This window comes from Sminthopsis crassicaudata, chromosome 4, assembly GCF_048593235.1.
Source record: "Sminthopsis crassicaudata isolate SCR6 chromosome 4, ASM4859323v1, whole genome shotgun sequence".
NCBI classification, from domain to species: Eukaryota; Metazoa; Chordata; class Mammalia; order Dasyuromorphia; family Dasyuridae; genus Sminthopsis; species Sminthopsis crassicaudata.
Window position 1 is genome coordinate 59,280,168 of NC_133620.1, and position 107,722 is coordinate 59,387,889.

The 107,722-nt window shown below is 34.3% G+C and overlaps 2 protein-coding genes and 1 pseudogene across 3 annotated transcripts; 2 read left to right on the forward strand and 1 right to left on the reverse strand.

The window, feature by feature from the left end:
- The first annotated feature begins 6,868 nt into the window (after nucleotides 1–6,868).
- On the forward strand, nucleotides 6,869–34,480 carry LOC141540543 (dimethylaniline monooxygenase [N-oxide-forming] 4-like). Its single transcript, XM_074264633.1, has 9 exons — nucleotides 6,869–7,227; nucleotides 8,518–8,735; nucleotides 10,056–10,244; nucleotides 12,184–12,346; nucleotides 18,671–18,813; nucleotides 23,938–24,137; nucleotides 26,500–26,852; nucleotides 28,837–28,906; nucleotides 33,942–34,480. Exons 2-9 carry the CDS (start codon nucleotides 8,604–8,606, stop codon nucleotides 34,372–34,374), a joined length of 1,683 nt encoding a protein of 560 aa, XP_074120734.1. The 5' UTR covers nucleotides 6,869–7,227; nucleotides 8,518–8,603; the 3' UTR covers nucleotides 34,375–34,480.
- Nucleotides 34,481–46,448: 11,968 nt separating this feature from the next.
- Nucleotides 46,449–70,981, forward strand: FMO4 (flavin containing dimethylaniline monoxygenase 4). Of its 2 annotated transcripts, XM_074308333.1 has the most exons (9): nucleotides 46,449–46,744; nucleotides 49,022–49,159; nucleotides 50,005–50,193; nucleotides 51,907–52,069; nucleotides 54,774–54,916; nucleotides 57,965–58,164; nucleotides 59,644–59,996; nucleotides 64,168–64,237; nucleotides 66,829–70,981. In XM_074308333.1, exons 2-9 carry the CDS (start codon nucleotides 49,028–49,030, stop codon nucleotides 67,256–67,258), a joined length of 1,680 nt encoding a protein of 559 aa, XP_074164434.1. In that variant the 5' UTR covers nucleotides 46,449–46,744; nucleotides 49,022–49,027; the 3' UTR covers nucleotides 67,259–70,981. The 2 variants fall into 2 exon arrangements, with proteins under 2 accessions (XP_074164434.1, XP_074164433.1); XM_074308332.1 differs by lacking the exon at nucleotides 46,449–46,744 and having other exon boundaries at nucleotides 49,016–49,159.
- Nucleotides 70,982–98,098: 27,117 nt separating this feature from the next.
- On the reverse strand, nucleotides 98,099–99,015 carry LOC141540589 (ribosome-recycling factor, mitochondrial pseudogene; annotated as a pseudogene).
- Nucleotides 99,016–107,722: the final 8,707 nt, after the last annotated feature.

Here is a 107,722-nt window from a genome sequence, read left to right on the forward strand (position 1 = left end):
GGATTTGAACGTTGACTTTAGGCTAAAAATTAAATGAACAACAAAATGAGACTGCTTCTCAAGTTTTCATAAGTTATAAAATAAATAGGCTAATCCACAGAAGACACTTCTGTGGCATGAATTTTTTTTTTTGCTCACAAGCCCTTCACTTATCCCTTTGGTATCAGAAGAGAAAGAAGATACTATGATTTTTTTTTTTGATGAGGCCATATAAAATGAGCTATAAATTTTTAATGAAGGTAGAAATAAAGACCTAAACTGGCAAAAACAAACAAACAAGGAACTAAGAGAAATAAGTCCTATCATACCTGGCTCTCATAGCCAGAGGGAAAGAGAAGGTTCAATAGCACCTAAGATAGTCCATGTGAAGGAGTGGACCAGGTGTGCCCTGATAGCATTTAGAAATCAATTGCACCTAGCAAGTATGATTAGGCAAACTCTTCTTTGCTATCAGTGGGAAGCAATAGATCAGGGCAGGAGTGAAGTGACTAGGATTGGCAGTAAGGATAAAAAGTTGGTGGATACGGAGGAATGTGGCGAGGATCTGGGAAAGAAAAAAACAGATGGCTGTGAATTCAGTGAGCCATGCAAACATCAGTATCAAATGTGTCAAAATAAATACAAGGAAATGAGGCAGGTATAAAAGTCAATACTCAGTGAACCAGAGCAGCAAGAAGCATAGTCTGTGTAATAAGTAATGGTCAGTCTGGATAGATGCAGACTAAGCAGAAAAGTTCAAGCAGATGTAGAGTCTGAATACATGTATAGGATTCAAAGCAAATTTGAGCAAAAGGACAAGCAGGTGGACATCAGCCATGAGAAGACACCTGATGGGAATCTAGATGGGATGATACCAGGGGCAGTACATCAGGATGTGGTCAAATTAAGCATCTCCTCACAGCAATATTAGTAGAGTGTGACCTTTGATCTAAGGACAATTTTTTTTTCTTGTATCTGTTTTCAAGTACTCCTTTTTGGTGCTAGTGGATACATAAAAGCTTCTCCTAAAAGTTTTTTTCCTCTGAAGTTATACCCCTAAGTTGTTTGTGATGAATGGTTATAGAATAAACAGAGGACTACCTAGATCTTCACATTTCCAACAAAAAAATTTCCAAACCATAATGCAATAAAGAAAAGATTTCATCTTTTGAAAACAACCATATCATTCTTATTCTACCATCAATTTTCACTAAATTCGTAGTGTTTGTATATAAAATATAGCCGATAGTATAAGTGCTGCCCTGATATACAGAAAAGAATAAAAGGATCAGAGGTAAGCCTCCTCCACTCTGGAAGGATTCTCTATAAGGCAGAGAAGCTAGTCTAAGACAGGACTTCTTAAACTTTTTCCATTCATGACCTCTTTTCACCTGAGAAATTTTTACTCAACCTTGGATATATAGGTGTACAAAATATAGGTGTAAAAAATACAAATCAAACACTTAATGATAATAAATCATAAATTTATTTTAATATAATTCATTGGTATACAAATAATTTTGCCATTTATTAAAGATGAAAACAAACTTGCATACTAATGAGATGAATATGCTTATTTATTTTTATATAAAGAATTAAATCTTGGCAGAATATTTGATACCTCTTACTGTTGCCAAATTTTTCTACAACCCCCACATTTGGTTACATGGCCCCATATAAGGTCATAATCCACAATTTAAGAAGTTTTGGTCTAAACCAGGGGTCAGTAAATTATGTCCCATGGGCCAAATCCAGCTTACATGCTTGTTTATTTTTCTTGATATTTTAAAATAAGCTTTATTGTATTTTAAACTATGAACACAGTTCTTACATCATGAACTGTACAAAAACAGGTGGCAAGAACAGGTCACTGAGTAATAGTTTGCAGATCTTTGATCTAGACCATCAGCCTGGAATCAGGGATTCCTTTTGTCAAAGGCTTGTGTTAATAAGCTAGTGATGGCTGAAACCAAGAAGGAGTAATCTATTAAAACGTACGAAAGAGAGTTCAACAACCATAGTAAAAACTAAGGATGAAATTCCATCTGTAGAAATCTTAAGAAGTTTGGAAAAGAACTTAATCATTAAATATGATTTTTATTCTTTTTTACTCTTTCCACTAAGTGGAGTCATTAAAGACCCCAACCAAAAGAAAATGAGCTATATTGTCTATATGGATGAACTTGCTTTACACATAAAAGCAAAACCTAACATTGTATCTCTATTCCTCAAGGATCCTAGACTGGGAAGTTTTCTTTGGATCATGCATGTACCTCTTACCAAGAGAGTTTGGGAAATAAGATAAAGCCAGAATGCTATTCTGACTCATTGGAACCAAACATTTAAGCCCTTAAAGGCTGGAGTCATTGCTGATTCTTCTGAGTCTGCCTTAGTGTCTCATTGGCTAAAAATATGGGAAACTCCAGTACTACTTGTTTCTGCTTGTTTGTAAATTCTTGCTTCACTTAAGATTGACTAGAGTTGGAGAACTGAGGATGATGAACTGTGAATGATTCAGTTCTTCTCAGCAATACATAGATCTAAGACAATTCAAAGGACTTATATGCTATCCACCCCTATTTTAAGAACTGATGGAGACTGACTGCAAATTGAAAAGTACTTTTTTTTTTATTCTTTATTTTTCTTGGGGATTTAGTCAGGGGGTGGGTAGGTCTGTGAAGTTTTTCTTTTTCCAATGTGACTAACATGGAAATATGTTTTGCATGACTGCTAAATCAAATTGCTTGTCTTCTCAGTGAGAGGGAAGGAGAGAATTTGGAAATCAATTTAAAAAACAAATAAATGTTAAAAATTGTTTTTGCATAAAATTGGGAAAAATAAAATATTTTAAAGTAGAATTAAAGAGACAAAAATTTTTTTCCAGATTTAAAATTATACCATAAAGCAGAAATTACCAATACTATTTGGAACTGCTTTAGAAATATTATATCAATGAAATAGGCCTATTTTGTTTTTCTTTTTTTTTTTTCAAGTTGGGGGAGGGCACAGGAGAAGAGAGTAAAAGCAAATGCTTAATAATTGAAAAAAATGATTTTTGAAAACTATTTATATCTTTAGACACCATTACTCTCTTAAATTAATCCCCTACTCCAGTCAGACTGGTTATGTCAGTATCCACTAATTAAATTCCTAACTGCTGAATCATTTTCCCCTAAGTAGATCTTACCACAGAGTATTATCATAAATATCTTTTTTAAATTTTCTAGTTGCATTAAATTGAATTACTTCCCTCTTTTATATAGCAAGTAAAAGCCAAAATCCAACTTCAAGGATGATTCAGTCTAGCTCTCTTATTTTGTAGATCAAGAAATCAAGACCCCAAAACATTAACTATCTTGATCAAATTCAGTCCAAAATTTGCAAGTATAGGTCATGTCTTGAAAGTATTCCTAATTATTATCAATCCTGTACTTTTCTCCCACTCTATTTTGATCAAAGCAACAATAATAGACTTTGATAACAAATTCCAAAATGATCCAGTGTCATTTAAATAATTATTTGAGCATCATGTTTTCAGAAGTTAAAAAAATAGAGAAAAGTAAAGTGAATCCTTGTTTATCATGCCACAGAATACTGGAATTTAAGAATTGGAAGGAACTTCAAAGCCCATCTGGTCCAACCCATTCTTGACCAAGAATCCCCTCTAAACATTCACAAAAAAAGTGGCTATCTAGCCTTAGCTCAAAGACATGTAGTCAGAGAAAGGAAGACCATTCTACTTTGGGATGGCTCAGATTTTTAATGAAACTTCTTGCTGCAAACCTAAAATTGCCTCCTTTCAGCTTCTACACATTGCTTCTGAGTCTGCCCTGTTACATCAAAACAAATCTAATCTTTCTTCCTTATGCCATCTCTATAATACCTAATGTCAGCTATCCTTTCTCTCTGAGTCTTCTCTTCTCCAGACTAAGCATTCAATTCCTTGAACTAATCTACATAGAAACTTGATGTTCTTTAATTGCCTACCTGCCATCCTCTGGAAGCTTCCAGGTTTATCAATGTTTGTCCCAAAAATGTGACACTAATAACGGAATGTAAAATTTTGAAAATGACTTAGACCACCTGAGTATAATTTCTTATTCCTGAATAACTCCTAACCTACAGAAATGTCTATGATCTCACTAACTTTCTTGGCTCCCTACATGTTGTTGATTTACCATTGTAGTCCTCTAAAATCTTAAGATCTTTTTCAGATAAGTCTGAAAAGTATGACAATACACTCCAGCTTTATAGGAGGAATGTTTTGAAGCTCCCATTCCTTTATGACACTTCAGGAGCATTTCAGTAAAGTCCCCTGCTTTGGTCTAATTTTATCCTCTGGCTAACTATTGAAGGTAAACTCATAATATGATAGTATACTTAGAAAACTCCAGGTATTCTACTAAAAAACTATTAGAAATAATCCACACCTTTAGCAAAGTTGCAGGATACAAAATAAACCCACGTAAATCATCAGCATTCTTATATATCGCTAACAAAATACAACAGAGTTACAAAAAGAAATTCCATTTAAAGTAATTGCCAATAGTATAAAATATTTGGGAGTCTATCTGCCAAGGGAAAGTCAGGAATTATATGAGCAAAACAACAAAACATTTTCCATACAAATAAAGTCAAATCTAACCAACTGGAAAAATATTAAGTGCTCTTGGATTGGGTGAGCAAATAAAATAAAGATGACAATACTCCCTAAACTAATCTCTATTTAGTGCTATACCAGTCAGACTCCCAAAAAACTATTTTAATGACCTAGAAAAAATAACAACAAAATTCATTTGGAAGAACAAAAGGTCAAGGCTTTCAAGAGAACTAATGAAAAAAATCAAATGAAGGTGGCTTAGTTGTACCTGATCTAAAATTATATTATAAAGCAGTGGTAACTAAAACCATTTGGTATTGGCTAAGAAATAAACTAGTTTATCAGTGGAATAGGTTAGTTTCACAGGACAAAATAGTCAATAACTTTAATAATCTAGTGTTTGACAAACCCAAAGACTCCAGCTTTTGGGATAAGAATTCATTGTTTGACAAAAACTGTTGGGAAAATTGGAAACTAGTATGGCAGAAACTAGGCATTGACCCACACTTAACATCATACACCAAGATAAAGTCAAAATGGATTCATGATCTAGGCATAAAGAATGAGATCATAAATAAATTAGAAGAACATAGGATAGTTTACCTCTCAAACCTGTGGAGGAGGAAGGAATTTGTGATCAAAGAAGAATTAGAGTTCATTATTGATCACAAAATAGAAAATTTTGATAATATCAATTTGAAAAGTTTTTGTACAAACAAAACTAATGCAGATAAGATTAGAAGGGAAGCAATAAACTAGAAAAACATTTTTACAGTCAAAGGTTCTGACAAAGGCCTCATTTTCAAAATATATAGAGAATTGACTCTATAAGAAATCAAGCCATTCTCCAATTAATATGAATAGACAATTCTCAGATGAAGAAATTGAAACTATTTCTATCCATATGAAAAGATGCTCCAAACCATTATTAATGAGAGAAATACAAATTAAGACAACTCTGAGATACCACTACACACCTGTCAGATTGGCTAGAATGACAGAGAAAGATAATGCGGAATGTTGGAGGGGATGTGGGAAAACTGGTACACTGATACATTTTTGATGGAATTGTTAATACATCCCGCCATTCTGGAGAGCAATTTGGAACTATGCTCAAAAAGTTATCAAACTGTGCATACCTTTTGATCCAGCAGCGTTGCTACTGAGTTTGTATCCCAGAGGTCTTAAAGAAGGGAAAGGGACCTGTATGTGCAAGAATGTTTGTGGCAGCCTCTTTGTAGTGGCCAGAAACTGGAAACTGAGTGGATGCCCATCAATTGGAGAATGGCTGAATAAATTGTGTTATATGAATGTTATGGAATATTATTGTTCTATAAGAAATGACCAGCAGGATGAATTCAGAAAGGCCTGGAGAGACTTACATGAACTGATGCTGAGTGAAATGAGCAGGACCAGGAGATCCTTATATACTTCAACAACAATACTATATGATGATCAATTCTGATGGATGTGGCCATCTTCAACAATGAGATGAACCAAATCGGTTCCATTTGTTCAATAATGAAAAGAACCAGCTACACCTAGAGAAAGAACTCTGGGAAATGAGTGTGAACCACTACATAGCATTTCCAATCTTTCTATTTTTGTCTGCCTGCATTTTCAATTTCCTTTACAGGCTAATTGTACACTATTTCAAAGTTTGATTCTTCTTGTGCAGCAAAATAACTGTATGGAACATGTATACATATATTGTATTCAACATATACTTTAACATATTTAACATGTATTGTTCTACTTGCCATCTGGAGGAAGGGGTTGGGGGAAAGAGGGGAAAAGTTGGAAAAGAATGTTTTGTAAGGGTCAATGGAAAAATCACCCATGCATAGATCTTGTAAATAAAAAGCTATAATAAAAAAAAGAAAAGAAAAAGCAAGAAGTAAATTAATATAATGATTTAAAAAAAAAAGTAAACTCATTCTGAGAAGATAGCAGAGTAGGTCAGAAATTTCAAGGTTCTCCAAAATTCCTCCACAAACCGAAAAATGAAATGAATGCAGAGCAACAAAAATGTATTGTATACAAAAACAATTGTATTCCTAAGATAATTAGAGAGATCCTCAGAAAAGACAGGTCCTCCAAGGGCTGAGGTATGGCATGAGTGAAATGTAGACACCTCCAGGCCTACTCCACTGAATACACAAATAGCTGGGAAGCAAGTTAAGGCACAAGACACTTCACTTAACTGAAAGGCCTCAAGATATTTCACAACATGGAAATATTGCCTTTTTTGGGTTCTTGAAAATCATGTGACCTAAGAGTTTAGGAGGTGAGAGGGGAAGGGAAGAAGGAACAGAGAAACAAACAGAGTCAGAAAGAATTGGACTGATAAGAGAGACTGAAAAAGTTTATTTCATCATGTCCAAAGGTCTCCTGACTTTTGAAATCTTATCATTTGATCCTCTTGTAATGAAGAAGTATAATCAAAAAGCTGCAAGAAAATTCTTCTGATAGACCAATTTCACTTTCAAGAGCTTTTCATTCTGGTAGATTTCCAGTTATGACCAAAAAAAGGCTCAATTTTTAATATTTTGCTTTAACTAAGTATAAGTATTTGGCTTCTGGATTTTAAAGAAAAGTGATTTAAAAAAAGAGAGATAGCAGCAGATCATCTACTTTATGCTAACAAGGTAAGCTTACTGAGGCACTGTGAATAAATGTTTACATTGTTTGGTTTGATTATATAGTGGTTTGCTTTTTTAATATCTGGTCTCTTAGGCAAGAAAACAGCAATTATGATTTGGACTGCTCAGTTTTAACTTATTCTGCACATCAGGGTTATAGCAGGAAATAGAGAATTTCACTAACAGGTGAAAACACAATAGGAAATCATTGTCAAAATATTCATCTGGAAAGAATGTCTGAGTGAAATCACAGAATCAGGATTTCTGCCATTCTCTAGTCACTATAGGGTCCTATTTTTCTCTCTAGAGTTCTTATGGTGTTTACACTTGGGATAAGTGTCTCTGCTGGGCTTAGTTGGGTTCCAAATGTCTGCTCTTCTCTGTGACCCTTCTCTCAAAAACTGGAATTAATTTTCTCTGAATCCCCACTAAGCTTTCTCTGATGCCATATAATGTTTAGTTGTCTCCTTGCTGCCTGTGTATTTGCAGTTGCCTAGAGAGAATGTATCCCAGTTTCCTGTGTTCCCTGTCCATGTGCCTCAAATATCATTGTGTTCTGGGACCACTTTTCACAAGGAAACTGAGTCCCTCAAATTATACTCACAAGGGGGTCCAAAAAAAAAAAAAAAAAGCAATACAAGGACATTCTCAAGGTCTCTCTTAAGAACTTTAGTATCAATTGTATGACATGAGAGATAATAGCACAGGACTACCCAGCATGGTATGCTTTCATTCGAGAAGGTGCTGTGCTCTGTGAGCAAAGCAGAATTGAATTAGCTCAGAAGAATTGTGAGATGCTCAAAATTAGAGATTCTACCCTAAATGTTCATTTGTATTCATTATTTGTGTGTGACCTATGGCAAAGCATTCTGAGCTCCTATTGGTCTGATCAGCCACAGATACATTGTAATTGGTCTCTTTACATAGTAATGCCATTTTGGTCCTCATTGAGTATGAAAGATAAAAACCTACCAAATGCTGATAGACTTACTTATGTTTTTAAAGAGTCTCCAAAAGAATTATAAATGATACTATCTCTTTCAGTTCAGAAAAAGGTCCCTCACATTTGGTTAAGGCATAATTTAGTAAAGTTAACATATCTTTGTACTCATTAACAAGTTATTGACTCATTCATTCCATTATCTGATTCCACTTTCTTTTATTAGAAGGATAATTAATTCGTTATCTGATTCCACTTTCTTTTATTAGAGGATAATTAATTATGTTATCTGATTCCACTTTCTTTTATTAGAAGGATAATTAATTCTGTTATCTGATTCCACTTTCTTTTCTTAGGAGGGAAATCCCATTGTGATATTGGGAAATATTGTGATAAAAACTCCTTTGTTTTCTTGGACGAAGAAGTCTTACTTAACGAGATCATGGCCAAACAAGTAGCAATCATTGGAGCTGGTGTGAGTGGTCTGATCTCTATCAAATGCTGTTTGGAAGAGGGACTGGAGCCCATATGTTTTGAGAGAAGTGATGACATTGGGGGTTTATGGAAATTTATTGTGAGTATATGGTTTCCCTGAGGCTCCTCCCTGAGATTTAATAGGTTAATACATTTCTGATCATGCAGGATTGTGTCTACTTTGAACCCTATAAATGAAGGTGCTTGTTTGTACCAGTCTATAAAAATAAGTCTGACTCTTAAATCTGTCACTTACTAGCTAACTGGAGAATTGACCTTTCCAGGGTTCAGTTTCCTTATCTTAAAAGGAAGTGACTGGACTATGTAATATCTAAAGGGTCTTCTAACTCTAGCATTCTTTGATTTGGGGATTCAATACAACAGTAAGTTTAGTATGAAAGAACAAGTAAATGAATAAGTGGCATTAAAAAAAAAAAAAAAAAAAAACTAAGGAGATCCCATGAAGTAATAATAGATGCATAAAATCCCAAAGGAGGGAGATGATAGTTAATATTTAACAATAGCTAATCTTCCATCCAACAGTTAAACCCTAGAGTTAATCTTCACTGGACAGACCAAATCTGTAATATTATTTGCAAACCTCTGCTATTAGCCAGGCATTCCAGTCATCAGACTTTCCTTTGCTCAGTGCCTCATCAGACATGGGATGGGGAATTGAGCAGACTGGGATCTCCTTGGAGACAGAGTAGCAGCAATGTTAGTAATAACAATAATTATAAATTAATATTTTATCTAGATTTTATGCAGAGGTTTGGGCAACTAGGTGACATATTAGAGTATGTAATGGACCTAGATCTAGGAAGACTCATCTTCTTCAGTTCAAGTCTGCTCTCAGATACTTCCTAGCTGTGTCACCCTGAGCAAGTCACTTAACTCTGTTTGCACCTGTAAAATGAGCTGGAGAAGGAAGTGGCAAGCTGCTTCAGTATATTTGCCAAAAAAACTCCCAATGGGGTCACAAAGACTCAGACATGGCTGAAATGACTGAACAATACTAATTATATGTTAATACTAATAATAGCTAGTACATATATAGTGCTTTAAGTTTTGCAAAGTGCTTTACAGTTATTATTTTATTTGATCCTCACAATTCTGGGAGATAAATTCTACTATTATTCCTCATTTTACATATGAGGAAACTGAAGCAGAAAGTGACCGAATAACTTTTTCCAGAGCCATGTAATTAGAAAGTATCTGAGAAAGGAAATGAACTCAGGGTTTCCTAACTCCATGGACAATGTTCTATACTGTATCGCCTCATGTAATACACAAACTTCAAGACTTATAAAGTATTTGGATTATAACAAGTCTATAATATAAGAAAAAATTCACACAAATATTCCAGGAGGCAATACTGAATTCTGCTCTCTCTCTCTAAAAGTTGACTTTCCCATTCCAGGAAACCTCTGGACATGGAAAGACTCAAGTCTACAAATCTGTGGTGACCAATATCACCAAGGAGATGAGCTGTTTCAGTGACTTCCCCTTCCAGGAAGATTATCCCAATTATATGAACCAAGCAAAGTTTTTGGTATATCTTCGCTCCTATGCTAAGCACTTTGACCTTCTGAAATACATTCACTTAAAGGTAAGAAACCTTAGGATGCTGAGGACTGAAGGAACAGATATTACTCCTGTTAGCAGGGCAACCAGCTCGTGGAAAGGAAAAATCTGAGGGAGGTCCTTCCAGAATCTCTCTCCATATAAAAGAAGCAAAGAGGACAAAAGGGAAGATGCTTCTCTCAGATTTCTCGTAGGATTCGTGCTCAAACTGAATCATTTCTCACCTCCTCTTATTAATTCTTTCCCCCCAGAAACCAAGAGTATATATCCAAAGCAGACATTTCCCAACACATCCTCTCTCTCTTGATTTGTTTTTCCTTTTTTGCTTGCTAGACCAGAGTTTTAAACTTTTTGCATCTGCAACCCCTTTTCACCTGAGAAATTTTTCCACAACCCCAAGTATATAGATATAAAAAAGATACACCCATCAAACATTTAGTGATAATAAATCACAAAAAAAATTGATTTTTAAAATAATCCTTTGATATATATACAATTTTACAACTTAATAAAAATGACAGCAAATTTGCATACTAAGAGGTAGATGTGCTTGTTTATTTTTACATAAAGAATTAAATCTTGGTGGAATATTCGATACTATAGTACACAGAGTATTCAGAAATCTTTTACTGTTGTCTGATTTTTCACAATCCTCCTCCCCATTCAGTTACTTACAGTTTAAGAAATTTAAACTTTGGTGTAGAGAACTGAGCACTGAATTCAGAGTCAGAGGATGTGGTTTCAAATTCCAACTCAACTATTTTCTGCCCCTGTAACTTTGTACAAGTCACTTGACCTCAGTTTCCTTATCTATAAAATGACATCCTCTAAAATTCCTTCAGTTAGAAATCTATGATCCTATTTATAAATCTTTTCAATCAATACAAGATATCTTTGGTAGTAAACTGGAAGAGATACTTGTCCTAGGAAATTGACAAAGACCTCTCCCTTCAGACTTTCAGACAGAACATGCTAGGATTTAGAAGAGTTAAAATCAAGGCTATTAGAATCAGGTAAACTGAGAGGCTTTGGAAATTTACTTCATCCACTAAGTCACCAGGCTATACTAATGAGTAGGGAGAGATTTATTTTGATTTCTTTTTTTTTTTTTTTTCAGTAAAATGTCTATGGGAGTTGCACAATTGTTAAAATACTAAAATATGGGTCAGCTAAATATCTCAGTGTCCTGGAGTCAAGATGATCTGAGTTCAAGTCCAGATTGAGACCCTTACCAGCTGTGACCCTGGGCTTAAAACAGTAGGAAGGAAGGAAGGAAGGAAGGAAGGAAGGAAGGAAGGAAGGAAGGAAGGAAGGAAGGAAGGAAGGAAGGAAGGAAGGAAGGAAGGAAGGAAGGAAGGAAGGAAGGAAGGAAGGAAGGAAGGAAGGAAGGAAGGAAGGAAGGAAGGGAGGAAGGGAGGAAGGAAGGAAGGAAGGAAGAAAATGGAGAAAAAGAAAAAGTTTATAAAAACATATGCATAAGGAAAAGTGCTGATAAATGTTTAACAACTGACTCATGTTTAAAAATTTACTCTTCCTCCAAAAAAAAAAAGGATATATTTTTAAGTTTAATCTGCATTACATTTTCTCCATTAGTTTCTTATGTCTAGATAATAAAACAATGTCAAACTCTAATTTGCAGCAGTTGCCAATTTCCTAAGTCTAAATGGTCACACTGAAAATTTAATATTTAGAAGAGATAGTACAAGATGCTTGCAGTACCACCTTTCCAGTAAATCCCGATTTTTTTTTTACTGAATCCTTGAAGGCATGAGATATTTACATGTATCCATCTCTCAATGTTGCTGTTCTAATACATTTTCCCTCTCTAGAACATTTAAGATTTTGATGGATATTATGACTAGATAACATCAGTCAATCTCACGTTTGGCACTTTCTTTGGTATCAATCCCAGTGTTTCGTCCTCAGTTCTTACAGGAAGAAGGTGTTTCTATGCTTCCTTTCAGACAACTGTGCACAGTGTGACAAAGTGTCCAGACTTCTCTGCTACTGGCCAGTGGGAGGTGGTGACAGAGAAAGAGGGGAAGCAAGATACAGCTGTCTTTGATGCAGTCATGATCTGCACGGGGCTTTTGTTGAATCCTCACTTCCCTCTACAATCCTTCCCTGGTAAGTTAATTAGTGTGGTCTGAACAGAGGCTACTCTGCCAGGCTTTTTTAGAGAAAAGCATTTCATTCACAAATATTTTAACCATTGTCATAAGCAACTCCAGAGGCATCAAAAACCTCCTGCAGGGTACACGTATCCACAATATTTCCAAATACTGCTTGAATCAGACTAAAATGTAAAATTGGGATATGTTTTACAAAATAAATACCAACAACAGAACATATATAATGTTAATATGTGCTATAGCAGGATTCTGGGGTATGGTTTAATGGCCCATTTCTATTTGACACCACTGATCCATCACAAAATGAAGATAAAATGTACCTGTAAGGACTTGCAAAAGAATCAATTGTCATTTAAATGTAAGACACCTCTGGTAGTCATCATCATCATTAGAATAGTAGTAATTGTAGGAATAATAACAATATTAATAATTCAGAAGCTCTGAATCTTTCCTATTCCCAGGGTATTTGTCTATCATGGTGGACCTCTTTAGCCAAACAGACCAAGCAGGAGAGGGCAGTTCTCTACAGGAAAGATTCTCATTCTGTATATATCACAGTTATGTAGGTAAAAAGAGTAATTATTGAGTTGTAGGAAAATGTATTAATTATTTCACTGTTTGAATCTAACCTAACATGGCAAAAAATCAGACTTAAATTGCTTGGACATCAAATTAGTTTAATGTTTAACTTAGGACTCCAGGTTATGCTGACTCCAAAAAACTTCAAAGAGCCAAAGACTGATACTTGGAATTTCTAATTTCCTAGAAATAGATTTTAATTAATCTAGGCAAAATGTAATTAATGAAGGTAAATTATTTGGAAACATTACATGTCAATCAATGAGATGCTTATTTCTTTTCTTTAAATCTATACTACAAACAGCAGATGGCCAAGTAACTAGACATGGAGTTGGGAAGACCTGTATTCAAACTCTACTTCCAATACTACTTAGCTGTATGATTCTTCACAAATCATCCACCTCTCTGAGTCTCATCTATATTTCCTTATTTCTTCACCTATAAAAATAGCAGTTATAATAATGTCTGTGGTACCTATCACATTGAGTTGTTATGAAGCTCTAAATAGATAATGTACTTTGAACATTTATACGTGTTTTGTAAGTATGAGAAAGTCAGTAGGGATTGTAGACAGAGTGCTGAATGTGGGATCAGGAAGACTTGTATTTTGATCCCACCTCACATGCATTAGTTGTATGATTGGGCAAGTGACTTAAACTCTTGGGGCCCTCGGTTTCCTTATCTGCCTGCCTCACAAAGTGATCATGAAGATCAGAGAAGATAATGGATTAAAAGTGCTTTGTAAACTTGAAAGCACTATACAGTTGTGAATTATAATTATTATACTGTAGTAATGATATGTTAAATAAATGATTTTCTTTTTGGAGCTTTTAGAGAAAGTTTTTCTAATTCTTTCTCTGAGAATTCCTCTTTGGGCCCCAAAGCCCTACAAAGAGTACCTTTGCAACTTTACAGAATTATTTTATTAGTTTTTAACATTGCCCCTTTTTCATATAGGCAGTGCTTAGACTATTTCTCCTCTTTGAGAATAACTGGCCAATGATGCTAAGTCAACATCTACACACTATCAACAGAATCTTTTAAAATTTGTCAGGTTCTTTTTTTAAAAAAAACTATCAGCTTAGTCAAAAGACAAAAAAACATGGGGGATAGAAAACTATCCCTCAAATCAGAAACACTTGCATTCAAGCCTTGCCACTCACATACAATAATGGCAAGACCTGGAAAACACTTAATATTTCATATCCCATTAAATGGCTGATTTAACAACCTGCTCACCAATTCAGAGAGTTTTCACAAAGAGAGTTCTAGATCAGAGGAGAGGGATCTGAACCAAAAGGGGAAAAAAAAGTAATCAAATTTCCTTTGACAAATTCTTTATAATTTAATCCAATCTGCAAGATGTGGTTTATTTTCCCCCCTCACTGAAGTAGGCAGTTGTTTTGAATATACTGATTAAAGGAACTGTTTAGTGATAACATTATCATTAGACTCAGAGAGTTCCTTATTCAATCTGTGTTTCATAATAAAAGTTCATATTACATAGCACTTTACCATTTATAACATGCTTTTTCACAACTCCCTGGTGAGGTGATTGGTTGATTAATGGGGTAAATATTGTTTTTCCCATTTCACAGATGAGAAAACTGAGTTCAGAGAGGATAATTAACTTGCCCATAGTCCTTGGATTACTACAAAAAGAACTGAAGCTAGAACTCAAACCTAGCCAGTTCTTGTGATTCTAAATTCTATATGATTTTCCTCACACCACACTATCTCATGTGAAATTTAAAATAATTAGGTTAGAGAGGATTCTGGTAAGATGGTGGAATAGGTCAGAAAATTTGCAGCTCTCCAAATTTCCTCCACAAAAAAATAACGAACATTGCCTCAGAACAGCCAGAATAAATACCGGTAAAACATTTGTTCTTCTAAGACAATTTGAGAAGACTCCAAGAAAAACCTGATCTCCTGTGGCTGAGGTTGTGTATGAGTAAAGTGCAAACATTTCCTGGTGACTGTGCAGAATTCACAAACAAGTCCTGGAGACAGCTGGATGGAGAGGCAGCCTTGGCCTTAGAAACTTTCATTTTGCAAACTGTGTTGTAGTCTACTGCCAAGTAGGGGAAGAGTGAAAGACCTTCTGCTGTGGAGGAATGCCAAGCACAGCTGTGCTAACCAGAAGTACCTCAAGCTAGGCTATAGGAGAAGGGCTAAAATACACCTGGGAGTGCAGCAGTGAGGGATGAGGACCCTGATGGCTATGGGCATTTGCAGGACAGCAGAGTCCCTGATTTCAATTCCAGAGTAGAAAGGACAACTGTAGGTTATAGCCACTGCAGTGAGTAAAAATCATTTACAGGACAGTGTGACTGGGGGCCTTATCTATGGCTTTGGAGTAGAGAGGTAAGCCCAAGATTCAACCCTGAAACACACCTCAGAAAATAACAATAAGGACATGAGACTTGGGGCATCATTCTCCATACTTGGGACTACAACTTCATTATAACAAATGCTTCTAAAAATAAAATAAAACTAAACAAATAAACAAAAATGAGTAAGCAAAGAAGAAAGAACCCAATTATAGATCATTACTATGGGGATAGAAATATGGATCCTATCCAGAGAAATATAATAGAACTTAAAAAAGGCACCCCCTTTTCAATGAGAAATGTCAACTGATCCTAAACACAAGGGGTTCTAAGAACTTTAATAAACTTTGATTTATTGAAATAAAGAACTTTTAAAAAATAAAATGAGAGATTAGGGAGAAATTAGGAAAAAATAAGAGCAATCCCAAGAAAATTATGAGAAGAAGGCCTCCCAGTTTGACATAGAAAATCAAACACGCAAAAAAAATAACTCCTTGAAAACTAAAATTGGGCAAGGGAAAGCTAATGACAGTCTAAGACACCAAGAAATCATTTTTAAAATCCAAAGAATGAAAAGTAGAAAAGAAAATGAAAAATTCATGAAAAAAATTGATCTGAAGAACAGATAAAGAAGAAATAATATTAGAATAGTCAAACTACCTGAAAATTATAATAAAAATAACCTTGATACAATATGACAAGAAATTATCAAGGAAAAGTGAACATGAAAACAAAGAAAAAATAGAAACAAAAATCCAACAATCACCACCTGAAAAAGATCCTGGGAAGGAATCTTACAGGAATATCATATCTAACTTTTAAAATGTGGAGAAAATATCAGAAAAAAAATTTTTATATCATGGAATTACACCCAAGACCTACCAAGTATTATATTGAAGAAGTGTAGGTCTTGGAATACTATATTCCACAAAGCAAAATAGCTGGGGTGACAACCAAGGGTAACATCCAGGAAAATTAAATATAATCCTGGATGAAAAAAAAAAAATGTGCTTAATGTACTAAAAGATTTTCAAGTCTTTGTGACAAAAATCCCAGAACTTAAGAGGAAAATAAACATATAATATCGAGAAATATAAAGTAAACATTGAAGACCAATTATGAAGTATTCAGCAAAGTTGAATGATTTACTTCACATATGTGAAAATATTAGTGGTACTCTTATGATTGTTGTTATTTGGGTAGTTTGAAAGAAAGGCTTGGGCTAATCTGCCCAAGCTAATCTGAGTATGATGAGCAAAACTGTAGGAGAGATAAAAAAAAGAATGATCATTATATAAATGAGGGATAAAAGGAAGAGTTGATACAGAAAAAGCTATTAAAGGGGAAGTAGTGCTGAAACCTTACTCTCATTGGGAATGGATTAAAGAAGGAAGTGTGTGTGTGTGTGTGTGTGTGTGTGTGTGTGTATGTGTATCATATATAAAAGTATATGTCAGAGAAAGACAGAGAAAGAGACAGAGAGAAGGGTATAAAAGTCTTCTAAATTCAGAAGGAAATAGGAGACCAAGAAGTATGGTGGAAGGAGAGGATAAGGGAGATATTCTTAGAGGGGTGAGGGGTTGAGAAATAGAAAGGCTAGTGAGTGAATAAAAGTAAAGTAGAAGCATGAAGAAAGACAAGGTAAATAGGATAAATGGGATGAATTTACCCATAAAATGGAAATGGATAGCATATTGAAAATTTGAATTCAATAATATGTTTCTTTTAGTAAATATTATAAAAATGAGACACATACACAAAGATAAAAATAAAGGGCACAAGTAGAATTTATTATGTAAAAACAAGAAAGGATAGTAATCGTGAGCTTACACAAAGTTAAAATTAAAATACATTTAATCAAAAGTGAAAACAGAGAAATTACACTGTCAGAAATATTATTCAATATGGATTCAGACCATTTAAAATACCTTCACAGTATATAATACCTGAGTGTATACCTACCAAAACAGATACAGGAGCTATATGAATATAAATATAAAACATGTTTTATATGAATAAACTCAAATCTAAATAATTGAAGTAGTATTAATTGTTCTTTGATAGATAAAGCCAATATAATTTTTAAATGACAATTTTATCTAAATAACCTATTTATTCCATTTTATCCCAATTAAATTCCTGAAAAAATTATTTGTTTTCTGCTTTAGAATAAAATAATAATAAAGTTCATTTGGAAGAACAAACGGTCAGAAACTTTAAAAAAACAGGAAAAAAAAGATGTAAAGAAAGAAGACTCAGCAGTATCAGATCTTAAACTATATTATAAAGGAAAATACTGTTGAAGTATTAAAAGGATAATTTCAATTACTTTAAATCAAAATTTTCTTGTATAACTAAAACCTATGTAGCTGAGAATAGAAGGAATGTAGAAAATTGGGAGGAAATTTTCATAGACAGTCAGATAGCATGTGATTTTATTGGACTACTGCAGTAGTGCACAGCAGAGAACAAAAGAAAACCACCAGGGAAGCACAGTTGGGCAGCTTTGAAAACAATGTATAGTTTTTATTACTTAAGTTTTCTTGAAATGGAAATTTATTATTTTATATTGAACCCTCTATCATTATTTACTCTGTACATGGCAACATTTTTTTTCTTTTCTCATTCTGTATTTAAGTTTACATTTTTAAAAATTAGTTTCAAAGATAGTCTATAAATTGAAAATATGTGATATTTATATTTTGATAGCTCTCATAACTTTAATAATGTAGAAATTCCTTTGGTAGAATAATTAAACTAGGAAGTCACTTTCCACCCCATCCTCAGCAGTGGATACACAATTTGAGCTCCTTCACCATCCAGCCCTAAGTAATAGCCTCTGCAGAAGTGGCCTCATGTTGCACAGGCTCTCAATCTCTGAGACCCAGTACCCCAGCATCATAGCCTCCTCCCAGCATGATGGTATCCAAGAGTGTCTCTTCATCTATGGTTAATTTGAGGTTCAATTTAGATCTGCTTGTGCAGAAGTACTTGGGTGAAATAGAGTGCAAGGCCTGAAAGTCAGGAATCTCATCTTTCCAAGTTCAAATCTAGCCTCAGATACTTAGGAACTTTGTGATCCTGATCCTACTTAACTGTTTGGTTCCATTTTTTCATCCATAAAATGAGCTGGAGAAGGAAATGACAAACCACTCCAGTATCTTTGCCAAGAAAATCCCAAATAGGGTCAGGAAGAGTTGGATACAATAATTAGGGCCACTTAACCCAGATCTCTTTACAAGGTACTTGTCCTATTTGTGACAAAATTGCCCATTACTGCTCTATTGCACAGAATATGTATTTGATTCATCATGTCTAACCGAGTACTTTTTTGTGCCTCTGCTTGCTTCCACTGATATAATTCCCAAGCACCCTATCCTTAATTATGCCTTTTCACTTTCTCACAGGAATCAACAAATTTCAAGGACAGATCCTGCATAGTCAGCAATACAGGAGCCCAGAAGATTTTCAGGGCAAGAAGATCCTTGTAATTGGTCTTGGGAATACTGGTGGTGATCTTGCAGTAGAACTGAGTCGTGTGGCCTCTCAGGTACATTCACCTATTTATAAGCTCTCTAATTCATTTTCCTGACAAGATTTTGCTTTGGGGTTGTGAAACATACAAGATAATTGTAATTTAAGATGAATACACATGACCTAAACCCTGGAATTTCTCAAAGACACTTTTAGCTCCAAGCTTTTTGAATCATAGAAAGTCTCCACTTGCAGAATGGATATGTCTCCAAAAAGTATGTTAGAAAAGGCATTGATGCCTAGCATTAGGTAGTTTTCAGAGAAAGCTAATTTTTTCCCTACTCTCTCATTCCAAGACAAGAAAAAGATCAGAAATTTAGATTGTCCTATGAGCCTAAAAATAAACGTCCAAAAATCTGAGTTCAACTTTCAGCTTTACTACTAATACATTAGGATTTTAGAGTAAGAATTCATCTATCTAATCCTATCATTTTGCATGTACCATTGAATCTCAGAGAGGTTAAATCATTTGTCCAAGAAAGCACAAATAGTAAGTGGCAAAGCCAGAATTCTACTCAATTGTCCTGGTTCCAATTAATCCCATTTTACAACTTTGTTTCAAAGCAACAAAAATGAAGAGGGAAATCAAAGTGAAAAGATTGGACTAAATTGCTTTTAAGGTCATTTCTAGTTCTAAATATGATGATCACACTCAATTTATAATCATATATCTAGGTGATACACACAAATAAAATTATATACATACTTAAATTTCAATGTAATTCTATTAAATATTTTCCTAAATCATCATTTTATTAGTAATAGTTCTCATTTATACAGTGCTTTAATATTTACAAAAAGAGGGACAACTAGATGGTGCAGTGGATAGAGCAGCAGCTCTGAAGTCAGGAGGACCTGAGTTCAAATCTGGCCTCAGACACTTAACACTTCCTAGCTGTGTGACCCTGGGCAAGTCACTTAACCCCAGTTACCTCAGAAAAAAAAATTTACAAAAAGAAATTAAGTGCAACACCCACGTTCACACTGCTAATAGGTGTCAGGACTGGGAATCAAATCCAAGTCCCTCAACTCGAAGTTCAAACAATATTTCACTATATTTCAGAACTCTTGAGAATGAAAGGTAGAAATATTAATACTGCATACCTTAAAAGTTACATTTACTTTTATGATGCTAGACCAAAATACATACGTGTGTGTATGGACAAAAAGGGGAAATGGTAGAGGATAAAGTGTTTTCAGTTATTCCTTTTCAAGAAATCAGAAAAAAAATGTTTTGGGAGAGGAATTTGCTAGTAAATACTTAACAACCAGCTCTCTAGGGGCAAAAAAAGGTATTCAGATCACATTTTTAAGTTTAATCTGCATTATTAATATTTTTTCATCACTTTATTAAGTCTAAACAATAAATAAAGCTCTGAATTGTACCATTTGCTACAAGTTAAATGTTAACAATGAAGATTTAAGGATAAATTTCAAGCCCTCCGGATTTCCCCCACAAATAGGACAAATTTACATTTCAGAACTGGTGGTAGAATGGAAGTCCTCCAGGCATAACTCAAGAAGATCTGAAAAAAGACCCAAGACAGGATTAATTCCTGCTAAGTGAAAACACCTTCATGCCAGCTCTGCAGAAATACCATGTAGGGAGCTCTAGGGCTCGCTGGTGTGGCTGGAGCCTCTGCAGGAACCACAGATACTTTCACTTCCTGGATTGTTTTGGGATTGGAGTCTGAGTCCGGGTTGATTGGGAATGCCAGGCCCAGCTTGCTGAGACACTAGCCTGAGCAGTCACAAGTGACACTTCTGACTATGAGCACTTCCTACAGAAAGGGAATCTCTTGTTTTGGGATTCTAGGTCAGAGGGGAGAGCTGAAGTGAAGCTTGAGGCACCATTCTCCCACCCCATGGTTAGAGGTGCTTATACTAATACCTCTTATTAAAAAAAAATTAAAAAAAATGAACCATCAAAGAAAAACTTACTATGGAAACAGGATTCATCTTCAGAGAAGGACAATGAAGTAAAAACAGCTCTACCCCAAAGAGTAACATGAAATGACTTCCTGCCTAGAAAGAATTTATAAAAGAACTTAAAAAAGAATTAAAAAATCAAATGAGAAGCAATGAGGGAAAACTTTTTTTAAAAAATCTAAGAAAAACAAGAAGATTATAAGACAAAATTAACTAACTAGAAAAGGAAATACAGAGTCTCAAGGGCAAAAATAATTCTTTGAAAATTGGGATTGGGCAAGGAGAAGCCAATGAAACTATGTGTAAAGGTCTGAAACTCTTGAGTTAATGCACTGAGGTCAGACAATTGAGCACTTGAGGCTAATTACCAATTGGACAATACTCTATAACAATATGCTTGGAAAATGGCCCTTTCCACTATCTTGTCCTGGCCAAATCATTTGATGTATACAGAGAATTGTGGGAGGGACTAGGTGGTGGAGTGAGACTAGCCAGGGTCACTTCGGGGCAGGAGAGGAAGAGGTGAGGGCGAAGAAATCCTACTCATCCATTTCCCTTGACTTCTATTTCTAAAGAACAAGTATAAAGACTTTTGCTTATCCTGACTCCAGCTGATTCTAAGGTATCCAGGGTGCTAATGTGGTCATCACACTATGAGAAACCAAGAAATAACAAAACAGATTATAAAGAATGGAAAAAATAGAACATAATGTGAAATATTTTATAAGAAAAACAACAGATCTGGAGAACATATCAGGAAGAGAAAACATAAGAATTAGATTCCTGAAAATTGTGACTAAAATAAAGAACCTTGATGCAAATAATGCAATAAATAATCCAAGAAAACTGTCCTGGGTGATATAATATGAGGGGAAAGTAGAAATAGAAAAAAATTTACTGGTCACCTCACTAATATTATTGCCAAATTTTGAAATTCCTAGATAAAAGAGAAAAATTTGCAAGAAACAAACAAACAAAAAATTCAAATATGCTAGAGCTACAATTAGAACTGTACAGGACTTAACAGTAGCCACAATAAAAGACCTCAAGTCCTGCAATCACGTCTACCAGCAATCAAAAGAACTAGGCTTGCAGGCAAAAATATCATACTCAGCAAAATTATCTACTGAATGAGAAAAATATGAACAATGAACTTACAGATTTTCAGGACTTTATATCAATCAAACCATAACTTAATACAAAATTTAACATATAAGTGCCAATCTCAAAGATCAATTTCAAGGAACTCAACATAGACAAATTGTTTATTTTTTTACATGAGAAATGTGTGCCATATTTTTAAGACTGACAAATAATATGGTAGCTCAAAAGAAAGACTAGGCAGAGTTAAGGTAAAAATAGTAATCATGTTATACAAATGAGGTGCAAAAGAAGAATAAACACAGAAGCATTAGAGGGGAGAGAACTGATAGTTCTGAAAACTGTGGGGTTGGGTCAAATAAAATCTATACAGAAATAAGGCAGGAGGAATGGACCAACAGGGAAGCAAAAGGTAAGAGAAGTTAAGGGAGAGATACATGGGGGAGGGAGGTTAAGTAATAGTAAGGCAAGTTAAGGAGCAAAATTAAAGCAGAGAGTCAGCTGCGATAGAAAAGCTGTATGTCTTTAATTGGGGGAGGAGGTGTATGCATGTAAGTGTATGTATATGTTTATAGCTGTAGATACAGTAATAGATTAGATATGGATAACTACATAAATATATCTTTTCCTAAAGATAGCCTGTTTGGGGGAAGGGAGCATGAAAGGGGAAAAAAGGATAAAGTAAAAAAGGTGCATAGCTGAGAAAAAAAAAATTTACAAAGAAGTTAGAAAAGATGGATACTCATAAATAGAATTTCTTCTACTAATATATGTGTATATATACACACTCTCTTGAACTGGTAATTTGTTATTTTATATATATATTATATTCTATATAATTACTTATAATATATTATACATAAAATATAAATATATCTATATTATTATATGTCATATATAATTATATATAATAAAATAAATAAATATATATGTTGAGGTTTTTTTTTCTTTTTGGCTAGGCAATGAGGGTTAAGTGACTTGCACAGGGTCACACAACTAGAAGTGTTAAATGTCAAAATCAGATTTGAACTCAGTGCCTCCTAATCTCAAGGTTGGTGCTCCATCCACTATACGACCTTGCTGCCCCATTATTACATATTTTTAATCCTCCCTGATGTTCTGCTAGATACATAACAATGCTATCTTTTGTTTTATTTTATTTCATATTTCTTTTTTCTTTTTTCCTTTTTCTTAATTTTTAAATAAAATAATTTTTAAATGAAAATTTAATAATCAAGTCTTACCAGCTGTTACCAGTTGATTCCAACATTTCTGTGGATAACAAACTGAACCTATTTTCATTGCTATAAGTGATTTCTAGACGAGGAAGCAATCCCTAACAATTCAGGGTCAGATTCTTCTTCTTCTTTGAGTCTTTTAGAATGCTAAGAAGTTAGAGGACCTGCCTGGATTCACACAGCCAACAACATATGTCATGGACAGAATTTCAAACCCAGATCTTATTGGATCCAGTGTCAGTTCTCTCCTTTCTATGCCTTGGCTGTCTTTTGTCAAATAAACATTATTTGTAAAGTAACAATGAAGGACAGCAAGATGGCATAATGGATATAGCTCCGACCATGGAGTCAGTAGGATATGAGTTCAAATTTGACCTCAGATAGTTGACATTTGCTAGTTGAGTTACTCTAGGCAATTAATTTAATCCCAATTGCCTCATAAATAATAATAACAATAGGAATAAGTCTCAAAACTCATCTGTTCATCTTTGTATCAGTCTTTCAATCTTACTTCCTTCTTTATTTATTTCAAATTGTATCTAAATTGGTATAATTCATAGAAGTTGCCTAGAAAACACTTTAAGAGATCATCTAGTCTGACCGTCTTTGATTGAAGAAATAGAAGGTCAGGGGCTCAGGATGGATGAATTATTTACCCAAGATTACACAGGCAGTAAATAGCCATTGGAAGATTCTGAACTCAAGTACTCTATTTGCAGTCCTTGTACTCTGTGGAATTACCTCTCATTCGAGGAAATTTTAATATGACTTCTAAAATATAAAAGCTTTCAAAGACAAACTACTGTATGGATTATATGTGGAGGAGTAATAAGAAATAACGGATACTTTATCCACCATTCCTTACCTTTTAGGTATTTCTCAGTACCAGAAGTGGTGCCTGGGTCATTAGCCGTCTTTCTAAAGATGGCTACCCTTCTCTTATGATCATTCTAACAAGATTTAATCAGGTGATTTCATGTATGCTGCCTTCATCAATGAGAAACTGGATTATGAGGAAACAACTTTCAAAATGGTTTAACCACAAGAATTATGGACTGGCTGTTCCTAAGGGGTAATCATTTTAATATAGAAAAATTTATTTGTAGAAAATTTTGAAGTAGCATGACATAATGGGAAATTAAAATTTATATTAAATATCAATACTTTCATGATGCTACTATAATTATATTGATCAAAAATACTTGGAGTCAAAAGCCTTTAGGGATCAAAAACTTTAAAAGGCTGATTGGGAAGTTTAGAAGGATGGGTGCCAGGAGAATGATTGTTGGCTTCATATTAAATTGGAAAATCAAGGAATTTAAATTTTCCTTAAAAAGCACTAAGATACATTGATTCTAGAAGTAATATATGTACGCAAACCAAAAAATTATATATCCCTTGGTAATTAACAGGTATCAAAAATAAAATAAGGGAAATCAAATATTATTAGGAAGGCAATATAGTACAGAGCTAACTGGAGTAAAAAGATGAATGTTCATTTCCTTTAACCTTAACTCCTTGGTCTTGATTTCTTCATTTATAAAATGAGGAATTTAAATCAGATTGCCTTTAAGGTCCCTTATACTTCTAGATCTATGATCCTATAAATAGAACTGAATAAAGAAAGTATGAATTTCTAAGAAATTATCTAGTTAAATAGCCAACTATTTCTAATGAGCTCTGTATCACCCAAATGAGAATACCATCAAAGAAAATGGGAACATTTTAAAGAATGACTTTTATTCTGTGGCTTCAGCCCTATTCATATGGTCATCATATCTTCAAAATCATAATGGTAATAAAAGGGAAAGCATCATTACATATACATTTTTAAAGAACAATGATTTCAATGTAAATCAGTCATATGGTAAATAACTGTCAGTCAGTTATTTTAAAATATATAGTACAAAAGATAAATGTGTGTTTTTATTTTTCTTTAAAGGATTTCATTTAGACTTATTTTATTTCCAATCAGACTCTACTTCTGCCTGGTTTTGTTTTCATCATCAGGACCTAAACAGATATTCAGTTAGCTAATCTTTGGGAAGAGGTTGCATTATCTCTTTAAGAAATATACGACTAAAGTGGATGCCTGTCAGTTGGGGAATGGCTGAATTAATTATGGTATATGAATATAATGAAATATTATTGTCCTATAAGAAATGATCAGCAGGATGATTTCAGAAAGAAACTTATATGAACTGATGCTAAGTGAAGTGAGAACCAAGAAAACATTGTACACAGTAACAAGATTATGTAATGGACTTTTCAACAATGAGATGATCCAAGCCAATTCCAATGGACTTGTGATGGAGAGAGCCTTTTGCATTTAGAAAGAGGACCATGAGGACTGAATGTGGATCACAACATAGTATTTTTTCCTTTTTTGTTGTTGTTGTTGTTTGCTTGCTTATGTTGTTCTTTCTCATATTTCCCCCTTTGATCTGTTTTTTCTTGTGCAGCAGGTAGAGAGACAAATTTAGAAAACAAGATTTTTGCAAGAGTGAATGTTGAAAACTTTCTTTGCATGTATTTTGAAAAATAAAAAGCTATTATAAAAACAATTTTTAAAAGAAATATATAGTTATTCCTTCCACATCACAGGAATTAGGCATATAGTACCTCAGTGATCTGGAAAATCCACATAAAATTTTTTGGCCTTCCTTTCATACCAGAGGAGAAATCTGAATTTTTTTTCTTTTTCTTTTCTTTCTTTTTTTTTTTCCTGAGGCAATTGGGGTTAAAGACTTGCCCAGGGTCATACAACTACGAAGTATTAAGTGTCTTAGACCAGATTTGAACTCAGTTCTCCTGACTTCAGAGCTGGTGCTCTATCCACTACACCACCTAGCTGCCCCCTTATTTTTCTTTTATAGGGTATTAATAGTATCTTATTGGAAAATGTGGGTTAGATGTTTGATCATAGGCTTGGTGTTGTCTGCTGACCTTCATGTATTATCTGCAGCTTCTACAAAATTCCCCCAAATTCCCATTTAATTTCTCATACCAATATGCAAGTTTATGATAGGGAAAGTCATGATGCAGAAGGGATAACTATATCCCCGGAGAGGGATTTTGTTTCTAAACTTGTAATGAACAAAGTTCTGAAGGTTTACTGCTGGAAGTAGGAAAAGAAAAGTTAGAAACATTCATCTTAGCCTATAAAAAGTTTACTGGATTGATTATTCATACAGATTTCACTACATATTATATAGAGAGAGAATATAATATTCTCATACAGATAAGCAACTTAACATAGATTTTCATAAATAAGTGTTTTACTCTCATCTAGTGCTTAGCACAGTTCCCCAAGACTTAGTAGAGTGCCTGGCACATAGTAGGTACTTAATGAACATTTATTGATTGATTGATTGACCTATATACAAAATCAGTAAGTGGGCTTTTTTTTTCATTTCTCTGTTACCATACTAAAGGCGAATACCAAATTTTATTATAAATGATGAACTGCCAAGCTGTATCCTTTGTGGTAATATCATTATTAAGGCCAATGTGGAAGAGTTTACAGAAACCTCTGCTATTTTTGAAGATGGGACAGTAGAAGAGAACATTGATGTGGCGATTTTTGCTACAGGATTCACATTCTCTTTTCCCTTCCTTGAAGAACCTACAAGAAGTCTATGCAAAAATAAGATCTACCTATACAAATATGTGTTTCCTTCAAACCTGGAAAAGCCAACAATGGCTGTCATGGGCCATATCAGACTTAAAGGAGCACTCTTTCCAGGAATAGAACTCCAAGGAAGATGGGCTACAAGAGTCTTCAAGGGTAAAGATATTCTCTTACATTTCAAAAACTCTTTAAAATTACCTAATTCCATGTGCAGCTAGGTGGTGCAGTGGATAGAGCCCCAGCCCTGAAGTTGGGAGGATCTGAGTTCAAATGTGACCTTAGATACCTAATACTTCCTGGCTGTGTGATCCTGGGCAAGTCATTTAACCCCAATTGCCTTAGCAAAAAAAAAAAAAAAAAAATTCTCTAATTCTACCTAGTAATCACCCCTTTCCTGACTATCCAAATCTAAATATATTTTGGGGTCCAAAAATATAGAGAGAATATATAGAATCTTCACAAGCTATGGCCAAGTAATATTTTTCATTTTAAAAAGTCCTTACATAAAATCTTTGAAGCAATATGAGTTTTCTGTAGGCCATTATCTTGGCAAATTGTATGTTTTTATAATCCAGAATAGTTTTAAATGATTTTTTGGAATCTGTGTGATGCATGGGTCTGAGAAGAGAGGTAGGTATGTTTTGTATCTATAACTGTAGAAATGAGATCTTTGGTAGAAACCTAAGGCAGTTCTGACTGTTTTTAGAAAGAGACAGGGTAATACAGTGAGAAGAATACTGGATATGGAGTGAAACGAACTGGATTTCTATCCTGACTCTGGGCTTTAACATGAAATCCTAGATTTAAGAGTTAGAAGAGATCTTAAAGTAATAAAATCCAATCCCTACATTTTATGGATGAAAACACAGAGTCCCAGAGAACTGAAATTACCTGTTCAGATTCACACATCTACAAAGTATATGAGCTGGTATTTGAGTCTTCTTAATTTCAAGTCCAGCCCATTTTAATGTCCTTTGTCATTCTTGTGTAAGCTGGAGTAAATCACTTCATCTCATTGGACTTTAATTTTGAGACTAAAAAAAACTGGACTAGATGATCTTGAAGGTCCTTTCCATTTCTAAATCTATGATCCTAAGATTTTCTATTCCTTAGACTTGATCAAGATCAAAGTTCATAATAGCAATGAGAAGTCAGATGGGGATGAATAGAATCTAAAGACTAGACAATGAAGACAGTATAGGACAGGTGAAAAAAGAAGGTCCCAAAAAGCAAGTATTAGAAGGAAGTTTGGGCAGGTGATTGATGTTTTACAAAAGTGAAGCTTTAAATGGAAAGTTGGGCAAAGTGATGTTAAGTGTCAGGGCATAGCCAATAATAATCAGCAAGAGATTGTGTTGTCAGGGGAGAGCAGGCAAATAAATTGCATCCAGGTATTTCTGCTAGCAAATAGCAGACACACAGGGAACCAAATAAAGTAGACTAGCTAGCCCATAATCCTGAAAAAGATTCTTCATTACCAAACAAGGACTCAAAAATGAGACTGGAATAAAAGATGGAAGATATTGATCATGATTATACTATCCAAGGCGAGAAGAGTCCAGGAAAATGAAGTCAGGGTATAAATCATAACAGGACCAGTTTATGGGATCATCTGATTTGCCTATTAAAAGTAATTATATTTAACATGGAGAAAAAACAATTGTCTTTGGAATCATTGTTTGATTTCAACTCCTACTTATGGTGTCTATTAAATCTTATGACAAGTGTTTTAACCTCTCTAAGTCCCAGTTTCCTCATCTATAAAGTGAGGGGATTAGATTATATCCCTTTTAAGGGTCCTTAAATCCATGGCATTATTTTATAATCAATGTTAACTATTGCACAAACTTTAGGGATAATAGTTGTATGGCCCATGTTTTGCATGATCTAAGAAATATTAAAACATAAGGCTTCTAGTATTGACTAAATTTCTGTTACAGAGATTTTATACGAAAACACAGGGAAGAGTCATCCAGGATGAGGAAATATGAATAGTTGTGACCTACCATAGTAAAAGGAATGACCACATTGATGCGATTTACTGATTCATTAAAGTATTCAAGTCTAGTACCTTTAGCAGACATGCTCTGGGCAACTGTGTACAATTAAGGAAAAGTCATGTATTTTATTCTTGTCATAGGATTATGTAAGATACCTCCAACAAATCAACTGATGGCAGAGGCTACTAAGAAGGAGCAGCTTATTAAAAGGTATGAATTAAAAGTTATGAATTCAGTGAAATAAAGGATTTTCAAATGTTTGCGATGAAAAACCAGAACTAAATGGAAAATTTGATTTTAAAATATAGGACTCTGGAAAAATATAAGGAGGTAATCAGAAAAGTGATATCATAGGATCTTAATAAGGTTTATCTGTTTACATTCCTACTTGGGAGGATGATACTTGTAACTGATTAGAACTTTCTCATTATTATGGCAATTAGAAAATATATAGACAGAGCGCAAGTGTGAGTTGATTATGAAAGAATAATATCTTTTTAAATTATAAAATTAGGGGGTGAGAGAGGAATATCCTGGGAGAAAGGGAAAGGGAGAAGTGGAATGGTACAAATTATCTGCCATAAAAAAAGAGACAAGAAAAAACTTTTACAGTGGAGAGGGAAAGGGGGAGAAGGTGAGAAAGTAAGCCTTATTTTCATCAGAATTGGCTCAAAGAGGATGAAACATACCTATGGGGGTATGAAGGTCTAAACTGCCTGGAAGAAAAATGGGAGGGAAATGGGATATGAGAAGAGAGGGAGGATGATGGAGGAAAGGGCATATTAGGGGAGGGAGTGGTCAATACCAAAACACTTTTGGGGAGGGACAGGGTGAAAGGAAAGAATAAATAGGAGGAAATACAGTTAGCTGTTGTTGTAGGAAGAGTTTCTAAGCAAGCTTCTCTGATAGGGCCTCATTTCCCAAACATGAGAACTGAGTCAAATTTATAAAAAATAAGATTCATGCCCCAACTAATGAATGATCAAAAAGACATAATCTGTGCCCAAAGGCTATAAATTCATGCACATCCTTTGACCTAACAACATCACTACTTGGCATGAATACCAAAATAGATTCAAAAATACAAAAAGAAAACATGTATACATGTACACATATGTACAAAAAATATTCACAACAGTTATCTTCTCAGGGAGAAGAATTGGAAATTGAGGGGATACCCAACAGTTGGGGAATGAATCACTCAAAAATTTTAGAAGCAAATGTAATTTTTGTTTGTTTGTTTTGAATATAACTTGGGGGAAAATATTAAAAAAGAAACACGAAAAGAAAACCCCAAATGGTGCCACAGAGAATTGAACATAATTGAAATGACTGAACAACAATAACAACGTTTACTACAAGATGCTTTCAAAGGATATGTGAGCAAATTCTGAGGGACAGACTTTCCACTTACAGAAGTCATTGTGAGTTGCCAGCAACTGCCAGCAGTCAGCAGTTTGGAATCTCAGTGTACCCAAGACTAGAGAGGCCTTAGGTAAAACATACCTGGAACATTATATTCAGTCCTGACCAATATATTTAAGATAAAATGTGGATAAAATAGAGAATAGCCAGAAAAGAACATCCAGGAGGGTGAAGAATCACAAGACTGCATGTATGATTTTCACTTGAAGGCAGTAGGGATATTTTAGTCTTAGGAAAAAGAGATCTAGAGAGAAAGTAAATTGTGATTTAACTTATAAAACTATGAAATAAGAGCAGGCACACTTATTCTGACATATAACTAAAATGCCCTAACAGCAAAGCTGAGATAGTTTCCTCTGATTCAGTATACATTACCAGGATGTAATTTTTGGTTAATGTAGGATACAGTTTGCAAATTATTGTCCTTTGATTTTTGAGAGAGTTTATATGTGACTTCTAGGTTCTCCTTAACAATCTTACTTCCCGGTATTGCTGGGTTATACTGGCTACTTGTGAACTGATTACACTGACTGGTGGCAAGGGAATGGTCAGAAGGACTAAAACAAGATACATTTTTAACAGTGAAAGTGATAGCTGTTTTTAAGGATTTGAAGGGCTGTCATGTGAGAAAAGGATTAGATTCTAGGCTTCGAAAGACAGAACTGATTCTACTGGTAGAAGACAAAAAAAAAGTAAATTTAAATTTAATATAAGAGAAAGCTTCCTAATATTTAGGGCTATCCAAGAATAGAATAAGCTTCCATAGGAGGAAGGGAAAGAAAAGAAAACATGTATTTTTTAACTATCTACTATGTATCAGGCACTGTGTGAAATGCTTTGCAAGAATAATTTCATTTACTCCTTTTAACCCTAAAAAGTAGGTACTATTATTATCATTATTTTATAGTTAAGAAAATGGAGGTAAATAGATGTTGGCCCAGACAGAGCTAGTAAGTATGTAAGGCCAAATTTGAGCTCAGGTTCTTTCCTTATTCCAGAACCAGTGCTCTATCCACTGCATCACCCAGCCACCCTGGTTCTCCTCCATGGAGAGCTTCAAGAAAAGACTAGATGTTGTTGTTGTTGTTGTTGCCATCACTAGTCATCTTGACCTTTGTCTTGCCACTGGATTTTGATACAGCTCTGCCTTACATAAGTCCAATTTACACTTGTGATATCATTGGTCCTCTTAGAGAACAAAGAGCGAACAGGAAAAAGAAGAGGAAAATAAAGGAGGGGAAAAGGAATGGGAAGAAGAAGAGGAAGTAGCAGTATTCTCCAAATTCTGTTCAAATTGATAGGTTGGAACAAGATTGTACGATGATCAATTCTGATGGATGTAGCTCTTTTTAACAATGAGATGATTCAGGCCTGTTCCAATTATCTTATAATGATGAGAGCCAACGACACCCAGAGAGGACTGTGGAAACTGAGAGTGAATCATAACATAGTATTTGATTCTTTGTGTTGTGTGGTTTGCTTGAATTTTATTTTCTTTCTCATTTTTTATCAGATTTTTCTTGGGTAGCAAGATAACTGTATAAATATGTATGCCTATTTTGAATTTAACATATATATTTTACCATGTTTAACATATATTGGATTACATGCCATCTAGGGAAGGGAATGGGGATAAGGGAGAGGAAATTGGAACACAAGATTTTTCAAGGGTCAATGTTGAAAAAAATCTCCTCGTATATGTTTTGAAAATAAAAAAACTTCATTTAAAAAAACCCAAACTGATAGGTTGGGTCCCCAGATCGCAGTTACTAGTACTCTCAGCTAGCACAGGAAAGACAATTATTACAAAACCTTTTCCTAAGGACCTAGTTCACTCCTTCCCAAAAATGCATGCAACATCCATGGGGGAAGTAAGTTTAAACTTAGATGACAATATGTAGTACACATGTAAGAAATATGTATGACAAGTTTAACGCATATCACCTACTGTGAAAGTCTTTCTCTCTGTATAGAGGCCTCTTATAGAAGCCTTGTTGTTGTTACTATTGCTTTTTCTCCTTCATTCTCAAAGAGAATCAATGCCTACTTGTAAGGCATTATAAATAATAAATAAATAAATAATAAATAAAACCTAACACACTCTTCCCTACAACTACAATCATTTCTTCCCTTGTACTCCCACTAACCCCCATGTTCATCACACTAACATAACTAAGAACTACAAGACTTTATCTTGCATCACTGGAACATGCAAATCAAGCACTTTAATTAAGCTAAGCTCTCACCTAAGCCTTGGCAGTACTTAAACAATTCAACATAATATATACTTCAAAGCCAATCTAAAGGCTTAGAGTATAAATTCCTTAAAGGGAGAGACTATTATTCATTTCATCTATGTTCAAATTCTCTCTCTGACATACTAGTTCTGTAACCCTCAAAAAAATCACTTAATTTCTCAGTAACCTAGGCAACTTTCCAACAAATGTAGAGAAATTACATATCCACATTGATGGGGTTGGGAGGGGAGAGTTTCTTTATATAGACATTCCCTATGTTTATGAAATCACAGGACTTTCCCCTATCCAGTATTTTTATTTGCCCTATATATACTCAGTGCCTTGAACTTATTAAGTGGTTTAAAAATACTTGTTGGGTACATTGTTATTTTATGGCAAGGATTCTTGTGAGTGTATGGGTAGAATTAAGTGGCTTCTGAGATCCTTTGTAATACCCAAATCTTGTATTTTACAAAGCAACTGATTCTAAAATTAAGATCCATTCCATTTTCTAAATTCTTGTGTTTTTTACTAAAGAAAATCTAGCAAGATTTGAATTAATATTTTCCCCACTAAAAGAGAATTCTTGATTTATTTGAAATTAAATAAAAAATCAGTATTTGGAATTCAAAAATACCCATCAAACCCATACTTTGGTTTTTCTAGGAAGTCTTATTCTTCTTTTTGATGATGATTGCACATAGGTTTATGTCTACAGGGTCTGTGCCACAGTTTTCTTTTATTTTACTGACTCAGTTTCCCTAATGGTCCTGCCTCAGTTTCCCTGAATTGTTCTGCCTAGGTTTCTCTGGTTGCAACCCCCCTTTTCTGCCCAATGAAACTGAGATGACTAGGGCTGTGGAGATCTGACATTCCAGAAGATAAGACTTCAGATGTCCTATCTTAGATATCTAATTGGCATTGTTTATACCTCTAAGTCCAGACTTCCTGGCTTTAAGGGGGACACCTTCGTAACTCCCAGTTTGTAAAAATGTATGGTGCTACCCCCACAACCTGTCAGAATGGATTGATGGTCCTTGCCTGGAAATTCCCGCTCTCAGTGTCCTGACTCTGCCCCTGCCTTTTGTCTACCTGAGTTTAGAGTCATATATATGTCATTGAGAACTCACATTTGCTGCTGGATGTTTTGGATATCAGCCCTGGGGGCATCATGCCCCCAGCACAATCTCTCCCTCTCAGAAATCCAAATACAATATTTAAAACTCTCTAATATCTACCTTGCTTCAGTTTATCTGGCATTACACAGGAAGAATTAGTTTCTACTTCATGTTTACAGTGGTTGAATTTCCTCTCATACTGAATTCAGATTCCTAAACCAGCACTTGAAATTGCTCTAAAGAGATTAACCTCTTTGCCATTTTCTCTCCTACACTCTACCTGTCCCCATTTCTCAAAATAAAATTTTCTTCTTACTCTCTCCAACAAAACAAAACCAACTTATCTATTTTTCCCCAAGAAAAACATCCTCTTCATGTTTTGGTTCTTGGATAAAACAAGTTGAGAAGTTTGGGGAGGAACGGAGAAATGACAAAAGATTTACCATTTTCCTTCTTTTCACTAAGGGGCATCATTATGGATCCCACCAAAGAGAAAATGGACTATATCACCTATTTGGATGAACTTGCTATATGCATAGGAGCAAAGCCCAGCATTTTATCCCTCTTCCTTAAGGATCCTAGGCTGGGAAAGGAAGTTTTCTTTGGTCCCTGCACTTCTTATCAGTACAGGCTGACAGGACCTGGGAAATGGGATGGAGCCAGAAATGCGATCTTGACTCAATGGGACCGGACCCTCAAGCCCTTACAAACTCGAATTGTTGCTGATGTTTCTGAGTCTTGTGCTGTGCCTCATTGGCTAAAGATCTGGGGTGGAGCATCTGTACTGTTTTTTGCTATTTTGATTGCTTACAAATCTTCACTTCGTGTAAGGTTGGCAAGAGTCGGTGAACTAGGGAATAGACTTTCCACTTACTTTGCCAGTAGTTTGCAAGTGTAAGTAACATCTACACAACAAGAATTCTCTTCTACTTCCTCTCCTGTCTACTTCCTATAACCTTTACCTCAGGGCAAGAAGTTTATAGAATGGTCCCAGAATAAAGAGCCCTGGGATTAGATGGAAGAATTTGATGTTCTTTTGCTGATGTATGTGTTCCTCCCTTTCTTTGCTGACTGAGCTGATTTGAGATGCTTCCATGATTAGTTTGTTACTCCCCATAATCATCTATTTTTGAGCTTTATCCTCTTCCTTGATTTTGTCAACCCCTGAGTTGAGCCAAGACTCTCAGTTCTGACCTTTTCCAATGTTCTTATACCATTAAATCTATAATTCAGAATGGGACAAGATTGACTAGAAAATGCCATTTTCTCCTTTGACCTTTTCTCTGATAATTTGCATCATACTATTTCTCCATTCTCCATTTACTTGCTACATGGTTTCTATTTTCTTGACGTGACCAATTACCCAACAATCCCTTAGGCTATCACAGTTAGCAACACAAATGTTCTTGCCTGATTTTTGAAATAATTATCTTTCTAGAAGGGAATAAATTGGGAAAATATTTCTAAAGTTAAAGGTTCTGACAAAGGTCTCATTCCCAAAATATATAGAGAATTGACCCTAATTTATAAGAAATCAAACCATTCTCCAATTGATAAATGGTCAAAGGATATGAACAGACAATTCTCAGATGATGAAATTGAAACTATTTCCACTCATATGAGTGTTCCAAATCACTACTGATCAGAGAAATGAAAATTAAGACAACTCTGAGATATCATTACACACCTGTCAGATTGGCTAAGATGACAGGAACAAATAACGATGAATGTTGGAGGGGATGTGGGAAAACTGGGACACTGATGCATTGTTGGTGGAGTTGTGAAAGAATCCAGCCATTCTGGAGAGCAATTTGGAACTATGCCCAAAAAGTTATCAAAATGTGCATACCCTTTGATCCAGCATTGCTGCTATTGGGATTATATCCCAAAGAAATACTAAAGAGGGGAAAGGGACCTGTGTGTGCCAAAATGTTTGTGGCAGCTCTTTTTGTTGTAGCTAGAAACTGGAAGTTGAATGGATGTTCATCAATTGGAGAATGGTTGGGTAAATTGTGGTATATGAAGGTTATGGAATATTATTGCTCTGTAAGAAATGACCAGCAGGAGGAATACAGAGAGGCTTAGAGAGACTTACATCAACTGATGCTGAGTGAAATGAATAGAACCAGAAGATCGCTGTACACTTCAACAACAATACTGTATGAGGATGTATTCTGATGGAAGTGGAAATCTTCAACATAAAGAAGATCCAACTCACTTCCAGTTGATCAATGATGGACAGAAATAAGGAACACTGGGAAATAAATGTAAATTGTTAGCACTACTGTCTATCTACCCAGGTTACTTATACCTTTGGAATCTAATACTTAATGTGCAACAAGAAGATGGTATTTACACACATATATTGTATCTAGGTTATAGTGTAACACATGTAAAATGTATGGGATTGCCTGTCATCGGGGGGAGGGAGTGGAGGGAGGGAGGGGATAATTTGGAAAAAATGAATACAAGGGATAATGTTATTTTTAAAAATTGCTCATGCATATATACTGTGGGGAAAAAAATCTAAATAAATAAATAAATAAAGAGTTAGACATGACTGAAATGACCAAAATACCAAAAAAAAAATTATCTTTCTAGACATTCAAGTTGTAATAGTCTCCTAATTGGTATCTCTACCTTCAGTTTCTTCCATTTCCTTTCTATCTTCCACAGAACTGCTCCCTTGCTCAGTTTAAAGAATTGAGCCCAGGATTTAAGGCCCTCCAAAATCCCATTTTACCCTAATTTTCCTGTTTTATTTTATATCAAATGACAAAGTATTTTGTAAATCTTAAATTACTATGTAAATTTTAGCTATTATTAGATTTTTAGATTACTATCAGATCAGAAGATCTTAACCTAGTACCAAAAAATTTGGAACTTTTTAACTTGCTAAATTTATTTCAACATAATTGCTTAACTCGTAATCCCATATATTTATTTTATTTACGAAAAAACATGATTTTGGTTCATCAGACTGCCAGTGAAATTCTATCACACACACATACACACACACACACACACACACACACACACACACACACACTCACATCAAGAATCCCTGTTTTAGGTATTCTATCTTCCACTCAAATTGAACTATTTCCTAAACTTGGCACTCTCCCCCCCCCCGGCCATGAATTTATGTAATCTACCTGCTATCCCTGAAAATAAATTTTTTCTCATTTCAGCCTCACTGCATTTTTATTGTCTTTCAAAGCTCTACTCAGTGATCTTTCAAAATTGTATTCTGTTTTTAGTATTATGTATGGTATGTGTATGGGCATTTTCCCAAGAACTGTAGTTTTGTTCAGCACTTAGCATAGTCACTGATATGTAGTAAATGCTTAATAAATATTGATTGGCAGCATTCTTATATATGACTAACAAAATCCAACAGTTAGCGATATAAAGAGAAATTTCATTTAAAGTAACTACCAATAATATAAAATATTTGGGGATCTATCAGCCAAGGGAAAATCAGGAACTATATGAGCAAAACTACAAAACACTTTCCACACAAATAAAGTCAGATCTAACCATTTGGAAAAATATTAAATGCTCTTGGATAGGGTGAGCAAATATAATAAAGATGACAATACTACCTAAACTAATCTATTTACTTAGTGCTATACCAGACTCCCAAAAAAATTATTTTAATGACTTAGAAAAAATAACAACAAAATTCATATAGAAGAACAAAAGGCCTAATGAACTAGGAAACTAATGAAAAAAAATCAAATGAAAGTGGCCTAGCTATACCAGATCTAAAATTATATTATGAAGCAGCAGTCACCAAAACCATTTGGTATTGGCTAAGAAATAGACTAGTTGATCAGTGGAAGGTTAGGTTCACAGGACAAAATAGTCAATAACTTTAATAATCTAGTATTTGACAAATCCAAAGACCCCAGTTTTTGGTATAAGACTTTACTGTTTGACAAAAATTGCTGGGAAAATTGGAAATTAGTATGGCAAAAACTAGGCATTGACCCACACTTAACAGCGTACACCAAGATAAGATAAAAATGGGTTCATTATTTAGCCATAAAGAATGAGATTATAAATAAATGAGAAGAACATAGGATAGTTTGCCTCTCAGACTTGTTGAGGAGGAAGGAATTTGTGACCAAGAACTAGAGGTCATTATTGATCACAAAATAGAAAATTTTAATTATATCAAATTGAAAAGGTTTTGTACAAATGAAACTAATGCAGACAAGATTAAAAGGGAAACAATAAACTGGGAAAACATTTTTACAGTCAAAGGTTCTGACAAAGCCCTCATTTCCAAACTATATAGAGAATTGCCTCTAATTTCTAAGAAATAAATACATTCTCCACTTGATAAATGGTCAAAGGATATGAACAGACAATTCTCAGATGAAGAAATTGAAACTATTTCTAGCCATATGAAAAGATGTTCCAAGTCATTATTAATCAGAGAAATGCAAATTAAGACAACTCTGAGATACCACTACACACCTGTCAGATTGGCTAGAATGACAGGGAAAGATAATACAGAATGTTGGAGGGAATGTGGCAAAACTGACGCTGATGCATGGTTGGTGGAGTTGTGAATGAATCCAACCATTCTGGAGAGCAATTTGAATTGTGCCTCAAAAGTTATCAAACTGTGCATACCCTTTGATCCAGCAGTGCAACTACTGGGCTTATATCCCAAAGAGATCTTAAAGAAGGGAAAGGGAGCTGTATGTGCAAGAATGTATGTGGCATCCCTCTTTGTAGTGGCCAGAAACTAGAAACTGAATGGATGCCCATCAATTGGAGAATGGCTGAATAAATTGTGGTAGATGAATGTTATGGAATATTATTGTTCTGTAAGAAATGACCAACAGGAGAAATACAGAGAGGTTTGGAGAGACTTACATCAACTGATGCTGAGTGAAACAAGCAGAACCAGGAGATCATTATAGAGATCATTATACACTTCAACAACAATACTGCATGAGGATGTATTCTGATGGAAGTGGATATCTTCAACAAAGAGAAGATCTAATTCAGTTCCAATTGATCAATGATGGACAGAAGCAGCTACACCCAGAGAAAGAACACTGGGAAATGAATGTAAACTGTTTGCATTTTTGTTTTTCTTCCCAGGTTATTTTTACCTTCTGAATCCAATTCTTCCTGTGCAATAAGAAATTCGGTTCTGCACACATATATTGTATCTAGGATATACTGTAACACATTTAACATGTATAAGACTGCCTGCCATCTAGGGGAAGGGGTGGAGGGAAGGAAGGGAAAAATCAGAACGGAAATGAGTGCAAGGGATAATATTGTAAAAAAAAAAATTACCTATGCAATGTACTGTCAAAAAAAGTTATAATTATAAAATAAAAAAATTTAAAGTTATCAAACTGTGCATACCCTTTGATCCAGCAATATTACTACTGGGCTTATATCCCAAAGAGATCTTAAAGAAGGGAAAGGGACCTGTATGTGCAAGAATGCTTGTGGCAGCCTCTTTGTAGTGGCCAGAAACTGGAAACTGAGTGGATGCCCATCAATTGAGATGAACCAAATCAGTTCCAATAGAGCAGTAATGAATTGAACCAGCTACACCCAGTGAAAGAACTCTGGGAGACGACTATGAATCACTACATAGAATTCCCAATCCCTCTATTTTTGTCCACCTGCATTTTTTATTTCCTTCTCAGGTTAATGGTACGCTATTTCAAAGTCCAATTTTTGTGCAGCAAAATAACATATGGACATGTACACATATATTGTATTTAACATATACTTTAACATATTCAACATGTATTGGTCTACCTTCCATCTGGGGGAGGGAGTGGGGGGAAGGAGACGGAAAAGTGGAACAAAAGGTTTTGCAATTGTCAGTGCTGAAAAATTACCTATGCATATATCTTGTAAGTAAAAAGCTATAATAAAAAAAATTGATTATCACATTAGAATCTACTCAAGAAACATGATTAATATTCTTAGCTCAACTCCACCTTCATATGGAAACACCTTTATTTAGACCTAACTAAGGAAAATCACTTAGATTTAATTTCATAATAAAGCAAACATAGTTTAATTAAATTAGAAAAATCAGTCAATTGATAAACATTTATTAAGTACTTAGGGTTTCCAGGTTCTGTGATAATATCAGTGGAAGAAAAAAATTGCTCAATCACTCATGGAAGCCGTTGTAGAAGCTGGAGGCAGTTCTTGAGGTATACTGGTTGCACATAAATCAGCATTAGAAGGATAAAAATTTGCCCAGATATTCTAGTGCCTGGCACTTGTGAGACAAAAACCATTGTCTATCCTACCTTGGCCCTGAGGATAGAACCAAACCTAACCCACATGTTTTCCCTCCTTTTTTTTCTTTTTCTAGTCCTTTAATTTATCTTCAACTCAACTAATCAATCTGATCTCCATTTCTACAAAGGGTACCAAGTATCCTAAGAAGAATGGGAAAATGAAGGTATACTAGAAATGTGCTTTCCCCTGAATTAGGCCCCTTTGGGAGCACAAAAAGATTACAGATACCCAACCTGAGTTGTTCCATAGTTTCTAGAACATAACACTCAATACCCTTAAAAAAAAAAAAAAAAAAAGTAAAGTAAAAATCTATAATACACAAAATCAGCCTAGATATTTCCTCTGGGAGTTTGAAAAGTCAAGCCCTAAAGTTAAGTCCAAATTCAGAAAGAAGGCTAAAAGAATGAACCAAAAAAAAAAAAAAAAAAAAAAAAGAATCACTCTATAAAATGCTATTATGGTACTTAAGATGCTTAAGTTGCTTAAAATACACACACTTAGGGTGAGAGAATTACTGTAAAACATCTACAAGCAAAGCACTAAAAGGTAAAACAGGCACAAACTCAACTAGAATTTCTAAAAGAGATGAGGCAAGATTTTTATTTATTTTTAAAATAAATGATGAGAACACTAAAGGAAAAATTTGAAGTGAGAAAATATAAGAAAGAATTTTGAAAGGGAATTAGCAACTTAGCTAGTGATATAAAAATTTATCTAAGTTCAAATTTCCTGAAAATTAGAATAAAGTAAATAGAAAATAATGACTATCACACAAAAAGAAATATTTTTAAAGGTAAAAGACTGAAAAATATTATAAAGCATATGATATTTTGTAATAAAAAAAACTGATCTGGAAAAGAGATCAAGGAGAAATAATTTAAAAATCATTGAATTACCTAAAATCCTAGATATTATATTTCAATAATTTTTTTAAAAACTGCCCAAATCAGGGGCAGCTAGGTGGCACAGTGAATAGAGCACCAGCCTTGAATTCAGGCGGACCCAAGTTCAAATCTGGTCTCAGACATTTAACACTTCCTACCTGCGTGACCCTGGGCAAGTAACTTAACCCTAGCCTCAAAAAAAAACAAAAAAAAAAACTGCCCAACTCTCTTGAAACCAATGGAAAAAGTAAAAATAGAAACCAGTAACCAGTCACCATCCTTTAAAAAAGTAAAAGCTATGGTCAATAAAGGAATGTTTTTTGTTTAACTATACATGGAAAGGAGATGATGGGAAGTAGATTTATATTAATTGAAAACTAAATCTTAACTTGAAAACTATTTTTTTAAAATAGAGGATAACCTTAACAGCTAATTGGCAATGAAAAGAATGTTCTGGTTCACCAGCCCATGTCTAACTTATTAGGGTAATCACAAGACATTTGCCTTTATAAAAATGAACAGTGGAGGCATCCTTGAACTCTTGAAGCATAACTTCCTCTTCCCATATAATCTAGAAATTTTCAGTCAGCTATTATATGAGCAACGGATCCTCCACCTGGTATAGAATCAGCACCCAGTGCTTTACCACATGGAAGCACCCAAATAACATTCAAAACCTCTTCTTCAATTTGAATTTCAGCTAGGGAGTAATCAGCATTGAATAGTTGAGATGCGCCATAGGTCTTTTATGAGTCAAAGACCTATGGTGCATCTCAACTATTCAGTTCTAATTCATAAAAATCATAAAATATGCTTTGAATTGTTACTGTCAGCATAAAACTGAATTTCATCCACCTTCTTACTGAGCCAAGAATCCTGCATTTCTCTAAGTTTTAATTGTACCATACTTTTGATGGAATTGATTGCTACCTTCTTGGTTTCTTAGAGATGGATGAACTATTCCACTGGTATATCCTGTGGAGTTCTCATTTTTCATTTAACAGTTTATGAATTTCCCCATCATTTTCATCAAACCAAGTCTTGATGTTTGCAAATGTTCTGACCTAGATGAGTAAATGCAGTGCTATTTACCAAATCTTTGAAAGATGCCAACTCCTTTTCTGCTCCATTGTTGCCAACTGCGTAATGATTTAATTTATCCTCCAAGTTGGCAACAAAACTGCTTGCTTGCTGAAAAGATTACTTTATTGAGAACTCACCTAGGACAAGCACTCACAAGATGGTCAGAAAAAAATGATACAAGAACACACTCAAGGTCTCACTTAGGAACTTTAGAATTGATTGTATGACAAGGGAGATATTGACACAGGACTACCCAGCATCGCATGCCCTTATCAGAAAGGGTGCTGTGTTTCATGAGCAAAGCAGAATTGAAGTATCTCAGAAGAACCACGAGATGCACAAAGCTAATGTACAAATGTTCTTAAGGACTATTTGTGTCCAACCTGTGGCAGAGCATTCCAAGTTCATATTGGTCTGATCAACCACAGTTGGACCCACTATAACACAAATTTAACATACTAATGTCATTTCAATCCTCTTTGAAAATGAAGAACAACAACCAACCAATCACAATAAGATAGAAGATACCAAATTTAGAGCAACTTCTCAAGCCACATATCAAGATAAGGTCCAAATAGATGCTTACCTAAATATAAAAGTTCTCATAATAAACAGATTAGAAACATATGGGGAAAATTACCTACCACATCAATAAGTAAAACAAAAGATCATGACTAAACAAGAAATAGAGAGGATCAGAAGAGATAAAATGGGTAATTTTTGATTACATAAAATTTTAAATGGTTTGCATAAACCCAATATAGCTTTGATTAAAAGGAAAATATATGACAAGGGAAAATATTTGAAGAAAGTTGGTCTGATAAAAGTATCCTTTCTAAGAATTAAGAAACTGATTCAAAATTATAAGAACAATTCCCCAAGTGAAAAATTACTGAAGGATATGAACAGACAATTCCCAAGAAAAACAACCCAAACTACCTCTGACCATAATAAAGAAACAAACAAAAAGCCTTAAATCACTAACTAGAGAAATTCAAGTTAAAGCAATTCTGAGATTCTACTTCATACACATTAAGGTGACTAAAATGACAAAAAAAGGAAAAGACAAATATTAGAAACTGGCACACTGATGTGCTATTAGCAGACCTGTGAGTGGATACAAGCATTCTGGAAAACAATTTGGAATTACACAAAAAAGTTACAAAACAATACATGCCATTCAGCACATTTATTCCACTCCTAGGCCTATATCTAAAAGGTCCCATATGCACATAAATATTTATAGCATATATACAAATAAATATTTGTAGAACAAAGAACTAGAAACTAACAGGATACCCATCAATTGGGGAATGGCTGAATAAAAATAAATTATGACAAATAGTTTATGAATGTAATGGCATAACATAATGTAAGAAATGAAAATATAAGTGATTTCAAAGAGACATGGAAATGCCTATGTGATACAGGGTGATACACTATAACATCAATATTATAAAATAGACAATTTTGAAGACTTTAATTATTGTAGAATGAAATGAGCAGAACCAGAACAATTTGTGTAATAATAACAACATTATAAAGATAATTAGCTTTGAAAGCTATAAGAAATATGATCAATACAATGACCATCTGTGATTCCATGGAACCAATGATAAAGTATGCCATATACTTCCTGAAAAAGAGATGATGATTTAGAGAGCAAAATGAAATATATAGATATAAATGTAAGTTTGTATGAGTGTACATATATATGTGTGAGCATATTTCTTTAGCATAGCCAATAAGGGAATGTTTTCCTTGACTGAGTACTTGTTACAGGAAATCTGTTATTCTTTTTCCAATGGAATAAGAGTGGGAGGAAAAAGAAAAAAAGATTTTCTTTAATTTAAAAAATGTATACCTTTTTAAATGAATTTACTTGTTCTAATAGAAATAGCATATGGTTTTTAAACGGTTCTTAAAGACCTAATTAGACTCAGTAATTTTGCCCTATAATTCTATGCAAAAATTAACGGTGTCAAGATTTATTCATAACTAAATTTCCAATTTAAATCAACCCTTCTGAGTTAATCTCCATTCTCTAAAGCATTGTCACTGCAGTAAATATATTATCACTCACTCAGGGCCTTTGTCCAGTCCTTCATATATCTTGCAATATAAGATGAATCAGTAGACAATTTCTAGGACTAGAATGAGCCCTAAAAATTATGACACCTGACCACCTTTCTTGAGCAGATGAAGATTAGATCAGAATCCTTACTGTAATTATATACTCCTGCACTTTTTAATCATAGGAAGTCATGTCATTTTATAGATAGTGTCAAAAGATAAGGATAGGAACCAAACTTATAAGGATTAGAATAGGGACCAGGTTTTTCCTTACATAGGGAATTCCCTGGTGAGGAAACTCCCTTTAACAATGCAAATAAGTATCTTCTCTGTAATTTATTGTTTAAAAGGGTTTCCTATATAGCACTGAAGTTACCTGACTTGCCTAGGATCACAGAGCAAATATGTGTCAAAGTCAGGCCTTGAAAACAGATCTTCCTAGTTTTAAGATTAACTATCTATGCCCAAAAAGTTATCAAACTGTGCATACCCTTTGACCCAGCAGCGCTACTACTGGGATTATATCCCAAAGAAATACTAAAGAGCGGAAAGAGACATATATGTGCCAAAATGTTTGTGGCAGCTCTTTTTGTTGTAGCTAGAAACTGGAAGATGAATGGATGTCCATCGGTTGGAGAATGGTTGGGTAAATTGTGGTATATGAAGGTTATGGAATATTATTGCTCGGTAAGAAATGACCAGCAGGAGGAATATAGAGAGGCCTGGAGAGACTTAAATCAACTGTTGCTGAGTGAAATGAGCAGAACCAGAAGATCACTGTACACTTCAACAACAATACTGTATGGGGATGTATTCTGATGGAAGTGGAAATCTTCAACATAAAGAAGATCCAACTCACTTCCAGTTCATCAATGATGGACAGAGGTAGCTGCACCCAGAGAAGAAACACTGGGAGGGGAATGAAAATTGTTAGCACTAATATCTGTCTGCCCAGGTTGCATGTACCTTCGGATTCTAATGTTTATTGTGCAACAAGAAAATGATATTCGCACACATGTATTGTACCTAGACTATATTGTAACACATGTAAAATGTATGGTATTGCCTGTCGTCGGGGGGAGGGAATAGAGGGAGGGGGGGTAATTTGGAAAAATGAATACAAGGGATAATATTATAAAATATATATATATATAATAAAAAAAAATAAAAAAAAAATAAAACATTAACTATCTACTATACAATACCACCCTATTATATAGGGAAAGATGAGGGAGAGAGATTTAAAAATATTTTACTTGATTAAATCGAGATATGTTTGATGAATTCTCATTCAACAATTTGTTTTACCAGGCAAAAAAGTTACCTTGTGCAACTTAATGAACAAATTTCCATTCTGTAGGCACAGCCAAGAAATTTTCCTCCCTATACAACCTCTCAATATAGTATAAATATAGATTTATACTATTTATACTAATGGTCCTGTTTCAAGTATTTGAAAAATCTTTGCTCTGTTTTTCCCAAGAAGCAAGTACAATGTCCATTTTTCAAATAGTAATTGAAACATGTACAAAGGTCAACCTGTTTGCTTAGTTACTAATTTCAGCAAGAATTGGAAAGATCTCTGAGAACTAAGAACTGGCTTACAGTGTCCTCTCTGTCACAGGCTAACCATATGATCTTAGGGAAGTTATAACTTTTCTCAGAGATTGAGCTGTCTCATCTTAAAAAAAAAATGGAGAGAACAAATTATATTGACCTCAAAAACTCCAAGTTTAAATATCTGAGTTAATAAGGTATAACTTATCCTTCAGACTTTGGGACATTAATGTGGTAAAGTATCTTTGTGCTTTTTAGAGGTGGGACAGTAAGGTTTGTTTAATCTAGTGATCTTAGGCCTTTGCTTGAGCCAGAAATCATCAGGAAATTCTCCCTCAAAATTTAAACATTGAATTCAATTTTTCTGAGGAAATGTGCCTACTATTCTTTTGAATGTTGGAGGCTAGTAGGAGAAAACCCGCCAATGGAGCATTATAAATCCAAAAAACTCTAAATTCATTTAAGTGGTTATTAGCCTCTGATTCTAATATTCCAATATGAGCAAACTTATGGTAGGGATTTTTCCTATATTTAGTTTATCTAAGTGGCATATTTGTTTACATGTGCATATTTTCCTTCCTCCAAGTGAGTGTATGCTCCTTGAGATCAGGAACAGTTGGATTTTTGTCTTTCTCTTCCTGACAGGACTGTCACATAGCGGGTGATTAAGGAATGGTAGTTGATTGATTATTCTCTTTCTTATTTCTGTCAAAGGACTGTCAATTGGGAGTCACAATACCTGTGACTTGCCCTGCCACTTAATATTTTCATGAAGTTCTTACTTGGACTGGACAAGGCAGTTTCAGTTTCTCATCTATAAAAAAGAGGGTGTTGGAATAGGTGTTTCCTCCAGGTTTTTTCTGACCTGAGCTTGAGAGCAAAGTGCTGTCTATAACACTAAACAGCCCTTCTTAAAGGAATCCTGCTCCATCTAGTGGCCACATGCAACTCCATAGAGACTCCAGTTTCTCGGAAACTGAAGATAAAGAAGGTTGGAAAAAGAGAAAAGGGGAGGGCTTTCCCTCATTATCCAATCATATCACTGACTTCTAAGTCGTCACTTACCCTCCAAGTGGTTTAGGAAGTTTTAAAGCTGGTTCCCTGAACAACTGAAGAAGACACCCTTTCTTTTGTGGAGGCTGCTGCCCCTGGTGCATGTTGATATTCTGATTTTAAACCAGGTTGACCAAAAAGCACTTTGACAAGAGTCTTCATTACATTTCTTCTTCTTTTTTTTTTTCTTCTGTCAATTAGCAATATGTGCTTGGCTTTGGAAGTTTTGATTTTAATCTGACTTTTTAGTCTTTGAATTTAAAGAAATCAGAAATAATACACAAGCAGAATACAGAACACCGAATACAGTATAACAAGAAGGTAAGTTCTTGGTAAGTTTTCTTAGCGATGGGTTAAAAAAAAAAAAAATTCGGTATTATTTCATTAGGTTTCTTATCTGCTTTGTTTTATTGTGTGTGCAAGTAGGATCTAGGAAGGAGGGGCCAGCACAGGGGTCAATTCCACTTAAGGGTATAGACAGAACAAATGAGAAGAATAAAAATGGAAGCAAGAGAAGCCAAGATGGCAATATAATTCTCTGTTGGAAAGGAGTGGCTGGTTGAAAATGGGGATCAGTGAAATATTACAAAAAGGCAGAACTATGAGAGGAGTTCCTGTTTCTGACACTCCCTCTGTGAACTTGAGCAAGTAGCTTAAATTACTTGGGTCTCTGCATTTTATTTGGAAAGTAGTTTGAGAAATGGTAAAGAAAAATTGCAGTAGACAGTCTGTGAGATTCTCCATTTCTGCTCTAGATGAATGAAAAGAGACTGTTAGGCAGATGGGCAGAAAGACTGACACAGTAGCTAGACAGCTAGTCCAGGATCCTTGAATTCAAGCCCTACTTCTGAAACAAATTCTGTGCTTCCCTGCACAGAAGTATTAAGATGTTTAAGTATTTGATGCTAGGCTGTTCTTAAAGACTTAAACTAGAGAGAAAGTGACAACTTGCTTAGTTTCCCTACACAGGAGTTCTCAATTATCAAAGAAACCAAGATTCAGTCCCTCTCTCTTTCCCTATCCCTCTGTGTGTGTGTTTCTGTCTGTCTGTCCAGACTGTTACTTACTATGACCTCTAGCAACTATTTGAACCTCAGTTTTGAGCCAAGCCCTGCTTCCAGCTCAGAACCCTGTGTACCTATCTTTTATAAAAACTAACCCTGTTTAAAAATGTGCTGTGCATAATGTATCATCTACCTTCCTCTCTATTGTTCAATTAATTGAAGACAAAAAAAGGTACAATTTTCCAGATTTTGTTGCTCATATCACCCTTAAGAAAATCAGTAAGTGATAAAATGATGTTCACACCCTCTCCTCTTCTGAATCCTGGAGCAAGGAAGCACTAAAAGGAGGCAATTAATTGGGCATTTACTCAATCACATATTAGCTAACTCTTTCTAAACTTCCTTTAACATTTTTATCTGAGACCAATCTCGTGGTCAAGATATGGCGACTTGAAACTCTGCCTGAGTTTCAATTTTTACTAAAAATTTATTTTGTTGAGGATATTTACCCCTGGTATGAGACTGCTACAGCCAAAGTCTACTAGTATTCCTGACCTGGAGAGGCTACCAGGGACTTTTGAGGACCTATCCCAGACCTTTAGAACAGAATACAATTTATGTGAGGCTGTCTGATAACAGTGTTGAGTCAAACAAATAAGGGCAAGGTTAAGAAAGATAGAGTCTCAGACTTCTGAGGAATGGAATATCAAAATCATATTTAGACTAGAAGATCAGGGAAACGTTCAAACCTCAGCTTTGCCCTGAGTCTTGGCCAGGCTTAGATATTCTGAGGACTCTGAAGCATGCTAAAATCTCCATTTACTCCATTCAACCTATCCCAAAGAGCATCGTTGTATCTTTGGATTTTATTTCTAGATCTAGACAGGACTTCACAAATTCTTTCTATCCCTACTACACAGGAATTCTGATAACTCAGAGAGGAAGATACAAATCAAGATATCTTAATAGGATTAAGGACAGAATTATAGACTCCCTAATATCTCAAGGGCTTTAAACCAAGTTAAACATGACAGTCACTAAGTTCCAGTATGGTATATTATTCACCTATAAGGTCTAAACAACAACAACAACAACAACAAAAACTGGTTTAGAAAAATAAAATGGCAAATTTCCAAAGTCAATTAAGTAATTATGATCATTATGTATTGGGAGGAGAATGGGGGAAATGGAGGAAAAAACCTACTAGATTCAGAGTTCAGAGATCTAGGTCCTGGGCTTGGATCTGCCACAAGTAATGATTTATATTAATAGTTCTTTTTAATGTAACTGATTTTAAGGTTAACAAATTATATATATTTACATCACAATTAAATGAATGAAATGAGGTACAGTAGACACATTTTTTCATAGATAGTTCTGTGAGGTGGGAGTTATATGTTATTCTCATTTCCTGATGAAGAAACTAAGACTCTGAATGCTTGAATAACATTTTCAAGGTTAGAGAGGTAATGAGTCATGCAAAAAATAAAAGGGGGTATACTTAAAACTTCATGAAACTCATTTGTTCTATGTCAAAGGCTTCTTTCTGGCCCTGGGGCCTTATAAAAAACTAATTCATCTTTTTCTGATGCAGGAGACCATGGTCAAGCAAGTCGCAATAATTGGAGCTGGTGTGAGCGGCCTGGCCTCCATCAAAAGTTGTTTGGAAGAAGGTTTAGAGCCCACCTGCTTTGAGAGAAGTGATGACATTGGGGGACTGTGGAAGTTTACTGTGAGTATAATCATTTTCCTTATTGTTTAAAAGGGAATATCTTATAGCTAAGCCCTCAGACATCATCAAAAGAGTTTCCCTAAGATTGAAAGTGCTGAGCTCACTGGCCTCAGTGGAAACCCCCAGTAGAAAATTACCTAAATATTCATATATATACTTGAAAAAAGACTGACTTTTATGCTCCCTATCACTTTTTCCTCTCATATTTCTGTAGCCTGTCTTATTTTGTTAATAAATTTTATCAATGTTTTCTTAAAACAATACTATCATTATCATACCTTCCTACTGATTCCAACCTGAAACTGAACCCTTTAATTTGTGACAAAGAAAAAACATTTAAGAAAAAACAATCAATTTAATTAATTTTTTTCACAAAGTATACGACCTTTTAACTATGTAACACCAGTTCAATGTGGGGTTGAAGGCAGCTCACTTCTTTAACTATTCATCAGGTGGAAGATGGACTATTATAATTAGCCTGAGTTCAGTTTACTTTTAATATTGTTTTAATTTACATTATTATATCATTGTGTCTATTGTTACTCTAGTTCTGTTTACTTCATTATGCATCCGTTCATATAATTCCTTCTATGTGTCTAAATTGTTCATTTAAAAAAATATTTTTACTAGGCAATAATATTCCATTACATTCATATACTATAGTTTATCCAGCCATTCCCTAATCAAAGACACCCACTTAGTTTCTAATTCTTTGATGACACTAGAAGCACTGCTATGAATGTTCTGGGGATACATTGGATCTTTTTTTTTTTTTTTTAACCTCAGTGTTGGTGATACTGTTGGATAAAAAGTTTTGAACACCTTTGCTTTTCCCTTTCCCACAGGAAACGATTGGACATGGGATGACCAAAGTCTACAAATCTGTAGTGACCAATATCACCAAGGAAATGTCATGTTATAGTGACTTCCCCTTTCCGGAAAATTTCCCCAACTACATGAAGCATACTATGGTGATGGAGTATCTTCATTCTTATGCTGAACACTTTGACCTTCTCAGATATATTCATTTCAAGGTGAGATACCTAAGAAAATGAGAATAAATAGCATCTTTGTCAGCTAGGAAGAAAATGAACACTGTGGATGAAGAAAATGAATGTATTTAATAATAATAATAGCTAATATTTATAGGTAACTGCACTCAAAGAGAAAGCATGGCATAGTGGACAGAGAATTGTCCTCAAAGCCAGGAAGGGTGGAATTCGAGTCCTCTTTTAACATACACTGGCTCTGGTGTTGGCCAAAGGTGGCAAAAAGGAACCAGGCATGAATGGGCAGCAATATTCTTTTCTGCCTTCAATAACCAGTTTAAGTAATTGAAAAATTTTTACCAAGTAAATAAAAATACGCAAAATATTAATAATGTAAACTTTAGTTTTCTAAGTCAACATGTGGCCTGCAAAGCTCTATTTCGATTGGAATTTGGTTGTTTTAGATGACTCTTTATAACTCCTAGATGCAGAGAAAGTGTTAAATTGAATTGGTAGAGAGAATTTCTTTACCGGGAAAGTCCTTAAACTAAAAAAATCATAGATCCAATGCCTCTCCCTCAAGCAAATAACTAACCAAAAAAAAAAAAAAAAAAAAGGTTGACTCCCAAAATTTCAGATATAATTTCTTGCTTTCATTATTCTTAATCTTCCTCCAAATCTCTTAATCCTCTCCTTTTACCCTGGTGGTAGTTTAGTCAAAATTAGGACATGTTCCAATTTGTCTTCTACCTCTTAGTTTGTTTGTTTTGTTTTGTTTTTTCTCTTTTGGGGTGGTTGATTTTCAGATCTTTCCATAGAGAAGATGCATATTCAGAACAAGGAAATAGATGATTAAGTTGAAGGGATTGAAAAGATCTCTCCTAAGAGGGAGGGAAAGTTCTCTCCTCTCCTGGGAGTTCCATTCAAACTCTCATTTGGAATAAGTACTAGCATGTAGATAAGCTAACCAGAATTGCCATAATCTAGCAAACTGAACAAATTGTATATATCAACCAAGTCATCAACTGCTCCATCTATGCAAATTAGCAGAAAGGAAGCTATATTTTTTCCTAAAATTAATTTTTTTTTACATTTTTGATGCCTTTTGGAGTCAGTTCCCCAGTGTATTCTACCCAATATAACCTTCATTCATTCAACTAGTATTTATTTGTAACAAAGAAAAAGTCAAGGAAATCTGAATATGTAACCTTATCTGATAAAATATTCAGTATAGTGTTCAAAGGAGATCGTTAAGTGGTTGAGGACCTCAATATAAAACAACAAATTCTGCCTAGAGAAACATTTTCTCCTACATACCCTGATATGTGAGATACTCTAGGTCAATTCCATTGTTGCTCTCCCAAGTCCTATTTGTCTGGATGGAATTTTCAATAATAGTCTGTCCACTGTGACTAAAAAGTTGCAGATCTAATGTTTGGAGACTTTTTTCTTTTACACACACACAGACACACACACACACACACACACACACACACACAAAATGCACATACCCATCCATTCATGCATACATATACATATATACACATACATCTATATGATTTTTTTCCCAATAAATAACAAATTTTTTTTAAAAGCTGGATAGGCCCTTAAAGGTTACTTTTTTAATGCTAATTACAACAATTTTTTAACCTTTCTTTTTAAGTTTTGAGTATTTGGAGACTTCTTTTGAATTGATTCCATTATATAAAGTGTCTAGCCCTGGATTCCCTGGAGAGAGGTCTCTGTGCTTCCTTTCAGACCACTGTAAGCAGCATAACCAAGCACCAAGACTTTGCTGTTACTGGCCAATGGACCGTGGTGACAGAGACAGAAGGAAAGCAAGACACAGCTATCTTTGATGCAGTAATGATCTGCACAGGACATTACCTGAATCCCCGATTACCTTTGGAGTCCTTTCCTGGTGAGTCAGCTGGTCAGCAAAGTTTAACATTTATTAAGTGCTTCTCCTTATATACTAATATGTTAGGATCCTTGCTAGGTGCTAAGTCGGTATTTAACAATTCTCTAGCTCAGAATTTACACCTTTAGTTCACACCTTTAAAAGGAGTTTACAACTTTAGATTTGTGAAAGGAGTTTACATCTTTAAAGCAGTTAACATCTTTAAAAGAGCTAGCTCATTGGTTGTAAGGAGTTCCCACAAGCCTGTGGAGTACTTACAAGCCCATTCTCTGGGAGGATATAAGGAGCCAGGATTCAGGAAGGAGGGGGATTCCAGATTCTATGTGGTGCTAACTGGGGACACTTGGACAAGAGCAGATTCACAAGTCGAAAGAAAAAGCCTGCTCATGGACTTCCAGAAGATTCACATTTAGGATTGAATTCTGGGATTACTGAATTAGAACTAAAGCCAAGGTTGCCTCCCCAGAAGCTCCCCAAGAAATCCTGCTCCCAGAGAATGATCGAAATTCTTGAGACAACAGAGCACAACACCAATATGTCAAATTAGACACCCAGGATTCAAAGATAAATATGAAATAATCCCTGTCTTCAAAGTATATTATATTTTGCTAAAAGATATTCAATTCAATAAAAATGTATAAAGTATTGATTATGTGCAAAGCACTGTGCTGGGCACCAGGAATAAAAGATTTTTTAAAAAAGCATAAAGCCAAACTTATATTCTACTAAGGGAAGATATCATATATACTTGGGGTAGTAAATATAAAATAGTTTCAGGAGGCCAAAAATACTAATAATTGAGAGAATCAGGGAAGACATCAAATAGTAAGTAGAACCTGAGCTATACTGTGAAAAATGCTAGAGATTAAACTAGGAGAGTGTATGAATGAGCCTAAAATGGAATAAACCTGGTAGGTAGAAATCATATTGTAGTGGATTTTAAATACCAGGCCAAGACATTTGTATCTCATCCTAGAGAATATAGGGAACCATTGAAGATTTTTTAAATTGGAGTCACATAGTCAAATCTTTATTTTAGAATGAAGTTTGTGAGCCACATGGAAGGTTAACAGATAAGAGAATGGAGAGGGCTGGTATAATAGTAATGTATAATAAAGCCTAAACTAGAGCAAAGGCTGTGTGAATACAGAAGGGGATGAATGTGAGAGATGTTGGGAAGGAAGAATCAGTAAGGTTTAGCAACTGATTGGATATGGTGAGTGAGGAAAAGTAAGGAGTGAAGAACAACTCCAATGTTCAAACCTAGGTGGACTGAAGGATGATGGTAAATTCTACAATAAATAGAGAATATAAGAGAAGGATTATGATTTGTTTGCATTTTGGTGTTAGGTTTTAGGTTTTTGGTGGGTTGTAGAAAAGATAATGAATTCTATTTTGGACATATTAACATATCCATCATTAACATGTTGGGTATCATATAATCCCAGGGATTCCCAAGCTTTTATAGGTTTTAGATTTCTTCTAAAAGAATGTCGATAGAAAAGATCCATACAGATAAGTATACAAATTAAATAATCATGCAAGAAACATGCTTCACACTAACCCAGTAGAACATATGCAATTTTTAAAAATTCCACTCTTGAATAAAAACAAATTTGAGCTGAGATTATCACAAAATCTCAAAATCTCAGAGTTGAAAGGTACCTAAGAGATCATTTAATTCAATCCAAACCCAAATAAAAATCCTCTATGATAAAATCCCAACAAAAGAAGGCATCTGACCTTTGCTTAAAGGCCTCCAATTTAGAGAAGAGGGAAACTACTACAACCTGAGCAGCCCTCTTCAATTATTGATATTATAAAATAATTCACAATAGTATTCCTTTGAAAAGAATTCTAGAAGGCATATGAATTTAAATTAGATTTATTTTTAGCTGATTTTCAGGAATATGTCTATTGTGTAAAGCCAATTATATGCATAAATGATATCATACATAGGAACTATAAAACTGTACATAAAAGATTTCTTTAAAAAAACTTGCCAATGGTTAACAATTAAAGCATCATTAGCCCTTTAAAGTATTCACTTAGAGGAACTATAAATATATTTAAATGGTATTCTAACTGCTCAAAATTAATTTCTCTTCCAAGAATTTTTAAAACACCTACTATGTACTAGGAATTATGTTCAATGCAAAGAAATAGATAAGAAATGAAACTAGATCTTGCCTTTCAAGGAACATACATTCTAAAGGATGGAATATCATGTACAACAGAGGCTTAAACAAAGTGTGGGCTAGTTCATGCCCGTGAACACCTTTGTCATACTTAGATGAGTACATATTAAGTTTTAAAAAGAGAAAATAATTTGAATTGGGGAATATTAACTGAGGAATAAGGAAAAGTCACTCTAGTGGTACTTGAGCTGAACCTTGAATAGAGTTGAGGATTCTAAGAGACAGTAGTCAGAGTATTCAAAACATGAATTTAGAAAAAATTTTGGAAATTACCTTCCAAGCCTGGGCATATATCCTTCCTTTTTTTTTTTTTTTTAGTTTCTTCTCTTCCAGAAGTCAGAGTCTGATGAGGGATGTCAGGCTTCAGATATAGTACTTTCTCCATTAACCATTTAGTGAAATCAGCAATCCTGCATCTGCACCTTAGTTTGTCTCTACCTTTTGGGCCACCTACCCAAACACTGAATCCTGCCTTAGCTAAACCACATCCTCTGATTTTCTTACAGGAATCAACAAGTTTCAAGGACAGATCCTACACAGTCAAGAATACAGGAGTCCAGAAAGTTTTCAGGGTAAACGGATCATTGTGATTGGTCTTGGGAATACTGGCGGCGATATTGCAGTGGAACTCAGTCGTGTGGCAGAAAAAGTAGGTGCAGCCAAGGCAATATCTTTTATTGTTACAAGGGCCATTTTTATATAACTGGTGGTGGTGGTGGTGGTGGTGGTGGTGGAGGTGGTAGTTAAGAAGTCATTTCAATCATGTCTGACTCTGTAATTCTTTTTGGGAGTTTTCTTGGCAAAGATACTAAAATGGTTTGCCATTTCCTTCCCCAGCTCATTTTACAGTTGAGGAAACTCAGACAAAGTTAAGTGAATTGCCCAGGGTCACATAACTAATAAGTGTCTGAAGATAGATTTTAACTCAGGTATTTCTGACTCCAGGCTTGCACTCTACCCATTGCACCATCTTGCTACTTCATCTGGTCATTATTGCATTGCATAAATCACAGTGAACATAAAAGCTTTGAATAGCTATGGTAGGCATTCCCAGCCCTTTCTAAGCAATAAAAAAGCCCCACTGATCAAGAGGTAATGCCTTCATTGTCAGGCTACAAACATTTCACTGATGCAAAGCACTTGGTGATTTCCAGTTAAGTGAACCTTCTCTTCCTAATCTTATCCAGGAAAAATGTTGAAAGTATTTATTACCTTTAGGCTACTGAGACATCTAATCCATGGAATATGAAGATGAATATTCAAATATAGATGCAAGTAAGTCATGTCTGTGTATCTTCTAGGAAAGAGTCAACTTAGTCATGCCTATTAGTTATCCACTCATGTTGCCCAAGGAAGATAAATAATAATGTCAAGTGATAGGTCAGAATTATATTATTATAGATCCTTTCCATTATATATAAATTATAGGCAGCAATAGAATATGTTGTTGTTATTCTTGTTCAGTTATGTCTGACTCTTTGTGATGCCATGAATTTGTCCATGGGATTTTCTTGGCAAAGATACTGGAGTTTTTTTTGCCATTTTTATCTCTAGTGTTTTCCCATATTACATTGAAGAACTGAGGCAAAAAGTAGTTATGACTTTTCCGTAATTACACAGCTAGTGTCTAAAGCTGAATTTGAGCTCAGGTTTTCCTTGTTCTAATTCAGTGTTCTGTCCACTGTACCTTCGAGATGCCCCAATAGAATGTATATATGTATGTAGATATGTGTGCATGTATTATATATATATGTGTGTGTGTGTGTATGTGTGTGTATCTATACATGAATACACATACACAAAAATATACACATATATTTATACATATATTTATTTTTAATGATATTACTAATGTATGTGTGTCAGGAATTTATATTCAGCAATAAGCCTTGATTTGATAATATATACATATATTTTTCGAACCCTCTAGACCTGTTGGCAAGTATTTGTAGAACTGCAGACTGGGATTAAGAAAGTGAACTATTGCAGTTCACTTAGAACAAACTAAAGATAAAGAACCATAAAAATAATAAAATCATGACCTTTGCTTCATTAACATGGTCTTTTAATCACAACCCAACCAATTTCAGTAAGGGACTATGTAACTGATGTTCTCAGCCAAAGAGTCTTCCTCCAAAAATCATCTTGTTTCCACTGTATAGATATTCTATAAAGAGTGTAATTCCTGCAGTACTTATGTCACAGAGATATTATGAAGTTCAAATGAGAACAGATGCAAAATTAAAATCCTTAAATAAATGTCTTATTGTTGTTGCTATTATTACTCATATTATGTCACTTTTCTCAATATAGTTCAATGGAATTCAAAGAGAAATAGTTCTGGAATAGATCACATTATTCTCTTTTTGTACTTATTACTATATTATGCTATATTCCTAGAAGTATTATGTCACAGATAAAAGGAATTAAGCTTTCCAAAAGCAAAATAAAAATGGAATACTATGAAATAATGACCAAATTTGGGTCCTAAAGAAAATATATGAAAAGATCCCTTCTCCTGCTTCTTTGTAGAAATGGGGAGAAATAGATGGGGAACATTGGCTTATAATGTCAATTTTTTTTAAATGTGTTGGTAAGTTTTTCTAAACTTTCCCTCCCTCTTTTAAATTTTTTTTGTTATACAGCATTGTTTAGAGTTGGAGAGCAGGATACATTGAGAAATGTGTGTGACATAAAATAATAGATACCAATAAAAAAAAATTTAAGCAACATAAGCTCAGGTCAATTTTATACAATGTAAGGCATTATGAGTCGATCATTGTGATCTGAATTTAACTGCATATTGTAGTCTAAAAATCACTGGATTCAGAGATGTGACTAAGTGATGTACTTATTCAGTGTATTAGATGGTGTCAAGAATTGATGTGTTCAAATCCTATTACAGGCACTTATCTGTGTGTTCTTGGATAAAGCACTTAACCTAATTGTGCCTCAATTTCCTCAATTGTAAAATTAAGGAGCTAGAATCTATGGCCTCAAAGGTGTTTTCCAGATTAAATTCTAAAATCCTATAAATCTGGACCCAATTGCTTATGTTTTAGGTGTCTGACATTGACCAAATCAATTTACCTCTAGGCCATTTTTGCTTTCCAGAAGAAAAAAAAAAGTGATAGTAATCTCTGCTATATATACTAGTATTGTTTTGCTAATCAAATAAAAACTTCTATGTAACAATAAAAAAATTTATGCAATGCCTGAGCTGACCCATTTTTATAGAAAAATGTTAGATAGATCAAGATTATTTATAAAGTAGTGATTGAAGTACCAATTCCATTGATATCCATTGTATAATCTTTCACTAGATTCCCACAGTATGAACAGAATTAAGGGAAGACCCTTAAGCATTGGATTAATGATATAGATGAGATTTGTGGGAGGATATGGACAAGAATAACACAGGAAGTAAAGGTATTAATCTAATGGTATTCTGTAGCATTGGGAGCGGGAGAGTCTATATCAACAATCACACAAATCCAGTCGAGTCATGATGGACATGAGTCCAGATGCCCACTTATTTATCTCTGCAGAAGTCCTTCAAACATGTTCTCAGCAGATAAGTATCTGCTTCAGCACCATTAAGAAAACTGGAAAGCACTGAAGGAAACTTATCACATCAGTGGGGAAAAGTACAAAAATCATTAAATGACACATTTATCCATCCTGCCTTACCTTTTAGGTGTTTCTCAGTACTAGAAGTGGTGCCTGGGTCGATAGCCGTCTTTCTGATGATGGCTACCCCACTCATATGATTCAAACAACAAGATTTCTTCATCTGGTTGCACGTTCCCTACCTTCAACCATCATGAACTGGATGGGGAAGAAGCGCATGAGTAAATGGTTTAACCATAAGAATTATGGATTGAGTAATCCAAAGGGGTACTTTATTTTTTATTTAATGAAAATCTAGTTTATGAAAAGAAGTCATCTAATTTCTTAATTTTTTTGTATGAAGGAGCCAAAATTTGTGCTCACATTCAATGTTTTCATAATTTATGTTTCTATTCAAGTTCAATTCTGCCACTTTGACAGTAGTGTTAAAGATTTAAGATAGACCTCATCTAGTTGAATTTAATTTTGGAAGAGATTAAAGTACTAATTTGGGAAACTGAAAACTACTGATTCTCTCAGAGGGAAATTTGCATATATAACACAAGATATAACATCAAGAAATTGACATTTATTTGAAGGCATCCTATGTGCATTATATAGAAAGGATCAATGAATAAAGATAGTCATATCTCAATGGATTTCTATAGTCATATGCAAGATGTCCCAAAAGTCTTGGTTCATTATAACTCACAACTGCCCCAAGATATATGGAACATCTTGTATTTACAGCTGGAAAGGACTTTATAGACTCTCTGGGCAACCCCATTATTTTATTTGAGACAAATGTGACCCAGGGAGATGAAATGACTTGGCAAAGATTACAACTTATGGGACCAAGACTCAAGATAAAGTTCTCTCCAAATTCATTGGCCTTTCATATATATATGTATGTATGTATGTATGTATATGCATCATCTTGCCTCCAATTTGTTTGAAAAACCGGAGGTAGGATGTTATAACAAAAATAATAGATAAGCATATTTTAATATACATCTAATTTTAAAGTACATACTGACAATGGCAGAATGTTCTTGCAGTAATAATGGGATTTCTTAAATATCACATTTATCATATACTTGAACCAAAAAAAAAAAAAATTGGTGGAAACACATATCTCTGCATTCATAATGGAAGAGAGGGAAGAAGAATGGTCCAAATGCAAGTGTTTATTTTATTTATACCATTAGGATATATAAAATATGTAGTAATTGAGTTTAGACCAATTTCATGTTAAAGCAATAATTATTGGGAGCCTGAAAAAGCATATTATCAAGAGTGGGATTTATACTTTAATTTCAATTCAAAAAATATATACTTTCTGTCTGTAACATGATATTTTTTAGCCACAAATACTATATCTTTCAATGTCCTAGCTTTCTGTACCTGAGTTAATATGACTGAGTTAAAGTCTCCAAAATTACATCTTTGAGGGCTAAGAAAAAAAAAAAAGCTTGTATATATGTATATAGTCTCTTAGTCATTCATATCAAAAGAATAGGTTAACTGCTGTTATTTAATAAGTCAGAAATCAATTTTTCCCAAAAAATGTTTTCTATTAGCAGTAGGAAAACAAAATTACTCAGGACAGTGGCCAAAGTTTTGCCTATATGGAGCTATCAAATTAATTCATTCAAAACAATGTGTGGCTATTATTCACTAAATTAACCAGTTTGTTAGTTGAATATGACTGGATACCTATTTGTGTATACAAAGAATTAAAGCACTTGCCTTTTCTCTACAATATAGGCGACAACAAAAGAGAATTGCAAATGATGAATTGCCCAGCTATATCCTATGTGGTTCTGTCACCATGAAAATCAATGTGAAGGAGTTTACAGAAACATCTGCCATCTTTGAAGATGGGACTGTGGAGGAGAACATCGATGTTGTGTTCTTTGCTACAGGATACACATACTCTCTTCCTTTCCTTGAAGAACCTATGGAAAAATTCTGTAAAAACAAGATCTTCATATACAAATATATCTTCCCCTCAAACTTGGAGAAGGCAACTCTGGCTCTCATTGGCCATGTTGGTTTGCAAGGTTCCATTATAGTAGGCACAGAACTCCAGGCCCGCTGGGCCACAAGAGTATTCAAAGGTGAGTAGATTCTTTTAATCACCCAAATTCCTAAGTGGAATTTCCTACTTGGAAAGTTTCCTAGAAAGGAAAGTTTTCCTGTGATCTTATATTTTAAAAAAAATTTATAATCAAAGGAACAAAGGGCTAATGGCAAGAAAAAATTTTCAAAAACAATTAAATAGTGTAAATACTATGTTGATAAGCATTTTTTCCAGCTTGAGGATAAATTGTTCTCTCAGTCTCCAAGTCATCTTCCAATACAATTATGGAATAAATTGAATTATTTTATAGTTGTGTCTTACTCATTGTGACTCTATTTTGACAATTTTCTTGGCAGAGAGTGCTTTTCCTTCTCCAGATTAGGAAAGTAAGGCAAACAGGATAAAGTGACACCCAAAGGTCACACAGCTGTAAGTGTCTGAGGCCAGATTTGAGCTCAGGAAGATGAGTTTTCTGCTCTTCCTCCCCAGCACACTACATTATTGCACCACTTAGTTGCCCATGGAATAAACAGACAGATAAAATCACTCAGATCAGGACTCTATTAGACTGGACTCTTATAATAACAGCCATATTTTATCTCATTTGATTCTTACAACAACCCTGGGAAGTAGATGCTATTATTATCCCCATAGTACAGATGAGGAAACTAAAGGTGAATGTCACTTGTTTAGGGTCACATAGCTAATAAATGTATGAGACAGAGCTTGAACTCGAGTTTTCCTAACCTTAAGTTCACTACTCTTTCCCACTCCCACCACCTACCTGCCTAAAAGGAAAGCAGTAATTCAAGCAGAGAAGAACTTGGTCTGACCAGTTTCATCTATTGTACATAAATGAAAATATTTTTGAAGCATCAAAATATTCAGTTATTCAAACTTTTTATATTTCATCTCAACAAAGTGCTTGGCACATGGTAAGCATTATGTAAATCCTAACTATTGTTATTTGTTAGAATTACAAGGTGAGAACTCAGGTTGTCTGGACAACCCTGTTCGGGCGCCAAATTGTGAAGGTCTGGGCTAGCTCCTCTGAAGAGCTCAGAATAAATCCTTTTCAGGATAAACAAAAGTCCTTGCCCCACGTTGGGCTCCAATGTTATTTTTCAATGAGGTTTTACTTAATTCATTATTGTGATATTTAGCACTCTTTCCCCCTACCTTATTTTCTTAGGAATACTCTTTCATAAAAATACTGGAAGAAATATAAAATATTGATTTCATAGAAAGGCTTTGGAATGTTGGATTCTTAGTACTTTAATTCTGCTTTCAGTTATACCACTTACTAACTATATAACTTGGAGAAATCATTTCTCTGAGACTTTTTTCCCTTAAATACATAAGGATAGGGTTGGACTAGGATCATAGAATCATTGATTTTAGGGGAAAAGATATTCAGGACCATCGAGTCCAATCCCCTCTTCTCAATCTTCTCAAGAGGAACCCAAGATACAGAAATGACTTCCCAGAATCACATTTCTAGTAAATGTCAGAGGCACGATACTCTTCTAAGTCCTTCTGATTCCAATTCTTTTTACCATACTATTGACTAGATGATCTTTCTACAGTTCAGTCTAGCTGCCTTCAACATTCTGTACAGTTTACAGATATTCAAAACTGCTATATTGGGGGGGAAAATACATTTATCACTCCCCAAATTTGTCACCCTCAGAAATGTCATGTGAAAAACTGGTCCCACTAGCCAGACATAAATGTGCCTCATTTACTTATACTTGCATAATAACATCTGCTCATTACACCATAACATCCTGACATAGCCATCACCAGAAAGTAATGCAAGTTTTTTTTAAGGGTTCACTTGCCCTTAGTCCTAGATTCCTTTAAAGAATAGAATGATTGCCTAGCAAGATTAAATTCTCAGTTGAGATACAGGCAAGTGAGTGAAAGCTCAATCTTCTAACTTTCTCCAGGCTCAGCAGCTTGGGAAGAGATACAGAGAAATGAAATCATGAGGGCTTTTGGGGGGAAAAGGTTAGGAATGAATGAAGGTTAGATAAGACAAGCAATTCTAGGGTGTCAGTTTGTAAATCATTAAAGCAGTGTATAGGTGGATTAAAGGCCATGGATGGAACTCATGAAGACCTAATGGCAGAGAAAGAGTTGAAAAAGATGGAAGAATCAAGAGTTGGGAAGTCACAATGAGAAAAAAGAATGAATTTAGCATGAATGAGAAAGCAAGAAAGGTAGAATAGTCATGGTTTGAGAATGAATCTTCAGAGTTAAAATTGATTGCCACTGATTCTATGCTAATTTTCTGGAACTAGTCTACTAAAGTAAAAGGAAGAAATACCAATGGTTTTAAGGTTATTTTCCAAAGGTGAGATAAATTTTTTTATTGTTTTTTCATCTTATATATGTGTGTGTGTGTGTGTGTGTGTGTGTGTGTGTGTGTGTGTGTGTGTGTAGGGAAAGACTCCATGTAGGTTCTGCAATGAAGAGGAAGGTGTAATGTGAGTCCTCTAGCAATGATTCCAACAACTAGAAATTAGGGAACTTTACACAAAGGCTTATGAATCAATTCTACTTTATTCTATCAAAAGCTACTATTTTCATGTTCCTTTTCTGCCCCTTTTGTGCCACACACTTTATACTAAGTCTTTATTCTCTGTGTATACTATGTAAAGTCAAATAGAAATGAGGGTCACTAAACTGTACATTAGCATCCCCACAAGTCACATATTAACATGGAAAACCAAATATTATTATCTTCGTTTTGTTATATTTTTATTTATTTTGTTAAATATTTCCCAATTACATTTTAATGTAGTTCAGGCCCACTTCTGTGTATTACAGTAGTTGGGGGCCTCATTTTTGATAACTGCTTTACATGACAGTGTTATAGAGATAGGTTTGTTTGTTTGTTTTTCAAGCAAAGTACATATAACAAAGTGTTAGCAATACTGTGGAACTCTTTTTAAAAATGAATTTCTTTATGTTTTGAAAAAAAATAAGTACTCTATCTAATATAATAGTAATATATGGCCCCCCAAAAAGCTATCTTTGAAATTTCAGAATTCAGATTATTTACTAGTAAGACTCAAGTTTATTTTATAACAGGAATAAAATATATTGGAAATTCTATTTCCTCCAGGACTTTACTATTAGCTTAGCATAGTGGAAAGAACATTGTATTTAGGAGACTAAAACCTGGGTTTAAAACCCAGCTTACTTATAAGTTATGTGACTTTAGGCAGATTGTTTCTTGTCTCCAATGTTGTTTTCTCATATATAAAATGGGTGTGATAATATTACCTGATATGATATTACCTTTTCTTGATATTTATTGAATCAAGCATTAGAAGAGATATAAGATACCAAGCCTAAAAATGAAAGTAACTACTTCTCACTTGCCAAAGTCCTAGCCAGCCTTTAAAGCCTGGCTTCACTCCAGATATATTGCTAGTCAGAAATTATCCTCTCCCCAACTTTATTCTTCATAGTACTTCACTTTCAACTTATTTCTATGTGTCACTTTATATTGTAATTATGCAATAACACGTAAGTCATAATTTTTACCCCATCATTAGCTCCCTAAGAGAAGAAAATGTATCTAATCTGTGTATCAATCTATCCATCAACAACCTCAGTACCAGCCACTGTACTAGGCAGTACAAAAGAAGTACAACTCGTGTTGTATCAAGAGAGACAACATGTACATATGCAACTAGCCACAAACCTGATACAAAGTAATAATTAGGTGATATGGTAGGTAGCAAACCAAACCTGGAGTCAGACTTATCTTCCTGAATTCAAATATGGCCTCAGAGACTTACTGTGTGACCTTAGGCAAGTCATTTAACCCTGTTTGCCCCAATTTCCTAATCTGGAGAAAGAAATAGCAAACTACTCTAGTATCTTTTCCAAGAAAACTTCAAATAGGATCACAAAGAGTTGGACACAACTTAGAAAATGACTAAACAATAACAATGGGAGGAGGGAGACCCTGACAGCTAAAAGAATCACAAAAGGCAGAAGGTGGTACTTAAACTGAGTTTTGAAGGAATCTAGAAATTCTAAGAAGCTTAGATGATGAAGAAATGTATTTCTCCCATCACCTAACAATACTCATTTTATTAATGGATAATTAATAAATGCTATTGATTTTTACTAAACTGAAGAAGTCAAGTATCCATTATAGCTGATATCAAATCCTTTTCCCCCCCACAAAGGACTGTGTAAGATACCTCCGTCAAACAAAATGATGGCTGAAGCTACCAAGAAGGAACAGCTCATAAAAAGGTATAAGAATAATAATTGTATTTATATTTACACTTATATAATACTTTAAGGTTTGCAAACTAGTTACTTCTTAACATCCCCCTAACATAAGTGGTACAAACATGGCTAATTCTGTTTAACAAATGAAAAAAAAAAAAAAGTGAGACTTAAAATGATCAACAAATCACTTGTTCATGATTGTATGGAAAATGTCAAAGCCAGAATTTGAACCAATTTGAATTTCCAATATACTACATAATAGACATCACGTAGCAGAAAAATTCTACAAATAACAATTGAAAAAATAATGGAGTCAATAATATTATTGATAAAAATCTAATTGTAATAACTTATAATATGATAAAGAGATCAGAATAAGAAGGTCATTTCCACATTCTGGTGAATGTCCCATAGAAGTAATGTTGTTTTTTTTTTTTTAACTAATACCAAAGGAATGCAAGAAGTACCAAATAATCACCTTCCAACTCCCTTTATTTCTTCCCACTCATATGTGGCACAAACTGAAAAAAAAAAAAAAAGTTCCAATCAAAACTAAAGATTGAAAAGAATTATCCAAGAACAGTAAGAGTAAGTAAAGGCTGGGAGTTTTTGTATTTAGATAACATCCCCTTTCTCCTAATGTATTTAAGTCATTCCTTTGAAAGGTACTGGGATTACTATTTCTCCCCTAGACTCTGCAGATTAGGAATATGATTTTGGGAATTATAGAATCAAGCAAAATCTCAAAGATGGATGGAATTTCAAAAGCCAGTAGTCCAATGAGGACTTGAATGAGAATCCCTTGTGGCATACCCTTACACAAGCACCTTACAAGTCATTATTCAACTTTTATTTGAAGATATTCAGTGGAAAAAGAGCTTACTGTCTCCTAAAGCAGCTCATTCTATATTATAAGAGTACTGAGTCTAATTTCAATCTTTCCACCTATTTCTCTTGATTCACAAATCTGGGAGTCAGGTAGAATAAGCCTATTCCTTTTTCTTAGGAATATCCTTCTTATTCCTGCTAAGTCTTTTCTTCTTTATCCTGACCATTTAATCTCATTCATTACCTGATATGGCATTAAGACTTTTAATCAACGTTTGCCCTCATTTGAACATTTTTTAGTGCCCTAAAAACCTCAGATTTGGTTTGACCACAGCAGAACAGTGCCATGATAACTTCACTAGTTCTGTACAGTATACTTCTCTTAAAAGCAACCTAAAATTGGATTCTTTGTTTCCCTATCACAATTGACTTGCAAATTTTTTTTAATTTATTTGGACCAGATTTGTGATTTTATTTGTATTGAGAACTCCAATGAGAACATTTCCTTGATAAATGTGAACCAATACCTGCTGTATAACTTATAATCTTAGGGATTTGCTTAGAGCAGTGGTCCTCAATTTTTTTTTTTTATCTCAAGATGCCTTATAATCAAAAATTATTGACGGCACTACCCAAGAGCTTTTGTTTATGTGGATTGTGTCTCTATTTAATTTAGAAATTTGTCTTAGTATTGGGGAAATATTTTTGACTTCAAAGAATTCCTGAAAGGGTCTCAAGGAATCTAAGAATTCCTCAGACCATATTATAAGTCTGGCAGTGAAAGAATTTTTTTCCATTTTACAGATAACAAAATTGAGATTCAGACATTTAATCACATGAGTAAATATTCCTGATCAGCCAACTAATAAGTGTTAAAGTTAATAATTGAACTTAGGGCCAGTGATCTTTGCACGAAACTTGGAGAATTTGTTGTAATCTTAATATTGCCAATTAGCACATAAAATTTTAGGAACAAAGCACTGAATATATTGAAATGTACCTATAAATGGATTTTATGAGGATCCTTCAGATACAGCATAGAGAGAACATGTTGATCTGTGCAGTATTACAGCTGTTACATTAAATGATGAAAATATGAATAATCATTGAACCATCAAATGTTATTCAAATGCCTATTACATGCTAGGAACTTTGGTAAGAGCAGAGGATTCAAAGAACAAAAAAGAAACAGCCTCTGACTTTAAGGACCTTAAATTATATCTGAAAGAGATATGTACATATAAGTATGTGTGTGTATGTATGTATATAATTATGTGAAAAACAAATATATAAATACAAGATAATAGGGGGAGAAGGCACCAGGAATTGGAAAAACAGGAAAGGTCTTACCTATATAATAAGCTTTGAGTTGACCTTTGAAATGACCTTTTTGATGCATTCTAAGACCACATTAAGTTTTTTTTTGGCTGCTATACTACAAGCTAACTTTTAATCTACCCAAACCCCCAGATCATTTTCAGACAGAATACTATCTAGCCATGTTTTCCCCATCTTTTACTTGTGAAGTTGATTGCTAACCCAGTTTGGAAACAGATGAATTTCAGAATTTAATCTTGTTACCTAAAGTTTATTAAAGCTTGGCAATAAAGTCAGGTTTTTGTAGATACCTCTGAGTTTCAACCCTTTATGAAGTGGTTCACCCACAGACAGCCTACTCATAAATTTGGTATTCCAGGTATAATGATCTTGTGTGATAAAGCATAAAAGTAGGGAAGAAGAATTAACAAGAATTATAATGTGTATCTTTTCCTTTTCTCTCAAAGAGGTGTTATTAAGGATACCACCCAGGACAAACAGGACTATATTACCTATCTGGATGAACTTGCTACATGCACAGGAGTAAAGCCCAACATCTTGCTCTTGTTCCTTAAGGATCCCAGGCTTGCAAAGGAAGTTTTCTTTGGTCCATGCACATCTTACCAGTACCGTCTGATGGGTCCTGGGAAATGGGATGGAGCCAGAAAGGCTATCATGACTCAGTGGGACCGGACACTCAAGCCCTTACAAACTCGAGTCATTCCTGATTATTCTGAACCTACCTCAATACCATATTGGCTAAAAGTCTGGGGGCCACCTGTTCTATTTGTTGCTGTTCTGCTTACTTATAAATCCTCACTTCAGCTACACTTGACGAGGATCACAGAAGTGGGGGAAAGAATTTCTACTTACGTAGCTAGCACTATGAGAAAGTGAATGTGATAAATCAGTTAGACTACCAGACTAATAAGAAATGGTGACACACAGGCTACCATTTCTCCTCCTCCCCATCTGTTGGATAAATTAATTCAAGTCAATTATTATAATTATTTAGTGCCTCCTAAGGGCCAGGCACTGTGCTAAACACTAGAAGTATACAAAGAAAAAAGTCACTGTTTTCAAGATCATAAATAGAGGAGACAACATGCAATCAGCTATCTACAAATAAGACATAGACAGGATAGACTGGAAGTAATTTTAGATAGAAAGAACTAGCATTAAGGGGGATCATGAAAGCTGGGACTTGAAAGAAGTTTAAGTAGCTAAAAGATGGATGTGAGGAAGTAAACAGTTCCAGGCATGGGGGACAGCTAGTTAAAAATGCAGTTAGGAGATGTAATGGTGTGGGAGAGAAATAGCAAGGAGGTTAGAAGCACAATCATAGAACCCTGGAGAGGGAGGAAAATAAGACTGTAAAAAGTAGGAAGGAGTCACATTAGAAAGGGCTTCAAAAGCCAATTAAAAGATTTTTTTACATTTCACCTAGAGGTAACAGGGAATCACTGGAAGTAAGTGAATGGTAGGAGGCTGGATGAAGAAGAGATTGACATGATCAAACCTGAGCTTAATAAGCTGAATTTAACAGCAGAGTAGAGAATGAACTGTAACGGTGAGACTTGAAACAGGGAGAACCACTAGGAGAGTATTGCAATAGTCCAGGTACAAGAGAATGAGGGTATGCACCAGGGAGCTGGCAGCGTCGAGAAGAGAAGATGGGACATATGTAACAAGAGGTGTTACATGAAGGTAGAATAAACAGGATTTGATAAGTGATTAATACAGGGGAATAAGAGAAAGTGAGATCTCAAGGATGACCCATAGGTTGGAAGCCTGGATCACTGGAAGATGTTAAAATCCTCATCGCTATTAGGAAAGATGGAGAAAAGAGGGAGCTTGAGGGAAAAGATAAGGAGTTCAGTTTTGAACATGTTGAGTTTCAGATGTCTACAGGACATCGAGTTTCTAACACTTTAAATTGTTTCATCACTTCAGAATTATATGAATAACCTAATGACACCCAATTATGGGGGGAAATGTTAATATAATGCAAAATTAGACAGCCACTGACTCTTAAACATTTAGAAAAAGTCTAAGAATATTTCCTACCATTGAGCCTGAGGAACAATTGACAGCTTTAAAAACAAACAAACAAACAACAACAATAATAATCCAACTGTTTTGGACTTTTCCCTCTTGGATCAACTACAAAGAGCTGCATTTTCTACTCTCAGGTTCACCATCTACATCTTATTTTAATTCTCATCCGAAAGCTAACCAAAGGACCTCATCTGCCTACTAATGCAGATACCTACCCCTATTGTAACAAGCAATAACACAATAATCATCATTTGCTAATACAATAAAATCTCAGGGAAAGGAGAGATTCAATTCCATAAGCATTTATCAAAAATGCTCACTCTATACAGGACACTGTAGTAGGTGCTGGCATTATGAAGAGAGTTCCTGTCTCAAAAGAGTTTATGTTCTGCTGAACAAAGAAAATATAATGTATTGATTCTGGAGATATAGAGAGAAGTAAATGCACAGCAGTTGTTTTGGTGAGAAGAGATCACTAATAACTGGGGAAATCCCAAAGTACAATATGACGGATCCCTGAAAAAATCTAGGAATGCCAAAAGATAGAGATGAGAGAACCAGCATTCCAGGCATAAAGATGGTACAAAAGTTTGAAGGCAGGAAATAGAATTTTACATATGGAAAAACATAAGTAGGTCATTTTGTTGGGAAAATGAAATTCATAATTGGGAACAAGGTGAAATATCTCTATACATAAGTTAATTTGGGGAATTTGGATCTAAGGTATCTAAATCCCTAAGATAAGGTTGAGTTTAAGCTCCAAACCTTAAGTCATTTTTTTATTCCTCCTTCCTTTATCCTGTCAGTTTCCTAGTACTACCAGGTGTTTTCTCCCTTGGCTTCTTTTATATTTATCTTTTCTCTTAAATTCCATCACTATAATTCAGACCTCTCAAATTACAACTGACCTATTATAATCACTGAACTAGTTTCCCAACCTTCAGATTCACTCTAATCATTCTACAAACCACTTCTAGATTAATGTTCCTAAAACATAGCTTTGATGCTGTCACTACCCCGCTTAAAATCTTCAATGGTTCCCTATTACCTAACAATTTTTTAAAATCCTATCTATTATTCAAGACTGGCATTATTATTATCATATCTTTTCAACTTTACTATTTGTTATTAGTATTTCACAGTATTTACTCTAACATTCCTTAAAATTCATTAGTTTGTAGACTTAGAAAGAAACTTTAGGCATCATATAGTACAATCTCTTCATTTTCTAGTTGAGGAAATGGAAGCCTAAGTGACTTGCCTATAATCAAAAGGTTAATTAGTGGGAAAGTTAGAATTGATGTATAGATCCTTTAACTCCAAATCTAAACCTTCCCAATACTCCTTAGTCCTTTCCCTCTGCCCTTTCCATTCTTCCTACTTGGAAAACCCTTCATCTAACCCTTTCCCTATTCATTTCTGTCTAAATAAATTCCATTCAACCTGATTCAAGGTCTATAAAGCAGCATGGCATAGGGGGGGAAATCACTTAATTTAGAATCAGGACCAAAGCCTTGACGGTGCTATTTCTTAATTAGTAACCTTGAGAAAATCTTGAAACCTTTGGGGCACTAGGTTTCATCTTCAATAAAACTAGAAGGTTGGGTTACATAATCTTTAAGGTCCCTTCCAACTTTAAATCCTATATCCCTGCTAGGAAAGATTCTTCCATCATCTGATCTCTTAAAATATTTAAGTTGTCCCATTCGTTTAGCACATCACTTATTTATTCTAAGTTTTGTTTACTTGTACATTTTTCCTATTACAGTAGGGATTTTGCCTTTTTAAATTCTGCCTGGCACATAGTAGTTATTCAATAAATATTTATTCAATAATTATCTATAGGTGTTTTTCAGCTTGCATATTTGTCTTTTCTGTAATCACAAAACTCACCAACACTATCTATCCTCTTGATCTTGGGTCTACTATTGGATCAACCACTGAAAAAATTGTCAGAGCCAACATTACATATAAGCAAAACAAGAATTATGTCTCACAAATTGAAGCAGGGGTCACCAGAAGGCTTTCCAGTCCCCAATATTAGCCTAAAGGATTTGAAGTAAGCAGACCTGGGTTGGGATCTCACCTCTATTACTTTAACTACCTGTGGAACCTTGACATAACTTCCCTAGGCCTCAATTTTTTCATCTGTAAAATAAGAGAGTTGAACCACATCATTTCTAAGTTCTCTCCTAATTCTAAATCATAATTCTCCCTGCCAGACTACTTCAGTGATTGAAATTTCATGATCAGTGATTTATGATTACTATGGTTTTTTCATTAAAGGTTCAACAAATCTAGAAATTTTTGAAGTTTTGGACTAGATTTCCATAGTCCATTGTAAGTTTTAACATTCTAAGAATTTACTCATCAGTCATAGTCTGGGTATCCAGTTTCTTGTCTTTATAAAATCAGCCAGTTGAATTTTAAAAACCAGTTATTAAATTCATCTGCAATACAAGGTAAAATGTTATTTTGACTAACAAGAAAGAATACTGTTATTTTGTAATAAGGTAATGTTTCTTCTCATGTGTTAGTAATACAATAAACCTCTTGATTTGACACTTGTTTACCTTTGGTGTTTGTTTTCATAGATGTATCAATTAATTCCAACTTTATTATTTGCTATCATTCAATCAACAAGTATCTATTAAATGCTTATTATGTGCTAAAACAATGTATTTGCACTGTTCTAGGTGCTGGGGGCAGAAGGACCAAAATATCACGGTCTCATCCATTAAAGAGTACCTATATGACTTTAGACAAACTAAATGTCTCTTGTTGCTTCATCTTCAAAATTATGTGGTTGGACTCTTAAAGTCTATCTCTTAAAGTATTATATCTATGGGCTTATCAACCTATGAACTGTTTATATAATTCATATAGACTGTATTAGGTGACTGCTCCCCCTGATGGCCTCACTCAGAATTACCTCCCAACTTCATACATATATCTCATAAAATGGTACTGACTAAATGTTGGAGAGGGATAAGACAATGGAGAAAGGGATAATTCCCTTCCACTAGATGCTAAGGTACCAAAGGCTTGTAGTGTAGGATTTGAGGGACTGGTTGTATTTTAGGATAACACTGTTCTTAAAGCATTTTCTATTCTGGATATGATTGTGGAATCATAGTGTTCATTAAGGATCTCAGAGGATTTTAAAGATTTTAAATTTTAAAGATGAAGAAAGTGAAGCCTAGAAATGTTGAATTCCTTCCCAAGGTCATACAAGTGGCTCTATGAAAGGTGGGATTTGAACCCAGGCTCATGAACTGTACATCAGAGCTCCTTCTACTGTATCATATTCTAACTTGGTATGGTGCCTTAAAATTTACACATGTCTCCTCATGCTTCTCACAACAAACTTGCGTGGTAAATGTGATCAATAGTAATTCCTTGATAAGTTCATTTTGCAGAAATGTATACTGTAGCTCAGAGATGTTAGTTGTTAACCTTAAGATCACACACAAAAGTAGTTGGGAGAGTCAGGATTCAGACTTTAGAAATCACAAGATTATAGATCTACAAAGGCCTCAGAGGAGATTGGTTTCAATCCCCTCATTTTACAGATGAATAAAATGACTTGCCTGTATCCCACAGGAAACAAATATAAAAGGTAGGATTTGAACCCAGGTTCTTCAATTCAAGAGCCAGTTGTCTTTATACTATGCTATTCTCGGTTTCTTTTTTGCCATCATAGTGCATGGGGCAGTATGCCTAGAGTCAGGAAGATTCAGCTTTCTGAGTGCAAATCTGGCTTCAAAATACTTACTAGCGGTATGAACCTGGGCAAATCACTTGACCCCATTTGCCTCAGTTTACTCATCTGTAAAATGAGCTGGAGAAGAAAATGGCAAATCACTCCTGTTTCTTTGCCCAAAAATACCCAAAGGGGGAGTCACAAAAAGTCAGATGTGAATGAAAATCAATTCAACAATTACAACAACAAAAATCTCTTAGGTATAACATAACTAGAATTTAAAATGTAAATTTCAGTCTCAGAGTTCATCTTCTCATGAATTCTTCTCATCATCTCATGAAAATTAATATTAATAGAATGTTAATTCAATAGTAGCACTGAACAGAAGTGTGTATTTAGATATACTTTCTAAATCTATTCTCAAGACAGGTAAGATCTACATGATTGATTTTAATCCACTAATGTTTTGTTGACTTCGAGATCTTCCTGATACCCAGTTTTCTCAGAATTCAAAAAAGTATTTTAACTATCAGATTTTTAACTGATACTATTAATAAGGCCTATGGTCAGAACAGCTGGGGTCTAGAAACTACCAGGACTCAATGGGGAGGATGTAAAGAGAAACAGGCATCCAACAAAATGTGAATAAGCAGATAAATTAAATTGAGGATAGACTACTTGCAAAAATAACTGTGAAAGTGAAGATGTGTTACTACATCATTTAAAACAGGGTGAACTATTGTATTTGCATGTGAATATAATTAAGTTCAAAATGAACTTCACAAAGCATGCTGGATGCCATGCTAGAAGGTCAGGTCATGAGTACTCACAATAATTATTCTAATTTCTTAAGGTTCAAGAGACTGAGTTCTTCTCAAAAATAATGACAATAATAAAAAAATTATCAACAAAATAGAAACAAAATATTGCTTCATTTTGTTTTTCAGTATGTAAATATACCTCTAAGATTAAGTTTCCCATGTATATTCATTTGTCACTAATTCCCTAATTTCTTCTGTCTTACCTATTTTGCATTTTAAATTTATTTTTAGCATTCTTTTTTTTTATTTTGAATTTCAAATTCTCTCCTTCCTTCCCTTTCTAACACACTAAGAAGGCAAGTAATTGATATATTTATTAACATTTCCATATTAGCCAATATTGCTAAAAAAGAAAAAGAAAACAAATCAAGAAAAATAAGGTTTAACAGAAGCCTCCAATTCATTTTTGTACAAACCTTCCAGCGTTTTGAGTGACTTCTTAGAGGGAAGCCTTCTGTCCTCAGTGATTGTGGGTCCAGGTGGCAATCTGAACTAAAAGTTCATCCGCTCTCTTTCTCTGAAGGTAGATAGCATTTTTTGTCACAGGTTCATTAGATTTACTTTGGATGGTTGTCTTGATCAGAGACCTAAGTTTTTCACAATATTGTTGTCCCTTGGTGTACAATGCTGTGCTACTTTTGTTTGTTTCACTTTATATTAGTCATTTAAGTCTTCCCAGATTTTTCTGAAACCACCCTGCTTGTCATTTCTCATAGTGCAATAGTATTCATACAATCATATGATATAAATTGTTCATTCTTCAGTCAACAAGTAGTCCTTCAATTTCCAACTCTTTGTCACCACAAAAAGCTGCCATAAATATTTTTGTTCACTTAAGTCATTTTTTGCTTTTCTTTGATTTCTTTGAGCTACAGTCCTAATAATTGTATTGTGTCTAGTTTTGGAAGCAGTTATGCAAAACCTCATTGCTAAAAACCACTCCAGTTCTGAAATTATGTGATTTAATATGCTTAAAGATAAGTTTAATCTGTTTAATTTATGTAGTAATCCAGTGATGATAAAGCACAAGCATTTCTCTTGTTCTTAACATTTTAAATGAATAATAAAAAGATGATACTTTCCTGTAGAGGGGCAATAATTTTGAACTATTCTCTTTGATTTTATTTTCTAATTATGCTAGAGGAATATGTACTGATTCATGCAATCTCTCCTACTAGCTCTTGATTAAAAACATATTTAGAAGATAACTATCTAAATTCAAGGACACAATCTGTGGGCATGAGGCAATGATAAATGTTTGTTGGTCGGACTGAACAAAAAGAGTCTGGATTTGGAATGAGAAAATCTGGATTCAAATCTTGGCTATGCTACTTACTACTTGTGTGACCTTAGAAAAGCCATTCATTTACTCTGGATTCAGTGTCCTCATATGTAAAATCCTTTTCTGTTTAAAATTATAATTCAATGACCTTTCCATAGATTCAAAGAACTATGTTCTGTCCCACATGGTAAATTACTTTAGATTCTTCCCTATGAATTCAATTCTTTTCTTTTACATTATAATATCCAATTCAATCATCCATATTAGAACCTACATCCATTATTTAGATTACTTTGTTGATAAGAATATGGAAAATTTTGAATGGAGACTAAATTCTATGTAGTACTTATTTCTACAAGTTCCTGTTCATTTAAAGGTTGACCTATTTATTATTGATATTGTTCTTTTGATGACATATTCATAGGCAAGATAGTCCATTCTTCCCCTAATGTCTTATTTCTCTGATGTCTCTTCATGGAGAGAAAATAATTTAGGGGTTCTTGAAGACTATATCAATAAAATATAAGCTATGGTAAATTCTGCCATATTAGAAAGGCATTAACTGTCTGGTGTCTGAGAACCAGCTCAGCTTAAAAAAAAAAATAAGACTCATCACCAAAAAATTTGTCTCTAGATGATTAATTATTTGGATCTAATGATGCATCAACCCACAGATCATATCCCTGATGATGTTTGGTGCTTACTGTAGTCGGAACTCTCCAGCTTTCCTCTTAATGATGAAGCATGGTACATATGAGGCATATGTGGATAGGGGGATAGAGTGCCAAGCCTGAAAGTCAGAAGACTCATCTTCCCAAGTTCAAATCTGATCTCTTACACTTACTAACTATGTGACCATGGGTAAGTTACTTCACCTTTGCCTCGGTTCCTCATCTATTAAATGAGTTAGAGAAGGAAATGGCAAACCACTTCAGTATCTTTTCTATGAAAACCCCAAATGGCGTCACAAAAAATAACTGAACAGTGGGACATGTGCTTTCTGAATAGCTTACTAGTTTTTTATATCTTTCATTTCTTCTCCACTGCTTCTATCCCCTGTGCCCAACTTTGTTTAAAGTCACCAAGTATAAAGATCTATGTATAGATTTGGTGTCTATTCCCTTCTGTATACAGTATGTTTGTAAATAAGTTCCCACTATCTTCATGGTCATCTTCTTGTTTATATTCATTCAGGTTCACATGTCCCATGAATCATATTTTTCATTTCCTTTGGACCCATGATGAAACCAACACCACCATCTTTATTAGTTCTCATGAGGAACCTAGAAACCATTCTTCCATTTATCTACAGATATTTAATTTAATGCAAAAAAATCATCAATAGTGCAGCCTAGTTCCTCCCACAGTATGCTAATTCTCTGCTCATTGGGCAAAAAAATCTCTTTTTATAGTTCAATTTATACTTATACAGTCCAAAAATTGTGATCCTTAATCTACCTTACCTTCTTTTCTGTAGTTTTACCCCATCCCTACAGTTCTCTGATTCTTTACTATAAAATTGGGAGAAAAATGACAAACAAATGCATCAGACTGATTTATGTTGGGCCTCATTAACTATCATGAGATAGCTAAAGCTAATTCTTTAGGGATTGGTTTCCAGTCTTGTAGGATCTGTTAACTAATATTACTTGTTCACTTTAGCTTGGTCAGGGTGAGGAACTGATTAAAACTAGTTACATATGTACAATTGATATAAACTACAATATCATCTATTCATTTCAATTTTAGCAATACCAGGTCTAAGAACTGTTTGGTTGCACCTTCCTTGCCTAATGGAGAGATCTTCTTAGGAAATCAAATAATAAAGTAGGTAGACTAGACCAGAGCCCAACTAATAGAGTAAATAACAGATTTCTGCTAATGAAAAGTAATAAAAAGAAAACTTTAATTTGCAAAAAGAAAGTCACATCAAGCAATGTAGCTTTCTTGTCTTTAATATCACTATAACCTTAAAGTACCCAAACTAAGCTTTAAAATAAAAATCCCTTCTTCCCTGGACAGTATTAAAAAGATATTGATAAATTCTTACTCTCTAACTCAGCCTCTTTTAGATTTCTATGTTTTCATTTATTACATCATTTCTCTTCTTCATTTAATCAAAGTTTTAGAATATACTACAATGCTAAGTGTATGAATTAATGTCTCTGGATCTCGGATTTCTCATCTATAAAATATGGGAGTTAGAATAAATAATATTCAAAATCCCTTCCAGCTCTAAAATTTGTGAATTAATGATGCTATTATTGCTTTAAATAAATTTCTGCTCAGGATATATTTTACTCCTTAAAAAAAACTTTTTCTATAGACTTTCCTCTATTCCTAGGATTCTTATTATTTTCAATCTCTTAGATTGGATTGTTCTGCCTTTGTTACTAGATTTGGTATCCAGCTTACTTCTGAGCCCTGTAGAGCTCTGAAGTCTTTTATCTGCTGACTCCAGACTCATCACTACATTATTTCCTACTGAGGATACTAATTCCAGAAAAGAAAGCCATCTTTTGTACTTCAAGCATCATAAAAATCAGAATCACCAATTAGAACTTGTAAGAATTAGGTAATTTAGCCCTAGGTCATTTTCATAAAAGTGATTTCTGACCTGCTAGAGAAAATAAAATATAATTGTCTGCTTTGCTTAGGATAGGGAGGTATCATAACAAATTGATGTCCACCAAAACTATTTTTTAAAATGATGGCCAAAATAGTACCTTTTCTTCAGTGATTAAAAAAAGATATAAATCAAGGGAAGAGCAGCAGGACTCTCTTTATAGAATTTTTCATACTTAATTCCTTAATTTCCTAAGCTCCAAATCCATAATTATTTCAAAATTACACAAAGTCTTCCATTCTTTTTTTCTAGTTGTTCATATACTGAAGAAATTAAGATAGCACAAAGGCCAGTTTTCACTTAGTTGAGTATCATGGTATTATACTAAAAATTATCTTCAATATTTGTCACATATCAGTCAGAGTTAAATGATAAAGACAGAATAACAATGGAAATTACATTGAATAAGGAGGTAGAAAAACTCATTTTTTATCCCAGGTGCAGTAGTTAATTGTTATATGGCATTGAGAAATCCCTTTAAACTTTCCCTAAACCTCCATTTGCTCATCTGTAAAAGGAGTATAATAAGAGCTGTTCTACCTACTGCACATTATTGTGTTGAAGAATAAAAAAAAAAAAAGGTAATATATGTGAAATAACTTAGAAAATTGTGAAATTCCAAAGCTTCATCTTACATTTGCATAGTATTTTACAGCTTTAGTATCTACATCACTATGAGTAAATCACTTCACCTCTGTGACTCAGTGCCCTCATTGCCAAAATAAAGGTGGTAGATTAGGAAACAGCTAACATCTTTAATTGCTGTCATTCTATTATGAATTTTAGTGTATTTTCCAGTTAGGACTAGCATCAGGTAAAAGTAAAAGCCTTTCATTTGTTCCAATTGTCTTCAGGGTAATCAGGTATTTGGTAGTCATGTGTCAAAATGGTTCTCTATGAATAACCAGAACTATGAACAGAGATTACTCTCTGTCAACTCAACACTCCATTTCCATTCCCTCCTCAGTTAGAACCATGATTCATTCAAAAACTGGTATGCCCATTGAAGAACCACATCACTTCTTTCTTAGATATGATTTTAATTAATACCACAAAGACCAAAAGTTATGGTTATCAATAGTTTGATAACTTTTGATGAACATAGAATAAAAAATAGTATCACAAAATAAAACTATTTTATCAAATTTCAGGGCATTGAGGTGGTGCAATAGATTTGAACCTGGAGTCAGGAAAATGCATCTTCCTTAGTTCAAATCTGGTCTCAGACCCTGGGCAAGTCACTTAGCCCTGTTTGCTTCAGTTCCTCATCTAATAAGTGAGTTGGAGAATGAAATAGTAAACCACTCCAGGATCTTAACCTCAAACGGGTTCACAAAGAATAAGACACAACTGAAATGACTGAACAATAACAAATTATATTCCAGATCCAACTTCTGCAAGGCAAGAAAAATTCCATTAGGACTAGATAGACAACCATTATAGCCAAGGTCTAGATCATGGGGAATCAGCATCTAACCATAAACATCTCAACTCCCAGTTGCAGCACAAAACATAGGGAAATGGCCTAACTTCACAGTAAACAAAGGAAATGGAATTAGCATTTATATAACATCTACTCCATGCCAGGGATTGTGCTAAGTACTTTGAAAATATTATCTCATAGTTCTGCTATTATTCCCATTTTACAATTAAGCAAACTGGGGAAAACAGGTCAAGTAACTTGTTCAGAGTCAAAAAACTATTATGTATCTTGAGCTTGAGATGAACTCAGATTTCCTAACTCCAGGCCCTTTTGCCTCAAGGAGGTGTGATGGCTTGAAGTTATGATCAATATTGTAGCATATACTCACATAAAATCACATCAAATGACTCCTGAATAGAAATATTAATGTCTTTAGTTAATTACCCTTTTCCCAGATTTATTCAACTTTATACTTTTGGTACTGATTCAATAATAAGTTGTGACAGAAACTTGATTCCAAGAGAATTCACACATATTATGAATAATGAATGAATAACAAGTTAATATTAAGTGCTTTCTGTGCTGAACCCCTGGAATACAAATAGACTATTAAGTCAATTCCCAATTTCTAGCAACTCATATTTTAACATGGGGGAAAAATATGGAAAGTTTCACCTGTCAGTCTAATGGAAAGATTCTTAGGGGACAATGGCAAAACAGATGGTAATATCTCTTCTTAATGTCATTTCCTCTGAAAAAAAAAATCCTATCAGTTCTGATGTTGAATTATTTGTCTGTGCCAAGGATTTGAGCATTGATGAGAACGTTTAACAAATTCTTTGTCAACTGGCAAGAATTTCCTTTTCTGGGTTTTCAGTAGCTATGGCTACATCTGCAGGAATAGTTACCAGGCTGCATCTCCACAGGGGTTTCTTTCTAGGATAATGGCTGGAAACTCTAGGGTAGAAATATTGCTATCCCAAAAGCTCCTAACTTCAAAAGGCTGAATTGTCTCCATGTCTCTGTCATGAGAGGAGATGAGGGACAAGATGATAATAGTGACTTGTCTTCCCCAGAATATGTTCCCTTCTGTCTCATACTCAGGTTGCCTTGTTGCTTCATTTAGCCTAGTCTGACGGTGGCAGTTAATTGACAATTGATGAGACTGGTTAGATTTTCTGCATAGAAGTTGATTTCTGAGATCTTAGCTGAAAGGGATGGACTAAAAGCAGGACCAGTAAGCTGGAGTATGCTGCCATTCCCACAGCTTCTATAATTATCTGCCTACTGATGCCAATTTGCCAGTGGATGTTACTGATAATAATCTGTGTGAATAATCATTCAATATTTGTTAGGAACCTATATGATTCAATCAATGTGCTAAACATTGTGGATATAAAAACAGGTAAATAATAGTTGTTATTCTCAAGGAGCTTTTAATCTAATGGATGAAGAATAAGGAGGAATCAAAGTAGTGTAGTGGGAAAAGCATTAAATTTTAAGTTATAAGATAAGCATTTAAATTCTGGCTCCATAAAATATCATATGAGTGACATTGGGTAAGCATCTTAACCTGTATGGATCTATTTTCTTATCTACAAAATTAAAGAGTTGTACTGCATGATCTTGGATGTCACTTCCAGTTCTAAATCTATAATTCTATGTGAAATTCTATAAATATAAAGTTCTTGCCTAATCGAGTTCTTTGGAGATTTCTTTATAATGAAATATTCCAGGAACTAAGGGTATTGAAATCTAACAGATTTCTTTATAATGAAATATTCTAGGACTAAGGCTCCTAAAAATTTGTGTCAGATATTTTTCATTACACAAAATAGTGATGTGGTATCATTTGGCTTATAAATAATGCATAATCTACCTTTTCTATTGGTTTCCTCATCTCATTTTTTTTTAATGACCCAAGGTTCTTTTAGAAATAAAGATCCATTTTAAACATAAATTGATTACTAGTTTTCTCATAGGGTTAGGAATCATAGACTATTATAAATCTTCAAAAAAATTATAAGTTGATGATTACCCATAAAGGCAACAGAGAAACAAACAACAGGTATCCACATAAGAAGTTATGCAAAAAGAAGTGTCATAAAAGTCATCATCCAAGAAATGAGTGTCCTAAAAGGTGTTTCATGTAGGAAGAAGGAAGGAACTAGAACTCCTAGCATCATTCTAAAATAAGAGTACCAGGAAGGGAGGCTCCTAGATGTAGAAGAACTCCCATGAAGACTTAGAGAACAGTTAAGAGGCACCCATAATAGGCAGGCATGACGAACTGCAATCTACATCATGAGGTAGATTATCCTAATTTTTGTACTAGTGTATATCCTATTATGAAGACATCAGTAAAAAAAAAAAAAAATTACCAAATATTTTCTCTGAATATTTACTTGACATATCAAAAAATTAGATGCCAAATGATAAATAAAATTAAGTATTAAGTCACTATTTAATTATGTTGAATAGGAAAAAATAAAAGCCGGTCTAAAATGCACCCTAAGTATTATTGACAGAAGCTTTCTTGAAATAAATATAGCAAAGTTTAAGAACAATGGAATCCTTCTGTATTCAATGTAGCTACATTAACATTAAATATAGTAAAAAAGAAAAAAAAAGATCTGAATTCAAGATATGATCCAAAAATAATTAAAAAATGACAAATCAAAATCCATCAATAAATCCAATTTGTTTAGTCCTCTCTAACTCATTATCTCCTCAATTCCATTCATTACCCATTGATTCCCCTTCACATCATAGACTTCTCTAAATTTAAGCAAAATTAGTCCTTGGACAACAGACCCATGACCTGACAAAAAGCTATGTTTAAAGGCTTTGTCATTTAGGTGAGAGGTCAAACTTCTGCTGGCATGTCCTTTAAAAAGTCAGTCACTTCCATGCCCCAAAAGCCATGCACCAAGTAAGGATCCAGTGGTTGGAGGCAAACTGAGTCCTCCTAGGTTTATGCCTTGGTTATTATTCTCCAGATTCATTATATGCTAGTGGTGAGCCTTTCTAAACTTAACTAGGAAGATCATTATTTAATATAAATTTATCAGATATCCCCTACTTTGGTCACCTCCCACAACAATGATTTTTTTTTTAAATGATCTGCAAACTGTGTGCTTATTACAATACATTAAATTGATTTATTTTCAGAATTTTAAATAGGAACTAAATTGGATTTGGGGAGATTTTTTTATCCCATCTGATTTTTCATGACCCCATTTGGGGTTTTCTTGGACAAAGATACTTTTCTTCTCCATCTCATGAGGTACTAAGGCAAATAGTGTTAAATGATTACTTCAGAGTCCCACAGTAAGTGTCTAAAGCTGGATTTGAACCCAAGAAGATAAGTTAGTTTGATTCCACACCCAGTGCTCTATTCTCACTTCCACTTAGTATGCGTAGATGGTGTACTTACTTTGAAAAAAACAAAAACAAAAAACTGGCTTTTTCCCCCCTTTCCTCTTCAATCCTCTTCCATTTCCAATCCATATTTCTTTATGCTGAGTTCACATCAAGCCTTCCTTATGCAGAGATTTCATCAAATCAATCTAGAAAAATCTTTCAATACCTAACAAATGAAATTCATATTCTTATTTGGCATTTAAATGATACCCTTCCATATACTTTATTCTGCAGTCAAACTTGAATCTTCACCAGACCCAGAACATGAATTAAGCTTTCCAAACACTATATATGTGTTCACACTGTTCTATATACCTAGAACATTATCTCCATCTCCCTTTAATTGCTTTGAAGCTCAAGTTGAACACAAATTCCTTCACAAAGTCTTTTCTGACTCCCTGCTCCAATCATTAGTAATGATCTTTTGTCCCTCAGTACTTCAAATAACATGTGATAGATATATTTCCTTTGTACTCATTAGATATTATTTTATATTATAGTTGTATCCTCCATCGTCTGCTCTTCCAACACCTCATTGTCATATGGACCAGATCCCAAGTTTTAAAATTCTATGCAAATGAAGAACAATCTTTTTATCTACAAAACTTTCTAATGGATGGTGTCCTTGCTGACTGAGCTTTTAGATGTTCACCATCAGAAAGTACACAACTAGGTCACATTCTCTTGGTAACAATAGCTCATAAATAATGGCTATATCAATGAAACAAAATATCCAGGAAAATAATAGCAATTCTTTTGAAGTACTGAAGAACCCAAGTTATTTATGCATATGTCACATTCCCCCTAGAAGACTGTAAACTCCACAAGGACAGAAAAAAGCATTTTATCTCTAAGAATTCACATATCCTGGCTTGTGAGCAAAACCCCTCTAGGCAGATTCATAGTTAAGTAATAGAATTGTTATTCTAATTGCTAATTGTTAAATTATCTCCTTTAACTACCTTTAAAACAGATAAAATGTTATTTTTACCTGGCAGGAGAAATGTCATGATAATGAAAGTGATTTCCCCATGAAGAATTAGCTATTTCTGGATGGACTAACTCGCCATTTTCTCAAATTCCTGCTACCACCATTTCAGATACCTTGAGAACTCAGAGCCTTGAGAATAGATGCTTCCAGAAGACTACCAGCCCTATTTATTATGAAAAATTGTATTCAGTGCCACACCAATCAAACTCCCAAAAAATTATTTTACAGAGCTAGAAAAAAATAATAGCAAAGTTCATCTGGAAGAACAAAAGGTCAAGAATTTCAAGGGACTTGATGAAAAAAATGCAAATAAAGGTGGCCTAGCTGTACCAGACTTAAAACTATATTATAAAGCAGCTGTCACCAAACAATTTGGTATTGGCTAAGAAATAGAGTAATCAGTGGAATAGATTAGGTTCACAAGACACAATAGTCAATGACTATAGTAATCTAGACAATTTGCCAAACTCAAAGCTTTTAAGATAAGAACTCACTATTTGACAAAAATTGCTGGGAAAAGGAAGGAAGGAAGGAAGGAAGGAAGGAAGGAAGGAAGGAAGGAAGGAAGGAAGGAAGGAAGGAAGGAAGGAAGGAAGGAAGGAAGGAAGGAAGGAAGGAAGAAAAATTGACTCATTTCCTCACCACTAAAATCTGCTAACCATCTGACACAAAAGGCAGATAGGCCCAAGAATTTTGAGAATGGCCCCATCCTGAGGGGAAAAATGTTTACTCAAGCACTATTACTGAAAACTCAGAAGAATAAAAGGGTCTTGACATCAAAATCCTTGGCATTGTCAAATGGTTCAATATCAAGAATTGATGTGATTTTATTAGCAGAAATTATATTAAAGGAGATACATTTCCTGTTTGCACTCTAAGGTCAATGGGGCCTTTCCTTCCGAGTTGTATCTGAAACCTATATTAGAAGAGTTCCCTCATTAAGAATGAGTTTCCTGAAGGCAGGAACTATCTTGTTTTTCTATTTGTATTCCCAGTACATAGCACAGTGCTTTGCACATAATAAGGACATCATAAATGATTTTCTAATTTATTAATTTTTTATCATTTGCTTTATTTTATTCATCCATGCATGCAGCATGCTGCTATGTGCCTACTATGTGCAAGATATGGAAAAGATCCTAGGTTAAACAAAACTAACTTTTTGTAGGAGAGGAGAGGTGCCCTTTTTTGGATATGCATTACCAAAAATTTGTCTTTACCCCAGTACCTTAACAAATGTTTGTTAAATTCAGTCATAGTGATTGGTAGATCAACATGACAAATCACTTTCCTGAGAGTATGGAACAAACCTAAGGACTACAGGAAAAGTCAATTCATCAAATCCATGGACAGAAGCTTCAAGATTGATGAGCAAATCACAAGAGTTAAACAGTTTTCACTGTGTCCATCCATTGAGTTGGATAACATGTTCAAATGGTATCTAAAAAAGCTGGTGATTAATGTTGTTTTAGAATTTTGAGTGCCAAATTAAAACCTTTTCATTAAGATGATTTTAGTTTTAAAAAAAAAAAAAAAAAAAACTTCAAATACATCTTGGAAATGAGACACTAATTAGAGAAACTTGTTGGAAAGATTTTGTCCCAATTAGTTATTTCTCTTCTTTAAATCAGCCTTGTTAGATTTCTTTGTACAAAACCTTTTTATTTTTATGTAATCAAAATTATCCATTTTGTCTTTTGTGACTTTCTCTATTCTTTGGTGATAAATTTTCCTCCTATTTATAGATCTTATAAGTAATTTTTTCCATGTTTATCTAGTTTGTTTATGATGTGATCTTTCAGATCTAGGTCAAGTATCCATTGGAGCGTAGGTTTGTCTAAAGTATTAAATATTGTTCTAAATCTAATTTCTTCCACACTGTTATCTAATTTTCCCAGAAGTTCATCTCAAATAGTGAGTCCTTAACCCAGTAGCTAGGGTTTTTGTGTTTATTGAATACTAGGTGAATTAAAATTGTAGTTTATTAAATTGATAATTTTTGGTTTTTTGCTGAGGCAATTGGGGTTAAGTGACTTGCCTAGGATCACACAGCTAGGAAGTGTTAAGTGTCTGAAACTAGATTTGAACTCAGGTCCTCCTGTCTTCAGGGTTAGTGCTCTATCCAGGGCACTACTTACCCCTTGATAAATTATTAAATGGAGGTAGGCATGATTAGTTGTTTGGGTACTTGCCAAGAACTCCCTGGACATGTGGTAACAAACACACTTTACTAAGGCACAGAAGGTAAAAGATAAGTGGCAAAAAGAATACAGAGCCAGATGGCCCAGCTCAGGAATAGGAGAATGGGGTTTTTTGATCCTCAAGATCAAGAGATCCTCAAGAATCCCTGATTGTTTCTTTGATCATCAGTCCCTTAAACACATAACAGATACAACAACACGTGTGGAATAAATGAAGAAAATTACTATAAGAACATGATCTGCTATAAAAAATCATTTCCTGAAACCTTCCTATTCCCTTTTCATGCCTTCATCAGAGATATCATAGATATAAGTATAAATTTTTTTGCAAGAAATGGATAAAGCTTGTGATGGCGTAAAGGGGAAGGAAGATATATTTAGAAATGAAGTAACAGGAAAAACAAAAAACAGTAATAAAAGTTGTTAAGATTTTTTACAGATAGAGAAATCCATTGACAGATATTGAAGTTTTCTCGATTTCCAATTTGCATGATATATATATATATATATTTTAATTTACCAGATATATGCATGGGTAATTTTATAGCATTGACAATTGCCAAACCTTTTGTTCCAATTTTTCCCCTCCCCCCCATGGCAGGTTGACCAATACATGTTAAAGTATAAATTAAAAACAATATATGTATACATGTCCAAACAGTTGTTTTGCTGTACAAAAAGAATTGGTCTTTGAAATAGTGTACAATTAGCCTGTGAAGGAAATAAAAAATGCAGGCGGACAAAAATAGAGGGATTGGGAATTCTATGTAGTGGTTCATAGTTATCTCCCAAAGTTCTTTCACTGGGTGTGGCTGGTTCAGTTCATTACTGCTCTATTGGAATTGATTTGGTTCATCTCATTGTTGAAGAGGGCTACATCCATTAGAATTGATCATCATATAGTATTGTTGTTGAAGTACATAATGATCTCTTGGTCCTGCTCATTTCACTCAGCATCAGTTCATGTAAGTCTCTCCAGGCCTTTCTGAAATCATCCTGTTGGTCATTTCTTAAAGAACAATAATATTCCATAATATTCATATACCACAATTTATTCAGCTATTCTCCAACTGATGGGCATCTATCTATGGACTATATAGACTATAACCTCCAAAATGCTAGAATGTCTGGGGACCTGGCCACAACCACCCAATTCAAGCACAGCCACAGTTGCTATTCCCAGTTAAGCAGACTATAGCTTTTTTTTTTTTTTTTTTTAAATGAGCAAAAAGGCAAAGCGGGCTCTAACTATAGATAGCTTCTATACTGAAAGAAAGTAGACTTCAAACCCTGAAGAGACTAAAAACAGTTTGTCTCTAGATCCAAAGATGGATATTAACTGGTCCCCACCACATAATGCTCTCATAGAAGAAATTTAAAAGGATCTTAAAAGAGAGCTAGAAGAAAAAATGGAGAAAGGAAAGGAAAGCCTGGATAAGGCATGTAACTCATTAAAAGATAGAGTGGAAAAAGAAAACAACTCCCTGAAAAACAAAATTTGTGAATTGGAAAAGATAAATATCTCCCAGGAAAACAGAATTTGTGAATTGGAAAAGCTAAACAATTCCCAGGAAAACAGAATTTGGGAATTGAAAAAAGAAAATAATTCCTTGGAAAAAAATTGGCAAAATGGAAAAAAAAATTCATAGAACAAAACAACTTATTTAAAAACTCAATTGAACAAATACAAAAAGAAATATAAAAAGTAAATGAAGAAAATAATTCATTAAAAATCAGAATTAAACAAATAGAAATGAGTGAATCAAGGAGATGCCAAGAATCAGTCAAGCAAAACCAAAAAAAATGAAAAAATAGAAAAAATGTTAAATACCTACTTGGGAAAATAACAGACCTGGAAAATAGATCTAGGAGAGATAATCTAAGGATTATGGGACTCCATGAAAATTATGATGAAAAAAGAGTCTAGATGATAGGGGCCAGAACTTGAAACAAGGTGCTAAGTCAGTGGAATTGATAGAGACAATGTTTGTTTAGCATAGTGCTTAACTGTTCTCTAGTTCAGTACATGTATTTAGTACTTAATATAGTTCCACAAGATTCACACCTATGATGAGAGAGGATATAAGCTTGGACAAGCTCAGTCAGAATGAGAACTAGGGAAGACCAGAAAAGTGGTGGCAGTCCTCCTGCATCCCCACAGAGACCAAGACACATTCAGGAGGACCTCAAGAAGCTGGCAGAGAAGACAAAGGATAGGTGACAGGAGTTTAAACTCTCGGAACCAAGGAGAGAGATCAGCCTCTAAGAAAGCTAACTGAGCCCCAGGAAAGGAGACAAGACTTGGAAAGACACAATAAAGGATTTGGACCTTAATCCTTGGCTGCACTTGTGATGATTACTGAACTGAACCAAAGGCTGCTCCCAAAAGCCCCCCAAGAAATCTGCTCCCAGGGAACATTACATTTTAAAGAGATTATTACACCTAGACACTATTTTTTCAGGAAATCATCAAAGAGAACTGCCCAGATGTCACAGAATCAAAAGGTAAAATAGCCATTGAAAGAATTCATCGAAAGAGATCCCAAAATTAAAACTCCAAGGAGTATTGTGGCTGAATTATCTGACCAAGAAAAAAATACTACAAGCAGACAGAAAAAAACAATCAAAATACTGAAGAGCCACAATAAGGATCACTCAAGATCTAGCAGCACCCACATTAAAGGATTAAAGGGCCTGGAATCTGATATTTCAAAAGGCAAAGGAATTTGGAATGCAGCCAAGAATAGCTTACCTAGACAAACTGAGCATTTTCTTCTAGGGAAGAAGTGGACATTCAATGAAATAGGCAAATTCCATTTATTTCTGATGAAAAAAATAGAGATTAGACAAAAAATTTGACCTTCAAATATAGGACTCAAGAGAAGCCTAAAAAAGTAAAAAGAACTCTTGAGAACTGTATTTATGTTATGGCTATACATAAAGAATACATGTATGATTTGGTTTTACTGTTATAATATAAAAAAGGAACTAGAAGTGGAAAGGAAATTGTACCAGAAAGAGAAAAGTGGAAGCAATATCAATATTAAACATATATGCACCAAGTGGTGTAGCATCTAAATTCTTAAAAGAGAAATTAAAAGATCTTCAAAGAGAAATAGACAGCAGGGATGTGGGAAAACTGGAACACTGATGCATTGATGGTAGAGTTGTGAATGGATCCAACCATTCTGGAGAGCAATTTGGAACTATATTCAAAAAGTTTTCAAATTGTGCATACCCTTTGATCCAGCAGTGTTACTACTGGATCTCGATAACCCAAAGAGATATTGAAGAAGGGAAAGAGACCCGTATATGCAAAAATGTTTGTGGCAGCCCTTTTCATAGTGACTAGAAATTGGAAATTAAGTGGATGCCCATCAATTGGAGAATGGCTGAATAAATTGTGGTATATGAATATTATGGAATATCATTGTTCTGTAAGAAATGACTAGCAGGATGAATACAGAGAGACTTATGTGAACTGATGCTGAGTGAAAAGAGAAGGACCAGGAGATCATTATACACTTCAACAACAATACTATATGATAATCAATTTTGATGGACGTGGCTCTCTTCAACAATGAGAGAATCCAATCAGTTTCAATTGATCAGTAATGAACAGAACCAACTACATCCAGAGAAAGAACAGTGGGAAATGAGTGTGGACCACAACATAGCAAGCATTTCTACTCTTTCTGTTATTGTTTGCTTGCATTTTTGTTTTTTCTTCTCAGGTTATTTTTACCTTCTTTCTAAATCTGATTTTTCTTGTGCAGAAAGATAACTGTATATGTATAAATATATTGTATTTAACATATACTTTAACATATTTAACACGTATGGGACTACCTGCCATCTAGGGGAGAGGGTGGGGGGAAGGAGGGAAACAGAAGTGTTTGCAAGGGTCAATGTGGAAAAATTACCCATTCATATGTTTTGTATATAAAAAGCTATAATAAAAAATAGAGTTATGAACATATGATCTATATTATTAGAAAAATATATAATAAAAGAAGATATTATATTCAAAAAATGTGTGGAAGCAAGCAACAATCCTGCTTCACTCCATTGGTGACTGGGAAAATGAAAAAGCATTGTTCATTATCCAGAACCTATGCAAACTAATCTACACTGATGAACTTCTGCAGGCAACCAAATTTCAATATAATCACTCATAAACCATCATGACTGATGGTTTCAAAGGCTTTGGTTAGATTGACAAATGCTTTGGACAGAATTCTACTCTTCTGGAGTTGTCAAGCAGCAAACATCATGTCAACCATTCCTCAACTTTTTCTAAAGCCACACTGGCTCTCAGGTTAATGATCATTTTCCAGATGAAAGATCATCTGATTTGGCAAAAATCTTTCCAGCAATGAATGAGAAAAACAACTCCCGTGATTGTTACAGAACAGCCTATTTCCTTTTCCTTTATAGAGATGGACATTGGAGGCATCCTTGATCTTCTGAGGGATAACCTCTGCTGTGTAATCTGGAAGATTTCAGTAAGCTTTTAGTATGAGCTTTGGATCTCCTGCCTTGTGATCACTATTGGAATAGAATCAGCACTGAGTACTTTTGTCACACAATAGGAATCTAATAGCATTCAAAACCTCTTCTTCAATTGGATGTTTAGTTAGAGAGGGATTAAATTCATCCTGAGGTGTATGGTTAATGGCTTCCACTTTCTTTGGTTGATGGATTTTTGAAACAGCCTATTTCTCCAGTATCATGTTCTTGTCACTAATCAGTGTGGCTCTATTAGTGCTAAATAGCTGAGATGCACAAAAGATCATTTGCTCATAAACAGCCTTCAGTGTGTTATAGAAGTGCTTTGGATTGTTACTATCAATGTAAAAAACTATCTCATTTATCTTTTTACTGAGCAAGAATCTTACATGTCTCTAAGCTTTGCTTGTACTTTACTTTTGATGGTTTTTGATGGATTACTTTGATTTACTTAAATGCTGCCTTTTTAGAGATAGATGTACTATTCTACTGGTAAACCCTGTGGAGTTCATATTTTTTTCATGTTTAGCAGCTTCTTAATTTTTCCATCAATAAGGTCTCTCATATTAGAATATTAGCTCCTTGGGGCAAGAGCACAGATAAGGACCTGTGTACAATATTCTATCTTCCACCTATGTATCTTTGATGATCTACTTCCTCATTTCTACTTCATCATATCTCTATATTTCTTCAAAGAGTTCCATCTTCTATAAAGACCTACTATTTGCTTTTGATTCTAATAAGCCATCTCTCAAACTAAATTTGTATTGCTTTGACTATGGTTTATATTCATTTATGAGCTCATAAACAAAAATACCATACAGTACCTGGTCTCAAAGAGCTTAAAATCTTCTGTAAAAATAGAATAGAAGCACAAATAAGTTAATAGAAAATATATGCAACTCCAACTATCCTTTGAAGAAAGGTGGGAATTCTATGAACTGGAAATAAGAAAGGAGGTCATGCCAGGAATAAGGGACCACCTATGCAAATATAGACTTGTGGGAAATGGAATATTGTATACCTGCAAGGATGAGCTGAAATTTTTATAACCAACCCTCTTGGGGGAAATTATATATATACAATTTTAAGTTTAATCTGAATGATTAACATTTTCTTTATCACTTCCTTCAGTACAGACAACTAACAAAACAATAAATCAAGCTTTGATTCATTGTTCTTGCCAGTTTCCAAGGTATAAATATTCACACTAAAAACTTAACAATCATCTCTTCAGCTGATTCCAGGACATTTCTTTACAAAGATAATAACTGGAACAAGCAACCTATAAAGAAAAGCATGAAATAGAGAGGAAATCCAGGGATGAGCCATCTTACAAAAAACTCCAAAAGTCAGGCAGAAGGTTTTATATTTTGTTCTGTAAGAACTAGGGAACCACTGAAAATTTTAGAAATCTGGAAAGTCACCATAGTTTATTCAGATCTTGACACTTATTAGCTGCAAAACTATATATAAATTCCATAATTTCTTTGCATCTCAGTTTCCTCATCTGTCAAATGGGAATAATAAAACTATGACACTACCAATCTTGCAAGTTTATGGTCAATTGGAAACCTGAAAGCATCACAGAAATGTAAGTTAGTGTTATTGCAATTATTTTGGGGCTCTGTATCTGTAACAAACTCACAAGTGATGATTTTATTCTGAGCCACTGAAGTTTAATGGCGTCAAGGGAACAGGCCACTAAAGAGTTGACTCAAATGCATTGGCCTGGAGACAGCATACCTTTGTCATCATAGCTGTTCCTCGGGGACCTTAAGACATTCCCCTAATACAAGTGAAGCAGTTAAGTTTACTCTTCTTGACTACTCTGGAAATCTTTAGCAACTTGTTATGTATGTTCATGCTTCCTCAGATGTCATTTCTCTAGCTATAAGAAAGATGTATTACTAGCATCTTCTTAATGGATGTTGTTGTAAAAAGTTAGAGCCAGAGGATACCCAAATGGAAAGTAGGAGCAGCTGTGCTCTGGAGGCTAGCCAAGAAGGGAGAGGCAAGTTATTTTCCAAACCTGTTTAAGAGATGTCTGGCCATACCCTTGATGCTATTGTTAGGGGACTAAGGACAATTGGTCCCAAAGTATAGATGGAAGGATATGTGGATATAAATGTGGGTAGTTCATAGAAGAGTTAATGAAGCTGGAGTGAAGAGAACAAACACAGATCAATTTAGAGAATAATAGTAGCATTGTAAAGACAACTTTTAAAGACTTGAGAATTCAGATTAATACAATGTTGTTTGTTCAATCATTTTCATGATTCTGCATGACTTCATTTGGAATTTTCTTGGCAAAGATACTGTAATGGTCTGCCATTTCCTTCTCCAGCCCATTTGACAGATGAGGAAACTGAGGCAAATGGTATTTAGTGGCTTGGTCAGGGTGACATAGCTAATAAGTATTTAAGGCTAAATTTGAAACCAGGAAGATGAGTCCAGGTCTGGAATTCTATCCATTGCTGCCCCCAGATCAGTATAAAGACCAAGCACAATTCCAAAGGATGGATCATTAAGCATACTACTCATCTTCTGAGAGAGGAAAAACTCAAGATGTAGAATGAGGCATGCATTTTTTAACATGGCTAATGCAAGATTTTATTTTATTTGACACTTCATAATTGACACAAGAGTTTTGTTTTTGTTTACTTTTCAATAAGGCATGAAATAGGAAGGAGGAAAGAAATGTTTGTCAATTTAAGAAACTAAAATTTTTAAAAAGAGACAGAATTGCTGGATTTATGTGAGAGCTAAAATAAATGTGAAAAGAGCATTATATTTGAGATAGAATCTTAAATGTGGCTGTGTAATAGTGCTGGAAGTTTGAGGCTTTGACAGTTCATATGAAGGAACCAACATATATTAAGGACAATATCTGAAGCCCTGTTGGTTTGTTAGGATTCTGACTAAGCATGTGCTAAGTTATGCTATGTTATGGACTTCAGAATTCCACATTCCATGTTGTAATACCAGTATTAGGTAATCATACATAAAATCCCAGTCAACCTTTTTTATCGCACAGAATATCTGAACAGCACACTTTATAAGTCCCCACAGATTTCCATAAGGCAAAAAGTATGTATCCAAGAAAGCACAAGGAACCTAAATCATATATGCATGGGTATATGCTTCATGCCTGGAAGGGACAGCTCTTAATATCTAAAGGTGCTCTGATTATATGAGGCCATAGAAGACAGGGAATATCTTCTGAGATTCTTCTCATTCACCAGCAAAGCTGTCAGTTTCTGGCCACATGGCCTCTCTCCCAAAAGCAGATTTTCCTTTTCTGATTTCTAACAAATCTTCATCACAAACTCCATATTTGGGATGATAAGAGAAAACCTTCTGGACTTAAGTTCAAAAGACCTAGATCTGCATTTTGACTTGACTACTTTTTAGGCAAAATTGTCTTTCACAATTTCAACTCTTCCCTGGGTCTGTAGTTACCTCATCTATAAACAGGGGTGTATGATAATAGTTAGGTAACCAAAAGCTTCTTAAATTGTGGGTTGCATTCTCATATGGGGTCATGTGAGGATTGTGAAATTATGATTTATTATCAGTAAATGTTTGATATGTATACTGATTTTTATATGCCTATATACCAGAGGTCATGTAAAATTTTCTTGGACAAAAAGGGGTTACAAGTGGAAAAAAAGTTTAAGGATCCCTGATCTGTCCTACCTGAGAATTTAGGTGGGGAAATGAGTAGTGTGCTCAACCCCCTTAAATCAGAAATATTTATCTTTCTGGCCTCAGGCATTTACTTAGCTATGTGACCCCAGACAAGTCATTTCACTCAGGGTTTGTCTCAGTTTCCTCATTTGTAAAATAAACTGGAAAAGAAAAGGGAAACTACTCCAGCATCTTTGCCAAGAAAATCTCAAATGGGGGTCACAAAAGATCAGACACAACTGAAAATAACTGAACAACAATTTAAATACATCATAGAATTCTGATGTTAAGTGAAATACTATGTTTAATGGCATGTAAACCATAAAGCACTATATAAATATTAGCTATTTTTGTTCCAAGACAAAAGCTTCCTCAAGCTTTTTAAATTTAAGAATGAGATAATGTCATATCAGAATTAGCCAGATAATGGTTTTTCCTTAACCAGTGTCTAAAATTATATGCTAAGATAGATGAGACCAGACAAATTCCATCCATCAATCAATAAACATTTATTAATGACCAAAATTAAGGAAAGAAAATTTGTCTTATATTCTTTCCTATGCTGCCCAAACTTATACTGCTGTTTGGGAGCCACATTTCTCCTTCCAGATTGCTCTTAATACACAGTTTTCTTTGTTTTCACCTCAAACTAATGTTGTTCAGGAAAAGAATTCATCGTGTTATTTAATTTATCCAAGGTTTTATCCCTTAGAGACAGACTATGTAACTGAATTTGATTGTTCAACTAGAACTAATTCACAATATAACTGTCCCTAAGGACCCTATTTTTATAATCCTAAGGAAGATGTCTAGGAGATAGAATTTAGAAGCCTACATACCATTATAAATTGTTTTTTAAGCTAAGCAAAAACGTACTTAACCTCAAAATAAAATTGGATCTCCTCTTCAAATTATAAATGTTAGAAAATGTTATGTTTAGTTTTAATTGCAAGATAAATTAGAATTTATATTACAGGGGCTATCTGGGCAGTATCATCAACAATAATTATTCTATGAGGTATTCCAATTACAAACTTAAAGCTATACACAGATTTTTGGAACACCCTGTGGATATATAATCAGCAAGCTGTGCTATCTGGCAAGGTTTAGAAGTTTAAAGTAGAAAGCTAAAGTGAAAGGAAGAAAAGCTCACTTTCTTCTTTGGCCCCCATCTTTAAAATTCTGGAGGAAAGAGCATTCTTTATAGATTCCAATCTTAGCCATACTAAGATAAATGATTATCCCTTGAATATTGCCCTCATCCCCATCATGAGGGATGAGTTTAATGGTACAGACAACATGACTCTCAAGCATCCATCACTTGGCCAAGATGACCATTTGCCTTTTGTTATAGTCTGAGGATTTGTAAAAACCCCAAGTCTAGTGTAAAATTTGTTCTTGGGAAATTTATCAGTCAGTCAGTTATTTAAGTATTTATTAAGTGCCTACTATGTGCCACTGTGATAAATGCTGGAAACACAAAGAAAAGCCAAAACAAAAACAAACCCTTCTCTCAATGAATTCACTTTTTAATGGAGAATACAACATAAAAATAAGTAGGTACAAACAAGATATGAACAGAATAAGTAGGAGTGATTTCAGAGGGAAGACACTAAGATTAAGAAGAACTTGAAAATATTTCTTGCAGAAAATGGCACTCAAACTAAGACATGAAGGAAGTTAGGGAAAACAGGAAGTGGAGATAAAAAGGGGGTTAGTTCTAAACATACCTGGTGAGGGCTAGATCTGGATAACATAAAGAAATTTCATCTGGTTAAAGGATATGAACAGACAATTTTCAGATGAAGAAATTAAAACTATATGTAGTCACATGAAAAGGTGCTCCAAATCACTATTGATCAGAGAAATGAAAATTAAGACAACTCTGAGATACACACCTATCAGATTGGCTAAGATGACAGGAAAAGATTATGATGAACTTTGGAGGTAATGTGGGAAAACTGGGACACTGGTAGAACTGTGAACTTATCCAGCCATTCTGGAGAGCAGTTTGGAACTCAAAAAGTTATCAAACTATGCATACTCTTTGATCCAGCAGTATTTCTACCTGGCTTATAGCCCAAAGAGATCTTAAAGGAGGGAAAGGGACCACGTGTACCAAATTGTTTGTGGCAGCCCTTTTTGAAGTGGCAAGAAACTGGAAACTGAGTGGATGCCATCAATTGGAGAATGGCTGAATAAGTTATGGCACATGAATGTTATGGAATATTACTGTTCTGTAAGAAATGATCAGCAGTTTGATTTCAGAAAGGCCTGGAGAAACTTACATGAACTGATGCTAAATAAAATGAGCAGAACTGAGATCATGGTACAAGGCAACAAGATTATTTGATGATCAATTCTGATGGATGTGGCTCTCTTCAACAAAGAGAAGATATAAACTAGTTACATTTGTTCAGTGACGAAGAGAGCCATCTACACTTAGAGAGAGAACTGTGGGAACAGAGGGTGGAACACAATATAGAATTCTCATTCTCTGTTGTTATTTACTTGCATTTTATTTTCTTTCTCAGTTTTTCTGTTCCTTCCTTCTTAATCTGATTTTTCTTGTACAATAAGATAACTGTATAAATATGTATACATATATTGGATTTAACATGTATTTCAACATATTTAATATGTATTGGATTACCTGCCAGCTAGGGGAATGGGTGGAAGAAAGGTAAGGAAAATTTGGAACAAAAGGTTTTACAAGGGTCGATGTTAGAAAAATTACCCACGCATATATGCTTTGCAAATAAATAAATTGGAAAAAAAAAATTTCATCTGGGGCTGCTCTGAGACAAATACCTTGTTATAGACAACAATTACAGGCAGATTGAGATAAGAACTATCTCAAGAATGGATCTTTGCCTTCCTAAGAGTGGTTGAATGTGTAATAGAAAATAACTAAATTATTTGATGGAAATTACCAGGGCCCACATTTGCATTCCAATGAATGCTAAAGAATAAAATGTTGGAATCATCTATCAGAGATTGTGTAAGGTCACAGCCAATGGGGAAACTCTAGGCAAGGTATAAGACCCTTCAGACCAGAGGGAACTGGATAACAATGTCTGGTTCAGCTCCCTATCTCCCTTAAGGGCTCTTGACCTTCCTAAAAAGTCAGCGCACGGTGACAATCTGTGCTGTGATTGAAGCAGAGTGATACTGAGTGGAAGAGTGATACCAGCTGACAAAATATGTACAATAGCAAGTTGTTTATGTGGTCCCACATGCACACTGTTGTTTTTGTTACATTATATAAAGGGGAAAGTCCTTGAAATAAAGACTCCATTTTTCTACCATCTTCAAGAGTCCCACCTTATCACTTCTCCACTAGGAAGGTATATTTAATCACCCCAGTGTGGGGGCTCTAGAAAGCAACGGTATGTTTTCTCACCCCAACTTAGGGGGCTCTAAAAAGCAGGACACAAAAAGAGATGTTTACAAAAGCTTGAGCAGTTCTATGGCGCAGGGCTAATGTCTGGAATGGAATTTATTAAGTTTGGTGATACCATTCAGAATAGTGGTAAATTAGTATCCTATTTCTTCATGAGAATGGACAGCCACCTACTAAGACTGATAAGAAGAGGAGTAGTGTAAAGGGCTGAGACCTGAAGCCTCCAGGGACCTAGCTTGGACTTAACAGAGTAGTAACTTTGGTTGCTTTGATTGATCAAAGACCAGAAATACTATGGAATTAGCTTTATTTGAGTATAGACCTCAATAGTGCTGTAGCAAATACATAGCCATAGTACTGTGAAAAAATGGTAGACCCCATGAAAACATTCAAGTATTTTTAGAGAGCTTAAAAAATTAACTTTCTCTGAAAAACTCATCCCTATCAACCTTAGAAATGACTTTCAAAGCATTAACTATAGAAACTAAGCAAGTGAGCTGACCTACAGATATGGAGACAACTGAACATATTCACAGAAAATCTGGTAAGAAATAGAAACAAGGATAAAACAATGTTAACTGGAAAGGTAGGCATTAGCAATGGAAGCTAAAGAAGTAGGTAAAATAAAGAACGTCACTAGCAGACAACCAGAAATGCAGATCTACCTCCTTTTACACCTAGATCATACTCAAGCTGGATGTAGTTGTGATGAGAATACTAATTTGGTGTTGCAGAAACTGATTTCTATCTGTACATCTGCAAGACTGGCACTGAGAAAAGAAAAGGGAGCCAGAAAAAAAAAATGTCATTCTTGACTCTGGAAACAGATTACCTATTGGATTATTCCATGCAGACTCAGGTTTCCATACAAAAATGAAAGTGAAGATTAAGGACATAGAATGAACCACTGTGTTGCATAGCAGAATAAAAGTGACAATCATTTTCCTGTCATTTTTTTATCCTTATTGGCTATTTTGATTCATTTTGTTTAGACCTAATTTTTTAATCAACTACAGGCAAAATACAGAGGTATTTAAAATTGAAGTCTGGCTTCAGAATATGAATCACAGGTAAAATTCCTCAGGAGCAAACATGAAGTTTAACCCCAGGAGCAATTAGTAATATGAAATATACACACTTTCTCATTCAAAAGGGAGAAAAAGGTTCACACTAAATATTTCTTGAGGTAGTACTTAACAAAAACTCAAAAAGATGGTCATAATTTATTAACATTCCTACTCTTTCAGGAAGATCAAATGAAGGAAGCTGAGCCTGGCAGTCGTATACTTCACAATTAAAAGTATTTACTTAATGGAGGCTATATCTTCATATAGGCCCATCATGAAACAGTCCACATGAAGTTCAGCTAAGAGTTATAACAGTCCAATCCCATACACGTTGATGCTGTGGTGGGAGACAGGAGATAATCTTTTTGTCTTGAAAAAAGGCACCTCTAAAAAATTTTTAAAAATTAAAAGCACAGGAGGGAAGAATTCAGTCAACTACATTCTGCAATGCTCCAAAACTTTGGCACTCAACTACTGCCTAAGGCATTGTTGCTTCTGTAGACTGCTTGCTTACAGCTGGCCTCAATGGGAGCTTTTTTCTTACTCCATGAGTTCCTTGGTTTTCTATGCTAAGTGCTTGTCCATCTCAGTTAATGAATCATCTGCCATTTTTTTGTTTCATATCTGTCTCTCTATTCGTTTAATTTATCTTTAGCTATATTTCTTCAGTTTATCAATTTCATTAGTCTACACTTTTCTCAGGGTATCCTTAGCCTAGTTTATGTGCTGTTTTGTAAACTTGAAAGTTATCAGTCAGTTAATTATTTATTAAGCACCTACTATCTGCCACTGTGATAAATGCTGGGAATATAAAGAAAAGCCAAAACAAACAAAAAGAAAACAAACAAACTCTTCTCTTAATGAATTCATTTTTTAATGGAGAATACAACATAAAAACTGTTCTGTATTCCTGGTAACTTCAAGAATTGACCCATCGACTTCTGCGTTCAGATTAATTCCATTTTCTCTTATGGCCTTGATAGTTGCAGCTGTATAATCTGGGAAATTGGTCATGTTTACTATATTCAGCTGAGGAAATTTCAGGAAGATTTGGCTGATCTCATTTAAAGTAAACTTTCCATCACCAATTGTCACAGGTATGTGATCCAGGGACCCAGGAAAGGACCTTACATTGAGATTTTTGTAGAAATTGTCGCAAGGGCTTCTAAAACTACAGACTTCATTTCCATGTCTTCCTGTTTTAGATGGATTATGTGTTCCACCAAGGATGTATTAATGTTAACTCAAGATTGGAGATGTCCTTTGTCTTTGGCATTGGCTCTCTTGGTAGCAAAATGTCAGATTGGCACATTTGGATAGGCCCCACATTGCTAGCAGTCATTCCAAGTTACACCCATATTCCTCAGCCTGTCTTCTGAAACAAGCCTTGTCAAGACTGATAGATAATTGCAAAACTTCCTCTGCACCAAACAAAAGCACCTTAGTCCCAAAGCCATGGTTCAAAACAGTCCTTGAGAAACCACCAGCTATGACTTCTGCTGCTGGGGAAATGGACTTTGGTGCTTGTCACATATTATTAACGCAGACCTGCCTCCCAGTCATTTTATAAGAAATAATTAACAAAAAATCTGTTACAACTTTTAGAAAGGCTTGAACTTAGAGAATTTGAGTGACAAATACTGCCCATATCTGGAATATAACAGAGAGAGTTTGAAGTTTACTTAGAAAGTGGCTAGTCATTAGAAAAGGGGACACCTTGATTCTGACACATTTAGACCCAGAGAATATCATTGACACTTCAGCACTGGTTAAGATTGAGTTGAGGTTATTCAAGATAAATCAGAACAGCAGAATATAAACTAAGGGATCATATCCCTTTGGAAGCACCAAAAAGTTGCATACTCCCAGAATTAGTTCTGGGGAAAAAAAAACACACACACACACAAAGACCTAATGCTCCCCAAACCCAGGTAAGCAGAACTCAACTTTAACATAAATTCAAAATCAAAAAATAGGCTAAAAAAATGAACAAACAACACAAAATTAATTTGGCCATTAAAAAAAACTACTACAGTGGCAGAGAAGACCAAGACAAAAACTTAGAAGACAATAATATGAAAACAGCTATAAACAAAGCCTCAATGACAAATGATAATTGGATCAAAGGCCAACAAGAATTCCTAGAAGAGTTAAAGAAAGAGATAAAACTGGTAGAGGAAAATCTGAGGGATAGGGAAGAGAGAATGAGAGTGATGTAAGAAAAATATGAAAAATATGAAAATATGAAAAGATAAGATTTTGCAAGGGTGAATGTTGAAAATTATCTGTGCATATATTTTGCAAATAAAAAGCTTTAATAAAAAAGTCTTAAAAATAAAAGAAAAATTAGAATTGGCCAAATAGTAAAAGAAATTCAAAGAAACTCAAAACTTTACTGAAGAAAAGAAATCCTTAAAAAGCAGAATTGTCTATAAAATTTTTTCCAACTTTATACTTTCCTTCTGATCATGACTATATTTACTTTTTGTACAAAATCTTTTTTAATTTAGTGTAATTGAAATAATTTATTTTACACCTAACTTTGCTCTCTTATTTATTCATAAATTATTTATCTATCCAAAAGACTGATAAGTAATATATTCCATATTTTTATAATTTTCTTTTTATATCCCTCGTTATATCTAAGCCATGTGCCCATTTTGACCTTATCCTGGAAAATGGTCTGAAATATTAATCTATGTGCACTCTTGTCAGACTGCTTTCCAGTTTTCCCAAATATTCCCAACAATTTTTTATCAAATAATAAAATCTTATTCTAAAAAGTCTTCACATGTTAAAAATCATTGTAAATTGTATGTATGTTTTGTTCCATTGATCTACTCTTTTATTTCTTAGCCAATACTAGATAGTTTTGACAATTACTTCCTTATAATATAGTTTAAGATCTGGTACTGCTAAATCTTTTTCCTTTACATTTTTTTTTATTAGTCCTTTTGATATTCTTTACTCTTTATTCTTTTAAATGAATTTTGTTGTTATTTTTTCTAATTCAGTAAAATAAATTTTTGGTAATTTAATTGGGATGGTGTTGAACATATAAATTAATTCAGATAAAATTGTCATTTTTATGATATTGTCCTGCCTATACATGAACAAGTAATATTTCTCTAATTATTTAAATCCAATTTTATTTGTATGTTTTTATTTTTATTTGTAAATTTTATTTGTAAATAGAGGTAAAATAATTATATATGTAGACATGTAGACATATCTATGTGTGTGTTTATATGTACACACACATATATACACCTCTTTGTGTCTAATGGTAGCTATATTTAGAATGGGGAAAAGGGAAAGGGAGAAAAGGAAAGGAAAAAATTTTACATAACATGATTATATATAGTAAATGATAACAAGTTATATCTAATAGATAGTTTCATTATATAAATGCATGTTCTATTCAAAAAAGCTAAAAATAAAATTAAGGGGGGCAAAAGCAGAAGTGGCCAAGTGGAAAAAGAGGTACAAAAGCTCACTGAAGAAAATAATTCCTTAAAAATTAGAAGTAGGCAACTGGAAACGGTTGGTTTTCTTTCTTCTCTAAGGTGACCATGATGTCAAGGAGGTTATACCATGACATGCAAACAAGTTAGATTTGAGGTAGGGAGGCCTATTTAAGGTCAAATAATGATTCTAGGAGATATTAAAAAAACAATAAAGCAAAGTCAAAAACTGAAAATAATAGAAGGAAATGTGAAATATCTTGTCAGAATAACAAATGACTTGGAAAATAGATCAAGTAGAGATACTTTAAGAATTATTAGACTTTTACCCTGATGTTTTAGAAACAGAGAACAAAATAGAAGTTGAAGGAATTTACCAATCATTTCCTGAACAAAATCCAAAATGAAAACTCCTAAGAATATTATAGTCAAATTTTAGAGCTTCCAAAACAAAGAAAAAAAAAATTGTTTACATGAAAAAGTTATAAATGATCCAATAAAGTTAAGCCATTTACATTCCTACGTGGAAAAATGCTACATGTAACTCCTGAAAACTTTAGCATTACTGGGATAGATAAGGAGTTTACATAGACAGAGAGCATGGGTGTTGTAATAATCTCCAAAAAAAAATTTTGAAGGGGTGAGAAATAGAAATATTCTGGGAGTAGGGGGAAGTGAGAGTTAGAATGAGGAATGGGGAAAATTTTCTCAAATAAAAGAGATATGCAAGGAAGAGCTTTAATAGGGAAGAGAAAATGGGAGGAGGGATCAATGCTGGAGCCTCACTCTCATCAGAATTGTTTCAAAGAGGGAAGAATAAATACACACAAATACACACACACACACACATATATTATATATATACACACACACACATATATATTATATATATACACACACACATATATATATATTATATATATATATACACACACATATATATATAATACACACAGAAAGTTGTGTATACAAATGTACTCTATCAAATAGGGAAGTAGAAGGGGAAGAGAATAAGAGAAAGAGTAGGGGGATGATAAAAGAGAGGATAGATTAAAGGAGGAAGTGTTTAGAAACTAGACTTTTGAGGAGGGACAAAATAAAAAGAGAGAGAAGAAAAAGGGATGGAGAGAAATAGTTAGTAATCATATTTGTGAATGTGAATGGGATAAGCTTATACATAAAATGGAAGTAAATAGCAGAATAGATTAAAAACCAAAATTCAATAACTTGTTGTTTAAAGAGACATAATTAAAACAGAAAGACATACAGAATTTAAATCAATAACTATAAAAATCTATTTGCTTTAGCTGAGTTAGAAAAGGCAGGGTCACCAATCATAATCTTAGATAAAGCAAAAAATAGATCTAATTAAAAGAGATCATCAGAAAAACTATGTTATGCTAAAAGATGCCTTAGATAATGAAATAATATAAAAAATTCCTATATCAATTTTCTCTGATAAAGATCTTATTTCCCAAATATATACTGATTATAAATTTGAGTGTTCATGTCTCTCCCGTGTCTACCTATTTCTTTCATCTTTTTTGTGGTCATGCTCTCTGGTATTCAAAAGTCCCATTTTTTTACATATTCCCTATGGGAAATAACACTACCTAACATTTTTATAGTTATTTGAGATTTGTAGAGTGTTTTATAAATATCTCATTTTATCAAGCAGAATCCTAAATCCAGTGATACTTCCATGTTGAAAGCTCATATACATTCCTCTGTAAAATATAGTCCAGAGAATCTTCTTCCAGTGAGTTGTTCTCTTAAAGTCATGTCTTTGTGAGAAATGCAATCCTGGAGATATCTCATGCTAAGTATTAGAAAAGCAGAGAGGTTCCTACAAGCATAATAATAGATTAAGTAACAACATTTGGAATTTGCATTTAAGAGATACAGATTGGGGAAAGAATGAAAAACCTGTTTAATTTACATTAAAAAAAGAAGAAAGGGGAAGGGACTTAACAAACTAAATTAAAATAACTTGATATTCTGACTTCTGAATGGCTAGAAATCTCTGATATAAGGGCTCAGTGCAGGGACATGTAGGATCTAGATGAATGAATGAAGAATAAGGGGGAGACTAACAAATAAGAATTTGGTATGTGTACAAATATTTAAAAATGAAGACAGACTCTGTCCTCAAGAACCTTATATTCTAATAAGAGAAGTTAACTCATATAAGGGAATGGATGGACCAGGAAGGCACATTGTCATTTGGAAATGTATAGAGATAGGAGAGTAATTTGAGATATCCTTTCTAAGAGCAATAACAGAACTGATTTGATTATGGTTCCCAGAACTAGAAGAGAAAAGGAAAAAGTTCCAGGAATACACAGAGTAGTATGTAGCTGTTAAGATAGACAAGGGCTAAAGTGAAGTGTGTCTAGAGTTGTTGTTTGCTTGCTCTTTATTTTCTTTCTCATCTTTTTTTCCTGTTTGATTTGATTTTTCTTGTGCAGCAAAATAATTGTATAAATATACATGCATATATTTGATTTAACAAATATTTCTACTATGTTTAACATATATGTTACTTGAAATCTAGGAGAGGGTGTGGAGGAAGAGAAAATTGGAACACAAGGTTTTGCAAGGATTAATGTTGAAAAATTATGCATGCATATGTTTTGAAATTTTTAATTAAAAAACATGCATTTAAAGAGAAAGAAAAAGAGAGAGAGAAAGTACTCTCTGAGGAGTAGAGCAAGGATAAAATATGCTTAGAAATGAAAGTGATAAAGCTCTTCTCAATAATGTAGTGATTCAAGGCAATTCTAATAAATTTGGGATGAAAATGTGTGATCCTCATCTAGAGAGAGAACTATGGAGACTGACTATGGATCAAAGCATAGTATTTTCACTTTTTGTTTGTTATTTGTTTTCTCTCCCATGGGTCTTTCCCCTTTAAGGCTGATTTTTCTTGCACAATGTGACAAATAAGGAAATACGTTTTTAAAACTGCACATTTCACCTATATCAGATTACTTGCTGTTTTGGGGAAGGGGAAAGTAATGGAGAAAGGGAAAAAATTGGAATACAAAGTCTTATAAAAATGAATTTTGAAAACTATCTTTACATGAATTTGGAAAATAAAATGCTATTAAAAATGATAGAAAAGCAAAACATGTCAAATTGTTTATTTCAGTAAAAATACATTTTAAAATGTTTAAGGTAAAACAATTCTTTAAACTTACTTACAAATCACCTTTATGAAGATGCTGGAATTCTAATTTCTTTCTCATATTTAATTATTTTATGCTTATTTTAATTCTGTGCAACTGAATTAATCCATATGGTGTAAAGGGCTGAAACTCTTGCAAAGCACTGGGATCTGACAATAGAGCACTTGAGGCTAATTACCGATTGGACAATACTCTATAGGAATATGCTTGGAAAATGGCCCTTCCCACTATCCTGTGCTGGCTCAATCATTTGGTGTATACAGAGAATTGTGGGAGGGACTAGGAGATGCAGTGAGACTAGCCAGGGTCACTTTTTCAAGAGAGAGGAGGCCGTGAGGTCGCAGAGATCCTACTTGTCCACTCTTTTCACTTCTACAGCTAAAGACCAAGAATAAAGACTTTTGCTTATCCTGACTGCGGCTGATTCTAAGGTATCCAGGGTGCTAGCAAGGTTTCCACAATATGGTAACAGTTGAGTATGTTTCAACTTTCATCCAAAAAATCCTGTCTAAGTCTACATAAAATTACAGAAGCTCTGCTAAAAAAAAATAAATAAATACAATATTGTAGAATGCTAATGGACACCATCAGGAAGTTCTTATAATAATTAGGTTATTCCATATTTACTATGTATGGGAATGCCTGCCATATAGGGGAGGGAGTGGAGGGAAGGAGGGGAAAATTCAGAACAGAAGGGAGTATAAGGGATAATGTTGTAAAAAATTACCTATGCATATGTACTGTCAAAAAATGTTATAATTATAAAATTAATTTTAAAAAATTTTAAATAAAAAAATTGGGTTATTCACTGCTATAAATAAATACAGCATTCATGAATGCTAGATAATTTTCAAAGGTACATCTCATCACTAAGTTACTATATACTACATTTCTGCACTGAGCTGAAAATGCTTAGGAATAAATGAAAACTAGCAGTTTTCATTTATGAAAACTACAATGTACTTCAGATCTTTTTTTTGCTGACAATTTGGTTGTTCTCCCACCCAGGGACCATCTGGCTCACATCACACAAGGCTAGTTATAACAAAAGAAGTCCTACTAGTAGATGACAGAAGTTGATTCAGATTGTGACTTTAGGCTAGCTCTCCACGAAGCCAAATCTCTCAAAAGGTCTTTTGGTCAATCAAAAATAAAGTGGTTGCTTAGTAACTAATGAGCTGTACCAGTCATTAGGTGCATATTTGTTCCTTGTCTAATTATTTTGTATGTGTAGTATTTCTTGCACACAAGAGATTTTATATATAGCATGGTGCAGTGTAAAGGATATTAGCTTTAGACTCAGAGAAAATGGCTTTGTAAGATCATAGATTTAGAGTTCAAAGGAACCTGAGATACTATCTAGTACAATGCTCTCATGTTTAAGAGAACCAGCAAAGTACTGATGAAGAAACTCAAGCCAATAGAGCTTAAGTGACTCTCCTAAGGTCACACACATAAAGTTTCAGAATCAAGATTTGAATCTCCATCTTTTCAGTTCCTAGTTGAGGTCCCTATATGTTAAGCTACAATACCCTTATGGGGTCACATAACTGAATGTGGGGGTTATTAAGAATATGCCAGCAGAAGCAGCTAGGTGGCGCAGTGGATAGAGCACCAGCCCTGAAGTCAGGAGGATCTGAATTCAAATTTGATCTCAGACACTTAACATTTCCTAACTGTGTGACCCTGGGCAAGTCACTTAACTCTAACTGCCTCAATAAAAAAAAAAAATATATATATATGGTAGTAGTAAAAGGTTTCTGAATGCAATGACTAAAAATTAATTTAAAAACAAAGGCATAATGAATATGAAGTGTATCTGGCAGCACTTCCCATGTTGTGTCACACAACTTTACTCCAGTCTTAGTTCTCAACACATCACATGTACACTTTGCACTGCCCATGCATGAATGCTATCAGAAACAGCTGGGCTCCAATTCAAAATGGGGTTGAATAAAAATTTCTCAGGCAAAAAGGGGTCATGAATGGAAAAAAAAAATTAAAGCCCTAGATGACTATAAAGATCTCTGCAAACTTTAAATCCTCTGAATTATCTTCTGAACTTAAATTATTGTTAGTGTTCTCCCAACCTCCACCATGTATCTTTTCACTACCCTTTAAATGACCTTCAATTTTCATTTTTTGGATTTTCAGTGATTCTCAGCCATGTAGCATGTTCAAAAGAAACATAGTACTAAAAGGATGTTGGGTGGTTTTTGTTGTTGTTGTTAGTAGCATAAGATCATTAAAGGTATTTGATAACTTCCCAAAAGCATTCCAGTTTACTTTCTTGATTTTATTCAACTTGCTACTCATTGCCCATAGAATTGCTCAAGAAAAACAAGCAAAAAAATCCTGAATGTCATTTAATTATAATTATAATTTAATTAATTTTAATTACTGGCCCCAACTGTTAGACTAAATGGGCCTAATTTTATTCCAATGTCCAATGTGAGGTACCAGCACATCCTGATACCTTGCTACAGCCCCAAAGACAAGGTGAGAAAACACAACTCGGTGTAGGTAGATGGTGAAGTGTACAGGGCACTGATCCTAGAGTCAGAAGACCCTGAGTTCAAATTTGGTCTCAGACATTTAATACTTACTAGCTGTATGACCCTGAGCAAGTCACTTAACCCCAACTGCCTCATACATACACCCCCCCCCAAAAAAAAAAAGGAAGAAAAAAAGAGAAAAAGAAAAAGTCTTTCACATATTTACTGAAGTAAGGGAACTATGAATGTGAAACACTACATATATTCTCAGACTTGGTTGATGTGTTTGCTACCTTTGCTAAACTGCTTTTCTCCCCTTTCTTTTCTCATTCTTTGTTACTGGGCCATTGCTAGTCATCTTGAATTATGTTTTTCCACTGAACTCCAATGACTCTGGAGGAGAGAGTGAGGTTTTGCACAACCTTCCCTCATTTAAATCCAATTCACTTGCAAATCAAGACATCACCTTCCTGTTATCATTGGTCATCTTTGAAAATGAACAATTCTTTTTTAACAAGGAATGCTCTCTGGGTAAAGTAGATGGGAGGGATATATTTAATAATTAAAGTAAAGACAAAATAAAAAATGTAAAGATGAAAGATAACAGTAATTTTAAAACAATAGATTGGACATAAATTATCTTCCATTCTAAAGTTGAATTAAAAACTAGTTCTTAGCTATACTTCTAAATCTTAATATGCTAGAAACTCAAAGGAAGAGAAAAATTTAATCTTATTTCTCAAATATTGTCCTACCTGATATATATTCCTTCTATCTCAGAAGAGAATAAAAATTGGGCTGAGAATCATAGACATTAATTATAGACTTTATTTTTAATTGTATGTTTTCTTCTTAGAGCTTTAATTTAAAATCCATTTATTATTTTCATTACTACTTCTTCAGAGAAAAAGATTAACCTATACCAATTTTAAGAAATCTTTATTAAATTGCTTATCTTTTCCGAAAATAAAAACCAGATTAAAATAGAACGACCACCAAAGATGAATAGCAAATTGA

Excerpts from the sequence above, each read along its gene's own strand:
- LOC141540543 (XM_074264633.1), top strand. The coding sequence starts at position 8,604 with ATGGCCAAACAAGTAGCAATCATTGGAGCTGGTGTGAGTGGTCTGATC. Across the intron at positions 8,736-10,055 it reads GGGGTTTATGGAAATTTATT|GAAACCTCTGGACATGGAAA; the intron begins GTGAGTATATGG and ends TTCCCATTCCAG. Across the intron at positions 24,138-26,499 it reads GGACTGGCTGTTCCTAAGGG|GCGAATACCAAATTTTATTA; the intron begins GTAATCATTTTA and ends ACCATACTAAAG.
- FMO4 (XM_074308332.1), top strand. The coding sequence starts at position 49,016 with ATGCAGGAGACCATGGTCAAGCAAGTCGCAATAATTGGAGCTGGTGTG. Across the intron at positions 49,160-50,004 it reads GGGGACTGTGGAAGTTTACT|GAAACGATTGGACATGGGAT; the intron begins GTGAGTATAATC and ends CCTTTCCCACAG. Across the intron at positions 59,997-64,167 it reads GGCCACAAGAGTATTCAAAG|GACTGTGTAAGATACCTCCG; the intron begins GTGAGTAGATTC and ends CCCCCCACAAAG.